The sequence below is a fragment of the Toxoplasma gondii genome, chromosome IX, assembly GCF_000006565.2.
Source record: "Toxoplasma gondii ME49 chromosome IX, whole genome shotgun sequence".
Classification (NCBI taxonomy): domain Eukaryota; phylum Apicomplexa; class Conoidasida; order Eucoccidiorida; family Sarcocystidae; genus Toxoplasma; species Toxoplasma gondii.
The window spans coordinates 3,239,023-3,369,543 of NC_031477.1; the positions used below are offsets into that span (position 1 = coordinate 3,239,023).

The 130,521-nt window shown below is 53.4% G+C and overlaps 20 protein-coding genes across 20 annotated transcripts in view; 11 read left to right on the top strand and 9 right to left on the bottom strand.

Moving 5' to 3' along the window:
- The first annotated feature begins 456 nt into the window (after positions 1 to 456).
- Positions 457 to 1,921, top strand: TGME49_289370 (hypothetical protein). The gene has a single exon (XM_002368331.2). The coding sequence runs from the start codon at positions 1,136 to 1,138 to the stop codon at positions 1,445 to 1,447; it is 312 nt and encodes a 103-aa protein (XP_002368372.1). The 5' UTR covers positions 457 to 1,135; the 3' UTR covers positions 1,448 to 1,921.
- A 2,254-nt stretch (positions 1,922 to 4,175) lies between these two features.
- On the top strand, positions 4,176 to 13,171 carry TGME49_289380 (hypothetical protein). The gene is made up of 6 exons (XM_002368332.2): positions 4,176 to 5,649; positions 6,301 to 6,427; positions 7,069 to 7,425; positions 7,690 to 8,242; positions 8,539 to 9,403; positions 10,064 to 13,171. Exons 1-6 carry the CDS (start codon positions 4,995 to 4,997, stop codon positions 10,270 to 10,272), a joined length of 2,766 nt encoding a protein of 921 aa, XP_002368373.1. The 5' UTR covers positions 4,176 to 4,994; the 3' UTR covers positions 10,273 to 13,171.
- Positions 13,172 to 14,884: 1,713 nt separating this feature from the next.
- On the top strand, positions 14,885 to 22,819 carry TGME49_289490 (serine/threonine specific protein phosphatase). Its single transcript, XM_018782082.1, has 3 exons — positions 14,885 to 18,246; positions 18,648 to 19,295; positions 19,452 to 22,819. The coding sequence occupies exons 1-3, from the start codon at positions 16,333 to 16,335 to the stop codon at positions 20,685 to 20,687; spliced, it is 3,798 nt and encodes a 1,265-aa protein (XP_018636406.1). The 5' UTR covers positions 14,885 to 16,332; the 3' UTR covers positions 20,688 to 22,819.
- TGME49_289510 (hypothetical protein) lies at positions 20,860 to 29,848 on the top strand. The gene is made up of 5 exons (XM_018782083.1): positions 20,860 to 24,800; positions 25,259 to 25,484; positions 26,015 to 26,385; positions 26,865 to 26,975; positions 27,664 to 29,848. Exons 1-5 carry the CDS (start codon positions 24,354 to 24,356, stop codon positions 29,479 to 29,481), a joined length of 2,973 nt encoding a protein of 990 aa, XP_018636407.1. The 5' UTR covers positions 20,860 to 24,353; the 3' UTR covers positions 29,482 to 29,848.
- On the bottom strand, positions 29,515 to 46,426 carry TGME49_289520 (hypothetical protein). Its single transcript, XM_018782084.1, has 9 exons — positions 44,533 to 46,426; positions 43,024 to 44,118; positions 39,831 to 42,342; positions 39,217 to 39,321; positions 37,476 to 38,850; positions 34,723 to 37,144; positions 33,945 to 34,101; positions 32,172 to 33,236; positions 29,515 to 31,571 (listed from the first exon to the last, which is right to left on the bottom strand). Exons 1-9 carry the CDS (start codon positions 45,129 to 45,131, stop codon positions 30,978 to 30,980), a joined length of 9,924 nt encoding a protein of 3,307 aa, XP_018636408.1. The 5' UTR covers positions 45,132 to 46,426; the 3' UTR covers positions 29,515 to 30,977.
- A 1,902-nt stretch (positions 46,427 to 48,328) lies between these two features.
- Positions 48,329 to 51,827, bottom strand: RPL19 (ribosomal protein RPL19). Its single transcript, XM_002368337.2, has 4 exons — positions 51,256 to 51,827; positions 50,014 to 50,119; positions 49,278 to 49,521; positions 48,329 to 48,914 (listed from the first exon to the last, which is right to left on the bottom strand). Exons 1-4 carry the CDS (start codon positions 51,256 to 51,258, stop codon positions 48,704 to 48,706), a joined length of 564 nt encoding a protein of 187 aa, XP_002368378.1. The 5' UTR covers positions 51,259 to 51,827; the 3' UTR covers positions 48,329 to 48,703.
- TGME49_289540 (hypothetical protein) lies at positions 51,622 to 58,467 on the top strand. The gene is made up of 2 exons (XM_002368338.2): positions 51,622 to 52,624; positions 53,594 to 58,467. The coding sequence occupies exon 2, from the start codon at positions 53,639 to 53,641 to the stop codon at positions 56,450 to 56,452; it is 2,814 nt and encodes a 937-aa protein (XP_002368379.1). The 5' UTR covers positions 51,622 to 52,624; positions 53,594 to 53,638; the 3' UTR covers positions 56,453 to 58,467.
- TGME49_289550 (WD domain, G-beta repeat-containing protein) lies at positions 57,674 to 64,082 on the bottom strand. The gene is made up of 8 exons (XM_002368339.2): positions 63,068 to 64,082; positions 62,529 to 62,749; positions 61,985 to 62,307; positions 61,405 to 61,501; positions 60,485 to 60,586; positions 60,038 to 60,106; positions 59,131 to 59,448; positions 57,674 to 58,707 (listed from the first exon to the last, which is right to left on the bottom strand). The coding sequence occupies exons 1-8, from the start codon at positions 63,399 to 63,401 to the stop codon at positions 58,579 to 58,581; spliced, it is 1,593 nt and encodes a 530-aa protein (XP_002368380.1). The 5' UTR covers positions 63,402 to 64,082; the 3' UTR covers positions 57,674 to 58,578.
- A 99-nt stretch (positions 64,083 to 64,181) lies between these two features.
- Positions 64,182 to 68,752, top strand: TGME49_289560 (RNA recognition motif-containing protein). The gene is made up of 3 exons (XM_002368340.2): positions 64,182 to 65,156; positions 65,679 to 65,892; positions 66,792 to 68,752. The coding sequence occupies exons 1-3, from the start codon at positions 65,001 to 65,003 to the stop codon at positions 67,268 to 67,270; spliced, it is 849 nt and encodes a 282-aa protein (XP_002368381.1). The 5' UTR covers positions 64,182 to 65,000; the 3' UTR covers positions 67,271 to 68,752.
- A 1,711-nt stretch (positions 68,753 to 70,463) lies between these two features.
- TGME49_289570 (phosphatidylinositol transfer protein) lies at positions 70,464 to 92,039 on the top strand. The gene is made up of 23 exons (XM_018782085.1): positions 70,464 to 71,902; positions 72,463 to 72,499; positions 73,040 to 73,111; positions 73,906 to 73,986; positions 75,154 to 75,611; positions 76,442 to 76,986; positions 77,734 to 77,858; positions 78,210 to 78,289; positions 78,748 to 79,174; positions 79,469 to 79,594; positions 80,250 to 80,601; positions 81,275 to 81,712; positions 82,081 to 82,293; positions 83,237 to 84,411; positions 84,984 to 85,240; positions 85,700 to 85,836; positions 86,373 to 86,555; positions 87,164 to 87,348; positions 87,996 to 88,181; positions 88,842 to 88,984; positions 89,369 to 89,449; positions 90,003 to 90,095; positions 90,673 to 92,039. The coding sequence occupies exons 1-23, from the start codon at positions 71,622 to 71,624 to the stop codon at positions 90,734 to 90,736; spliced, it is 5,739 nt and encodes a 1,912-aa protein (XP_018636409.1). The 5' UTR covers positions 70,464 to 71,621; the 3' UTR covers positions 90,737 to 92,039.
- Positions 92,040 to 93,443: 1,404 nt separating this feature from the next.
- On the bottom strand, positions 93,444 to 99,242 carry TGME49_289580 (strictosidine synthase subfamily protein; the record flags this gene model as incomplete). Its single annotated transcript, XM_002368342.1, has 9 exons — positions 98,683 to 99,242; positions 98,145 to 98,202; positions 97,577 to 97,630; positions 96,766 to 97,112; positions 96,163 to 96,221; positions 95,292 to 95,431; positions 94,370 to 94,596; positions 93,965 to 94,079; positions 93,444 to 93,610 (listed from the first exon to the last, which is right to left on the bottom strand). Exons 1-9 carry the CDS (start codon positions 98,884 to 98,886, stop codon positions 93,444 to 93,446), a joined length of 1,371 nt encoding a protein of 456 aa, XP_002368383.1. The 5' UTR covers positions 98,887 to 99,242.
- A 776-nt stretch (positions 99,243 to 100,018) lies between these two features.
- On the bottom strand, positions 100,019 to 100,865 carry TGME49_289590 (hypothetical protein; the record flags this gene model as incomplete). The annotated part of the gene is made up of 5 exons (XM_002368343.1): positions 100,744 to 100,865; positions 100,442 to 100,688; positions 100,328 to 100,388; positions 100,210 to 100,271; positions 100,019 to 100,153 (listed from the first exon to the last, which is right to left on the bottom strand). Exons 1-5 carry the CDS (start codon positions 100,827 to 100,829, stop codon positions 100,019 to 100,021), a joined length of 591 nt encoding a protein of 196 aa, XP_002368384.1. The 5' UTR covers positions 100,830 to 100,865.
- Positions 100,866 to 101,036: 171 nt separating this feature from the next.
- HSP29 (heat shock protein HSP29) lies at positions 101,037 to 103,097 on the bottom strand. The gene is made up of 5 exons (XM_018782086.1): positions 102,929 to 103,097; positions 102,446 to 102,729; positions 102,251 to 102,340; positions 101,909 to 102,140; positions 101,037 to 101,666 (listed from the first exon to the last, which is right to left on the bottom strand). The coding sequence occupies exons 2-5, from the start codon at positions 102,725 to 102,727 to the stop codon at positions 101,452 to 101,454; spliced, it is 819 nt and encodes a 272-aa protein (XP_018636410.1). The 5' UTR covers positions 102,728 to 102,729; positions 102,929 to 103,097; the 3' UTR covers positions 101,037 to 101,451.
- A 197-nt stretch (positions 103,098 to 103,294) lies between these two features.
- TGME49_289610 (hypothetical protein) lies at positions 103,295 to 107,053 on the top strand. The gene is made up of 4 exons (XM_002368345.2): positions 103,295 to 103,997; positions 104,214 to 104,285; positions 104,700 to 104,900; positions 105,293 to 107,053. The coding sequence occupies exons 1-4, from the start codon at positions 103,919 to 103,921 to the stop codon at positions 105,529 to 105,531; spliced, it is 591 nt and encodes a 196-aa protein (XP_002368386.1). The 5' UTR covers positions 103,295 to 103,918; the 3' UTR covers positions 105,532 to 107,053.
- A 130-nt stretch (positions 107,054 to 107,183) lies between these two features.
- Positions 107,184 to 111,746, top strand: TGME49_289615 (hypothetical protein). Its single transcript, XM_018782087.1, has 4 exons — positions 107,184 to 107,992; positions 108,523 to 108,679; positions 109,350 to 109,565; positions 109,989 to 111,746. Exons 1-4 carry the CDS (start codon positions 107,791 to 107,793, stop codon positions 110,059 to 110,061), a joined length of 648 nt encoding a protein of 215 aa, XP_018636411.1. The 5' UTR covers positions 107,184 to 107,790; the 3' UTR covers positions 110,062 to 111,746.
- Positions 111,747 to 111,826: 80 nt separating this feature from the next.
- On the bottom strand, positions 111,827 to 118,132 carry CPC1 (cathepsin CPC1). The gene is made up of 9 exons (XM_002368346.2): positions 117,422 to 118,132; positions 116,901 to 117,028; positions 116,257 to 116,430; positions 115,783 to 115,932; positions 115,022 to 115,342; positions 114,478 to 114,582; positions 113,507 to 114,070; positions 113,153 to 113,294; positions 111,827 to 112,768 (listed from the first exon to the last, which is right to left on the bottom strand). Exons 1-9 carry the CDS (start codon positions 117,556 to 117,558, stop codon positions 112,288 to 112,290), a joined length of 2,202 nt encoding a protein of 733 aa, XP_002368387.1. The 5' UTR covers positions 117,559 to 118,132; the 3' UTR covers positions 111,827 to 112,287.
- A 114-nt stretch (positions 118,133 to 118,246) lies between these two features.
- MIC16 (microneme protein MIC16) lies at positions 118,247 to 123,682 on the top strand. The gene is made up of 10 exons (XM_002368347.2): positions 118,247 to 119,118; positions 119,311 to 119,475; positions 119,588 to 119,863; positions 119,976 to 120,221; positions 120,543 to 120,663; positions 120,979 to 121,231; positions 121,651 to 121,774; positions 122,117 to 122,329; positions 122,604 to 122,765; positions 123,066 to 123,682. Exons 1-10 carry the CDS (start codon positions 118,809 to 118,811, stop codon positions 123,200 to 123,202), a joined length of 2,007 nt encoding a protein of 668 aa, XP_002368388.1. The 5' UTR covers positions 118,247 to 118,808; the 3' UTR covers positions 123,203 to 123,682.
- TGME49_289640 (hypothetical protein) lies at positions 123,315 to 125,717 on the bottom strand. Its single transcript, XM_002368348.2, has 2 exons — positions 123,947 to 125,717; positions 123,315 to 123,762 (listed from the first exon to the last, which is right to left on the bottom strand). Exons 1-2 carry the CDS (start codon positions 125,005 to 125,007, stop codon positions 123,675 to 123,677), a joined length of 1,149 nt encoding a protein of 382 aa, XP_002368389.1. The 5' UTR covers positions 125,008 to 125,717; the 3' UTR covers positions 123,315 to 123,674.
- A 169-nt stretch (positions 125,718 to 125,886) lies between these two features.
- Positions 125,887 to 129,900, top strand: TGME49_289650 (PEP-carboxykinase I). The gene is made up of 9 exons (XM_002368349.2): positions 125,887 to 126,557; positions 126,863 to 126,983; positions 127,114 to 127,265; positions 127,400 to 127,601; positions 127,702 to 127,922; positions 128,028 to 128,339; positions 128,438 to 128,632; positions 128,766 to 128,927; positions 129,085 to 129,900. Exons 1-9 carry the CDS (start codon positions 126,090 to 126,092, stop codon positions 129,283 to 129,285), a joined length of 2,034 nt encoding a protein of 677 aa, XP_002368390.1. The 5' UTR covers positions 125,887 to 126,089; the 3' UTR covers positions 129,286 to 129,900.
- TGME49_289660 (hypothetical protein) overlaps positions 129,654 to 130,521 on the bottom strand; it is a 1,297-nt gene continuing 429 nt past the window's right edge. Inside the window, exons 3-6 of the mRNA XM_018782088.1 lie at positions 130,394 to 130,491; positions 130,272 to 130,337; positions 129,915 to 130,215; positions 129,654 to 129,832 (exon numbers count right to left, since the gene is read on the bottom strand). Of these exons, the coding sequence (XP_018636412.1) occupies positions 130,195 to 130,215; positions 130,272 to 130,337; positions 130,394 to 130,491 (185 nt within the window). The 3' untranslated portion in view covers positions 129,654 to 129,832; positions 129,915 to 130,194. The remainder of the gene's footprint in view (positions 129,833 to 129,914; positions 130,216 to 130,271; positions 130,338 to 130,393; positions 130,492 to 130,521) is intronic.

Genomic DNA, 130,521 nt, shown 5'->3' on the forward strand with positions numbered 1-130,521 from the left:
GAAAATGTCCTGGGTAATATTCCCCAGAAGAAACGCAGAGGGATGGAAGGAGACTACCTTCAAATTTCGCTTTTTCCCGTGAAACACATGGCGCCTCACACTCTAGCGACGACCGATTCGTAACGATCGCTGTTGCTCTGTCTCGCATATTGTGTGCAGCTTAAAATGCTTCGTTCGACTTAAGTCACTCACACTACGTTTTCCGCATGAAGTCGTAGGTGCTCATTCAGGTGTATGTAAGCACCGGCGAAATACGCCTATCAGGAGGTTCGTGACTTCCGCTCCACAACTCCGTTTCGGTCCTTTCGATGGAAATCTCGCCTTCCACAGTTACCCTTGTACTTCCGGGGTACGCCTGGGGTGGGCGCAAGACTTGCTCGGACCAAGCCCTTAGTTTTTCGAGGACGCCGCGGGACAACAGAACGAGAGGCCGTCCCCCCATCACTGTTCGTTTAGTGTCCTCGGAGATAATGCGCAGCTAGCCCGAGAAAAGATTCAGATAGCGAGAAAGCCCGGAGAGAATCGGAGAGCGCTGCCAGCGAGACTGTGTCGATGGTGGAGGCGACCCTCTATCTAGCCATGGCACACGGGGCATCACCAGAAGGACCACCGGCGAGCTGCTTCGCGACGAGTTTCTTACTTGTTACACTTTTTAGTTGACTTCCTTGGTCCTTGCTCCCGATTTCCCTTTTTCCTCGAGTAAACCACCGAAATAATGAAGTGCGCAGCCGTGTTCGCAGTCGCCATTGTTGGCGTTATGGCCCGCCTCCCGGGCCTCGGTGAAGCGGTCCGCGTCAGAGGCTTGGGCGGCAATGCTGAAAAACCGGAAGCAATGTCCTTCGTTCAGGCTGGTGCGAAATTTGGACAGGAGTATTCGGAGGTGGATGTCCACGCAGCTGAAGACGGTACCATGTATTTTTCCATCAACGGGGCGAAGGCTCCCAGCCAGGGCGCTGAAGCCCAGGAGCAAACCCCCAGCGAACAATCCGAAGCATGAGTGCAGCCAGCCTGCGGAGTAAGAGGCGGTACCTCAAGCCTCTCAGCGACCCGCGACGTGCATGCATCGATAGAGGTTACACTTCCAATGCAACGGTGTGCGGCGAGCTCGGGAACGTGACTTTGGACGCCTGCGTAAATGCATGCGGAAGCGCAGAGGCCTGCACGCACTACAGCTACAATTCTGAAAGAAGCCCAGCAAGCTCCTCACCGCGGCGCAGTTGCGTACAAGGAAGCGGCGGCCGCAGTCACCGGAGTTCCAACCTGCAGCGGCAGCTGCTACCAGAGCAATGATCCCTGCGCAGGCGCCACGGATACTGCCCCTACCAGCAGAACTGCCGTCGCCTGCCAGGTTGCATGCAGCGCCAAACACGCGTTCTCCGCATTCGTCGAACACAGAGTCCAGGACCTGCCAAGTCGATGGCGCTGGCTAGGAACAGCGCCGCGGTGACGAACCGTTGCCGGTGGGAAGGCAGTCTATGCTTACCGGCATATCACATGATGTCAAGTGCGTTGACTGGCGTGCAGACCGCGTTTACCCCACTCTATCTGTTTTCCGTCGTCAGCGACAATGGCTATAGGAAGTCAATGTAGCGCGCTAAATCTTGGTTGAGTTGGTCAGCACCTCCCAAGCGGGCAGACCCCCGTTTGGCCTCCCGTCACTTCATGCTCTGTCTCTTTTTCTCAGGCGATATGAAACTCTTTGTGCCCACTTCCTGTTGAAGCAGTATCCAGAACGTTTCGTGGATTTCGGTAAAAAAACGTTCTTCAAGGGCTCCCGTTGCGAATACTGCTGTCACTGGGCTACGTGACTGTGTGCTGAAAAATACACAGGTCGCCGGCCGTTTTCACAGACAAGTTACGGCAGTCGAACTACAGTATCAGCAGACGAAAGAGACTGCATGTATCGCATCGCAGAGTCACACTTCCAGTATTTATGGGGTTCTGCTCGAACACGGATAAAAGGCAAAGTCCCTGTAGTAGGGGCTAGGCTACAAGAAGTCGACTGTCGTCTCCACACATTCCACGCGTTTTTGAGGTAGAGAGTACGTGAATCACTCGCAATGGTTGCGAGTGTGGTCGGTAGCCTCATACTTCGGATGTCTTACAATAGGTTATTGAAATCCGGCACTTCTACGTGTCTTGCACATTATCGCGGGATTTTGTAAAAAAGCGAAGGGTCGGCCCGTCGTAGCCTGGGGTCGACTCAGGGAGCAAACATCAAACGAGCACTGAAATGTGTGGCACTACGGACCACTGCGGTGACTAGTGAAGAGAGAAAGATTTTGTTTGCATCGCTTCGAAGCACGAGTGACACCAGAGATTTCAGTGTGTTCAGAACAGGACGACACTCAGGCAGAACCGACTTTAATAAACGCCTGGCGGATGTGCAGAAGAGCTGAAGTGGAAGTCCCAGTAAGAGCATTCTTATGGTACGATCTGAAAGCAGGACGCCGATGCGACACAATCTGGAGGAATTTTGCACACTTGTCTGTGCAGCATGTCGTCTAGAGGATGAGAAACCGGCTTCGAGGAACTTCGCACCATAGCATGCCAGTGACGTTTTACATAAAGTTAGGGTCGCGCTGTATCAAACCTGCATCAAACGAGATATATGTTTAGGAGACCGGGCGAGGTTCGAGTTCTTGGTTGCCTTCCTTTCTTTTCAACAGGCTCTGTAACTGATGAGGACTCCACAAATGAATCTCTTTTTCGGATTACCTATATGGGGCATATGTGTGTCGCGCTTAGGACCTTCGGGTACAGAGGACTGACAAGATATCCCCGGTAACAGAACGATCCTGCGACGACCACACAAAATGAGATTGTGGCAGGTGTCAGAGCAAACAGGTCCTGATGCACACAAGAACGGATGTCGTTGTGTTTCACACTTGGGTCCCAATACACCTGGATTATGCCGTACACCGTAGGCGGTTGGAGTTACTTTTAGTTGCACGCGGTTTGCCAGTTTGTTAGAAACGAAAAGGTGAGACACAGCTCCCTTTGTTTCATGAACGAATTTATAATGAAGCCTCACTGCTTCCAAGCGTTGTTGTGCTTCCCGTGTGATGGGGTGATTGTCGGTTTCCACTGTTAAGAAGGAACTTGTCGGTGCAACAATAGAGATCTACCAACCATAGATCTGTCCCCGCTGTTTGTGGCTTTATTCTTTATTTCTGGGATCTGATTCCGTTTCGCCACGTTTAACATCCTAGCTACAGACAGCGGCCCAACAAACGAGCAGCGGTCCTTTGTACTCTCACTGAGCCTCCATAGAGTAATGCATATGACCATGATAAATTGTCAAAGTTGTGCACCACAAGCCTCTGCACATGCCTCAGTCGGCAGCGTTTCTGGTCCGACTCCGTATCTCCGAGGCAGGCCTATTTGCAAGTTCTTTCTGGGGGCAACTACTACGAACCGGTCGCACGCTTAAATCTTGATCGCCTGTGCTTAGCAAATCTGCGTTTCAAAAATAGTCTTTCTTTGATGATGCCCTCCACTGAGAAGTCGCATGCGCTGATACAAAAGTATCTCGCGAGACGCGTTCCATTCGCATCTCAGCAGCGAAAGACCTGTGAAATAGCTCAATGAAAGCTGGAGCAGCCGTCGATTAACAGAAACAAGGGGAGGCTCCACTTAGCCCCAACGCGGCACTTGTGTTAGATCTGTGGGTCGAACGGTGAATCTGTCCGCCTGTACCCGGTACTCTGGCGCCGATTCTCTGGCTACAGCCAGACGACGCTTCCGACACTCACCTAGACGTGACAGACAGGAAGAGTTCTGTCGGAAATTTGTTTAGCAGAAGAAGATCTCGGTGTCGGTTTCGGGATGGAAGTCTCCAGTTGCCCGTGCCGACCTCTCTTCTGCGGGTGTATGTACAGATCTCAGCGCCAGGACACGGGCAAGACATTGAGGGCGTCATTTCTCATTTCTAGCACTCTGAAACGGCCCTTTTGTCTTAAGCACTTCGCGCCTGCTTTGCGTCCCATTCTTTTCGAAGAAGAAATTCCCACTTTTCCTCATTGCCGGGATCGCGAGGGGGCGTAAGCGTTTTTTGGAAGCGCGCCGCTCTTCGGCGTTCGGGCCAAGCAAGACGACGGCGCCGTGCCGGGAGCGCCCTGCGAGTGAGATGTCGGGTGTAACTCGTTCCCTTTTCGCTGACTAGAGAAGAGTCTGTGCTCCCGAGTTTCTTGTTTTCTTTCTCAAATTCGTCTGCAAGATTCTGTCTCGTTTCCTTAACTCACTCTCGCAGGCCTCAGCCGCGAACGCGCCACTCCTCACCAGCACCCGTCTCCGCGTGTGTCCCTCTACGCTGTTATCAGCGGACATCTGGGGCGTCGGGGACGGCGTTGCGGCCTTCTCTTGCCGAGTTTCAGTTTTCCTTTCCGTTTGTTTGTATTTTCTGGGTTCGTGGTGGGCTTTTCGAGTGGGAATCAAACGCACCGCGAAACGCGTGCACTGGAGGCGGCTATCCGGGTCTCGATTCCCTCCGTCTCTGATGTGCCGCTGCGTGTGGCCGTCTCTCGTCGGTCCAGTGTCTACCGAAACCTGGGTCTCTGCCGCAGCTCGTTTCTTCTTCTTTTCGCACCTAAACTCCCACTGCGAAACTCGTCTTCTCTCCCTGAAAACGGCCGCCTTTGTCTCTTGCTGCTTCTCCCCGTTCTCAGCACTGCCCAGGATCGTATCCCCGTAATCTAGAGTCCAGAGAGAACTGAGCACCGTGCGTGACACCTCAAACTTTGACAAAGAGGAAAAGAGATCTGGATCGTCGACACCGTGAACCGCATAGCTGTTTCTGTCTTCTGGGGTCTGCGACACCGCAGCCGCTGCCACCGCACACCGACTCACTCTCTCCCCGTTGCTGTAGCCCAACCACAGAAAAGCACAGAGGCGTCGACAGAGTCTTCCCTTTTTCTGTCTTTCTCCCTGTGGCTCTCGGAGTGTCTCGTCCTTCTCTTGGTGTCTCTGTTTTGGGCTGCGTCGCCTTCTCCGCAATGGAGTCGAATCGGCGAAGAGCACCCTGCCCCCCCGCCTCTGGGGTCTCTCCCGGCAGTATCCTGTGCTTGTTTCTCTTGTCTCTTCTTCCTTGCGCTCTCGGAGCATCACAGAAGAACTCAGCCGAGCTCCTGGACTCTCTGGCGTGTGTCGGCTCTCCTCCGGAGACGGCGGAGAACGCGACCGCGTCGCTGGGGTCCTGGGAGCAGGTTCCCTGCCTCGATGCGGCATCTGTCAGTGTGTTCACTTCGAGAAAAGAAGTGCAGGCCGGAAACATTTTACTTTTTCTCGACATCGACGACACCGTCATCGCCTCCGGAGGCTGGAACGAGGTCATGGGCAATAGCCTCGGTGGCGTCGATGACCGATATCCCAGGGGATCGGAGTACCCCGGCTTCAGCGCCGTTCTGTTCCTCCTCGCTCTCGGACCGCATGCGCGGAACTTGAAGAGCGGACAACTGACGGAGTTCGCGCCTCCGTCGAAAGCCATGGTCGTTACAGCTCGACCCAACTTGCCGGTCTTTAGACCTCCAAACCTCATGCGACATCTCACTTCCATCCTCACTCGAGGTGCCAGACAAATCATGGGCGACAATGCCCCTGAGTGGGGCGTCGGCTCTCAGAACGTCATGAAACCTGCTAGCGTTTTAAGAGGTAAGACCCCTCAGAGAGCCCCAAAGTGAAAAAACACCGAGTGCATGCTGTCAACATGTTTGGAGAGAGATGTACAGGGACATATCGATATATAGGCATTTACATGTGCCGAGCTCGTCCATGTTCACAGGTGACAGACATTCTGCTTTCCAGAACGCAGACACGTGGAGGAGAGTGCGGGAGATACACCTGGAAGGGATATTTTCTTCTCCACGTTGTTTCGTTGATGAGTTTTTGAGCATGCTTTCTTCTACGCGTCGTCTCCCTTTGCTGTCGTTTTTCTTGTTCTTCTTTGAGGCTCTGGATTTTGAGGAGTTTTCAAATATGCTTCGCTCTCCACTGGATTCCTGTCGACGTGGTAGACCACCACGGGCTGCTGCCTTGCCTCAAGCGAGATTGCGAGGCATTGCTTAGCTTGTCAAGCTTTTTTTCCTCGTTAGCTCCCTGCGCATTCAGGATTGAACCAGTTCACCCCAGAGGCAGCCGTGGAAAGGAGGACGCAGTGTTGAGTCTTGGAAAGACGACGTATGAACTCCCACAAGACACGCCGAAAGAAATATTTTCGCTGTCTGTGCGCTCGCCCGGCGCGGGAACTCGGTCTCTCTCTTCGATGCACCTTTGCACCTTCTCTCTTCTCTCTTCTCTCTGCAGGCACATACGGCCGAGGAGAAAATAAACTTTCCTTCATGACCAAGGTGCTGACGGAGGGGCGCCCCGTCAACGAGTCTCGGATCGACGAGAATACGAAGGTCATGTTCGTCGGAGATTCGGCCGAAAGGTACGTCTGTCTCCCCAGCAGGCTCCTGTTCGATTCCCCCATCATATATATATATATATATGTATATATATATATATATACATATTGACACAGGTGTATATTGGTTTTGTTTGCGCACAATGATGACTGTTCGGTGTGAAGTGGGGTTCCGGATAAGCGTGAGTTGCATGCATTACCGAGAGTCGTACGTATCTCGACACTGGTGGAAGAAGTTCTCTCTCCTTGGAATCCACGAGGAGTCGGGAGGCGCTGACGGGATCCTTGTTTTCCGGACTACGCCGGACACAGAAGTACACTTTGTTACGCGAATCGGCCGATTATGAGAAGGGAGTGTGGCGTTCTCAATGCGTCTTTAAGAAGTTACCATAACCGTTCAGAAGAGCCGGCATAAAGAACGTAACGGCCATAGCTAGACTGAGTGTAAGTCGTTCCGTCACACAAATTCTCCAACATCACCAGGTGCACCCTTCTTGTTTCTTCGCAGGTGCCAAGGTTCCTCTCGCATGTTCGTTTGTATGCTTGAATCTGTGCTCTTTTTGTTGGTTTCTCTACTCTGTCTTCACCGCCTTCTTCCCAAGTGAAATCTTTCGTTCCTTCTGTCTTTTCTGCGATTTTCATTCACTGCATGCGTTTCTTGGCAGGGACCTGGAAGTGGCGATTGGCCTCTCGGCGATGGTTCCAGACAAGGTGGCGGCGCACCTTCTGCACGTCGTGTACAGACACAACAGTGGCGATCCGACGCAGATGCATGCCTCTCACACAGTCCAGACGGGAGAGAAGTTCGACGAAGACGGCGTCTTGAGCAAAGCCGCTGTGACACTCCAGGAAATCATTTCGGGAGCAGCGCGCACGGTCGCAGCCGCCACGCGCGCGTTGACGGAGAAGGACGAGCGCGAGAAGCACCGACAAACTCCAAGAGCCTTCACAGAGAGTCAGCCGACAAACAAGAAAATCAGTTTCCAGGAGGCTCTCGGCAACACCACGCGCTTCGGCATCAGGTGAGGGGCGGTGATACTTTTTGGAAGACACGCGCGTCTGGACAACGGATATATAAATACATATATATATATGTTTATATTTATATGTATGTGTATGTGTGTTTTCTATCTTGATGTTGAGTGTTGGTGTGGTGAACGCCACCTGTAGGTATGCATATATTGATGGATGTGGAGGTGAAGTCTGGGGCGTTGTGAGCTGCGATATCCACCTCTGTCGCTGTCCTCCCTCACGCAAATGTCTTGCAAAGTCTGTTGTGGTCCCAGAGTGGGTCACGCGCTGGTTGACGCGATTGCCTTGGTGTACGACGTGTACGTCACGAGCGACGACGAAGAAGGCCCGAGGAGCTGCGCCGAGTTGAGTGCATCTCAGGCGTTCGAGGTGGGCGTCTTGACCGCACGGAAGATCCGCTTGATTCTGGATCTCTACCGTCATCGCTGGCTTCACACCTACTCGACCTTTCGCACCCGGGAGGAGCAGGAGGCTGCCGGGGCGTCTGTGTCTTCGCGAATGCTTCCGATCTTCTTCGTCAAATGCGGAACTGTCAAGCTGCGCGTAGCCCACGAGGCGCCCCGACAGGCGCCTCTCGACGTCCTTTTGTCGGAAATGACCGGTGCTCGAGACCGCGTCACCGTGCGCTTCCGAAGCGTCGATACACTCCACGCGGGCTCCGAACTGGACGCAGAGACCGTGAGAAGCAACATGCTTGACACTCTGGGAATCCCCGTCGTCCCCTACGTCACCAGCATCTCCGCGGTCGCACAAGCCTACGTCCTCGGAATCGTCGACCTCACCGATGTGCTCGTCGTCGTCAGAAAGGTGGGCGGAAATGCGAAAAAACACAAACGAGACACTAGGGTGCTCTTGCGTACCGAATCGAAACGAAAGCTGAACGGTTCAAACGCTTTTAAAGAGTTGAATAATCTTTCGTCTTTTTGGAAAGGTTCAAGCCGATGAATAAATGTACATATATATATATATATACATATGCATATATATATATATATATATATATATATGCACGGTGAGTGGAGTGTCCTTGTGCGCATCGTTGACAGAGAAACGGATGTGTGTGTGTGGATTTGCTGGGTGTGTGTTGCATGCGTGCTGGTCAGACTTACGAGATGCTCCGAGCGCAAGGCCCCCTGGCGCAGCCGGCGCGTTTGCTGTCTCTTCTGGACCACTTCCACGACCTGGAGGCCCTCCGCGCCATGCTGTTCCCAGGCGGGAAGGGGGCGTTGCCTGCGAGTGCGCCGGTGCGCGTGCGGGCGACTGTCGACTATCTCGATGAGCTTGGAAAGGTCCAGAAGGCGTTCATCAAGCGCGCGGCTTATCTTCGGGCAGTCCCGACCCGCACAGAGATGTGCATTCGCGAGATGGAGCGAAATGCTGAGAGCCACTACGACCGCAGCCTGAAGCGTCAACGAGGCGCGGCTGGGAAGAGTGCGCCCTTCACGCGGTCGCAGTTCTCCGCCTTCGTCTCTGCGTTTGCCGAGCTGGTCTGCAAGTTTGACGTCGAGCTGTCGAGCGTCCAGTTTGCGGGAGGCGCCGAGGTCCACGGCTTGTCCGTCTACCTCAGCCGCTTGGTGCGCCAGGCCGTCGCTGCGACAGAAACGACGCCTTTTTCAAGCGCGCAGAAGAAGAAGGCGCCGCCGGAGAGCCCTGTCAGCAAGGCTGTGGCAGAGCTAGCGGCCACGAACGCGGGAACGGAGAAAGAAAAGAAAGACCCGAAGAACATGGGCCGCGGCAAAACCGCATGCACCCTGTCTGACGATGTGCGAGTGACATTTGCCACCATGTACAAAGCCTTCTGCGCAGACGTCGCTCGAGACGTCTGTCACCTTCTAGAGACGCGATTGGTTACCAGCGGCGTTCTCTCAGATTTCATCTTCCTCGCTCAGGAACGTGGAAGAAAGTATCAAGGCCCGCTTCGCCTCCCTCACCTCGGACGCGTCGTTTTCATCGACGAACATGGCCTCGGTAAGACAGAAGTCGGAGGGAAACGGAACACGATAGCCAGGACGTTGGAGCAGTTCAAGGCGATGCATTTTCGTTGCGAGACCGTGTATAAGAGGTGCATACTGAACACACGCAAGGTGGGACCCCGCAGAGAAGTCTACTGGGCTGAGCGAACGGAGTCAGTGCGAGAAAGCAGAACGAAGAAACAGGAATGCGGTCGGCGAAGGACTTATCCTTTGAGTATCCAGGCTATCTACTGTTACTGACTACCGTGGGCTGTGCGACTTACACAAGTCACTGGAGAACACAACCGCCAGCGCACAAGTGTGTACCGAGGTTGAAGTGAGGGTGACAGCCAGAGCTGTTTGCGGATCTTTCTCACCCAGGTGACACCACATTCTCTAGATAATTTGCAGCGCCACATTTCACTACGAGACAAGATAGAGAAAAAGAGAGCAGTGAAATCCCGAGAAACGGAACAATCGTGTATGCAGTGCCGCCCATATATATATATATATATATATATATATATACATATATATATATGTTCGTAAGATGTATATATTTTTATAAGGTGCTGATTCGTGTCCGGGGTCGAAGGAAGGACAGCCATTTGTGTCGAGGCTCATTACCTCGGGTTTCGTTTGCTGCGGTGGAACGCGTTTTTTATTGTTTTTGCAGATGATTTTGAAGTGTCTCACCAGAAGCCTCTGACGGATGTGATTGGGTCCATGGGGGCAAAGCTGGACGAAGCGATCATGGAGCAAGCGTCGGCGGGATTCCGCTTCGCAAAGTGGCCTGGCTTGGATTCGTGGAACCAGTGGACACAGGTTGCAGCGTCCCTGCAATTAATTGTCGACTGTGGCTTGTTGAACCGCGGGACGCAGTAGGCGGGTCGACAACAGAAGACCGCGAATCATTGGTGGAGTCTCTGCAGGCCATTCTCAGCGCCTGCGCAGTCGACAGGGCATGTGGCGGGTCCCCAGTGTGACGTTGCTGCACTTCGCGGGGCGGGCAAAGCGAGAAGCACGGAGGCGGGCGGAAAGGTGGGCAGGGGCAGGGACCCCAGAGAGAACTGTGACGACGACGGCGTTGAACAGGGAAGAGCCAGAATGTTTTCTGCACGGTGGGAGACGGTGACAGAGATGATAGAGAGAGGGCAGAGCGAAGCTACACGCGATGTGCGCCCTCCCTCGTCAGACGCGTTTGAAGGTGGTAGATGGAAGGGGAGGTCGACAGTGTCCAAAATGCCGTGTTCAGTGCAAATCTGAGATATACCGGTTGAATCGACGAGTTCCCTTCGTCGGCCGTGAGGCAATGTCTCGAGTGAGAGGCGTCCGAAAGTGGACTGCCTCCATTATGCCGGGACATGTTGATAGATTCGTTTTTTCGAATGAAACCGAGAGTTCTCGAAGGTACAAACTAGCCGGCAGAGTGTCTTCAGCGACGCCCACTCGGGTTGCTTTAGGAACAGTCAATACAGTTAGTCTCTGTGTTCAAGGAGAGCGCCACGAATGAGCACGGCAGCACAAGAGAAGCAGTCGTGGCGCAACGCCTCGAAGAGTGAAGACGCTGTGTTACTGCGAGGGGGGAGTCAGGTAGTGAGAGATCGTCGATGGTAGAAAGTAGGGTGGAAATGGATCGGCTGAGTTTTGTTGTTCCCGTCGTTGTTGGCCGCACCCGGGCACAGAAAGGTGACGCGGTCCTTGCTGCTACTGAGAAAATAGAGGGCAGTCCGGCGGACACCAAAAAATGACCCCGTTCACGAGGCTCTCATCGGCTTGTTCCATGTTCGCAGAAATTTCGACTGCAGTTCTGCGGTCCTTCTTTTCTATGCGCTGCACCGATGTGGTGCGTGGCTTTCGTTGCTGCCGTGCGCTGCCGCGTTGAGGTTTAGAGGGACATGTGGAGAGGCGGCTTCAGACAAAGGCGCCGATTGTCGCTGTGACCCTGGGAATGTTTGTTGGCCGAAGGGTCGTATTGATTTCCTGTGGCTGAAAATTAAACATGAAATGCGCACAAATCGAACCGGCCGTGAAGTGTGTGTATTGAAACGCGGCCAGATTGAGAGGTTGAAACAGTCTAAAAAGCGGCTGTTGTGGTCCGAAACGACGTCTGGCTAGGGGAAATGCCTCACTTGTGCTGGAATGCACTGTGAAATTTCGACGCGTGTGCCCGTTCTGTTCATCCGATTCGCACAGCCCGCAGGCGAACCCAGACTGTCGCTTCTGTCGAGCAGAGTTGTGTACAAGTGGTACGGGTGCTGGCGCGGAAATTCAGGTGTATGTACAGCTGACACACGTCCGGCATCGGGAATTCTCCTGTGAGTCACTAAGGGATGTCGTTTGTGGATGACGTATGGCTATGTTGAGGCAGAGAATCCTGGTGGCTCGTCTCTGCAGCGAGAGGCGCAGGGGAAAACAGGACGAAGGAACGAGACCGAATGACAGTCATGATGGTGCATAGAGATGGATTCCCTCGGGAGATTTGTCTCATGCAAATCAGGAACGTCCAGCAAAATAACGTACCTAGTCGTCTCGCTGGAGAGAGCTGTGCACGGGAAACTGAGAAAAAAACGAGGTCCAATGGTGACCACTGGGGCGGAAAGCAGTGATTTTCCAGGGAGAACTGTCTCACATGGAAGTCAGGAACAACCGTCAAGTGGCGTACTTAGCCGTTCCGTTAAAGAGCCGCTGTTGCATGCTGTGTGACGAAGACAAGTGGCTTTCTGTAACTGCCGGTGACGGAAGGAGAAAATTGGTTCTGTTTTGTTGTTGTTTAGTGCGCTGTGTGCTCTACCTCTTTTTTGGAGAGAAAAAACGGAGAAACTGGAGCCAGGAAAGGGTGCTTGTGAAAAATTTCTCCCATATCGCCGCGGAGTACCTGTTTCTGCCGACAGTGTGCTAAACGTGCGTTCCTGAATCACTTGTCGAGGAGGGAAAGTCCCAGACAGTAATGAGGGAATTTACATGTCGCTCTCGTCCGTAGGAGGCGTCCGAGACCCTGCTTTTCGTTCTATTTTTTCCTTTTCTTCCCTCCACCCACGTGGAAGCCATAGCGCACAGAGATTCGAGGCTGTGAGGGAACGCCCACAAACTGTTTCAGCGAACACTTCTCAGTTCTCAATCTGGAGAAAAGTCACTTTCGGCCTCTGCTAGAAGAGCTTATCTGCTGGTACATGTAAACGAACCGTTTTTCTCACCTCTCCGTGCGCGTATGCAGAAGCGCCTACCGAGCTGCGCCTACCGGAGGCTTTAAGAGGTCTCTGTGTCACTTTTCTTCAGCATTAAACGATTCATTTATATGCTTACTTGGCAATAAAGGTGTACGCACGCCTGTGTGGCCCGAGTTTCAGTCTTCCAAGCTTGACCGGCTTGCGAAGGATTCACCGATTTAGATTCGAAGAACGCACCACAATCACGGCGAACGACGAGACAAGGCAGCATTACTCCTGGCGCGTTGCGTGGTAGCTTGCGAGAAGTTTTATTCTCGATGGGGACCTGCAGTTTCGAGCTTTATATCCATACGAATGGTGACGGCACCGAAAGGCATCTCTCGAATGATGCACGCAGCTGGCAGCGGTATGCTCTCCACCTTGTCAGACTCCCTTTTTTCTGCTGGTAACTTATTATCGCATCCTTCTTGGGGGAGTCGTTTGCGGAAAAGAAGACAGCTGTCTTCTCCCTTTGACTACCTGCATCCGCTACGACTTGTGTTCTTTCCTGGTTTTACTCTTTTTTCCGTTCGTGCAGTGGTTCTTACTAGAAGAACTAGCACCGTGCGTCTCCGTGTACCAGCTCTGTGGTTCTTTAGAGGCCAGAGGGAGGATTCTGAAACTCCTCGAAAAAGCCAACTGAGGTCGTGAGCTGCCGGGCAATACGCTGAAAACCTCCCCGCGAGTACTGTTGCTGCTCCCCTCTAAAAGGATATCTAGTGGTGGAGGAAGTGTGTGGGTCGTTTCGCCCCTGTGTTCCCCTGCCACTCTTTTGCGCTGCAAAGTGCCTGAACACTGCTGCCTCCGTTCCTTTTGCTCACGACAGCGTCTCTACAGGAATGCAGGTGAACATGCGAGACACGCAGTTCCGTAACGCGGACCCTTCCCCTCGTTTTCGCCTTTGATGCTTGAAATGAATTCACACGCATCATCAATCGATTGCCTCTTCCAACCTGCAAGTACCCGATTACGGCTCACGTCGATGGCGCGGCATATAGAAATATATATATATATATAATCATATATGCTTATATCTATATATATATATACACATATATGATTATATATATATGTGTGAAGGATGCTCCTTGGAGACCAAGCGACAGCGACTCTGGCTCAGAAACAACAAATCCCTGCAGAAGTCCACATGTGAGGTGTCGACTGAAGTTAATTAGGGTGTGAGACGCACGGAGGTGCAGCAGCGTGACTCGTACTTGCTGAGTAAGTCAACGTTGTTGAAGACATTTGCCTTTTTACACAGCAAGGCTGAAAACCGTCTAAAAAAAATTGCTTATCAAGGTCGCTTCTGATACGAACAAGACACACGGAAGCAAACTTGATAATCCAGTTGAGTATGTTTTCGCTTGATTTGAGCCACATTCCGTCCAAATTCGCGAGAAGCATGCTCACCGTGGTCCTCGATTTCCCGTGTTACCGTCCCTCCACTAGACTAAAACGAGGGTTTGTTAAAAACCGGACTAAAACAGACAAGACTGCTTCTGCGCAGAAAAACACTCTCCCCCTGTCCTGTAGGCGAGATCCCTCGAGACACAAAGTGACGCTTTTCGACGTACGAAATCCTTGCTCCCGTTGACTAGACGATCCATCGACCGTGAAGTGAGTGTTCGCTTCAATTTTCAGCTGAGACTCGCAAGTGACTCTCTGATTGCTGTGCAGCGGAGGCAGTTTCTAAAAAGGTAAATAAAGACGAGATCAAAAAGAACCATGTTACGCTAGGAAACGATGTGGAACCCCTGTCGCCTTTCCTATTTCCCTTTTCTCGCTCTCGCAGCGCTCCCTTTGTTCCCTCGGACCTCCCTCGGTTCTTTCCAAGAGCTGCAAAGAGTTTCCAGTTTCCTTTGCTTCTGGCGTACAGTCGCAAAAAACCTGTTTCTGCTTGCGTAGCTCGTACTTTATTGACGGGCGGAAAACGAAAACTCATCTCCGTTCCCCCTGACAGAGACGCACTCGTTTACACCACGCTCGTCTTTGCCGCCATCCGACCGCAGTACGTCGTTTGCTGGGTTCTCTCCATAAGTTTTAAACACGAATTCGCTAGCAAATCTTCCGGCGGACATCGCGGACAGAGAACGCTCTTTCAGAGGCAAGAAGTACGAAGGGAAAGAGGGGGGTGGGGGAAAGATCGTAGGGGGGGGGGGTCGGTCAAGGGGGGAGGGTGGGAAGGGGGGTGGAGAAGACAGCGAAGCGACGAGTCATGGCTTTTGTGCCTGGAAGGTGTGCAGCGGTTATTTTCCTTTTCTTCTTCTTTTCGGGGCTGATTGACCCATGGACAGTTCTTGGTTTTGTCTCTTCTCGCAAAAAGCCACAGAAGGGGCTGGAAAGCGAGGGTTCCTCTCACAGTGGCCTGCCCCGATGGGCAGTGTAGACGCAGTTCCCGTTAGTGAGCGTGGAGAGACGGCGTTTCTTGAGTGTTTTCCTCTCCATTTCCTGCCAAGAGTTTCTTTTCACTTCTCAGACGCGCCTGTCTTGCCTTCGTGCCGTCTTGGGTCGCTTCCTGTGCATCCGACGGCGCGGAATGCAGCACCCACCTCCCGCGAGAAGTCGAACCTGCAGTCGGAGCGCGAGCCTGCGTCCCCATGTGGCTGAGAAAGTCTCGTTTTCGACAACACTCGCCAGTCTCCGTCACAATCCAAGAGCAAATGCACAGCTCTCCAGCGCCTGTATGCTGTCTGTTGTTGCACCACCCACGAGCTCGGCGCCGCTTCCTCAGAACGCGGCTTCGGGAGGGCAGCCGGCTCTCAGGTGACCGGCGCGCCGTGTCGTCAAAAAACGGTTTCTCTGCACGAGTTCCTCCACCCTTTTCTCCGTGAGTTCCAAGAGCTTCCAGACGCGTTTTGCGTTTTCGTGCGTTGGAATTTCTAGCTGCGGAGCGGGAGGCGGCGAGAGATCTGCTCTAGGTCACTTCTCGACTAGCTCGAAGAGCCGCAGAGCCACCTACAGACAGTTTCGAGTCCCGGCTGCGTGGAAACGCAGTGTTTCCGGGAACCTTTTCTTTCTCCACGTTGTATGTGGAACACAAGCCGGCCTTTGTCGCAGTTCTTCCTGAGCCTTTCCATTCTCATTTCTTCCGGGGCCGCGCGAGCTCCGGGCCGCTCTCGTCTTTTGTAGCCACACGACGGCAGCCACAAGCCACCGAAGCAGAGATTTTCTTTTCGAGTAGAATGCAGTTCACCCTTCCGTGGTCTCCACAGGGCTTTGCTCTGTCGGGCCTCTTATTTTGGCCTCCCCAGTAGTAGCTTGTAGTTCTTCAAGTCTGCCTCCACACACCCAGTCTTTGAACTTCGTTCCCTCGCTCTTTTTCCTCCAGTCCTTTTTTGAGAAAGAACGTGAAATGCAACCGCCACTCTTCAGTCTGTCTTTCATGCGTCTCGCAGTCGTCTGTCAAACTTCCTTGGACTAAACGTCTCTCAGTTTTAGATGTTTCCCCTTTTCTTGTCTCGGCTTCCCCAGCAGGCCTTTGTCTGCTGCCTCGGCCGGTCATCCCTTCTTGCATCTCCCAGTCCAGTTACCTTATTGTCTCTCTTCTTTTCCCCCTCTCGTTTTTGCTCGCTGTCTCGCTTGTCTCGATCTCTTCCTTCCGTTTGCTCGCTGTATCCGCAGTCTTTCCGGGTCTCCAGATCCTGCGTCGGCCCTTGCTGTCCGTGTGCCGCATGCTGTCCGTCGCGGTTCGACCTTTGTATCGGCGCGTCAACTCTTTTCCGCCGCTGTTTTCACCATGGAGAACGTGGACGAAATGAACACGACGACGGAGGTCAAGTGCGTCTACAACGGACGCCTGGAAGTTCCGACAGCGTCGGGTGTCGAGACACCCGAGTGCGGGCAGTGGGACCCGGCGCGTTTTCAGTGGCGCAGTGTGCGGGTGTTTCTCGACGACGGCGGCCTGCGTTTCTGGAACAACTTGATTTCGATTCTGGATATCGCGACTGTCGACATTGAGCCTGCGTCGGAGTCTTCGCGTCTCGTGCTCGTTCACATGGACCAGGCGTTTCCGACGCTCTCGAGTCCGTTTCCTCCCTTCTTCAGAAGCTCGTTGTTTTTCCCCAGCTCCGCGCCGCCGGGTCAGACCTCCTTGGTGCTTCGCATCCCCACAAACGTCGCAGAGGGGCCGAGCGACTACGGGGACTTGCTCACCGGTCTGCTCCTGCTCCAGAAGACCGCGGCCTTTCTCGGCGGCCTCCGGCCGATGTTTCGCCGACTCCGCGACCAAGCGATCTGCGCTGACGAAGTCCGCAACGAGTTCTTGGCCTTCCAGCTCCGCGAAAGCGCCCTCACGCGTCCCGATACCGGCGCTCTCGCGGAACAGTTCCTCCAGTCTCTCCCCGCGGATCGCGCCCAAGTGCTTCGCGCCGGCTTTCTCCAGCGCGACTGCTCCGTGCTCGAGGAGGCCGTCGCGTACGTCCCGGTTGTGGTGTATGAACACCTGCGGGCGGCTCTCCCGCTCCTCCCGCAGCTCTCCGTGGACCCCACGAAGTACCGCGTCTGGCGCCAGGCCTTTCTGCACGCGAACGCGGACAATCCAGAGCTCTGCGAGTGTCTCTCGAGCCCGGCGCGGTCTCCGCGGTCCCCCTCGCGCGCGCGTCTGTTGGCAGAGGTTGCGCGCGCGACAAGGCCAGCCTTGGGTGGCGACACAAAGACTGGCGAAACGCCAGTCAAGCCGAACCTGCAGACGCCTGCTTCAATTCACATGGGTGTACCGCTGCCCCTGCGCCTCCCCGAGGTGTTGCCTTTCAAACTCTCCGCAGGCGGATGTCGCATCGCGAAGGGTCGGACGTACCGGTGCGAGGACGCCTACTTTCTCCTGGAGCGCGAGGGCGCCTTCGGAGTCTTCGACGGCGTCGGGAGCTGGGCCGCCGAGGGGATCGACGCCTCCAGGTTCTCCACGGCTCTCGCTCACGCATGCAGCGCCCTCGCTCAGGAGCACCTGCAGCCTGGCGCGGTGTCTTCCCGTTTCGCGCGCCTCAATGTGAATCTCCGGGCTCGGGAACTCCTCGGCGAGGCGCACTCCCGAGTCCGGCGCGAGAATCCCTCGGCCTGGGGCAGCAGCACGGCTGTCGTGGGCGTCTTCGACAGCTACCTAGGTCAGCTCGGCGTCGCTTGTCTCGGGGACTCCGTGTTGACGGTGCTGCGGAGACAGATGATGCCCAAACAGCTTCAGTTCATGGCCGCGGGCGCGCGCGCGACGACTGCGGCGCAGATCCTCTCTGCAAGCCCTTCGCAGGTCCCGCGCCTGATCCGAAAAATCCGGTATCGGAGTCTCGAGCAACGCTGGTCGAATGGCGCTCCTTACCAGCTCTCGAACTTGCCGCCTGAACACGAGTGGGACGCGCTACGAGATCAAGGCTTCGAGCGCTTCGTTGAAGTCCTTCAGCGAATCGACAACGTCGGAGACAGTGCAGACATGGCGCGGGGACCCGCACAGCCCCTCGTGATGCATCCTGGAGACCTCATTCTCCTCTACAGCGACGGAGTCGCCGACAACCTGTTCGACAAAGAAATCGAAGTCTTTGCGTCTCTCGCGATCAGCCCCGAGGAAGCCGTTGCCATGGGCCTGGGCAGAGACGCGTGCACCAAGGCACAAGATGTCGCCGACATGATCTGCAAGCTCGCCAGACGAAGAGCTGCGGATAGGGTACGTCTCTGCGGGGGTTCATGGTTTATATGAAGGGCGTCCGGAGACGCAGAGAAACAGACATCGTGTGTGTGTCTCGGACAGACACAGACGCTCTGCCAGCCACGCACCTCTCAACATTCAGGTGGACAGGCATTTGAGACAAGAGCCTTTTGTGGGGACGTTGAGTTTCTTTTTCAGAGATCTCGCGTGAGTAGAACGCCTGTTCGGAGCCTTTTTCTTCCACGTTTGGATCTTCTCTCTTGGATTCGGTCCTCTTCGGCTCTTCCTCGTTTCTATGCTCTGCGTTCTGGCCTCTCTCTCCGTCTCTCTCCCCTTTAAACCGTCTCCGCGTTTCTCTGTGTTCTCTCCCTTCTAAGCTGCATCCCGCATGTTCTCGTCTCTGCTTCTCTGCGCTTTAGGCCTTCGACAAGCCTTTCGTTCCAGGCCCTCCAGGCGCGCGCCATGTGCCGCCGGGCCGCGGCGACGCGTCGAGCGCGGCGGCGAGGCGAGGAGCGAAGCGCGACGACATCAGCTGCGTGGCTATTTGGGTCGAGGGCTTGCCAGATCCGTCTTTTGAATCGTGCAAGGCCTCTGTCCCGACCTCGACTTCCGACGGTGGCGCTTCGCCCCCGACAGAGGCCTGCGCGGCCTCTACAACTGTCTCCGAAGAGAGCACCGGGGTCGCTGTGGCGACTCCCCCACAGCGTGAGGAACCTCAGCCTCCTCCAGACATTTCAGCGCCTGCGCCTGAGTCGGGTGGAGAGCCGCCAGTTGGCGAGCTTGGGTCGTGTGAAGCTGACTTTTCACCCAGAGTGTCGAGCGCCAGTGTTCCAGAGGAAAACGAGGAAGAGAAGGCGCATGTGGAGCCCAAGGTGGACGAAGCGACAAAGTCGTCGTTTGCGGAAATGCGAGCAGGAAGTCGGATTCCCCTGCCGCCTCGGGGAGGCGGAGAAACACCCGTGGCGAAGACCGAGACGGCGAGTTCGCGCTCCACAGCAGAGGCCCGCGGTGTCTCCGTGTCTCGGCCGGCGCCGCGTCTGAGCTGTCGTCGCGCGCCCCAGCGGCCGGTGAGCGCCTCACACATTCCCTTGCCGCTCGCGAAAAGCGCCGCGAGGCCGAGGGAGCTGCGGCGAAGCAGGACGCCGGGTGTGGTGTCAGGTCACCTCGCGGGGATCGCGCGAGCGAAGAAATGTCAGGACAGCTGTGCAAACGTTTCTTCGCAGGCTCAGGGACAAAGCAACTCTGGCCGGAGGTCGCATCCCGAGGCAGGATCGGCACATGCAACCGCCGCGACGCCAACGAAGCTGCCGCATGCAGCGGCCTCCCGTGTCGGCGCGCTACCGTCTGGCGAGTCTGAGAGCGTGAGAGTGCCTCCTCAGAGCCCTGGAAAGGCGGCGCGCCGGCGAGGTGTGCCTGGAGGGACTCTACTTGGAGAGAAGGCGCCAGTCAGCGGAGACAGTGACCCGTCAGAGAAGCCAGCGGCGCCGGCCAAGCGACTCTCGGGGGCCGCCCGCGGAGCGGCTCCGGTTGACAGTGTGAACGGAACTGCATGCACTCCGCCGGCAGCAGCTTCCCGGGGCCTCTCCTGCACACATTCTCCGCAGAAGGGAGTGTCTCGCGTTCTGACAAGGCTTGCGGAGAGAAGCACCCGCGGAGCACACAGCGCGCAGCTCGCGAAGAGGCTGGAGGCCGCACCTCTGTCTCGGAAGCGGCAAGCCACTTCGCCGCCGTCCCCCGTGCGGGAGCCTGCGAAGAAAATCCAGAAGCCGGCTGCCGCGGCGTCGGACTCCGTCTATAAGCCGAACGCGTCGTCCCCGCTTCCGGGCGACTCCACCGTGAGCGGAGACGACGCCGGCACCCCGGGAGCTGGCCGGCCTGAGGCGGGCCCAGGTGTATGTCCCCCCCAAGCGACGCCTCCACCGGCAGACCTTCCCAGACACCTGGCACGACCTCGCCAGACGGAGGGGGTCGCGGCGAGCGAGCCGAGAGACGCTGGGAGGCGGGAGGCAGCGACTTCTGTCGAGAGGATAAATGGCGAGACAAGGAAGTTCGCGTTGACGGAAATGAGCAAGTCCGATGAGGAAGGGAGAACTGGGGAGGCATGTGAAGACGGCCGCGTTGTTGAATCGGTCGCTGAAGAAGGCGCAAAGTCGATGCGGAAACGGAGGTGTGTAGTAGACAGGGCTTCGACGAGAGGATGCTCAGCCACCGCTCGGTCTGCGCGGACTCCAGCGAGCGTCCTAGCTGGCAAAGAAACCTCCCTCCCTGCTCGCGTTCCGCCCGCTGCCCGGGCACACTCGCCGGTGAGGCAGAAAGACCTGATTCCTTCGACTTCCAGATGCATGCTCTCCCACCCAGTTGCCTCGGGACTCTCTCAGAAGAACTCGGAGACAAACGGAAAACCGGAGCAACGACCCGCCAGTGTAGCGACACCGGGGACACTCCCGCCCGTCGCCTGAGCGTCCCAGAGAGAGAAGATGCACTGTCCCCTTTGTCGGAATCGAGAAGGAAGTTAAGGGACTCCGTTCAACACCTCGACACCGTACAGATGTTAATGGGCACAAGCACAGGTATGGTCACGGGCGCTATATATATATATATATATATATATATATATATAAGCGATACAAGCATGAAGTGGCGATCTACACACTCGCATGTGGTGAAATATGTCCGTGGACGGCCATTCGGGAGAGACCCCTTGACTCTTTTTTGGTGGACTCCATTACTTGAGAGGCTCAAATTTGAACATTTGAAGGAAGCCTTGATCTCAGGGACTCAATGCATGAGTGGAGGCTGTTGGACGGAGACTCAGGAGGGACCGAATGGTGCTGTAGAGACGCCGCCAGGAAGTTTGGGGACTCTCGGGAGCGACTCCTGCTCTCCGCGCCTCGAGCCGAAGACTGACGGACTGTCAACGACTGACCAAGAAGAAAGAGCCTCTGGGGTTGTGTAGATATCCGAAAAGAAGGCAGTGCTCACATTTACGCATACCGATGCACACCGGGGGACGTCACTAGCCTCCTTCTCGCCCAATATGAAGGCAGGGTCGCCAAATCGAAATTGAGACGAACGGCGAACGGGCCAGCCTTTTCTTCCACACCCGTTGAGGTGTCTGTTCCCACTTGGACTTTGCCGTCGTCTCATGGACCAGTTTGCGTTACGCGCAACTCGCTTGGCCTCATCACACGCGCATGCATATGCCAGCACAGAGTTCTCGATATAGGATGATGAGACACTCTACAGCTGCATCGTCGGTCATACGTCTTCCCTTGTCGCAATACGATCCTGTGGCTATCCCTACACAATCGCACAAGCATATATATATATATGTATATATATGTATATATATGTATATATATGTGTATATATGTGTATATATGTGTATATATATGTGTATATATATATATGTATATATATGTGTATATATGCATATATGTACGTATGTCTGCCTCCGTCCTGTGCACATAATGGCACGTGCGTGGATTTGAGAGAGACGAGGGACTGCGAGGGGAGCGTTGTGGTTTTAGACTTTCCGTTCCTCGCTGCAAGGGTCGAACGCGATGTTTGTCAACGAGGGATTGGAATGTTTTCGGAGGGAATTTGGCCCGGCGACAGAGACACGGGGAGGTGGAGGGACGGAGCAGCGTCTGTCTCGCCATCTGGGTGTCACTGCATCGTCTCCAAATTCTCAGCGAGACAGAAAGTAGTATTACACTGCATTCGCGTCTCTGCCAAGAAGTTTCTCCCGTCCGAAAGAACCTGAATCTGTGGCATGGAGCGTGTAGGGGAGGAGGAGCCGTGAGAAGACTCGAGGCCTCAAGGCTCTCTTGACTTTCGTTGCGAGTCACGTCGGCAGTCCTTTTGTCCGTCGTGCATTTGTCGCTTTTTATGCGCGCTGTCTGTCTTCTTGGTGCGTCTAAAGAGGCGTTGTTTCTCCGGGAGGGTCGTTCGGTGACACTGGATGCGACGGCTTTGTGCATGGAATCGGCGCTTTCGCCGCCCGTTTTCTTGTATCGCGTTGCCCCGTTTCGACCTTAAAGTGTGCCATGTAGCTTTTTCTTAACTTCTGGAAGGAAAATGCTTCGAGCAGACAGGCGTCGCGAGGATGCTTGCTCTGGCGGTGGCGGTCCACTACAGAGAGAGGGGCAAGACTCAGTTTCTCTCGAACGGTTTTCCTGGCTGGGGGGCTGCCCTGTTGAGCGACGGGAAGAGGCGCCTTGCGGTGTTGTGTGCACAGCCTCACCAGCAGATGCAGAGAAAAGAGCAGCGCGCGGCTGACTTTACAAAAGTTCATTTTCCTGGAAAGAAGCTGGTTCGAGATGGCAGCCTTCTCCGAACGCTAATGCGGTCAGAGGAACATCTGCGCTTGTTTTTTTTCCATTTACCCCCAACGTGCTTATCCGACTCGGCAAATTGTCAGAAAAGGAACTGTACCTTACTCGACCCTTCCCAGCCTTCATGTGAGGCATTTCTCCGAGACTTGCAGTGGAAGTCGTTATCTATGGTATGAGCATTCTCTCGCGGCGGTGCTGCAGACCAATCAGAACATGTTCCTTCTCCTTCCTTAACACAGTAATGTCCACTCAGCCTCTGTCCCGCCACAGCAGCTCTGTACCTTTCAGGGAGACTCAGTGACATCACTTTAGGGAAGAGAGCCTTACAGCTGTGTGCATGCCGACATCCACCAGAGACTGGTGTTTCCGCATTTGCTTCCCACTCTAGGATACAGAAGCACTTGCAGATTAATCAAATATTTAGATGGGTACACGAATATGCGTGGTGCATCTGTACCTGCTGTAGTTCGTGACGATCCTGTGGTTTAACTTAAGAGAAGACGACGCCGGCGTCTCACACAGTCAAGTAAACATCCACAAAAAAGCAGCGAGGACCAGGTGGAGGACGGTCAGTTGCGTTACAGACGGGCATAGACTCACGAACCAACACTACGCTCCGATGTGCCAGTGCTTTTTTTCAGGTCGGAAACCACGAAGCTCTGCGGGGAATAACGCGGGAGAAATGACTTTTGTTGAAAGAAAGTGCACGTTTCATCAAACAAATGACGCGCGAGAAACTACTGCGAGATACAGAATAGCTTTCTCGCCACTCTGCAGGAATGTTTTCCAAAAAACGAGTCCTTGAAAACGCTTTGAGGTCCGGACACGAACCCCGGCATTGTTCTCTCCGTTGCTGACACAACTGCATTTGAAGGGTCTCTTCTAAAGTATTTTCACCTTTCGCTTTCGCTCCGGAGTGATTCGTCTTCCACTTTCGCCTCTTTCTTTTGCGCAAGTACTTCCGTTTTTTCTCTTCGGGGTCTCGAGCGAAAAGCCAGCTCCATTATTTAACAGGACCCGCTTGTGTAGATGGGGTAACCGCGGATCCGTTCTCCGACAGCTTTTCTTGGCGTTCTTCTGCAGCCGGAGAAGCAAAGACATCTTCTGATTGTCTAGCACAGAGCGTGAGGAAAATTGAAACGCGCGAAATGCGTCGTTTTACACTGCTTTCACAGGCGCAAGTTATGCATGCGCGCGGTAACGCGTGTTTCTCCCTCATCTCTGACTCAACAGGAGCTCCGAAGGTGCTCGACGCTCTCCGCTGTCGCGACTTGTCAACGTTCTTCCACTGATTTTTGGGCAGTTTCGAAGGAGGCCTGGACACTCCATTTTTCTGCCTTTCTCTTTTTAGCGACTGCTCTTCCTTCCTCCCCACTGCCTTTCGGCGACCTCCCGGCTGGTCTCTCTGCCGTAGAGGGAGCGACAAGCCCCACAACTTTTGCCGGATGGTGCGGGAAGCTTATGCGAAATTACAAGTATAAATTTCAAAGATAAAGATAAAGCTGAACAGGAGTACAGGCGCGAGAAGACGAATGCTTCTGGAACTGCGGACTTCGGCAAGGGAGAACGCGAGATCCAGAGTACCCTTGTAACAGGACAGCGCGCGCATGCGGAGAAAACGGAAGAGAAATTCGCAAACGCAAGCGTTTTGTCTCCTTTGTGATTGCGTCTCCTCGTTTCTGGAAACTTCAGAGACGAAATCGATTTCACAGCAGCTCCCTCTGCTCCTTTGAGTTCTGTCGCTTCTTCCCTTGCTTCTCTTTCGTCTGGTTCGACCTCCAGCGCACAATGGAGGCTGCTGGCGAATGCGCTCCTTCTTCTTCTTCTTCTTCTTCTTCCTCTCCTACTTCCTCGTGCTGCGACGGCTCTGGGTCTTCGCCGCCTGCTGAAGGAGTCTCTGTACAGGCCGAACGCGCGACAGATGCCGAGATGCCGGAGGCTTCTTCTGGTCGTTCGTTTTCCACTTGTGATGCTGCATGCGCGTCTGCATCAGAGAAGCAAGAAGTTGAGGGTACCGAGGAGCTGGCCGTCATCAGATCCCTTGGAAAAGCCCGCACATCCTCTGTCAGCAGAGGCGAATCTTCTTCAGAAGAGGAGAGCGATGAAGAGGAGATGTCTCCCGAACGGAGACACGCAGCGAAGATGTCGGCTTTACAAGAAGCTCTGCAGAGAGACCTGGTCATTGACGGAGATGCAGAAATCGACGACCTTCTCGTCGCTGCCCATGTTGCTCAGGTAAAATTCTTCGCTGAAGAGTAGAGAGTAGAAAGAAGCACGGGAGTGGCGAAGAGAGAGCGAGGAAGAAGATCATAAACGGGGGAGATAGAGAGAGGGAAGGAAAGAGGAAGAGAATAAGCGTTTTTTCCGCGAGAATCCAGGAGAGAAAGGACAGGGAGAGAGAGAGGAAGAACGGAAGAGGAGGGGAAGACAACGAAACAAAACAGAGAGTGAGAGGTGAAAGAGCAAGAGATGACACAGAGAAGGAGAGAACCCGCGGAAGGAGAAGGGGGACAGACAAAGGAAGAACGAGCTTGAGAAGTGAATGCAGGTCCAGGTGAGGTTCTGAGGTTTCCTGCGCGTCCAAAAAGAGAGTAGGGCCTGAGTTCCGATTGACGCCAAAGATGGAAAGAGATGTCCGTGAGCTCTTCGGGTCGTTCACCCTCTCTTCTGCGTATCTACTGTCCTTCATGCAGATCGAGAATCAACTCCTAGAGGCGCAGCAGAAGGCAGGCAACTTGAGAAATGAGACAATGGAGAAGCTGCTTTCGTCGGGGAAGGGCGCTTCTCTGTCAGAGGCAGCCGATGGCGAAACAGCGAGAGCCGAGAAGCAGGACGAGTCTGCGATGAAAGACGAAGGAGAAGAAGATGACGAAGACGAGGAGGACACAGACGACCAAGAAGTCCAAGCCCTTATGAAAAGTGAGACTGAGACAAACAGTCGTTGCATCAACAAATCACAAAAAAGGGATCTCCCGACGCTTGCTCTGCTCACCTATTTCTGTGTCTCTGTCTGTTTCGGCCTCTTTTTGTGTAGATCGCCTTTTACCTCTTTCTATACTCCATCGACACCCGGCCTTGTCTATCTCTATCTCGATCTCTGTCGGTCTCTATCAATCTATGTATCTCCACGCCTGTATCGCATACTCTGTCTAGTATCTCTCTGCCTCTCTCTCTGTCAACGGTTTGGCTGGGATCTTTTCAGTACAGTCTGCTCGGAGCGTCTCTTTGTTTGGTGCATGAAAAACGACGACAAAGGTAGCTCTTCCGTCTCTGATCTTCTTCAACATAGAACGCATGCATGCAGGACTCGATGCGCTTCGCTGTGGTACCTGCGGGGGCGCAGAAGTCGCGCTGTCTCTCCTCTCTGTCTCTCTTGGACGCACCGCGAGGTGGACACACAGCCGGAATGGATGTCTTGACCTTCGTCGTTTTTGTTTCTTTTTTTCCAGATGAGGAGCGCTTTCGCCAGAGGCTCCTGCCTCATCCGGAATCTACGCCGACTGTGGCAGAAGCTCTGAGGAGAGCGAAGACCGCTTTGAGCGCCTCGACAGCTTCAGCTTCCTCTGGGCCCCAGGGGGCGCATGCAGAGAATGCAACGCACGCAGAGGCGAGTGCAGGAGAGCCGAGGATAGAGGGGAAGAAAGGAGCAGAGGACGCGATCGGAAAAGAGGGGAAGGAAGACTACGCAGACAAATTGAAGGGATTGCTGGCCCTCATTGGAAAGGAACCGGAGGAAGACGAAATCGACGAAGAGGAAGAAGACGAAGGCAACGCGAAAGGAGAAGACGGAGACGCCCTCGGCATGTGGACAGGCATTGACGTACGTCACATTCAGTTACGACTTTCGCAAGTCACGTATGATTTTTATACAGCTGTGCACACTTATATATATATATATATATATATGTATATATGTATGTATGTATAGGTTAACGTAGCTATCTTTATGTATATTCGGCTACATCGACATCTCTCCCTATTTCTAAGTACATCTCGTAGATGCATCGATATCTGTATACTTATATGTATGTGTGTATGTACGCGCATCTGTCTGTTTGTATCTCTCTCTTCTTCTATCTCGCTCTGTACATTTCTAGATGCATGGCAGTCGCGGTGGGTGTCCGTCATTTCTCGTGCTTGTCTCTCTCTGCCTTGGTGAGGGCCTTCTTTGACTGGAGACAGGGAGGCGAGGTCGGACACAACGCGTTGAGAACGTTGCATATTTCCGACTTCATTTCAAAAGACATTCAAATGAAAAACAATTCTGGAAGCCTGCGCGCGGGTGTCTTTTTTTCTCAGCCAATCGAGGTCGAGGGCTTGCCCGCCCAGGTCGCTCCCGACTGCGCTGTAAAGGCCTGCGGCGTCGTGCATGCGCTGGTGGGCTCGATGCTTGTCGTGAAGGGAGACGAGGTGAGAAAGGCCATCTGTCTCGCGCTTTTTCTAGAGACGCCTGAGGGTCCATCAGTTGCGCTATGCATGCCAGAGCTACCGACTGTCGGTGGCACCCGTGCATACATCTAGATGTCTGTGTGTGCAGAGAGAGAGAGGAAAGAGATGCATATAGGTAGATGCAGGTGCAAGTGCAGAACGATGTATATATATATATATATATATATGCACATACGCTTACATCCCTATACATTTATATATATATGTATATATATATATATGTATATATATGTATATATATAAGGACATGTGTGTACATACGTGTACATTTGAGACAGAGAGCATCCATCGTTTCCAATGAGGGAGATCCGTTTCCCGTTTTCTCTTCCTTGCTTCTTTTTCTCTTTTTTCGTCTGTTTTGCATGGAGGTTCCACCTCAGTTTACGTCGTTCTCCTCTGCAGAAAAAAAAGGACTGCGTTTCTTAGACGCGACGTTCTGTGTGTCTCCTCTGCTTCCCTCTTCGCGGTCTTATGGTCTGCTGTTTATTTCTTTGTTCGAGTGTTCTGCTCGGCTGACGGAGGCTGTCCATTTTTGCACCGTTTCGCAAAGTAGCCCCTCTCGTCGCGATCCGGACATCCACGATGCCTGGGGGTTTCTTCCGGTGTACGCGACCCCCGCTCTGCCTGAGACATGCGTGCCGACTTTCAGAACAGCAATCCGATGGATCTCGGCTCCGTGGTTTGTCTGGAAGACAAAACCGTTCTGGGCGCCATCGCCGACACCTTCGGTCCCGTCGCGGCGCCCTTCTACGTGGTTTGTCTCCCCGAGGAACCTCCAGAATCTCGACAGAAGCAGCAGTCTTCCCCCGCTTCTCCCGCTTCGTCTCTCCGTTCTCGGCTTTCAGTGGGCCTGCGGGTCTACAGCGACGTGTTGCATTCGTCTTTCCTGTTGGGGCAGCACGGCCAGGTGCCTGCGTACTTGAAGTCTCTGCACAGGCCGCGTCTGCACTACGCGAGCGGCGAGGAGGACAACAGCGAGGACGAGGACGACGAGGACGACGACCGCATGTCGTGCGTCTCGGGTGCGTCCTCGCGGTCCGCCAGCTCTCAGCGCAGTCTGCGAGGGCGGGGCCGAGGTCTCTCTGCTCTGGGCTTCAGGAAGGACGGCGACCGGGCGTCACGAGCGTGTCTGAAGGAGACCTACGAAGATGCCGGGAAAGAGATTTCTCCCGAGGAAGAGGCGGCGCTCGAGCTGCAGAAACAGCAGCGCGAGCAGCAGCAGAAACTCCGCACTGAAGCGATGCTGAGACAGTTTTCCCAGGCGCGGGGCGAGGGGCAGAAGCCTGCGAAGCCGGGCCTCTCGAGGGCCTCGGGCGGCCGTCCGCCCCCCGCCTGGGCGCCCCCTGTGGGGTGTGCATCGAGGCCTGCGTTCGCCGTCCCGGCTCCCGGTGGGGCCCGTGGAGCCCAACGGAGGTCGGAGGCCATAGCGGAGCCGCGAGGCGGTGACCGGCGACGCAGCGGATACCAGGGACCTGCCGGAGGCGAGGCTGTGGGAGGGGCGAGGTGTGGGGCAGGTCAAGAGAAAACAAGAGGAGGCGCGGGATCGACTGGCATGCATGCGCAGGCGTCATCCGTCCCCCCGCCGCCCTCGGGCCCCGAGGCGATGGGCGCCGTGCGGGCCAACTGCCCCTTGGTGGGGGGTGAAGCTCAACACACGGGTGCGGCCTTGCCCTCTGGATCTCTCGCCTCGCCCTGTCACCCGCAGCACCCGCAGCCTCCTGCGTCGTGCCATGCCGCCGGTGCAGAGGCGCCACAGGGCTCCTTTGCCTTAGGCGCTGTTCCCCACTCACCCTCGGGGACTCACATGCCGCGCCCGCATCCGCCTCCCTCGCACCTTCACACAGGCTGCTGCCACCGGCCACAGACGGCAGGGCCCGGGTGCGGCGCGCCTTCGTTTTCCTGTGTGCATGCGTGCGCATGCACTCAGACTCATGTGCCTGGCGGGGGCGCATGCAGTTACCCCGGCGCGCCAGGCGTGGGGTGTACGGGCTACGCGGCAGGAACAAACGCGTCTGCATGCAGTCCGGGGCTCCCTGCCTTCCCTCACGGCTCGCCGCCCACTTCTGGATTTGGACTCGGCGTTTCGCATGCACTTGGTGCCGGGGGGCCAGGTGCGCCCGGGCAGTTCCACTGTCCCCTCGCGACATCGGGTGTCTCGACACCCCACCATGGAAGCGCGGCGTGTCTAGGCCCTTCGTTTGGGCAGCCCCACGGGTGGGCAGCCGCTTCCGCGACCCAGAGATGTTTCTCTCACTCGCACGGAGAACCGGGGAAGGCGGAGGCGAACCGCGGCACTGCCGCTGTCTCTTCAGTCCCTCCCTGGGCGCGGACCTGCGGCCAACCTGCCCCTCCGGCTTCAGGGGCATATACACCTCACGGCACAAGTCACCCTCCGCCTTCCAGTTCTGCCTTCCCTGCGACCGGCCAAGGCGTGAGGCCGCCTCCCCCTCCTCCTGCCTTTCGGTAGAGCAGCAGAGAGGGTCGTGAAGGACACAAGTAGAAAAGGAAGCAGAAGAAAAAGCGAAAACTACCAACAAGACAGCAAGGGCGGCGGGTGCAGGATCGCGCGTTGCGAAGCAGTGGAACGAAAGGTTTGGAATCTGTGGCAAAGCGACTCAGCGAAGATGCGCATGCATACACATGCTTTTTTAGAGGCGGGTCCGCGTCCGCGGGGCGTGCTTCCAGAGGGAAAAGGAATCTACTGCTACTGTTGAGACTCTTCTTATTCTTCTCTTCGGCACTCGTTTGTCAAGGACCACCCGTTCCAAACTGAAAATCCTGCTTCCTCGAGAGAAGCCGAAGTTTCGCGACGCTCGCGGAAGTGAAGGAATCTCAGAGCAAAGAGACATATCTGGTGAACGTAAAAGAGACCTTTCTACAGCTGCTGCCCACCGTCGACTTTACGTCTATCCACATGATAACGAATACAAGCTTCTATAGAAACACACGGCATCTCTACAAAGTATCTACTTTAGTATTCATGCATAAGTACGGATATATATATATATATATATATATATAGATAGATAGATAGATAAATACATCATCTTTATGCGAGTACCACATCTTAAGAATTACTGCGTTGATGCATGCATTTCGTGGTAGTGGAGAAAGGAGCACTAGACGCAGGAAAGATTTCCGGAGGTGAGACAGCACGCTCGGGATCCACCTGGGCCTGGGCGCCCTGACTTTCTCGGGACCAGAAACAAGGATCGCGAGAAAGGTAACGGAGACACCCAGTCAGAAAGGATGCGTTAGAGATACTAGTCGGCGTCTTGCGCGGTCAGTTGGACCCTGAAGAAGAAACGCTTCAGCTTGCAAGCACAAGATGTACAGGCGCCCTCGCCCACAGCGAGAGACTTTCGGTTTCTGTCCCACGTCGGGGGTGTATGGACACTCGAGCGAACCTACGGGCGGCCGAGCAAAAACTCCATTTTCCGTTCCTTTTCTTCTTTTGCTCACTAAATTCAAACTGCGTACGCCTTTGCTCCATCCGAGCCGTTCTTCCCACAGATACGTCTGGAAACATCGATTTCGAACATCTATTTCGAAAAATATGCACTTGGAGGTACATCTCTCGCTCACGCTTCTCCCTTGTTTCTCCTTTTCTCTTGATCTCCTACACATCATGTTTTCCGTCTCTTTTCCTCGCTCATGTCCCTCTCTCTCTCTTGCTCTCTCTTGCTCTCCCCCACTCTTGGATTTCTCTCCCTTGTTCGCCTCAACTTCCTGTCCGCCCTCTCGATCTGTCTTGTGCAGCTTGCGGCTTCCTATCGCTGGTTCGCTCTCGCTGTTCCCTCTGCCTCGTGTTCTCCTGGACGTCTCCTTTTCCCTGTGTAGCTCTCCTTTGTCTTCTCAGTGCTGCTCTGATTCGCCGCGTCTCTTGGGAGGAAAACGAGAAGAATTGACCTTGCCCAACTCGACCCACACCTGGGGCAAAGTCGTTTGATTCGTCGACGCTCTTCACTCTTCGAACGTTCCTCTGGCGGACAGCCGAGCTCGGTGCGGGTCTCGCGCCGACCACCCGAGGCCCAAGTCGAGAGCGACGCACGCACTGCATGGAGAAATTTCGAGAGGATTGTCGCCTTCCTGGAGACAGGCAAAGTGGAAGAGATGACCGCAGGGAAAGGCCGCGATGGCGCTCCTTTGTCGGTCGCTCTGTCGATCTTTCTCTGGCGACCGACAGAAGACCCGCTCCCCGCCGTCGCCACGGGAGGTCGCCGCATAGTAGGCCTGCGCGCCGCCAGCTCCTGAGGCCTGAAGCAGCGTCTTTCTGGAAAACCGAGAAGACGTCAGCGACCGTGAAGCTCGGCTCGCGAGCAGCGATGCATGCACCCCCGGCGGCGGAGGCAGCAGCAGATGCCCGTGACAAGCAGAGCAGGTCAAGGTCGCATGCGCAGAGGAGACCGCGTTGCCTGCAGAGACAACTTTGATCACAATCCCCCGCCGGCGAGAGGCTTCCACGCGGCTAAACAACGCCGAAGTGTCTGCATTCGCTAAAGAAGAATACGCGTCCAACAAAGTCTGTTGATACGACAAACCACTCAACATACTCGCCTGCACCACACACACACACGCAGTTCTACACCGAAATCAACGCAAGTCTTCATCAGTGGCCGCTTGCCAACGTAAAAATATATATATATATAAATAAATATATAAATAAATATATAAATATATCATACAGATGAAAGGCTACATTTCTACATCTGCACCTGTATATATGTCAAAACCTATATATATATATATATGTATATATGAATAGACGCATGCATAGGCACGTTCACTATACTTGGTGCACTGAACATGCAGGTCATGGAAAGCACGGTTGAACTTGGATCCGTCCTCGTATTTGTCGTTACGGATCGCTTCGGTTCATTTCTCTTCCGTTTTAACTGCTGTCGCCTCAAGAGGTTTGCAGGGGGTGCTCGACCTGTCTACCCGGTGTGAGACTTCTTTGCCATGAAACGCATTCCCTTTAGATGTCCAGGGGCTCTGCTTTCAAAGCAACTGAAGACCACGGATTGATCTAACGAAGACCATTCTGGCAATCTGGGATCGCTCTTTTCCTATTTGGTTGGCTCCTTGTTTTCTTTGTCTTCTTTCTCTTCTCTTTCTTTTGTGTCTGCATTTTCCCTGTCTCTGTGGCCTGCTTACGAGAGGACGCTTGAAGACCGCGAGTTGAATGTGCCGGTGCGTCTTGGTGATTCGCTTGAGCGTTTCGGGCAAAGAGGCGATAGTCATCACGCCTGCATGAAGAATAGCCGAGAGGAGCTCAGAGAGAACGAGTTCGTAGAGGAGGCCTCGGAGCGTCTTGCGCATCCCCTTCCTGCGATCCTTCCCTCTGCCTGCTCCCGCGCCTCCTCGCTCTGCTCTCCGCTCAACAGCTTCGGAGACACCCTGCAGTGTCGAGACAGAACCGGAAGCATCCGACGAAGAAGCAGAAGACGTCGAGTTCAGAAGTTGAGGAAACGCCTGTTGTGCGTGGACGACGAGAGTGAGGAGACCGAACCACAGATCCTCGAGTTGCTGCTTCTGGAGAAGATGAGCGTTCCGGCTGCTGACCCAGTTCGCGGTTTCGACGAGTTCGAACAGACTCCCCACATCCTCCATGTCGCTCCACCAGAAGGACTGTCTGCCCGGCTCCTCGTCGAAGGCGAAAGCCTGCGGGACCCTCGCCTCCCGCTTTCGCGCGTCGCTCTCCCGTCTGTACACCCCAGCAGCGCCTGGAGCCACCGAGGCGCGTCCCCCCTCCTCGCCACCATGTCCTCGAGAGACAGAAGGAAGAAGATCTGCGAGCTCCTCGGGTGGACCCTCGCGCGCGGGTGCGAAGACCGGGTGTACGTCCTCCCCACGCGAGACGCGGACGCCTGAAGGCAGCAACATCGGCAGGAGCCTGTCTGCGTCGGCGAGGCCGGGATGCGCTGCATGCACAGCTCCGGCTCGCAGTCGCGCGCCGGACTTCTCCGATTCGTTGCTCGAAGAGTGAAGAGCGAGGTAGCATCGGCCGTCTTCGTCAGCACCGGAGGAAGAGCGAAAGAGAGAAGACGCTCTTCCGTCCTCGCCGAACGCACTCGCGAGGCCGTGGATCGGGTGACTAGGAGGGTACCGAGGAAGTAGAGCACGCAGCAGCGGCAGAATGCTAAAGTCGGGAGTGAGGAAGAGCGACCGGAGTCGGTCCAAGCCTCGGGCAAACGACTGCTGGAACAGGCGAACAATGCCCTGAAGTGCGCGAGACGACAGACACACAAAGAGAAGCCAAGGGACGGAAAGATAGCTGAAAATACATGTCGAAAAAACGAGGCACTCAGACGCGCTCTCCAGAGGAACGAGGAGAGAAACGAACGGAGGATGCCAGTCAGACGCGCAGTGCGGAATGGAGGCAGTTGCCGCGAAACGGGCAAACGCAGAAACCCAGCACAGCAGAAAGAGCGACGAGACAGACACAGGCGGCGAGGAATGAGAAAGTCAACTAGGGAGCCTCGCAAAAAAGGAGAACTGGACTTCTGTGGAGTTGCCCAGGACCGAGACGGAACTACAAGGCTGCGAAGAAGGATCGCAGAGGACGCGAAACTTCATGCCACTACGGGAAGGCGAGAAAGGTTCGTTTTCCCCTCGCCGATATCACCCCTAGCGAGAACGATCCAGGTACTTGAAAGCGAGAGGACAGGCGTTGGTACATTCTACTACTCGTACACAGCGCTTCTCGCGCGTAGTTGACGGTGCACAAAACTCGCATCGAACAGGCAGAACCGCTGTGGTACCTGAGAAGCTGAAGAGGACTGCCGTGAGGACGAAATCGAGACAACAACGTTCTTGACGGCTGCGACTCACCGCCATCTCAGCGAACCTCTGAAGGCAGCTACAAGCGGTGGATGTCAAGCGGTACCGACATCCGAGGTGGATCCGCTCTCTCTCTCTCTTTCTCACCTGGAAGTCGCCTGTGCGCTCTAGGAGGTAGGCGCATGCATCGAGAACTTGAAATTCCTCGCAGACGCGGAGACAGGCAGCGAGAGGCAGACGCTCCTGCTGCTGCAGGACGAGGCACACGCGCCGAGGCTCGAGCTGGCAAAGGAGGCGAATGTATCTGAGAAGAAAAGAGGCACAGGGTGGAGAGGCGGAACGTGAGAAGCTCTGGCCCAGTCCGAGAAGAACATGCGAGAGAGCGCGACATGTGCGAGGGTCGTGGAGGTGACGCAGAAGACGAAAAAAAACAAAGAGTTCGACAAAAGAACAACAGGTGGACACGACAGACGCTGGAAGGACGGAGGCGCCTGGGAGGAACATGCGGGGCGCGGAACGCGCGCGGACGAGAGGCGAGGAGATTGAAGGGAGAAGAGGAAGAAAAAGAGGAGAGAACAGCAGTCGCGGCCCGACGAAGAGGAGGACGAGCTGGAACGACAGGAAACCGACATAAAACAGAAAGGAAGAGAAACAGACTGGCACTAAGGCAATCGCCAGCGACGGACCTGGGTACAGAAAGAGCAGGAAGTGAAAAAGGGAGCAGGGCCGATCAGAAATCGAGATGTAAACAGGCAGGTGGACCCACGGTGAGGAAACAGAGAAAGTGAGGAGAGGCGCAGCTGTCTCGCCTTTTTTTTCCTTCTCTCTTTGGTGTCGCTTCCCCTGTCCTACCGAAACAGGAACGCGGTGGTCCATAGACGCGAGAAGCACACACATCTGCATGCATGCACTTGAGAACGCTTACCGTACGAGTTGGCTGTGGACGAAGCTTCTGTGCTCTGCGAGCGAGACGAAGAAGGAACTGCTCCCAGAGCTGCTTGTCGGCTCTTCCTCGCTCTGACTCATCAGTGCCTCCAAGAACTGCAGCTGGAGTTTCGGATGCGCGTCGAGAAGATCTACGATCGCACTGGGACTTCGAAAGAGTGCAGGGCCGGCCTCGACGGAGAAAGCCGCTTTCCCCTTCTCGCTCGTCACTCCCTCGGGACCCCGTGCCTCCGCCTCCGAGAGCGCCTGCTGCACCCTGAAGATCTCACATATAAGCCGAGCACTCTTTGTGCAGTTCAGCTCGACGAGCTGCGGGAGGTGTCTAGACACTGCGTGGAGGAAGCGGCGGAGGTCGAGCAGGACGACGCGCCACTTCAAGCTGGAGTCTCCACCCTTTTCCATCTCTCTCTCGTCTCTGGAGAGAAGCGCAGAGGTCGACGGAATCGCCCCCCAAAGCAGTGCACGGATGTAGACGAACGCGCCTTCCTCGTCTGGCCCCTCCCCCTTCTGGCGCGGCGAATCTGCCTCGTGTGAGCCTCGACCCCCATCTGAATCGCCTCTCTCTCCGGTGTCTCCTCCTCGGCCCACGGCGTCGCTGGGGCCCTGCGGGGACTCCGCGCCGGCCGCTCCAGGCCGTAGGGCTCCAGCGCGGATCCAGAGGCCGAGCGATCTGTCGTAGTCTCTCTCAGCTTCGTAGAGAAAAGCAGCAGCTCGGAGGAATCCCCGAGAGGCCAGAAGCTCCTTGTCGCTCGCGTAGAGCCGCAACGCTCTCCGGACCTCTCGCCCCTCGTCCTCTCTCCAGCGACGCGCCCACTGCTGGGCCTCTTCAGCCTCGCGATTCAACACGGCCAGGAGCACCGTCTCTCGATCCCAAGCGCTCCAAGAGCCGCAGCGCGAACAAGAAGAATAAGAGGGAGAACAGGGGGGAGACGAAGAGGAAGAAGCTCTGTGTGGGTCTTGGAGAGAGTCTGGGTCTGGCCGGACGTCTGGCGAAACGGTGTCGCTACGTTCAGGCGTCGTGAGAAGCAGGGAAGACAGTTGCTTCTCCTCTAGCTCGGCGAGGGGCTGGCTGACCAGAAGTCGCAGGAGCGACAGAGTCGGGGGGATGTCAAATACGAGAAAGCGGAGAAGCGCGCGCCGCAGAGAAGAGACAGGAGGCAGCCAGCCACGCATAGCGAAGAATCCGACAAGCAACAACCTCCACAGAACGCCGTGCATCTCGCGTACCGTCTCCCGCAGCTCGTCAGTCAGCTGCCTCAGAGACGCCACTCCTTTCGCAAACGGAGACGCGAGCGAGAAACCTCCACCGGACGGCAAACAAGAAGCTCCAGAAGACGACAGACGCGCAGCGCCTCTGTCGCCTTTGGCTGGGCCTGTGTGCACTGCTGCGAGGGAATCGAGGGCCGCCGCGTATGCCTTATGCTGAGCTGCAGCGTCCACGATACAGTCTGCAGCAGCCGGCAGAAGCAAATTTATCAGAGAGAGAGTGTCATCCTCTTTCTCTCCGTTATCGCGCTCGCCTTCCCTACGCGGTTCGTCCTCTGCAGAGTGAGCGTGAGAGGCAGAGTCAGAGAGCCCTAGAGCCGCAGGCGAGGCAGGTCGGCTCGCTGCATGGGCGAGGAGAAGCGCAGAGAAGAGCTGGAAGACCATGCGGGGAGCCATCATGAAAAGCCGCTTGAAAATCTGCGGCGAGGCCCACCCCGGAGGCTCCAGCTGTTGCGGTTCTTCGCCCTCTGCCTCGACAGCTACGCGGTGGACGGGGCGGCCGCTAGAAGGCGTCGAGAAAAGAAAATCTAGGCGTCTCTTTAGAGACTCGTATGTCACCGAGGGCCGCCGAAACACGTACTCAAGAACGCTGCAGAGGCCGGGAGAGAAAGCCTGCCGGTGAAAAGGAGGCGTCGCGGGCCCTGCCGCGCGCTGTACGTACACCTGGTGGACGAGGCCGCAGCAGCTGCCTTCTCGCCAAAGGAGGTCGACAGCGCGCTTCTCTGCGCAGGACACAGGCTGAGGCCCAGAGGGAAGTTGGTTAGCATTCAACACAGGGTCGGAGGCGACAAGAAAGGAAGACGCTCTGCGACTTCCACCTGCATGCAGCGGATACGGCAGATCCAGAGACACCGAGTAAAGGAAAAAAAACAACTCGCGAGTCGCGCGGAGATTTGCAACATCCCTCGGAGGGACAAAGAGGGGAAGCGCCCCCACGGACCCCACACACGCCGCCGAATTGTCTCCAGGTCCGAGATCCGTGGCCTCGCCCTGCGGTTTCTCGCTCGTTCCAGAAGCCGCAGAAGAGGACGACAAAGCTGTCTGAAGCCAAAGAATGAACTTCTTGAAGATCACGTGTTGCAGGCGATACGCGTCGCCCATCAGCAGCTCGACCGGTGTGCGGAAATCCGCAAAGGCTGAAAAGGCGCAGAGCCCAAACAAAGTCAAGAGCGCATGCAGACATGTACAGCTCACGCATGGACATGTGCACATCAGAGCCTGGGGCGAAGGTGGGAGGGGAGGCTTCGTCATATCTTGCCATACACACATATATGCGTAAGTGCATTTATATATATATTTATATATATATATATTTATATATATATATTTATATATATTTATATATATATATATTTATATGTATATATGTATATATACACACATACACGTAGTAGGTACACATACAGTTGATTATATACCTAGATATACGATGAAGGCACACCTCCACGTATGTTTTGTCTGGCATACCTCTGCTGTAGGTCAAACATACACCAAGCCACATGCGGTGTACAGACACGAGCTGGAGAACCTGGAGGAGGTCGACTGCGCCGGCAAGATTCGCGCCTTCGGCAGGGAGTTCTCCTTCGGCGGACTCGTCGCAGAGAAAGGCGCCCTCCACTTCTTTGCCGTCAGCAGGAATTTCGTCTACTTGCTGTCTCATTGGAACCCCAAAGAGACGCATGAGCACGAACTGAAGAAGCTGCCGAAGGAGGCGATACTTTAGCAAATTTCGTCTGAGCCGCTGCTCCACCCTTCGCCCGGCGGGCCTGGCCTTCCCGTTCGCTGGACCCTCCGCTTCAGTGAGGTGTACGTACAGCTGAGGCAGGAGGGAGAACCGCTCTCTGCACGCGTGACCTTCATCGGTAGCCAGTTGCATGCGTGAGGTACCGTTTTCCTGTTCAGTGGCGCGTGGACCTTCGCCGTCTTTCATCTCGAGCACTTCTCTTGTTCTGTCTCCAGTTTGTAGACTCCCCGAAAGTCTCCCGGCTCTCTCCACTTCCAACAGAGAAGCAAGAAGACTCTCTTCCGCTGCCGCATCCGCCCCCACAAGTCTCGTCAGGGCCCACAGCAGGCGACTGGGGAAAGGCCTGCCTTTTCCAGCTTCTTCGTCCTCGCGGCCCTCGCCGTCCTTCTCTTCCTTCCTCTCGACGTCTGTTCTGTCTTTTACGTCTGTGTCGCCTTCGTTTCTGTCGCCCCGTTTGCCGTCTTCTGCTTCCAGAGCTTTCTGTGTCTCTTCTGCGTCCTCGTCGCGCTCTAAGGCTTGAACAGCGAGCTCAAGCTGAGCCTCGAAGTGCGGGAAGAGAGATGTGAAGACCCCCGGGTCGAGAGCGCCGGGCGGGAGTTTGCCGAGGACCAGGTACCGGACGAGGAGAGAGAAGAAGATTTGTCGAAGACTGTCGCCAAGAGAGACACCGGGAGGAAGAAGAGACGCCGCATCGCTCGGTTCGTCTTTGCTTGCGGAGCCGTCTTGGGGAGACCCGCGCTCGTCGGCGCCGTCCAGTTCATCCAGAAGCTTCCAGAAGGAACGAAACATCACGCCGTTGAGCAGCGGATACAGCTGGAGTTTCACCGTCAGCTCGAAGGCGCAGAAGGCGAGAAGACGCACCAGCGCCAGCCACAGAAGGTCGCCCGGAGGAGACGCGAGGGAAGCTGCCTCTGAAGACGGGAGGAAAGGGGAGAGAGAAGGAAGGAGAGAAAGGAGGAGAGAGGAGAGAATGCGCCGGTTCCTCAAGGTGGAGAGACAGAAGGAGCGAAGAAGCGACGACGCCAAGAAAGAGAGAGCGGCAGCCTGCTTCCGAACGAGAAAGTTCGAAGAAAACGAGCAGAGCGGAGGCAGACGACCCTGAAGGCAAAGAAGCCCACAAGCGAGAGAGAACGCAACGCGTCTGAAGAGAGGGGGGCAGAGGCGCGTCCCTGTCATGGTCACCCTTGATTTTCCAGTTTCTCATGTGCCTCGAAAATCGCAGATCAAGGCTGTTCGTTATCCACGTTTTTCCGCGTTCCTCCGACCTCACCCCTGGCCGTTCCACTCCAGCGTAGAACAGGGCCGTCCATGTGTTTTCTTCTTCGAGAAAAGTTCCGTTTTTAACGCGAGTCTCTGCCTCTGTGCCGCCGAACCACAAACGCTGTCTGTCGCGTTTTCCGACACCGCTTTCGAGGCTCCAGATCGAGCGTTCCCCGCGCTCTCGGTTCTGAGTTCCTCGCTCACGTCGTAGAGACACTTGATCACAGAGAGAACCTCGAGGCCTCTGCCTCCCTCCAAAAGCTCCTCGATAATCTCCAGCCACGAGCGAAGACGAACGACGACGAGGCCCTGAAAACGCAAAAAATGTGGTATGGCAAGGCGCTCAAATCCAGCACTTGCAGATCTAGAAAACAACCAACGCGGTAGACCCCTCACGTCGGTAGACACTGAAATCGAATGCTTTTAGCTGTCTTCTCGGGGCCAGTGCGCTGGAGTCTTTTCCAAACCAGCCATGAAGGGGGCCATGGTCGTCTACATCTCAAGCAGGCGCCACAAAAGACAAATCGTGAGGGAGGAAATCCATCGCAGGTGCTGAGGCGAGGCGACAGGGAGTCGCCAAAGGCGGCCGCAGATCGGCGACCGCCAAGAGAAGCGAAGGAGGCCGACAGGAAGAAGAAACACCCGCGGCAGATGAATCGCAGCAGACAACGTCCATTTCTGGGAGGAATCAGCGAAGACGACGCGTTGCACCGATCGAATCGAGAGAAGCGGAGACGGCCACAAGCCTATAAATGGACCGTGACTCATCTGCAGCGCTTCCGTCCCCACTTCGACCCCGCCTCTGCTTCTTCTCTCACCTCGAGTCCGACGACCCAAACCTCTGTGGCGCCTTCGTCTCCCGGACATCTTCTCCTCTCTCTGCGTGCGCCTGTGTCGCCTCCGTCCGCATCTTCACCAGAAAAAAAAATGTCTGCAAGCAAGGTCTTCTCGCGAGAAACACCGCCGTAGCCTAGAGACAGGGAGTTCGCGTAGGAGGCCGCGAAGACCGGCAGGGCCTCTGGCGCGACCTCGGCCTGGCCGCACGCGTCCGATTTGCCTGCATGCGCCTCCTCGGCCTCGCGGGCGCGAGCCCCGGCGTCGCCCGGCCTCTTGGCCCCGAACAGCAGCCGGTGTCGCGCGCCTTTCTCGCCGCCCAAGAGTCCCCAGGCCCAGCCCCCGTGAGTTCCGGAAAGAGACGCAGGAGAAGCCGGCCGCTCTTCTCGCTGTTTCTCGCGCTGCTGACGCACCAACTGACTAATGAGGCTCACGTCTGTGAAACGGTAGTACACCGGATTGGCCAGAGACACATCCACTTGCTGCAGAAGCATCAACTCGACAAACGAAAAAGTGGAGGAAGAAGATGAAGAAATGGTAGGCGACGGCCTCTGTACCAGTTGGAAGAAGCCGAGCACGTTTACGGAGTTCATGATGCAGAGGATGGAGTCCCCGATCCCCTGGAGACTCTGGATGCGGTGTTCGAAGGAGAAGATTCGGCTTCCAGGCTCGACAAAGAGGGCCTTGTTCCCCTCTGCGGGCTGTTCTGCGGCTCCGCCTGCTCCCAGACGCGGGCCGCGTGGGGTGCGAACGGCGAAGAGTCGGACCTCATTGGAGAGCCCGACGGCGACAACAGGGTCGTCGAAGAAGCGCTTCCGGTGAACTGCCGCTCGAAGCCAAGCGATGCACGGCAGGTCTGGAAGCGCAGTCTGCTGCAACTGCTTCGCGCCTGGGCTCGCGTCTTCTTCACTCTTGCGTTCGTCTCGAGTTCTGCCGAGCCGCGCCTCTCGCCGGGCCTCGCCCTCCAACACCTGGAAGGCCCCAGACTCGACCGAGGAGAAGGAAGAAGAGCACAAGCTTCTGGGCTCCGCCTGGCGCGGCGCCTGGCGACCGTACGGCGGTGGCTCTTCGTGTGGCGCAGCGCTGCTCACACCCTCGGCGGGTGCTTTGGAGCCCGACCCCGGGAGCGCGACTCGCAGAGACCCGGAGAGCAGGTCGAGGCGGAAAACGAGGGAAGGCTGAGGTAGCAACGCGAGAAGCAAAACCGCGTTGCTGCATGCAACCGCGACGACTTGAGCTTCGTCCGCAGGATGGGCAAGGCGAGAGGCCGCCTCGGGCGCCGAGGCCGTTTCTTCCCCCCAGTTCGGCCTGGCGGAGGCCTGCTCGTCCCCCGGAACCCCGCGTCCTAACAGGGGGAGCGCACGGAGGCCCCGCTCGAGGGCGGAGCCCCTGGAGGCGGGCGCAGAGGGCCCAGGAATGCCCCAGGCCGAGGCGGCCGGCGCGGGAGGCGGAGGCAAGACGCGAATGTCGAGGATCGCGCCGAGAGTCTGGATCCCCGGGGTGACGAAGCGTCGGTCGCATGCAACCGACAGAAAAGCCTTCTGGAAGGAAAGCACAAACAAGTCTCCACGCTCGTCCGCGGCGAGTGCGACCGCGAGCGCCCCCGAGGGCAGCACACTCGAGCGCCCCAGGGATGGCACTGGCCACACGCTTGCGCCGTATGACGCCGCGGGACTGGAGCCCGAGGCCCCGCCTTGACTCGACGCTCCGCGCCCGCCTGGCTCTCCACGACCCCCGAGCGAGATGAAACGGAGACAGCAGACGCTGCTGCTCTTGTTCTCCTTCTTCGTGTCCGCGCATGCGTTGCTCGACGCCTGGGGTCCCCTGTGGCCTCTGCTGCAGGCTTCGCTGCCTCTTGCCTGCTCCGACTCTGCAGAAGACGTCAAGGAGACACTGCCGCCCTCCTTCGACAACGCCAGCAGCGACGCCTGGTACCCGCGCAGCAAAGGCACACTCTGCTCGGCCTTCGCTGCCAGGAGGGCCTCTGCGTCCCCTCCCTCTCTCGGGTTCGCTGGGGTGTACGTACACCCGGGCGGTACCTGCTGGCGCTGCGCCTTCGTGGGGTGGATCTCGTACAGCGCGACCGCGCCGCTTTTGTAGCCGACGAGGAGAAAGCGGAGGGAGTCTGCGAGGGAGATCGAGGATACAGCCCCCAGTTTTTCTTCTTCAGGTGCGCCCGTCGCCGAAATCTCTCCGAGACTTAACGAGAGGAAAGACGCAGGGGCAAGACTGCCACTCGAAGCGGAGGAAGAAGCGGAAGGAGACGCACGCGGCGGCTGTGCAGGCGGCGGAAGGAAGAGCGGAAAGGCCTCGGGAGAAGAGAAGAACGAGGCGAAGAAGCTCTGCCGCGAATCTGGGTCAGGGGCCACTGGCAACGCATGCACGTCGACGAGAAGCGCAAAGCCCCGAGAAGTCCCGATCGCCAACAGACTCTGTGAACTGTCGAAGCATGTGGGAAGACCCACAGACGCCACCAGAGACTGAAGCGAAGCGAAGCTGCGCAGCAGGTACAACAAACACAACACTGCATGCAAACGAAAGCCAAGTCAGCGACGCTCCACAAGCAAGAACGAGCATCATCATCACCTCGCGGCACTATCTGGGGATGGTAGTGGATGAATGTACCTTTACATGCATGTACCTATGTATGCTTGCATATCTGTATGTATGTATGCATGGATGTATGCATATCAGTATGTATGTATGCATGGATGTATGCATATCAGTATGTATGTATGTATGCATGTATGTGTATCTGTATGCATGCATGTATGTATATCTCGATACACAGTGTTCACATAAATGTATACAAGAAACAGATCTGTAACATTGTCGAAGTGGCCAGATCGACAGGGAAACTTCGAACTGTTGCTCGGGCTCCGCTGTTGGCTTCCAACCTGTCTGTCTCCTGTGTTTCCGAGCCTTCTTCCTCTGTACACGTTTCTCCCTCACTGACACTCTCCAACTCAGTGGGGATCACCTCTCTGTCGATGCTGCTTTCTCGTGTACAGCCGTCACTCATTGACTCCCCCCCCCCTACGCGTTTTCTACAGGTTTGCAGCCCACATATGGATGCATATATATACATATATATATATATATATATATCCATACATGTTTATGCAAATTTATATATATATATATATATATAAAATGTACATTTGGATCGGTTCGTACCCTTGGGCGACGGCATCGAAAGGCCCCATGGCGGTGTGTCTTGGAGCCTGGACGGTGTGTACTTCCTCAGCAGCTCGGTTTTCTTCAGTTTGCCTCGTGAGAGGACTTTCCAGAGTTTCATGCGTTCCAGTTTCTTTGCCCCATGTATCTCTCCCGCGCTCGAGCTGGGGCCTGTCGTCAGAGGCTAGCGCCGCTGGGAGGAGCCGGTCGACGGCCGCTTGTTCGAGAGGCTCTGGAATGATTGTTCTTCTGCGATCTTTTGCTTCACGTCTTCCCTGGCCTCGCCTCGGCCTTCTTGGCCACGAATCGAAGTCAGCGTCCCCCTCTCGTCGCCCGAAAAAGATTCCTTTCTTCCTCTTTTTCTCGTCTTTTCCTTTGTCTCCGTCGCCTTCCTTGGCCAGGGCGAGAGCCGCCGCGAGCGCCGCTTGCCCACCCCAGGTGACTGCATGCTCCCGGCAGGTCCACTGGAGGGGCGCGTCTGTGAGGAGGCGAAGAGACGCGACGCGAGAAGAAGGAAGAAATCGGGACCTGATGGAAGGAAGCAGACCTCCTGTGCGTCGCGCTTGCCCTTTTCTTCTTCGACGCGCAGAAGCCAGCCTCAGAGGCTCATCCGACGGCGAAGACGCCTCGCTGTCTGACAGTTGTGAGGAGGACCTCGACCAAGAGCGAGAGCCGGAGGTACGCGAAAGAGAAGAAGACGAATCTGATGTCTCTGTCTTCGTCGAGGACCGACGCGTTTTCGAGGCCCTGTCAGAGGGTGAGAGCGAGGAGAACGACGAAACTGCTTTCTTCCGGAGCCTTGCAGCCTGATAGCGAGCTTCCACGTTCTCCTTCCTCAAAGAGTACGCGTCGCCCACCAAAGGTGCTTCGCCGGGCGCTTGCGAAGTACGACTTGCACACTGTGGGTGCGAGAAATCGGGGCGCGGAACCTGGACCGGAAGCTGCGAAAACGGCCTTCTTCCTGGGTCTCTGTCATCTTCTCTCCTTTCGCGGCCTCTTGCAGGTAGAAGCGTCTCTCTATCTGAAGGGGAGAAGGCACCTCCAGCCAAGGCGTTACACGAAGTCTCTGCATGCGAGGACCGCGGAAGAAGAGTCCTGAAGTGCGTCGACAGAGGAAGCGAAACCGAAGAGCATGTGAACAAGTGAGAGAGAGTTGAAAGCTGATGGCCAAGCACCCGAGACATCCGCCAACCACGCACAGACGATCGTCCAAGACGCAACAAAAACTTTCCTCGCTGCATGTCTCGAGTCCTAGGATCCGGCACACCGGTGGCACGCTTCCCGACGCTTCTTTTTGGGCTGATGGATGCGTCGTCGTTCTCAACAGCTCTTTCCCCAGATGTGCCTCTCCCTCTAAATATCAGACTCCGCTTTGTCACTTCACTTTGAAACTCGCTTTCCACGATATGCGCCGCCGCAGGTCTCTGGAATCTTCGCCATGTTTTCACGGCCCCACCGACCTGAATGTCCCCCTCTCACGTCGCCTCTGCTCGCCTGTCTGTCGCTTACCTGAGCCAGTCTTCCTCTTCTTCCTCCTCGATGGCATTCAAGATTTCCTCGACAGTTCTTGTCGTCCTCGCCAACCTTCCAGCCGAGACGTCGCTCTCTCCGCCTGTCGCTTCCTTCTCCTTCTGACACCCTGCGACACCCGGAGAGGAATGAGACATGGAAATCGGCTCTTCCGGAGCTCGCGCCTCTGCGTCAACGCGGCCGGACAAGCCCAGTGCCTGCGCAGGGCTGGAAGGCTGTGTGGGGTGTACAGACACCTCAGAACAGTGCGTCGCCGTCCCTTGCCTCTGCCCTCCTCCTCCGCCTTCTGCCCACTCTTTGTCGGCGAAGTTTGCCAGTGCCGCTGACTCCCCAGCACCGGCTTGCGAGGAAGCCGTCGCCAGCCCTCCACTGCTCTGGCGACCGTTGCCATCTCGATCTGCATGGGACCGCGAGTTGCCGAGTATAAGCCGGTCGAACTCCTCATCGTCAGACAAGTCTTGCTGGAGGATCTCCTCCAGAATCCGCTTCTTCTCTTCTTCCCTCTCCTGTCTCGCTCGTTCCGTCTCCAGGCCAGCAGGAGGCAGCGAGCCCCAGTCCCCGCCTTCGCGCGTCTCCATCGCGGTTGAAGATGGCAGAGAACGGAAGGCGGGGATGGAACGGGCGAGGTGAGCAGATCTCCATAAAGGAGATTCTGAAGAGGAACTGCTGCCAACAGACGCTCGGCAAAAGGAGCCGGGGCAGGGGGGAATGGGAGGGACGGAGAGGGAGAGAGAGAAAACCGCGAGACAGTGAGACTATACCGGAGAAGCAAAGATGGGGCCCCGTGGAGATAGCAACGAAGGAAACAGAAGAAGAGGCCAAGTGGAAGGAGGAAGTCCAGGAGTCTTCAAACTGTGAGGGCGCCTGAAGAAAGAAACGCTCCGGTTCCAGCCGAGGAAGAAGCGAGACGAGAGGCACGGCGAAACAGGGAAGGAACAGGAAAAGTGGAACTGCAAAGAAAGGAAGGTGAGGACAGAGTAAGCAGTGAAACCAGACAAGCAGACGAGACACGAGGAGAGAGACACAGGCGTAGTGGAGAGAAAACGGACTTTCTCGACGGAAAAAAGACACCGAAACACACAACTTGACCCAAGTTGAGGAACCGCACGTTATGAAGCTCTGGACAGAGAACGTAATACACAACGGAAACGTCAGCTAGAGAGGGCGTCACCGCAGAGAGGAACACGCAGGGTGTACGTACACCCGAGAGGCTCGCCGTGGCGATGCACCTTCCCGGTAGCGAGAGCCTCCCTGCAGCAACCAAGCGGGTCGTCTCCTCTGAACGGATTTCTCGTTCGTGTGAAGCAAAGCATTTCTGTTCACTAGCATCCACGACGAAGGGCGCGCAGGCGACAGAGCGATCAGCTGTCGACCGAAATTCGCATGCGTGGAGCCTCCGCTGCATCCCATGCTTCTGTCAGAGAGGTTGTGAGGACAGGCCAACGTTGAACGGCTTTCAGGCGAAAGTGGAAGAGCGGTTACCGACGATAGTGAGACGGTGAGAGGAGCTGGAGGTCGCTAGTTCCGGCTTCTCGCAGTCCTCCTAGACGAAGAGAGAAATTGACGAGCTTCATCTGGAGAAGAGGCCCGAAACAGAAAAGCCATGCATCTGGGGAAGCACGCATCGCGTTGAAACAGGCAGTCCGAACAGTCTCGCTGGAGTGTCTGTACGCTCGCAGGCAAAAGCAGGCGGGCGACGAGGTGACTTTTTTCGCCGAAGCCATGTCACAGGAAACCGTGTGCTTACGGCAGGCACTTAAGCGCGACTGGAGGCGTGAGGTCAACAGAAGAAAAAATAGGGGAGAAGAAAACGAGCTTCCTTAGACATCAAAAGACACACCAGATGGGCTTCTGCCGAGTCGGTTCCGTTGCGCTGTCGCGAGCAGAACCCCGAAGAAGAAATGGAGGGAGGAACGACGGTGTTTCCAACACGGCCGGAAGAAGGTTGCCCGTGAAGAAGAGCAGCGGAGAAAGCTGAAAAGAAACCGCCGACAGGTCGGTCTTCGTTTTTGTCTCCAAAGGTGACTTGCAGCTCTGCTGTCTGCTGTCCAGAACACAGCCAGAAAGCTGTTTTTCGCTGCCTCTCGCCGTAGAATTATGTGCATGCAGAGTCTTTCCCGTCTCTCCATTTAGCGCCAGGTTGTCCTCCGGTTTTTGGAAAAAGCACATCTCTGGTGAATCTCTTCTTGCGTGTGAAACCCTTTCTCGCGAACCTACACACACTTGTGTACGTCTGCGTGTGTCTGCATGCTAATCCCCGGCAGAGTCAGAGTCTCCTCTAGAGAAAAGAACACCCGATACTTATCGCTGCACAGCACGAGACACCCACCAGCGCGTCGGTACACACGGGTAAAGCTCGATAAACGTCTCCGCTTTTCTTCTGCACACAAGTCCCAGTTTTCTGCTGCTTTAAAGAGCCGTCGCCTGCCACGGGGCAACGGAGAAAACGACTGGGAGTTCCTTGGAGCAGCTGCCTTCCGGGTCTCCGACACAACTTCCACACACCGTCGAGACAGCCCAGCACGCGGATCATCTGCGCAAAAGAAGCTGAAGGTCCCTTTTAGGGAAAGGCCCCCATGTTCTTGGTCAAGAGGCTCCTGAGCCGTCCTTGAACCTCGACAGACTCTCGTCGCGCCCAGCAGCGACTCTCCTTAGGAGCAAGTGTGTCGAGTCGGATGCGGAAACAACCTATTCGTGGAAAGGTCGGCACTTTCCATCGACTCATTGCAAGTAAACAAGAAAGCTCTTCGAATGATTGATCGCTTTGAGACGCAGCCAGAACCCCGAGGTGGAGCCGATGGTGGCGTGACTGAATTGTGCGTCAGCTGCGTATGCTCTGCAGGCCAGTTCTCAGTCGCGCTTTCGAGCTTGCGCTTTCCATTCTTTTGTCGGTCTGTATGTACAAGCTGCCGCTGGCATCGCCACACGTCTGGGTTTTCCGGATTTCCGGGGAAAAACCGTGGATACTTGCTCTTTTTCACACGCTCAAACGACAGTGTGCCTACCGACAAAAAGATGGTAGTAGGGGTACAGCTGTGTCTGCGTGACTTGGACATCCCTGGCACCTCTATCTGCCTATACGCAATAAACGTGTACAGATGTGAAAGATTAGGTGCAAATGATATCAACACACATGACAGCGTGCCAAGGATATTGCAACTGAGGAGTCAAATTAGTCCGGGAACTGAAATTCAGCGCACATTCGCAGCCCCAGCTGCCTACGCTTGCGACACTACACTGTGACAGACACGCGCTGCTGGATCCAGTGTTCTTTACCTTCAAAGTACCTGGAGCCTCTGAGGCGTTTCCAGAATAGACAAAAACGGGCAGTCTAAAGCTCAGTGTTGCACTTTCGCAGCATTTGCCACGGTGGTTCAATGTCACATCGAGAGGGAACTCTCCTATCTCAGGAAAGGGGGGCAGATTTCTTTCGTCGTGAATTTTGCCTGCCGTACCATCATCTCAACAATAAAAACGATTTCCAAACGAAGTATCCGGTGGCGAAAGAAAGATCCTCCTTACTTCTACATAGAAAAACTATGTGCACATACATGACATATTATATATATATATATATATATATATATTTATGTTCGCATGTCTCGATATATGTGATGCAAGCATGTATTGCTACTGTATGGAAAGCGATGTTTATCTTTCCTTCGCAGTGAACTGTTTGATCCAACGATCCGATGCTCCGTACTACTGTGCATGGTAGAAACGAAACTTCTGTAGAGAGGACCTCTCTGTCCTCATCTCTATGTCTCTACGTATTTCGGTGCATGACACATCTGTATCTGTTCACACAGACCTCTATAAAAATATACGGAAACTGGTGGATCTTGTTCCGTTCCTGGGAACTGACTGCCGTCGCGATCGAAATTGCGAGGCAGCGATTCGGAGACTGCGACAGCTCAGTTCTTTCTCGCTACGCTATGCGGTGTATCCTGAGTTGCGGGTCGCAGCAGTGCGCCGGGAAGCGAACGAGATTGTAACGTAAGAGAGGTCGTAACCGAAGAGTCTCCACATGCACACAGACAGAGAGGCACTTCACAAACGTGAAGTCTCTACGCGACACGCGGAGTTCGAAGAGAGAGAAGAGCGGTTTGCAACAGCGAGAGTTCGCCAATCCAGAAGACACTTGGCTCCTTTACGCAGACGCAGGCGAGTCGGCTTCCTTCTTCAACTCCTTCATTCTTCTCTTCTCCTTCTGCGCCGCAGCCTTTGACTTGCGAGCCTCGAGCTGCTCCTGGAGGGCCTTCTCCTTCAGCTTCAAGTTCTTCTCGTTGTGGATCGCCTCGATAAGCACACGCTTGTTCTTGAACTGGTTACCCTTGCAACGCATGTACATGCTGTGGTACCTGGAAACCCAAAGACCGAGTGTACAGACACCCGAAATACATGCATCTCCGTGTACACGTCTACACATGCATACATACATATATTTATATATTTATATATATGTATCTTCTGGAAGGAAACTGTCGCAGACCCTTCGCAAAGGTAAAGCCGCATCATACACGGGTCGCTCCCTTGCCCAGCGGTCCGTCCACTCTTCTCTCTCTCTCGACACGAGGAAATGACATCTGCAGCTTCCCCAAGTCGCCGTCACATGCGCCGACTCGGATTCGCCGGACTACACAGTCGTACATCGCAGACCCGTTCCGCTGCGGTGCACCCCTGAGCCGGAAACCACCTGCCGCTCGCTGCGGCGGAGGACCTACATGTGCTTGTCGATCTTCTTGCTGTCCCTGTACTTCTTGAGGAGCCTTCTGAGCACACGCTGGCGTCTCATCCAGAGAACCTTAGCGGGGAGTCTTGCCTCTCGAGTACCCTTTCTCTTTCCCTTGCCCATGTGTCGACCTGCTCTCTTGGCCTCGTGGTACAGACGCACGCGGTAGCGCGAGTGGACGGCGACGGCCTTGCGGATAATCAAGTTGTCCTTGACCAACTTGCGGATGCTGAAGCCTGAGACACAGCCGGAAACGCAAAGACAGCAGGTGCCTCTGTCGACGCTCTCGGATGCAAAACAGCCTGCTACGTGTCTGTACGCCCCAGCAGATCGCCAGGTCCCTCAAATGGCGTACGCATGAGAACGGGTGGAACGCGGTACAAAAACCGTTTCCATTCTCCACATGTTCCGCATGCGATATTCACGCACACACACGAACATACCGATAAGCACATGGAGGTCAATCTATAAACATTGGATATACATACAACAATATGTAAAGAGAGGAGCTGGTGGTCCTACAGAGAATCCGTTAAGAGAAGAGAAACGGCCTGTGATATGAGGGGTACGGCACGCGGGTGGGGCGCCTGAAGAGGTTCGCTCAATCGAGAAGAGAGACGACGCAGGAGTCGATGTGCAGCCACGTTCCATATGAAGTCAGAAGCAACGTATCTACAGGGAGTCTCTCGAAAAATAGAGGCACCGAAAAAGACAAAATTGCCGCTTACGCGAGTTGGCCATCGAAATGTCGCTCGCTTCGTTCGGGTCCATCCAAACGCGGCGGCGGCCGCATTTGAGAATGGACGCCGCCAGGCGCTTCTGCAGTTGAAGAGACTGCAACGAGAATCCACATCCACACAGAGCCGAAAGGACAATTAAGGCAGACGGAAGAGCGGACACCGCTCCTGAACGAAGACGGCCTCCAGAAAGAGGAGAGTACGGCGAAAGAAACGGCAGCGAAAAAGAGCGATCGGGTCGGGGAGACACAGAAAATAGAAACCGTACCATTGGAGTCTAACACAGTCCACGAAAAACGCTTCCCGAATGCAGACGAGGCTATCACCCAGGTAACGCAACAGGAAAGAAAAGGTCAAGAGCGCAGTCAAAGACGCCTGCATATCCGAATCTGGGCAAAAACGAGACTTCCGATGCCCGTTCCGTGGTTTACATTCCATTTACGTAGCGAAGGGGTGCAGTCAGCATCGCGCGACCCCAGCTGCCTCCACATCGGCAGGGATGTCAGGGAACAGTGAAACAGTTCGACGAAACAACTGATCGATTTGATTCTTCCTCCTGTTGATCCCCCCGCCAGACTTCACCCACGACAAATGAATATAGAACACCCACCCGCGCCCGTCTCGCGCGCGACACAAACTGGCCCTTCCCCTTTCACTCCCCATCTCCCGCCTTTGCACACTCTTATCAAAATTGTGAATGCCGTCACCGGCGTTTCTCCGACAGTCTCAACGAAAACGGATACTGGCCGAGCGGCGGCGAGCTGCACATCGGCCTCAGCGTCTGGAGGGGCTGTATCGCGCCATACTCTCGCGAGACCCCCTGGAGCAGAGGCAGAGAGGAGGAACTCTCTGCAGAAGCTTAGCAGGACTCCCAAAGAGGAGCTACCCTCCCGCAGAAGAGGCGACAAAGAAGTGAGGAATCCACGAAAAATCCAGCAACGCACAAAACGTTATTCGCCGCACGCGGGACGCGCCATGCATGTCCGTCTCCCCATCGCGTTGTTTCTCGATTTCCCCATGCCCCACGGCCCTTCACTTTCTCCCAAGCGTCGGAAAAGACGTTGAGAGATGGGGACGATGCGAGAGCAGAGAAGACAGGAGACGAAAACGTAGATCCTGGCAGCACTCCCCGTGCAAATGCGCGGCGTACGGAACCCAGTGTGGGATGACTGCGACAGTGGCCACAGCCACGACAAAGAACTGTTCGTTTCCTCGACAGCGTGAAAGACTCACCATTTTTGACGAAGACGAAGCGGAGGACGCGCAACAGAGAAGAGAAAAAGGGTAAGTGGCTGAGGACCTGGAAATCTCTCCAAACGGAACCGGCACTGTCTCTCCAGCAGGGCGCGGCCAGTAGAGTGTATGTAGTCCGCCACACTCTACGTTTCTTGCGGGCAAAGCAGGAAGAAGAATAGCCTCCTTTCCCCCCTCTCTCTGGATCCCTCCCCTCTATCCCTGTTTCGAGTATAAGCCGAGCCTCGCAATTTTGCCACGCGAACTGCCGCCGCAAGAGTCTCGTGTGCGGCGCGCCGGTGCGCCCCAGGAACTGGAGCTACGTCCCCTTCGTCCCAGTGGTTTCTCCTAACGTCTAAATCCGCAGTGGCTGGTCCAAAAGTCCGTTTCAGCCTCTCTCCACACCTTTACGGCGAGATGATCTTGGCCATGTTCCGAGGTCATGTCCCCCTAAACAGAGACCGAGCGCGAGCTGTGACTTTAAATACCGGCGCCCCTCGAAAATAGACCGACACCCACCCAGCCGCGCGCGCATGCGTTTCTCAATGAGGCACACACACAATGATGCCACGAGACTGAGAGGCACTCGAGAGGCCATAAAATGGTTCGGGTATTCATACGCACAAATGCGCAGCCTCGCAGACACCATTTTTAGCAGCCTACCGCAAACAGACAAGCCGGATAGCCTTCATTTCGGCGAGGCTTTTTAGACCTGCAAGCGAGACGCTCACCTTTCGACACCTCGTCTTTCTATCGCCCTCGAGGTCTGCCGCCCGGGGGTTCAGCCAAGGAGAAACCAGGGCTGCCGTCGCAGCGCCAGCGGTTGTGAGGCGACGGATACACGGCGAACTCGAAGTCGGTTTTTTAGGGAGCGAGCCTGATCTCCGGCAAGGCAGCGTGGACAGCCGGTCCAGAGAGAGCTGTCGACAGGCAAGTTGCGGCAGAGCGTGAATGGGGCGCGCTCTCCGCGGTTTCCGCTGCAGTACGCTGCAGACGCAATTTGCGAATCGACAATGTGGTAGAGAGACGAAAAGCTGGCGACTGCGGTGACGTGTACCGTCGGACTTTCCAGTGCGGAACTTCTCGGTTTTTGCACACTACGTACAGGTTCTCTTTCTCGTTGGCATTATTGTTTGTGTGGGAGTTGGCGAATGCCGGTGAATCCATGCGCTGCGTTCTCGCGTCTCCTCAACGGGAGAAGCGCAACGTGAAACTACCGGGAATCGCAGTTCCCGTCCTCTGCGGATGCCGCCACTTGTTCCAGCAATTCGGCGACAGAAGGCGTCGAGAGGACGGCCACGCGCCGCGCTTGGCTTCTGAAACGAAGCAGAAGCACAGACAATTTCGTTCTGAAACTCTAGCAAAACAGGTAGGCACTGGATTGCGCACCTAAACCGTGCTTAGCACTGGTTCGGGGCTTCACTCGAACCGCCGGTTTCGAGCTTTCACTCGGGCAGTTCCTCGTGGTTCTCTCTGACTGTTGCTTCAAAGCGTTGGTCTGGCTGCCTTCTCCGTGTCCCTGCACGACGCCGTTTCTCCGATTTTCTACTGAAATCGGAAAGACCGGGAAAAACCGCGCTCTGGAGACCGCGAGAGACGAGAACCTGGAAGCGGGTGTGAGGCGGCAGACCGCGAGGGATATTTTTTCACAGTCTTCGATGACCGGCGACGTGGAATTTTCTGGCGTGAAAATGATTTGTGGAAGCGGATACGCACATCTGTTTCAGGTGTATGTACACGTGGTCTTTCTAGCCAGGAACTCACACTCTTAGCACGCGAAGTGGGGCCACACTCACCGCGGAAGAGCGCATACCAGATTTTGGCAGTTTGCTTTTTCCATTTCCCCGATTTTCCGTGTGCACCTAGCATTTCGTCGCTCGGACGTGAATGCCAGCGCGCCATACGAAATACAAAAAGCAACGGCGTCGGAAAGAGGGCCAATTCGGACCCCGAAGGGAGGGTAGCCCACTCTCTTGCCCCGCAACCCCCCTCGACCACGTAGAAAGGGCAATTTCATTGTAGTCCAGTTGCACAATCGTTTCCGCATTGTCAGTGAGTCTTCTTCCCGCATCCAGGTGGTTGCTACCGTGGAAAGGAGGTTTGTGCCGCCCCCCAGAGTCGCAGGTTCCGTCCGACGCACTCGCGCGCAGTCCAGCGGACACGTACATTTCTGTTTGCCCGCCGAGTTGCCGACCCCGACATCTTCTCCGTTCAATTTTTTTCAGAATGGATTTTCCCGTTGGCGCCTCCGTGCTGTTCCGTTCGGATTATTCCGACAGTCTCGCAGGCCTCCGACGCCGCCTGTATTCGAGCACTGTTGTCTCTTTTTTGCGTTCAGGTCATCGCCGCGGTAATCGTTTGATTCGGCCACACTGTGGTCGTCATGTCCCACAAGACCATGGCGAAGAGCGGGGGGCGTAGTACCGGCGCGGTCCGGTCGCATGACGCCGGGAGTCCTTCAGCGCCGGTCGCGTCGAAGTCGCGGCCGTGGCGTCTCGGTTGCATGGTCGTCTCGTTGGCGGCCTTCGCTGTCGCCATCTCCACGCCCTCCCTGTCTCCCGCCCCTGCGTCTCTCGCGTCTTTCTCTGGACTCCAGCCAGCCGAGGCTGCAGGGTTGGTCGCCTCAATGAAGCGCGCAGCGAACCAGGGATGGCGTACGGGAGCGCGCTGGCTATGCACGGTCTTCGGACTCCAGTACGAACACGTGAAGTCGGTGTTCCGGCGGTCCGGCCGCCACCTGGAGCTCGAGACGCTCTCGGAGGAGGTCGACCGGTACCTCCAGCTCGTCGAGGCAGCTGGTCACAACGAAGGTAACTTGCCGGACGCGTACCAGGAACGAGGTGTTCATCTGGTGCTCGCGGCGCAGGAGCTGTTCTCCCGGGTACTGGGGAAGCGGGTGGAGTTGCCGGCGCGATACAAAGCGGCCGCCCGTCGCTTTGAAGCGATGAAAAAGAAGAAGAAGGACTCCGGATCCAGGAAGGGGCCTGCGCCAGAGAGCGCGACTGAGGCGCCCGCGCCGGCAGAGCCGACGGGATCCGATGCGTCAAGCTCCGGGGCGGAGGCACGACCCCAGGCGGAGAGCCCGGCGAAGGAGGCGTCGAAACCAGAGGCGGAGGGGGTCCCGGCAGCTGCATCGAGCTTGGTGGCAGTGCCTATGCGAGACAGGGCATTCGAGGAGTCGGCAAACGAGAGGCTGCGAGCGTTGAAGGCCCGCCACGAAGCGGACGTGAGCGCGATCGTGGACGAGGCGAACACGCGACTGAAGCAGTACCAAGAGGAGCACAAGATGACGTATGACAAGAAGATCAGTCACTTGAGGGCTCAGCAGCACGCGGAGCTGGACCAGGCGCTGCGTGAGTTGCAGGAGGAGACGCTCCGGTTCGAGGACGGGAAGAAACAATACGAAGTAGTCAGCGCACTGTTGACAGAGGCGAAGGCGGGCATCGCGGTTCTTAGTGAGGGGCTGCAGTTCATCGGTGCGAACTTCTACTCCATCGACCAGCAGATCGACAAGGTCGCGGAGGAGCAGAAAGAGCTCGAGCAGGCGGACGGGGACAAGGCGATGATTCAGAAGGCGTTCCTCGTCCTCCAGCACGCGGGCCTCGCGCAGGAGCAAGGCGCGCAGGCGGCGATCGCGATCAGGACGCGTTCCGCCGAGATAGCGGATGTGGTGGCGCAGCTTGAGGAGCTCTTGAGCCGCGCAGACACCGCACTGAGTACGGCGCCAGTCGGTTCACTGTTTGAAAGTCAGCAACAGGGGTACAGCGAGTACTTGAGGTCGTACCAGGTGAACGTGGCGGAGTCGAAGGAGAAGGTGACGAGCTTCGAGCAAGAAGCGGACGCGAAGCTGCTCGCGCTGACCTACCGATTGGAGCAGCTCCAAGCGAAAGCGGTGGGGAACCTCGGAGCGGTCACGGAGAAGCTCGCGGCTGAGTACTCGATGATCCAAAACAAGGCCCAGGAACTGGAGCAAGGGTACCAGGACTTCTTCGATGCGTGCGCGCATGTCGAGGAGCAGACGTTCAACACGGCCAAGAGCGCCGTGGAGGACCGCGCAACTTTCGCGGACTTGTACAGCAGCCTCCAGGCGGAGTTCAACAACCTACAGGTGACGCTGGAGCGCCAAGGCGAGAACGTGAAGCAGCTGAACGCGGACGTCTCGAACGTGGAGAAGATTGCGGCCGTCTTCATGGAGGGCCTGAACTCGGCGCCGCTGTCCCGCGAGGCCCTCGCACAGCTGAATGCACAGCCAGTCGCGGAAATGACCCGATTTTTCTCAGGGTACAAACAGCAAGTCTCCGTGGCGTCCACGGCGCTCCACCAGCGCTATCAGACGACCCAGGACCTGCGACGGAAGCTCGACCTGCTTCACAGAGAAATTCGCGTTCTCGCCGACCCCGCGACTCTCGAGCGTCTCGAGGCCGAGGTCATGAGCCTCGTGGCGGACTTGGAGGCGAAGCAGCGCGACCAAGTTGAGGCGGACGCGGAGACGAAACAGGCGCGGGCAGTGGTCCAGACCCTGCAGAAGGACCTCCGACAACTCGAGCAACGTCTCATGACGGAGCGGCGTCTGGCGGGACGCGCAGGCCTCGCGGGCGCGGGCGCCTCGGCTGCGGGCGGGTCGCTCTTTGGAGGTATCGGCGGCACATCCGCGTCGTTCGCAGGCAGCACTTTGGGCAGCGGCTTCGGGGCTGCGAACGAGACTGTTCGAGAGCTTGAGACGCAGATCCGCCAGCTGAAGGCGCGGCTTCAGGACGCCGAGCGCGAGCTGCAGAACGTCCAGCGCCGCCTCACGCTCGTCGAGAAGGCCGTTCGGGACCTCCAGAGAGACATTGACGCGAAACGACGTATCATCGTGGAGGAGCAACAGAAACTCGACAGACTTCAACAGCTCGCGGCTGCGGTCATGGGCGGCCCAGGAAGCGGCGTGACCGGCACGCTCGCGGCAGGGTTGCGAGGCTCCGTGGCTTCGGGCTTCAGGGGGTCGATGGCTTCCGGCCTTTTCCCTGCGGGGACGATCGCTGCTGGCCTCCGAGGCGCCTCGGTCGCCGGGAGCCTGGGGGGAGTCGGCAGCCGCCTCGGGGGCTTCGCGGGCGCGTCCATGGGCCGCGGATTGGGCTCCAGAGCCGGGGGCTTTGGGGCATCCGGCGCCAGTAAAGGGCCGATCCCCAAGCCCTTCACGGGGGACAAGAACTGAGGGAGCCTGCGCACGAAGGCCGGCGATGAGCCGTGAAGTCTCGGGGGCCGGCCGGAAGTGCGAGAAGAAGGGTGTTGTAGACTTCTGAGAAAGCGCGGACGAACGCGTTCGTGGACGCTGCGTGGAAGGGAACGACATGCGTTGGCATCTCGCCTTTCTGTGCGTGGCTGCTGTCGCGTGCAGGCGCGACAAGAATGTGAAGGGGTGCTACCAGCCGGTTGACTTATGCTGAAGTGTGTCGGTGTGGTACATCCATCAAATCCAGAGCCGCACAAGACAGTCCTGGAGGCGCGAAGACGCGGCGCCGGGACATTGCGGCGGAGGCGCCGACACAAAATCGGAAAAGGGAGGGTGGGACTGAGGCGGGCGAGTCGGCGGCGAGTACAGGAAAAACGCCGAAATCCCCAGGGAACGTCTTGAAATGTGACGGGTGTAAACACAGCCCAACACACCGGTTTGAGGTTCTCTGCATGTACACGCGTTACAGTTTCGCACGTTGCTCCAATTTTGAAAAAGTGACAATGTCAGACCACGTGTCTGTATATACACACCACGAGTGGTCGCGACGAGAAAGTTCTGCCCGGGTCGCCAGTTGCGTCTCACGGTAGACGCCGTCTCTGGCAGGAGCAGATGATTGTGCTTGAGTGCTGCGACTCTGGTTTTTTCTCGCCGAAATTGGGTTTGGACCACAAATGCCGTGAGCGCGAGTAGGAGCGCCGTTACGGGTGCGAGGAAAGGAGCGAGTGACGATTAGGTGAGAAGAAAACAAGCGTTTGAGGTAAAGGGGGAGACTTATTTTTTACGGCCGAAAGGACACCGAACCCCCCCGTCCACCCTATCGTTTTATATGTCGAACAATTACTCCCGTCTGAATATGAACTCAGACACACTGTCTTTCCTTGTCCAAAATAATCGTGAAAGCATTCCACTAGACGGGCACACCACGGGTGGGATCTTCGAGCCGAAGGTATCGGACGCCGGATTCGTCTCGGGTGTTGTCATGAGGCAGGCCTGGCGAGAGGAACCGGAGGATAGTCCAAACAGTGATGGCTTCAGCGCGCCTCAGTCGAACGGATCGGACTTCCTGTAAAAAGAACCTGGGGAACGTCTGTGTGTGGATGCTTCCGAGAATGTATACCCGGGTGTTCGCATGTGCCTGCGATACCCATACATATCTATCTATCTATCTATATATATATATATATATATATACGGAATATACGGATAGATAGGGCTAGAGCTAGGTGTGGCGACACAGATTTGTGGACATTCGGTCTGAGCGAGAGGCAGCACGTTTCGCGGCTCTACCTTACGTGGTAGCAATGATGAGCTGAGGAGTCGTTGGTTATATCCATAGATACTCTTGCTGCGAGAGAGAGCATGCAGATCGGCGAAAGCCACCACTCACAAGGATCACTTTTTTCAAGAACTCAGAAGTTGCTCCGTAAGTTCGTTTCGCTCTCGGCTTTTTTCTATGGTCCTGTTCAAATACATATAATATACATATAAATATATATAGGTGCGAGCAGAAGCTGCGTGGGTGTGATACCTACGGAGTGTCACCTCCGCGGAAAACCTTTTCGGAAGAAGAGAGCACGTAAACAAGAGAAGCGCTGGTTGGATGCGCGATTCTATCTCAAAGAAAAGATGGCTCTCGCGGCAGTCCTGACTCAAACACCGGAGATGCCTTGCATTCGGCGTTCTGCCGTGTACGTACACCCTTCCACAACCCCTCTTCGTCCCCCGCGCCGCCTGCTGTTTACATCGCTTCTGATGCTTCGAAATCATACTAACAGCGAGAAAGGAAGTGTGTTCCAATGAAAAGGACTGTTTATTCGGGAAGTTAGCGTCTCACACGTATAACCGAGTAGCAACTTAGATGCAAAGATTGACATAATTAGTCCTTGCATTGTTTGAACCTACTTGACTCCTCAGTTTTAAGTTAGGGAGCCCTTGGTTGACACCATGTACCCCACCACGATCCTCCTCTCGACCCGACTGTATACACAAACGCCTACGCAACAACGTACATATATATATATATATATATATATGAAAATATATGCATATGTAGATATATATATATATGTCGATCTGCGTTGGAGGCACCTGCATACAGCTGTCATTTAGCCTTTGAGGTGGAATGCGCTTTTGACAACATCTGTGTCAGTGATGTCCCACAGAACGACGCAATTGCCGCCGAAGCCGAGGACATTAGGTAGATCTTCATTGCTTTGGCAGCAGTACAGAGGGCCCTGCAAGAAGAAAAACACCGCAGAGACCCGCGCGAACTTGAGGCGAAGCGCGAGACTCGTGTGTAAGCCGACGAAGAGTTGAGCAGAGCCCCACAGCTGTTTCGAAATGCCGACGGCGTTTGTTTCTCCGTTCTTCACAGAATCAGCAGAACAAAAAACCAATTTGTTGCTTGCCAGATATCACGTCGTACCATCGACCAACGAAACAGAGAAAAGGAAGCGGCGCATTCCAAATACAACTCCGACACCAATCCATGAATCACTATATAGAAACGCATGCATGCATATATGTGTGTATTTATTTGCGTCGGTGTGAACGTGAATCCATATACACACATAAATCTGTATGTACATGCATATGGAGAGAGAGCTTGTTGCAACCTTTTGCCCATGCAGCAGACTAAGTGGTGCAGTGAGACTTACTCCTTTTAAGTCTCTTTCAAAAACAAGAGAGGGAGCACCCGACTTGTTTGCCGCAGAGCCGCAGGTTGCAGAAACTTCAGCTTCCGCGACCCCCGAGGCCGCGCCCGTGACATGCCAAAGTTTCGCCACTCCGTCGATGCCACTCGTTACCATCAAGTCTTTGATGCTGCTGTCGGCGAGACCGGAGGCGGCGCCTTTGTGGGCCCGCAGAGACCAGACGAGGGCGGCGTTTGCAGCTTTAGAGTCCTTCGACGAGGCCGAGGAGTTCGACAGCTTGCGAACGTCGATGCAGCAAATGCTGCCGTCTTCCGCAGACGCCTAAAGACGCGCGAGGCCCACATTCCAGAAACCCAGAAAACATGTCCAACGTAAACGCGGGGGGTATCGACACACAAAACCTCCACCAGTCGCAGGTAGCATCCATCACGTCGCGGTGTCTGTACACTCTACCGTGCCTCTGCAAAGGGGGCTTCTCCCCAGAGGTCGAGCGATCAATGAGCAATACAAGAAACATTCAACACTTTAGCTCCCCGCGAGAGAACGGTCACCGTCACACCAGAACCCTAGCCTTTCTACGAATGCATAAACGCACACCCTGTGGTGCAGATGAATACAGATATACATATATATATATATATATAAGTATGATGTATCCGTTTCGGTATTTGTTTGCATGCGCTACGTGTCTGAATGAACGTTTCATTTGTTTGCACGTTCGTCTGGTCCCACATGCCCCCGTGTGGCTTCGTTGTGTCTTCAGATGTCCGAGTCTGGGTCTGAGGCGCCCCTCTCTGAAAAAGGTTTGGCTCTGGGCCGATGAGCTGGAAACACAGAGAGGCCGCGACTGCATGCAGAGATGGAATTTCCTTGGGACCAGAGGTGGCGGTCACGAGCCATCGAGGATTACCCAGAAATTCATTGGCCGATGTCGGTCCCAGCAGCAGGCCTCTGCGTCTGCCTTCAGAGGCGCGTACATCTGCAAAGGCAATTCACAAGCCGCCGAGTTCGCGGTCGCGTTTCCATGTTATGAAACGGCATTGAACAGATAAAAACAACACAGCCAGAAAGCCGCGTCCTCAAAGCAGAAACTGCACATCTTTCACTCGCTTCAGAACATCAGCTTTGCCTGAGAGCCGTCACTTCGTTTTCTGACTTCTTCCTGTCGTTTCTCCGTTTCCCCCTTCCTGCATGTCCCTCTCTGTCGTTCCTTTCATCCACGTCGCTCTCTGTTTCTGCCTCCTCCTTTCAGTGTCCTTCTTTGTCACTTCATTTCCTCCTCTCTGTTGCTCAGTGCCTCAAGGGTCCCTTCTGCCTGTCCCCTCTTCTTCTTTGGCGGTCAATGTTTAAGCCTCACCACACTGTCAGGTTTTCGCACGTCAACGAGAGCGGCGCGGCGGTCGTACGAAGCCGAGAGAAGCACCGCCTCTTCCACTGGGTGCCAGCGCAGCGCTTGGACCTGCATATGCAACATTTCGTCGAAGAAAGTGGAAGACGTTAGACTCACAGAGCGCGCGCGACTCTCAACAGAGTGACGAAGCAAACGGCGAAACCAAAAGAGCTTCCTAACGAGATCAACGAAGAGAAGCGACAGCAACGCTGAGGCTGTAGAGAAGGACAGAGGACAGGCAGCAGTCGCGAGGAGACATCACCGAGGACATCGAGAGAACCACAGGCAGACAGACATGCAGAGAGATGTAGAAAGAGATACACAACGGTAGAGGAAGAGAGAGAGCGGTGGCACAGATTGATTCGTGTAGTCAGAGGTGGAAACATAGAGAGGTGAAGAGAGACACAGATACACAGAACTGCGTAGGCGTTAAACTGCGAGAAAGAGAGAGCGAGGTGGAGGAGGATACGGAGATGATGAGAGAAAGATAGAGAGAGATAGAGAGGTCGCGACAGAGACAAAACAGGGGTAGAAAAAGAGACAGGGGTGGATAGAGAGAGGCACGGAGACATGGATAGATAAACAGATGGAGATGAACACAGAATAGAGAGAAAGGAGGATAGAAAGATCAGGATAGAGCGATGAAGAGATAAACATAGATGACAACAAAGAGCGAAATGGGGGAGACAGAGAGAGATAAGCACAACCACACCACGGAGCAGTGAGACGACGGGTACGCATCGAGAGGCGTATCGACGAAGGCGGAGAGAGAACAAATGAAACCGACATGAAAATGGAAAAGAAAGCTGCACGCCGAATCGTCGCGAGTACGGTTGAGCGCCTGGAGGCGCAACTGCGTCAGAAGCTTCTTGTTTGCTGTCTCTGACCTTGTTCTGATGATGCCGGTATGTGTGGAGACATGCGCCATTCGTCAGGTCCCAGAGCCGCACTGTTTCATCTGCGGATCCACTCGCGAGGATCTGACTGAGAACGAAAAGCGAGTCCGAGAGAGACGGATCGTTACTGGTCACAGTAGCCAGGGTCGTTGCCACTCACACAGCAGCAGACCGAGGCTGCGGCAGACTACCTCCTAAGCAAGCGTAGACGAGACTGGAAAAATCAACTACTCAGGAGACCCCAAGGCGAGTACGCGAAGGTCCGCGACAACCGTCAAGACAAAGGAGCGAATTTTAAAAACCTCACAACGCCACTTAGTTTTAGTGCACATCTACACATATACTTCTCCAGATTCCAAGAAATATACATATATATATATATATATACATATTATATATATGTATATATATAATATGTATATATATATATATGTCGATTAATAGATACGTCAGTGGATAAGTAAATGCATGTAATTGAGGGGGTGAATTGAGACCGCGTGAGGTCTTCTTTCTCCCCGTCTGTTTCGTTCTTGTCGGTATTTCGTTCTGGTCCGCCGTTCCTGAAATTTACCTTTTGATGGGAGAGACATGGAGACACATGACAGGGCCTTCGTGCGAGTCGTTGCTCTCGGTGCTGTGAGTGGAGGCGGCGCTTCCCTGCGCCTCGCCACTCTGCGTCTGCTTCTGCCGTCTTTTCTTCTTGTCTCCGCGCCCGCGCTTCAGAGCCGTTTCCTTCTTCTTGCCGAGTGTACAGACAGCGTCGACGCGGTCCAAGACATCCAAATTCCAAATGCTGATTTCGGGATCGAACGAACCGCTCGCGACCAGGTTCGCCTGGCCGCCGGTCGCAGGGCTCGTGCTCAGCCACTCGAGGCAAAGGGGGAAGCCTCCCGTCTAGTGAAGGCGCATAAATCAGAGAAGAGCACAGGTAGAGAAGGCATGGGGAGAAGCGATGGAGATGAAGGAAGCGAAGAGAGAAGCAAGCGGCAGAAAGCAGGAAGAAGAGGGAAGCACTCGAACTCTCGGCAGAACGCCTCCACCTTGCTTCGTGAACAGAAGGGAGCTTGAAAGAATCGGCCCTCGCTCCCGTTTCCCTCCCCGTCATCGCTCCTTACCAGAATATCGTGGTGCACATAGAAGCTCCCTCTGTCTTCATCGTAGACGTACACCTCCAGAGAGCTGAAATCGTGCTCAGCAGTGGCGGCGACGAGAATGAGATCTGTCGGAAGAATGATGTTTGCTTCTTCTTCGTCACTGTCTTCCTCTCCCATCTGAAGGTACGGGTCGTTCAGCGTCGCGGCGCCATCTTCCTTCAAGACGCCGAAGAACTGCGAGCCTGGACAGAGTCGCACAGTCCAGAGGCGGAGCATAAACGGCGCGAACGAGAGGCAAGCCGGGAACGCCCAAGCAGCGCCAGCAAGACCAACCAACGCCTCCGTTGCGCAGAGAAGACATGCGGAAGGTAAGAAGGGAAGAGAGTCTTGCCATACACGGAGCGCCCCAGACACGAACACACAGAGACAGCGGGAGAGAGAGGTGAGAAGTTTTGGGGGGGGAAAAACAGCGACGAGGGAGTAGGACGAGAAGAGAACAGAGACAGGCGGAAAGTGGTGGAACTGGGAACAAAGCAAAAGAATCGGAGAAGCTGTCTCACCTTCCTCTTCTTCGTCGTCGTCCATGTCTACATCTTGTTCAGCTTCTCTCTCGCCGCCCTGACACTCAGCTTCGTCGTCCGCTGAGCTCTCGCCATCATCATCCTCCCATTCTGCTTCGGCTTCTTCCCTGTCGGGGGGCGGCGCGCGGCCTCGCTCTTTTTCAGACGATGCCCTCGAGTTCCCTTGCTTTCTGCTCTTGATCAAAGTATCTTTCAAGCTACGCAACTCCGACAGCTCCTGAGACGCGAGAACGTAAGACGTCGGATTCAGTGCAGCCTTGCCGCGAGGAACCCAGCACACAGCGCTGATCGTGCTCCGCGACTCTGTAGCCATGGTGGAAGGAGAGAAAGCGAAGAGAGAGAAGAGGAGGAGGAAAGGGGAAGGAGAGAAAGCGAAGAGAGAGAAGAGGAAGAGGGATAAGGCAGAGAGAGAAAAGAAGAGAAAGGAAAGAGATGGAAGAAGGAAATGCAGAGAATGCCAAAGGAGAGACAATAAAGAGACAAAGCAGGCAGAGGATCTTGGAGCGGGGAGAAGACTCGGGAGCGACAGGACAGGGAATGAGATGACTATCTTCGCGTCTCTTCGTTTCTGAGAAAACAGAACTGGGTCCCGGTGAAGAGACACAAAGTGGAAAAAGGAAAGACAAAAAGAGTCAACACTCGTAGCCCCACACCCATGGGGTCCTTGGCCTCGAGTGCCTCCACTGTTTTTCTTTCTCTGGCGCGGCACCCTGGAAAGGAAAGAAAACAAGAGGGAAACGAAACAGAAAACTGGAACGAGGAAACAAAAAAAGGAAAAGCCTCGTTGGCGCCGGCGAATCAGAACTCGACCTCAAGAGCCACTCTGACGGAGCGCGCGACCGTCGCGACGCCCTGCGAAGGAGAGTCTGGAAGAAAGAAAAGAAAAGAGCAAGAGGGAAATTGACGGAGAATCAGTGGCTCTGAAGAAGAGTGGAAAAGAGAACAGAACAGGGACGAGAGACGGGCAGGTTGAGAAAGCGGAGCTGGCGACCGGTGCATGCGCTCAGAGAGAAAGAGTCATGTTTTCTCTCGCGCTGCTGCTCTTTGCACATCATCTCCAGCAGACGACATCTCTGGAGAAAACGCAGGAAGACCAGGCAACACTGTACAGGCAATCTCTTTGTCTTGGTGCTCTTGTCGCCTTCTTCATTCTTGTCTTTGCCGCGGTTTCTCTCCGACATCTCGGATTCTTGTTCCCCCTCGAGTTCTCTCTTGTCCTCATTCTTGTTAGGTCTTGTTTTCCCTCTCGTGTTCTCTCTTATTCGCTCTAGTTCTTTGTCTTGTCCTCTCTCCTCTTTTCTCTCCTGTTTTCCCTCTCTTGTTCTCTCTCTTGTTCTCTTTCTTGTTCTCTCTCTTCTCTCTCTTGTTCGCGTCTGCTTTTCACCATCTTCATCCTTGGCATCCTCGCTTCTCTCCTTCGAGGCGTACGCTTCCTCTTCTTCGTCTGCCTGTTTCTGCTCTTCTTCACTGCCAAGAAAGAGGAAGAAAAAGTCCAGCTGCTTATCTTTTTTCGACTGCCTCTCTGCTGCAGTCGTTGGGAGAGCTCCGGTTCTTCTCTGTTGTCTGTGCCCTTCTTATTCTTCGTTCCCCGTTTCCGTCTTTTCGCCCTCTCGCGAGGGTCTCTCGCATGTTCGACGTCTCCTCTTTCTTCTCTCTTCTCTCCTCCGTCTCTGTCTCCCATTCTCCACGTTCCTTTCGCTTCTTTCTCTCTGCGTCTGCCCCACCCTCCGGTCTTTTTCCTTCTTAGGCGCCGGAGTCCTTTCGCCTCTCTTCGTTGTCTTTCTTCTCCCTCCTCCTTTCGTTATCTTCCTTACTCTTCTTCCTCCACGACCTCTTCTTTCTCTCCCCTTTCTTCCTTCTCTTCTCCTTTTCTTCTCCGTTGCCTCTCCTGTTTTCTGCGTTCGTCTTGACCATGTCGCGCCTCTACGCGAGCATCAAAGGCCGCGACACCTACTACGATCGCCGGACGGCGAGGAGCAAAGAGGACTGGCAGGAGAAAGTTTCGCGTTCCTGCGTCGTGTACGTTGGAAACTTGAACTTTTCTACGACAGAAGATGAGCTCTACGAAGTACGTTTGCTTGCATCGCAGGGTTGCTAAGAAACGCACCTCGTCAACAGACAAGCGTTTCCTCTTTTTCACGGCGTCCTTTCGTCTCCTTCATCTCAACGATGCGAAGGTTGTCTCTTCGGTCTCCGTGTTGGCCATCTTGCTGTCTTTTTCTCTCTCCTCTCGCGCCTCTCTTCGGATGATGCTCTTGCGGGTCGTCTTCTTCTGGGTCTCCTCCAGACGCGCCCCTTTTCCTTCCTTCGTCCCGCCTCTATGCCTGCATGTCTGCTTTCTTCCTTTTTCTATCCAGCTCCCCTCGTTTCTCTCCCCGTCCTTGCTGCTCCTCTGTCTTCCACACTCTCTTCTTCTCTGCAGTGTCTCTTTGCGTGAGGCAGTGTCCTAGGAGATAAACTCTGGAAGTAGCATTTTCATCGACAGCTGCGAAGTGACGGGTGTCTCCAGATTCCGCAGTCTCTCCCCGTTCTCCGTCTCACATCTCTCCCCCATTCGGCGTCTCCTTCGGTGGCGTTCTTTCCTCGTCAGGTCTTCAGCCAGGCAGGCCTGATTCGCCGAGTGGTGATGGGTCTGAACAGGCAAACGCGCGCGCCCTGCGGATTCGCCTTCGTCGAGTTCTTTCGTCCGCAGTCCGCGCAGATCGCAGTCGCCGTTCTGAATGGATGTTCCTGCGATGGACGTGTGATTCGCGTAGACGCAGACAGTGGCGAAGACATCGACGGAGACCGGAAATACGGACGAGGTGAGAGGGAACACGGAGAGAGAAAGAGAACGACAGAAAAAAGAGAGGAATGGAGATCCAGGTGAGGGAGGCAGAGGTCGCGGACTCGGGTCCTCGAAAAGGGGGCAGCAAGAGAGAAAGGACAAGACAGAGAAGAGCTGAAGCCGTGTGAGAAAACGAGGGACAAAGGCAGGTAGAAGGAGAGAGAGGAAAGAGATCCGACGCGACCGGAACATCCCACCAGAGGGACAGCTGGAAAGAGACACTCAGAGACGGAAGAACTCGACAATGCATCCTCGGTGTCTGCGGCTCATAGCACGACTTGCCGCGTGGAGGTCTGCATCTGTAGAGAGCGAGAAAGCGACTGAAGACAGCGGAAGTCCAGATTGATAGACGTAGACACCTACAGATGCATAGGTTCGACGCAGGCCCACAACCGCAGACAGGCATGGACCTGTTTGTGTGCGACTTCGCGACGCTTCATACGTCTGAAGGCCAGCGAAAGCTTTCCATTCATCGTTTATGTTTGGATAATCAACTTTTGTGTACGAGCGGTCCAAGTACGTGGTACCGGTTTTTGGTAGCGCGTCATCCGATGAAGGAGGAAGAGACCTGTAAAGACCAGAACTTATTTTGCGCAGGAAACGAGTGTGGTTGAGTTTGAGAACTATCGGCTCGCCAGCAGTATCCTGTGTCCTGTTAGTCTGCACGGCATCCCTGCGTCGTAGTCTCTCTCTCTATCTCTATCAACGATAGCGAGTCTCTTTTCCCCCACAAGATCGAGGGAGTTGAACTCGAGGTGCCGTTGCTCCACAACAGCATGCGTCTTAGAGCAGCCACTGTCCCTTGCCTGACTGTCGGATTGGGCCTGTGTTTATACTCAGCCACCAGGGGATTTGTTGGTATTAATGCCTTTGCAGGATTCACCGGTCGACAGTGGCGCGACGAGTATCGCGAGGAGTACGATGTCGGTCGAGGAGGCGAAGGCCGTAAACGGTCACGGGAAGAACAAGCGCTGGAAACTCCTGTTGTGTATGCGCCGATGCATGCGATGCCAGGCGCGGCAGGCCTGTTCCCAGCGCAGCCTGTCGCGGGCGCCTTTGTCTCGGTGTCGAGTGACAATTTGCCTCCGTGGTCTCGAGTAGTGAAAGCGAGGACAGTTGCAAGCGTCCCGCCTCCGCCCCCTGGAGTTCTCTCGACAGAGGCGTTTGCGTTGGGGGTCCAGGCAGGCGCGCCAAGCGCAGGCAGCGCCGCGTTTGGGTCGTATCTGCAGCTGGTTGGAAATGCGCAGACTGGAGGCAACTCGCGCAGAAACGCGAGAGAAAACAATCCGTTTGCAGGTGCAGGCACCGGATTCTTCAAGGGTCCAGGCCGCAAAGGCGCGGGGCGAAGGCGATGAGTCCGCCAAGAACAGAAAGCGAAGACAGAAGATGAGAGTCAGGGAAGGGAAAAGAGGTAGTGAAGAACGTAGGAAAGACGGTCAAGGAAGCGGAGACGAACAACATGTAAGGATAGTGCAAAGGAACAGGAAAGCAGAGCAGAAGACGATCACGGAAAACAGGGGGAAGATTGAAGCGAACGACGACATAGCAGACCCAGTGAAGGAAGTTGGGGAGATAGGCGCGTCTCTGCGTTTCGTGTGCAAGAGTAGGCGACGCTGAGGATCAACAGACAGGAATCCAGGTAGCGAGAAGTCGCGGAAAAAAGAAACAGGGTGCTTGTGAAAAGAGTCGTCTCGGAAGACTGCAGGGATAACTCTCGCCTGTCAAGTCCCGTACGGGGTAGTAACACGGTGCCCGAACGAGGGAAATCGAACGCGTTCAGAATGTCCTATTAGCGTCTATGGTGAACCTCTCCTTTTGGGTTCTGAAACGGGAGGTAAACCTCCATCTTATGAACATCGCTTAGCTCGCTGACATCCGAGAAAAGAATGGAAAAGAGAATCTGAACGCCTTCTCGGTCTTCGGTCAGAGCAGCAACTACGTTGTGAGAAGCAAAGGAGCCGCAGCACGCGGAATAATAGAAACCAACGAACAATTCTGGAGGAGAAACTCGGATCAAGTTCAGTGCGAATGACGCAGTGCTCTGAGTGTGGTATTTAGTGGGGTGTGACACTGTGTCGTTAGGCACTTGTTTCCGGGTTCTACAACCTGAGTGTCTGTGTGGACTGGTTACGATTGCACTTTAGCCTCACTCGTTTTCAAACTGACATTTCGCGAACTCTCAAAATCGAACGTTTTGACTTCAGAACGCTAAGAACCTTCGCCTTGTGTCTGTTTTCCCGATACACATGCTCTCCAGTTTCCTTCGACTAGGTTAGACGCGCCCAGCAGAAAGACTTCTGTTTTGGCGCCCGCAATTCTGCGCTGAAGTGCATGCTGAAATTCGTATCTGTGCAGTGGGGGAAGTGTTTTTTCACCTTCTCTCTGCCCGATAGAAAATCGTCGGTCGGCGCTCTTTCGCGCGAGCAGTCCCTTGGTTTCCATTTTCTGTCGGAGGACAACAGTGGAGATGTTGTAGAATGAGGTCGACGACGGGTGTTTAGGGTGCCTCTGTTTACACGCTTTGGAAGCAGAACGTCAGAAAGACTGTATGTGGATTGCGCCTTTAAACGAATAAGACTCCGCGGTGTGAACGTTTGCTTCGCTTTATTCTACGAGTCACTTTCTCGGATGGAGAGAAACGAAAGTTACACTCGAGCTAGCATAAAACTGTGGCGTACTAAACAGGCTCGGCCAGTTCCGACATTTATCATCGTCCCGAGATCCTAAACTATAAAAACTATTGCTTCGGCAAATGCCGTCAGGAAGCACATCAATACACAAAACAATATGTGCTTGGATTCCGTAAGCCGCAGTACGAGAACCGGCATGCCAACATGCCTCTCGGTACGAGAGTCACCAGCGCATTTCCTGGTGAGATGTCCGAAGATGAAAGACAGTCGGTTGAAATGGACTCACGTTACCGACTTTGTGCCACGACCCAGCTCGTGCACACTTCAGGGTCCCGGTTCATAAACCTCAAGGTTATATTTGTGGGAGACAGCGGAACTCGAGACCGTTCAGCTGTCTTCCTCAATCTTGCGGTCTGCGTATTTGGGCGATCGCAAGATGCGGCACCAAATTTTGGACCTTTTTTAATGATTCTACTGCAGGGAAATGCGAAGTCCTCAAATGTGGTTTTTTCATGAATCCCCAATCGACACGATTTTTAGCAACTTGTAAACGGCAGCACTGGCACTTCAGTTTAGGCTGCTGCACTGTCTAAACGCCTTCGACGGCAGCAGTGCGTTACCTCACGGTCAACAAAAACGAATGATGAAGTTTATCTACTTCTGTGCCACTGCATTAAACTATGAGAGGCGGGAAGAACGCTTAGTCAAAACACAGCGTTGTCAGTGATGACTTAACAAGAGGAACGACAATATTCGATCGCATCTCCGTGATCCGCCATCGGTGACCGCCGGAATGGAAGATTCTGTCCACGCGTGAAATGATGCAAATATTACGCTATGTGCCTGTCTGCCTAGCACCAGGTAGAATCTGTGACATTTCGGTTATCCGTGTTACAGCAATACCGCTCGGTTCGAGAGAACTTGACGCACCTACAGCCCTGCTGCGAGCGCGACTGTCTCCTACGCGCTGCAAGGCATGCTGGTTCCCACAGACTGTTGCTTTTAGTTCTCCATAGATAGAAGGACTCCGGAAGGTCCCAGTCTGACGAGTGTCGGCAATTCGTGACTCTTCGAAACTTCTTCCACTGTCGCCAACTTCGCTTGCGGCACGGTCCCCGAGAGAGTGTGAACCTCGACCAGAATCCGTGGAACCGAGTGAAAACTGTTTCCCGTAAATATTTTCCCTTTTCAACATTCTTTCGGAGTCCGCACAAAAACGCCAAAAGTGAAGATCCTCTGAGAGTAAATGCAGCGTGCGCCGCTAAGCAGGTGTATGTACGCTGGGTCCCCGATGAACCAAATTCAACAGTCGTTCGAGCGCTGCGTGCGCAGGAAATTCTTCTACAACGCGGAACGAAAATCTACTGAGTCTGTCGGAAGAAGACTCCTCGGCAAGAGCTTAACTTTGTTGATGTGGCGCCTTTATCCCGTGAGTCGGGCAAATCAGCCGTCCGCGGATTCGTTCAGAAAACCTGCCAGCACCATACCTGACACGCTTCCCACAGTCGTGGCCGTCGGCGGGATGATTCAAGTCTCTACTCTGTGGAAGTGGAACCAAAGTTTTCCATCCTCGCTCCTTAGCGCAGAATTTCCGCAAAATTCGCCGTCCAGACCGAGGTCACTAAGTCGTTGTCTGGTGAACGCGATGAGGGCGGGCGCGGCTCTCAAGGCACAAAGATTCAGCAGCGCATGCTTGAGGTAGACAGATGAGGCGGCCGGATTTTTTTCCGGTTTTCAGGCAACTGAACTGAGTCAGGAGATAACACGTCGCATCTGCAAGGGACCGTCGAGTAAAAATCGTACCCCCGTTGTGTTCGTTCTGTGGAAAACGCAGGCGCGGTCGCGCTCCCGCATGTGCATGCACGCGGTACTCGAAAGAAGGGCAAAGAAGGTCCCTTCTCCTCCCTCAGAAGAAAGACCGAGCTGCCAGCCGAGCTCCCCTGTCGACTTTCATACTTTCCGCTTCGGAGACGACGAAGGCACAGTCTTTTGCAGACGTCGCTCACACCGTGGTTCCGCGTCAACAAACTTTTCTTTCTGTCTTGCGGAGGGAAAGAGATGAGGTTCTCGTGAGACTGGTCCGAGGTTGCCGGCTCGCGAGAAGAACCCTGAGGCTAAAGAGAACCGGACGTCGAAAAGGAGTTTTTTCTGGGTCCATCCGTCGCTCTTTTATTGAGTGAATTGGCTCGGGTCGGCGAGAATTATTAGCTGATAAAGCCTCCAAGGAGTGCCTGCCCTCCGACCCCTTTTTTCTCGGCTTCTGCGCTTTCGTTACCTTCTCTGCTCGGGGCGGTGCCTTCCATTGCCTAGGTATCCGCAGAGTGCCTGTGCAGCAGGGCAAGAGTGCATTTTTGTTCTGTCTCTTCAAAGTCATTCCCATAATTCCTTCCTGCCGTGTACATCCGTCTGCCTTCCCTTTTCGAGCGACGAAGCCCGCTCTTCTCGGCAAAGGTGTCACCTTTCACAGGAGTGCCACCGCACCCGCTGTGCGGCCAGGTCCACCATCCGAAGGCAGTTCGACGACGAGGCACACCGGCCTGGTGAGAGAGTTTCTTGCGTGTTTCTTGCTCCCCGTTGTCTAATTCGTACCCAGCGAAGGTGTCAGGACTCGAAAGCAAGGCGCTCTGAATCGCGCTCTCAGTCGAGCGGCGGTATCGCGACATCCCTCCCCGGCCGGGTCGCCTTCACAGATCCCTCCGGCGAGTCTCTTCCTCTGAGTGTTCCTCCTTGCTCTCTTTTTTGCGCGAAAACGAGGTCGAGGATGGGTTTTCTCTAGGCTTTTTCGTGTAGTGTCTCGGACCCCGTTCTGTACTCTCCGTCTGTCCCATCGTCTCTTCCTTCTCCTTGCTCTCTCCCAGTCTTCGCTGCCTGTCTTCTGTATCCCTGCAGACACCTCGATAGCCTCACCCTGCCACTAGCCTCCTAGCCACGATGCTCGCCGCGCCTCTTCTGTTCACGGCTTAGGATTTAGCTGCCTCCACTCGCTTTTCTGGTCTCCTTCCCGGGGGTTTCCTTCTCTGTCGTTCTCTCCTCGCGCTTTGTTCTCCTCTCTCTTTGTTCGCTGCTCTTCGTCGACATGAAGGTGTTCGAGTACCGCCTCGTGCTGCCCATGACGCCGGAGCAGTACAAACGGTGTCAGCTCTACATGGTGGCGAAGGCGAGCTTGGAGGACGCGACTAAGGCAGAGGCTGAGGGCGCGGCAAACGACTGTATGGAGATTCTCAAAAACGAAGAGTACACGAACGAAGAAGGCGACACCGGCCAGTACACACACAAGCGCATCAACATCGCCAACAAACTCCCGGGGTGGCTTGTCAGCTGGGTCGATCCCCGACTGACTGTCTTTGACGAGAAGTCGTAAGCCGCCGAAATTCAGTCCTGAGGTCCAGTGCAGTGACAACAGCTTTGGCTCTCGCTTGACAGACAGCAGACGATAGAACTTAAGCAGGCAAAACAGGCGAAAGGAGGGGAAAAGCCAAGAAGCTCACCGTTTGAAAGGAGGCTGTTTGTCTCTGACCTTCCACACTCTGCTCTTCTCTCTGGTCTCCTGTCCGTGTGGGCTTTCGCTTCTCTCGTCTCTCTTTCGCTGCTCCGCTTTTCCTCTGTCTTCTCGCTCATTCCTACGACCGTCTCCGTGCTGTCTCCCCTCCTGTCGCATAAATGCTGTTGCCTTCGTCCTTCGCACCTCCTTTCGGTCAGGCGTGAGATATCCCTGGTTCTCTCCAGCAGCGGAGGAAATGGCGCGACGCTGACCACCGCACGATTTGCGAGGCAGATGTCTCGCAGCGCCCTTTCCTCGTTCCCTCCTGTCCCTCTGTTTCCCCAGTCGTCTCGAGACACAAATATGCACTTCCTTTGTGGCAAAATCGCGGGAGAAAACCGCGTGCGACTCACTTCCCTCGCTCGTATGCCTGCAGGTGGAACGCCTTCCCTCACCTCAAGACGACGTACGATGTAAGTCTGGGCTCCGTTTATCTCTCTTCTTGTCCCTCGCTCTGCGGGGTTGTCTGAAGTCGTCGCACGCTTGGTCTCCTTTTTCTCAGGAAGGCTTTGTTCCTCGTTCCTGTCCAGAGGCTGCTGCGTTGTGTTTTACACCCACGAAAGCCGCCCTGCATTGCATCTGCACTCGCCATCTTCGTTTCACCCTTTTTTTCCTTTTTTTCCTTTTTTTCGTTTCTTCCCTCTTCTTTCCTGCCTTTCTCTTTTCTCGCGTTTTCTCGTCGGCCCTCTGCGAATCCCTGCCCCTCTCTCCAGCTGTTGATCTTGATCTGAGCCGCATGCAGCGAGCAGATGCACTGGTGGACTCCTCGGTTTCGCCTGTCCCTCGCCATTTTGGGAGCGCGCCTCTTTTCTGTAGAAGTGACCAGCGTGTTGCCTTTCTTCATTGCCGACCGTCGCGTCGCGTTTTTCTTGTTTCGATGCATTTGTGCGTCGTCTTCACGACTCAGCACCGGCACAGACCCTTTCCATCTTTCCCCTGTCTCTTTTCTCCAGTGCGAACTTTTCTCCAAGGCGAAGGTGTCGATGATCAGCCATCACCTGCCGGGTGTCCAGACAGACGACAATGTGCGTGTATACACGCTGAACGCGGCAGACGTCTTTGTCCAGCGTAACGTGTAAAAGTCCTCAAACTTAAAGGAAGAGAAGTTTCTAGAAACAAGGGAGGAAGGAGTATAAACATCAAGGTGCCGATGCACCCGAAACTCCGAACTCCTCGCCTCTTCTCTGACTTCCTGTCCGTAACGCTCCACACGACAGATGAAGTAGTTCGACGTTTCGGTTTTGCGGATGGAAGGCAATTTAGAGGTAGAGTATAACGTCGATGATGCACAGGGTGCCTAGGTAAATCCAGGTGGGCGTACGGTAGCATCGCATTAGAGCTGGCGCGCCCTGTGCGTCCCGATCGTTTCACCTTCGACCTCGACTTCGCAGTCTGTCGCAGCAGCCTATCGCATGCAGGGCAAAGAGTTCGCGCAGTTGGCCGGGAGAGAGCGAAGGAACACGTTGAGTTGCATGCCAGAAATCAGTTGCGCGTTCACCTGTCTAAGCGAGACGCGCTGCGCTCTGCATAATGCGTTGCTGCACAGGTTTTGCGGAGACGGGCAGGCTCAGATTCGCTGTCGTTCGAGACGAGAGACGCAAAAGTCTTCGCCTCGTTGTGTCTCCATTCTACATGTGCTTCGGTTCTATTTCAGACAGGAGGTTCCCGGGTGTTCTTCGTGTCTCTGAATACCAGCATCCCAAGCTGTCACCCTCTGGAGTTTCTCGCTGCCTCGGCTCTTGATCGAGGCGTCTCAGTGGACTCGCGTCTTCGCATGCTGCACATCGAAAACCGATGCATGCGTTTCTCTCTTTTTCAGGCACTCGCTCTCGACGCCGCAATGCTGGCCCAAAGAAAGGTGGTGTTGATCGACATCGTGAACGACCCTGTAGCCTCGAAGGTGAGAGACGTCTTCGCCTTGCTTGTTTTTTGCCTGCGGCTGCCGTGACAGTTTCGCAGTCGGCTTCGAGCAGAGAGAGTCTCTCATGTCGCCATGTATTCTGGGAGTTCAGACCTGTGAAAGTGCTAACTCTCTAGTGTTCTTCGCACAAACGTTCGCTGCTGGGCCGGCTCGCGCGGAGGCGCGTATGCGATTGTCTCTTCTCCCGTGATCTGGAGAACGCCACCATGCTCAGTGTAGGTCGAGGCGTCTTCGGTGACAGCTCGCGGCGAACGTTGCTTCTCTCCGGTTGAAGACAAGTGTATGCAATGCTGCGAAGCTTGCTCCGAGAGGCAATACGCCATGGCCATCTGCAGCTTTACCCTTCTCGTTGCAAATTGTTACACCTGGTGTACCTCTTCAAGGAGACAAAAGGCTCCACTCAGAGGCTCGCCGCCATAGTCGGTGACATCTTGCGTTCACTGCGGTACCACGCACGTCCAGAATCGTTTGCGCGAATGCAATGAGGCGCGATAGCACACCTGGAATCGATGCGTAGCTCTTGGAGGTCTGCAGTTCAGCGGCCTTTTTTCAAAGAAGATACTCAGTTTAAAGATGGGAACGCTTGCAGCCAAAGTGTGCACCGCCGGCAGTTCACGGAATATACAAGAACGTCTGCGTATCAGGCGGCGTTGATTCCGAAGTTGTCTCCCCAACAAGCAACTCAGCTCTTCTCCAGTTATGAGATAGAGACAACGCAGATGTTCTGTATAACTGTTGTACACGCCCCTCCCCCCCTCCCCCCGCGGAACTGCGTTTCAAGACAGCTAAATGGGTGCAGCACAACAGCCTAAAACGACATCCCGGTTCCTCCACGTCGCTGCGTTCTACGCGCAATATATGAATTCCTAGGGTCACTCGGAGACCAAACGGAAGGGCAGGCCGTAGATCTACTGATCGTGCAGCATCATAACTCGCCTCATATTTCCTTGCGTACTTTTGAACTGTGCCGGTCTCTGAAAACGTACTGGAGTTCATAACGAGCATTGTTTCTCTAACAGTGTTTCATGTGTTGAAGCCGAAAGGTCGAATTTTAATATTTTCGATCGCTGCTCAAGACTTGAAGTGACTCCATGCAGGTCAAAGCCCCCAGTGCCCCTCAGTCGCCGGTCTCGTTCCTCTCCTCAGGCGTACGTAGAGTCAGAAGATCCGTCGCGCTTCCACTCCAAGAAGGCGGGCATCGGGCCTCTTCGGAAAGACTGGATGACCAACGTCCCCATGGTGCCGGACGTCTCGAGGTCGGACGCGGCCGTCTCCTCGCCGCGAGAAGAAACGGAAGAGAAGAGAGAAGAAACGGAAGAGAAGAGAGAAGAAACGATCTCGCGAGGCAAGCATGCACGGCTGCACGTGAGAAGCCGAGAAAAGGGAAATCTTTCGGCCGCCGCCGCGCCAGCAGCTGAGACGGTGCATGCAGAGAACGAGAGAATGCGTCCACAGTACCCCATCATGACTTGTTACAAACTGTTCGTTCTTGACTTTCCGTACTTTGGATTCATGGCTAGCAAAGTCGAAAACTGGATCACGGGAGCGATGCGCGACGTCCTGCTCAACTACCACAGAAAAGCGGTCTGCTGGATGGATGAATGGTGAGCAGAAAAGGGTGAAAAACGCGGTTTCGGCTCTTGCGTCTCCGGGAACCGCAAACCTTCAAGATCTGAACTCGTCTGTTCTCCACCTGGTTCAAGTCATGCACATATCTGCTTCAAGCCCCAAGCGTGTCTGCAGTTCTGGTCTTGCTTTGTCTAGGTCTTCGGAGCGTTTTTTTTCAAGAGGTCTCTGGGGCTGTTCCCTTCCAAGGCTTAGGTCGCGAGACTCCTTGTTACACACTAAACAGTGGAAGTCATGGGTGTGTGTCAACTGCCTTGTTCTGGGGAGTATATCCTACGAGGTGGACTCCTGGTTACGGGATCGGCTTGTTTTCGCGTCTCCTCGACTTCGATTCGTTGTCGGTCAAGTCTCGAGCCTGCTTGTCTTTCAGGTCTTGCATCTCTCTGTTTTGTCTACGTCGGTGACGTCTCGTCTTTCATATTTGGGATGCCTTCGTTTTCTCGTCTCCATCGTGGGTTTCCTCGTCGTCACAGTTTAGCGCTTCGACTTGCTTCGCGCGGACAGATCGGTGCCGCACCCTACTCAGTTTTTAAAACATGTCGGGGCTGTGCTCAGTTCGTTTTTCGGGATTTCCTCTCTGTGTATCTGTCGACTTCCGCATTGTGCATGCACGCGTACCTGCGCAAGGTCTTCTGCCTCGAAGAAGGTTTTTGAAACTGTCTTTCCGTCTCGTCTGCGTACGCCGACGGCGTCCCTGTTCTTCGTCTCCGCTGTGTCTGTCTCTTTCCTGGGGTTCGTATCGCTTCGAGTCTTCTCTGCGTCTCTTCTTCTCTCCACGGAGATGCCTGTCTCCCCCCACTGCTCGCAGGTACGAGCTGTCCATGGCAGACATCCGCAAGATGGAGGAAGAAGTGAAGGTGAAGCTCGACGCGATTCGAGGACAGACCGCCCTGCCGCTCCTGGCTCCCTCCGCAGAAGGGAAGGCCGAGGCCGCACCGGAGGCCTCTGGGGCCCCCCAGGGGTCTGCAGGCCCGAGTTCTGAGGGCGAGGAGACCCGGGCTGGAGACGGCCAGGGGGCCGGAGACAGCGGGTGGAGCCCAACTAGCGACGAAGACGGAGAATTCGACTCTGAACGGGACGAGCCTCTGGACCTGCAGGCAACTCTGCCGTTCGCTGTCACCGTCGACGCGTTGGCACCTTGGAGTCTGGACGCGCCTGGGATCTTCCCCCTTTCTCCAAACAAGGCAGAAAGCCAGGCCGGAGACTCCAATTCGCAAGTGTCTCCCTCCGTCGCGCCGCCGCGCTCAGACGCTGGAGCTCCCGGGGCAGCGACGGCGGCACCTGCGTCCGTTTCACCTGCTTCAGAGCCACCGAAGGAGACAGTTCTTCACTCTGGGTTCCTGTATAAACTTGGTCGGTCGCAGGAAACTAAGGGTGGAGAAGAGTGTAGAAAATGCAACTACACAAGTCGCCGAGTCATCCACGTACAGGCGCACGAATATCAGTCGCACTTCATCTTTTTCCCTCGATTAAAACTACTCAGAAACAATAAACATCTGCATAAACATATGCCAGCACATGAACATATATATATATATATATACATGTGTATGTAAATATATATATATATATATATACATGTGTATGTAAATATATATATATATATATGGAGCTGCACAGTGTGCCCCGTGACTCGGCGCCTGTGTTTTGTTCGTCTCCATTCCGGGGAGCCGCTCAGCAGGCACTCTCGCGTTCACATGGTTGACAATTCAACCTTCTTCCAAAGGCAGCGTCAACTGCAGACATTCAGTTCTATTTGTGTGCAAGGATTGATCTGCATGCCTCTGCGACCTCTGCCTTTCTCTCTCCCTCCCTATATATGTTTCTAGATAGATATAAATAATATATGTGTGACTATGTATAGATGAGTCTATGTATGCATGTGTGTATGTGTAACTGTGTGTGTCTGTGTGTGGTGCATTTTCTTGTCTCTGTCTTGATCTACAGACGGGTGTGTATGTGTCTGTCTGAATGCGTCAGTGCAAACGCGCTTGCGATGGGTGCGCAGAGTGAGTGTGGTTTTTCGCGGTTCGTGAACGAAAGCTGTCGCGCGGTCGCTGTTTTGACTGGAGGCGAAAGGCGGCCTTGCGTTCCTTGCAGGCGACGGCATCTGGAATACGACGTGGAACTTGCGATACGTCGTGCTGCGAAACAGTCGCCTGCAGTACTTCAACGACCCTCGAGACACGCGCGCCAAATGCGTCGTCGACCTCGAAGGAGCAGAGGTACGGAGCGAAGCGAAGAGAAGAGGAAGCGAAAAGAGAGCCGTGAAAACGAAGCGAGCTGAAGAAGGTGGAGAACGAAAAAGAGGAGAGAGGATGCGAAGAGAAACAGAGACGAATGGGAAGAAGAGAAAAGAGAAGAGACGAAGAGAGAGGAGAGAGAAGAGAGAAGAGAGGAGAAGAGGGAACTGCCGGATAGAGAGGGATGAAAAAGACAGCAGGGAGAGAAGACAGAGAGTGGAAGATAGAGAAAACAGGAAGATACACGGGGCAGAGATAGTCAAATGAGGAGAAGAATCGGTGCATAACGAAAGCTGAATTGGCAAAGCCTGTGTGTGCGTGTCTGCCCTTCAGATTACGTGGACTGGAGAGATGCGTGGGCGCATGCATTCTTTTTACGTCCACCCTGCATGCAAGCGATCGATGCACTTCTGGTAAGAAGTCGATCTACGGAATCTCGCAAAATAAAAAATCCTTCACCAGCTGTCTCTTTACCTCCCTCTTCGCTATCACCGTGTGTTGTCCTGCACGCGTTCAAACCCACATATATATATATATATATATATACATATATATATATATATGTATATACATATATATATATATACATGTATATATATATGTATATATATATATATTATATAAATGCATTCATACGTAGCATGCTGAAGGTCATATCAATCTTTCTATGTACATCCACATGCATATATATATATATATATATATAAATGTATATATATATATATATACGAATACATGTGTGTGTGTACATTGAGTACTTCTGTGTGACGTATGTGTCGCTTGATTTCTCTGTCTTCCTCTCATCTCCGTTTTGTTCGGACCTTCGCAAGCAATCCGTTTTGATCTTTTTCTGAACATTTTCTTGTGCCAGCGGGGAGACAGCGGACGCATCTCGACAGTGGATGGCCTGGCTGCAGGAGGCCGCGCAGAGGTCCGACCGCGCGCCCGGGGAGCGTCGACGTTTTTCTTCCTTCTCTTGCTCGCATCACTTCCTCCCCAAGTCTTTTTCGCCTTCCCTCGCTTCTCGCGGAGGGTACGCCGAGCAGATGGCTCCACCGCATCTGCCTCCGATGGAGGAGAGTCGCACCTCCGACGGCGAGGCCTCGCTCGCGCGGCCTCCGCATGCAAGCGATTCTCTCGAGCGCAGCCAGCAGGCAGACGCGCCGGGGCGAGAGAGTGGAGACACCCAGGCTGCCAAGGAGAGGCACTCCGCAGACGCTGGAAAAGAGCGCAGAGAAACCGAGAGGGAGGCGCGCGTTGCGCTAGACGACGAAGGCGCCCGGTTGTCTAGACACTTGGTGAGGCGAAGGTGGACGTGCATCTTTCTGCGGGGTCGCTTGCGTACTTTTGTTTCCGTTCGTCCACTGAAGCGACCTGCCGTCTTTTTACTGTGTCATCGTTCTGCCTCTTCCAACCACCTTCCCATGTGCCCTCTATCTTTTTGTGGCTCTTCTCCTTTATCTTCTTTCTGCTCCTCTCTCTCTTCTCCTTTATCTTCTTTTTGCTCCTCTCTCTCTTCTCCTTTATCTTCTTTCTGCTCCTCTCTCTCTTCTCCTTTATCTTCTTTCTGTTCTTCTGTCTCGTCTCTGCAGAGCTTAGGCAGCGTCTGCAGCGGGGACCCTCACTGTCGCCCAGGCTTCTCCGATCGAGTTGCGGCGGGAGAATGCGAGGGCGTCTGTGATTTGCTTCCTTCTCCTGAAATTACTCCTGATCTCGAGGTGCGATTCGAGTCTTCCCATTTCTCCTTATGTTTGTTTATTTATAAGTATATCTCTATCTACACGAATGCATATATATATATATATATATATGAACGTGTATATGTGTATATATATACATATATATATATATATGTATATACAGATCTGCATGTGTGTACATGTGTATGTCTTTGAGGGGGGAGATGTCAAGATCGGCTTGTTATCGGTGTGTCCGCGGGGAGGGCGAATCTTCAGTCTCAGAGAAGTTGGGGACCTCAGGTTTTCTGGCGCATTGCGAAAGCCGTTGAAGGCCGATAGATACTCTACAAGCTGTCGATACATTCCGGAACCTGTAGGGATACCTTCGGCACAGCGACCTTGTCAGATGAAGAGTTTTGTGCACCCTGCGCGGGGCCGACCAGCTTTTTCTTTCTCCGGTGTTACACCGAGGCAGACTGCTGGACAGGTTTTCTCCTGCTCTGGAGAGAGACTCTTCACCCGCTAGGACGGCATCGCGAGTGGCGACCAGTCTTCGTCTTTCTTCTCTTTCTCTCTCTTCTCTTCGCTCCTCTCCTCCGCTGTCCTCTCCCCTCGTATCGGCCTCTCCCGTTTCATTGCTGTCACCTCTGTCTCCCGCTTTTCTCCCGTTTCTCTCCTTTCGCTCTCTGTGCAGTATTGCGTCCGTCGCCTGAAGTTTCTGCTGTCTAGTCGCGCGCGGTCGCGCTTTTCTCCGGCAAGGAACGAAGACGACGTTCGAGTGTTTGTGAAAGACGCGAGTCAGTGGGTTTCCCTCCCGCCGCCAAAAGCTGTCCATATTCGAGAGTCGCTCTCTCGGCAAACTTCGAGTTCTGGCGCCTTTCCCCAGGGAAGAGAAGATGGAACAGAAGATGAAAGAGATGAACGAGGAGAGAAAAGTCAAGAAAGAGGAGATGCAGAAGAATGTGGAAGACGGCCGCCGCCCAGGGCACCGCGGGGGGCCCTAGAGTCCGCCGAGTTCTCAGAGCGAAGCTTAAGGCTGCAGAGAGGTGCGAAGACTCAAGTTCGATAGGGAAAGGTGCACTGGAAAAAAGCGAAGATGTTTCCTGAAAAGGAGGGAAAAAAGCGAAGATGTTTCCTGAAAAGGAGGAAAAAGAGCGAATCAGGAGACAAGACCAGTCGGTGGAAGGACAAGGAGAAGCCAACGGAGGAAAGACAACGCTCTTCGATGGAAAGAGACCTGTTTTTAGCTAATCAAAGAAGAGAAAGATGTAGACCGAGCATCACAGGTCTGTCGCAGGACTTGTGATGAACGTTCCAAGTCAATAACGTCTTGGTGGTGTGTTAACAGTGGACTTGTAAGCATTCATTTACTTTTCCATGCTCATCGGTTTGTGCCTCCGTCGAGGCGGTCGTCTGCACTCGTCCCGATTAAGCAGGTGTCTCTCTTTTCTCTCCGGAGGAAGTCGACTCATGTATCGCCTAGCAGCGGAGTCCTGAGTCTCACGACGCATTCTACGCAAACACAATCTATGAAAAAACGGAATTTCAAATTCGAACCACCCAGTCACTGTTTCTGTGTTTCTGTGGCCAGCGCGCGAGGGCAACGAAGATCCACTCTGGAGTTTTGGTGCTTTTTCGGAGTCGATTTCTGTCACTGACATTCCCCTCAGGTTTTGACAACGCCCTTCGTATTTCGCCTTTGTATTCTTTTCTCCTCAGTTCAGGCCCTTCTAGGTCTTGTTCTTCCGATCGTCCTCCCGGCTTTCGCGCTGTATCAGTGCGTAGTACTCTGCCTCCAAGGCCTCGCCTGTCTCTCTGAGGCCGCGTCTCTTTTCTTCCTCTTCTTCTCCTCGCTCTCCTCTCTCTGCGTCTCTCTGTTACGGATTCCTTTTTCGAGTTTCCAGAGTGTCAGCTCTCCGTCTTCGTCTCTCTTCTCTCTGTCGCCGTTGTCTGCGTCCTTCTGCGCGGGCGCAGCCGAGATCCCGGGAGACGCGTCCTCGTCGTTCTCTGCTTGCCTCTTGCCTGCCTTGCACATTTTCCTCAAATACCTTCTAAGCCAACTTCTTTTCTTTGTCCTTCGCGTCCTCCTTTGGATTCTCCTTCCCTTCTTCCTCGGCCTCAGGCTTGCCAGCTTCTCGCGGCTCTTCAGTGTCGACAGTAGGCGTTTCCTCCTCGGGAGCTGTGTGTTTTTTCACTGTGTACGTTTGGGGGATTTCCTGCACTGGTACCCAGGAGTCCGCTCTGTGACTTCTCACGAGTCTCGGTCGTCTGGCTTCCGCCCTCGTTGTCGGCTTCTCCCGGAGACAGTGTCTCTCTCTCGATCAGCCTTTCGAATTCCATCGAGTTATACATATATATATATATATATATTTATATCTTAGATTCCGGTTCCTCTGCGTCGCTGCGACTGATGACGTGACTTGAATGTGGTGATATCCGAGAGTGCCACTGCGAGGTTTCGCCGCGGTGTGTTGTCTCGCGAAAGTATGGCTGTTTTTTCTGAGGGTTCTTGTCTCGGCCTCCAGGTCCCCGTCCACGAACTGCTTTACCTCGTCCGTCGCGCACTGGCAACGCCCTCTCGGTCTCTCCGGTTGTCTCTTCAGAGCGAGGAGGCGCGACTGTCGATCCCTCTCCTCCCCTCAGTGCAGCAGGGAGAGACCTGGTTGTGAAGGCCAGCTGCGTGGTAGACGCCACAGCTGAAGAGTTGTTTTTCCTCCTCATGGATGTCGAGATGATGGGTGAGGGAAGTCGTAGGGTCGAGCAGGGCCGAGAGAAGGTTTGTCCTGCCTTGACCCACCGGAAAAACGCCAGAGACACCGCAGACAGTGTGTGGTGACGCGCGGGGAGAGTCACGGCAAAACGTCTAATGGTTTGGAGTTCAGAGGTCGTTGCCACTAAGAGCCTTTAAAATGCCAGGTTGCAGTTAGATTTGGAACACACCGAAAAAAGACAAGCTGAGCCTGGAACAGACTCACAGAGGTCTTGAGTGCCCTCGAAACGCTCACGCGCAGTGCATACTCCGCAGAACCTGCTCATCATGAAGAGCGTCGTCTCCGGAGTAACCATGCCGAGCACGGTGTCTCTTATCACCCTCGCACCGCTGAGGCGTCATGCATGTCTTGTCGAGGAAGAAATCGGTTTTACGCGAGTGGAGTAATCTGGAAGCCACAGACTGAGAAGGCAGACGTGGAGGAACGTCAGGGAGGCAGTTGGCAACTTCCAGCTTCCTCGACGGCGGGCGTCTTTTCAGAGTTAAAAGGTTTTCTCGCTCAGGCTTTGCGGCTGCGGCGACAGACCACCGGTCTGGATGGCCTTTTCCCGATCCGCGCGATAGGCTAGAACATACCGCGCGGCTCTTCAGCAGTCGCAGCGCTTTTCTTTAACGCGTTTTTTGTGCGGCTTGCCAATGCGTCTGAGAGACGAAGAAGTCGGAAATTGGAAGCAATCGGATTTTTTCAGCAACCGCCTTCCCTTCTCTCTTTTGTCGAGGGGATCATCTGTCTCCAAGCTCTCTTTGACACAAGCCAACGTGAAGAGAACCACATACCGAGCCGGTCGCTGGACCTGTCTGTCCACCGACTTGTGAGTTTTTCTCTTTTGCATCTTCCACGGGCGTATCTGCTCCGCCGTCTTCTCTCTCGACTCTCGCCCTGCGCGTCTGGTGTCTCCGTGTCTCCTCAGGTTCCTGGATGCTGGCGCACACGAGCTCTCCGCGGGTCGTTTCAGAGTCGATTCATTCGGACTTTCTGTCGTTGTCTTTCTCGCCGTCGCTGCTGCTTTCCTCTTCCCCGGCAGCGACCGCGGAGGCGTTTCTCGCTGCCTGCTCGCTCTTCTCTCGACCAGCAGGTCATGCGCTCTGCCCTGGTCACGCCCACCGCGGGGGCCTCGCAGAAAAAGCGTCTGTGACTCTGTCGGCGGCCCGAGTGGGGATGTCCCCGCCCTTCGCCTGTCTCCTCAGCGGAGACATCTCGGCGGGAGTGGCTTCTGCCGGCGCGGCCCTCGCAGGACCTCTTCTCTCGCCTCTGCTCCGCGACCGCCGCCTCGCCTGGCGGCGATGGTGGGGGCAGACGCAGGACGGGAGCTTCGTCGTCGTCTTCCACTCGGAACAACAGCTGCTGTCCAGCTGCATGCGAGCAGCGTGTGAGTGGCACTCGTGCGGCGCGGGCCGAGAGATGAACGGGAGAAAAGGAGAAACTCGCCGCGAGACAACGGAAACATGGACCGCGACGGCGGGGGCCAGAGGCCGGGAGACTGAGGAGACGGACAGGAAGGCGGTTTGGGCGACGAAGGTGGCAGAGAAGGTCGTTTCGTGGACACAGAGACTTTCGTCGCTGTTGTTTGCTGCCAACAAAGAAAAGAGAGAAAAACGGAGCAGGGAAAGTCCTACAGCGCTCCACGGACTCCTGCGTCTCCTGGGCAACGTCTTCCCCATCGCCGTCCATCCGTTATCCCGCTTCCCCGGTGCGCAAATGGAGAAGAACAAGGCAGCGAAGACAGGCGAAGATTCCAGAGAGACTCCCTGGGAGACTTCCGCAGACGCCGTCCTCGCCTCCGGCTTCGAGGCCTTCGTCATCACGCCTCTCTCGCCTTCGCTGGAGCAGCTTGCGCCGCCCCATAACCTCGCCAGTCCCGACCGAGACGAGCGGGCGGCCTCTGGTGCGAGAACGCCGCGCGCCGCGGCTGGCGCGCCGCCCTGTCTCCTGACGTTCGTGTCTGCGGTCGACTGGGGAGGCGCAATGCCCAGGTGGCTCGGAGAACGCGTTTCTCTCTTGAGGGCAGACCGCATTCTCCGCGGGGCGAAGCTGGAAAGCGAAATGCGACGCGCGAGAAAGCGCACTGTCCCCGCCGACCAGGACGTGAGCGTCGGATGTCTTTAGTCGAGAGGAAAACCAAGGTCGTTTCTTTGTTTCTGGTGCTGGGATGTTCTCAGAACTCCTTCGGACCTCGCAGCGCGCCTCAGTCTCTCCTACCTTCCTGCGTTGTCTGGGAATCGTGAAACAGCCACAGCCCTGGCGATCCGATTTCCGTGAAACGACTCGACTGCACCTCGTGGTTTGTCGCTGAACTAGATTTGGAGTCGCCTCGAGTTCCGTTGAGCTCAGCTCGCTGCGTTGTCGTTGACGCAACGAACATTTTTGAGTGCACAGACGCTCGTCTGCGCTTGGCGTGTGTCTCCGTCTCGCTGGTAGTCTGACTGCCAGCTGTAGGGAAAAGAAGAGACTCAGATCGGAGTGCATGCAGCTGCGCTGGGGAAACGGAGAAATAATTGCCAATCTCGTGGCGTCTCAGTCTGTCTCGAGTCGGGAATCCTGCGGAATCCAGTAAACAAAAAAAGAGCCTTGAAGAGTTGAGCCAGCAGTGCAACACGGAGTGACTCGCAGCGTCGACGCGAGAAGCCTTGAGATTTTCCCTGCTCTCCTGCTTTCAGCTTGTCGCGGAAGACCTGCTAGAGACCCTCGATACGCCCACCAGCGACAGTGATGAAGACCGCCAAGACGAACTCCATTCTCCTTCTTCTCCTCCTTCTTTCGACTCCCCTTCGGAGGCGGCTGGCGCTGCCCTTTCAGGTTACGTCCAGGGATGGAAACGGCAAGACGCGAAGGAAGAGGACAGTGCAGCGCGCGAAGAGCTGACAAGGACGAGGAAGCGAGCGCCAGCTTCCCCAGCGCCCCCGCGTGATGACAGGTGAATTTGAAGAGAAGCCAGTAACGACACAGCGATTATGGCTCGCGCATGCAGTGTAGTCCTTCCTCAAGAATCAGCTGGACTCCAGATGAGTCGCAAGCCAGTGCGACACAGAGGGTGGAGAACAACCTGCCAGTTTCCCCGAGTCGCATTTCTCTCGATGCCGCATAAAGAATGGCGGTGACAACGCGACCCAAGCGTGCGACGAACGGTCGCTACGAAGCGCTTGACTCGTCCTTTGAGATATCCGCGCGTGACGGTTTTTGCACTGCATTTGACTGTGTGTTTTATGCGTTGTCCGCTGTGTGTAGTTCCGTAAAAATGCTCCCAGTTTCAAGTGACTCCAGCCGCTTGGAGACGGCGTGTGCCTGCAGGCCGCGTCAAGAGCGACCTCGCTTTTGACGACTCGAAGCCGAGGAAAAACGTCCCTTTTGTTTCTTTGCCTGCGTTGGACTGCAGACGCCTGCCGGAGGCACTGAGGGAGTTCAGGAGGTCTCCACAGGGGGGTCTGGTGGCCTTGAACCTGGCTGCCGTCGATGCGCAGAGAGCTGTCTTCCTCGAACTTATTCAAAGTCGAGGAGAAGCCGTTCGCGAGGGTAAAAAGCCTGTCAAAAAAGAAGGAGCGCTGCGCGATCACCTACAGACGCATTGGTCCAGGACCTCTACTCGTCAATCATGTTTGACATACAGTACCACGCTGACGCATGCATGCATCTGTGTGTAGACACTTGCCTGTGTACGTCTCCGTGTGTCTTTGGCTACATGTGCATGCATGCACATGGGTGTTTATGTACAGATGGTTGAATAAATGTATACAGATGCATGCGCTCAGAGTTCACGTCAAGGCGCATGCAGGGATGTGGAGACCGAAAAGATCATCGATGTTCACGGTCCGTGACCCGGGGCGTGCAGTGCGTTGTCTTAGGATATCGTTTCTGTTTGAGTTCCGGGGGTTCTCCGAAGCAGCTCGGATTGTCCGAATCGTCTCCTCGCTCACTCACTGTTCGTTCCCTCGCTTTCTAGGAAGCTTCTAGGTGTCTTGTCCGCTCCGTTTTCCAGCTCGTTTCTGCCTCGAGCATTCACTTTGTCAGCTTCGTTTCGACAAAAAGGCGACTGTCTCTCCACTGTGCAGGACGAGGCCTCGTCGACGTCTCCCTCCCCGTCTCGATCCTGCAGCCCAAGTCGCTGCTGGCCTTCCTCGGCAGCTGCTGGGGCTTCGCGCCATTCTGTCTCTCCAGAGCTGCGGATGCGCAGACGGACGTCTTGGAACGTTTCAAGTGGACTGTCACATTCGCGGTGGCATCTCTGCACTTGGGTATGAAGCACGGAGACAAAGAACTCCGCAGCAGTCGACTAGAGATCTCGTCTCTCCGTTTTCTCCTCTCTTTCTTGCTTGGTGGGGAAGCTCTCTGCTGGCCTCTCTCGCGAGTTTGGGGGTCGCTCTTTCCCTCGCTTGTGTGTCCGTCAACCTCGCCGTCGTTTCTGGTCTCTCGGCGCCTGTACTCTCTCCCGTGCGACGGGCGGCATCCCGTGTCTCCGTCTCCTCAAGTTTTAGACTTCTCCTTTTTACACTTGTTTCCCTCTTCGTTGCTGTCTCATCTCTTCATCTCTCTCTCTCTTCATCTCTCTCTCTCTCTTCATCTCTCTCTCTCTCTTCATCTCTCTCTCTCTCTTCATCTCTCTCTCTCTCTTCATCTCTCTCTCTCTCTTCATCTCTCTCTCTTCATCTCTCTCTCTTCATCTCTCTCTCTTCATCTCTCTCTCTCTTCATCTCTCTCTCTCTTCATCTCTCTCTCTTCATCTCTCTCTCTCTTCATCTCTCTCTCTCTCTTCATCTCTCTCTTCTTACGTCCGTCTTCTCGCTCTTTCTCTCCCTGTGGCGCGTTGCATCTACTCTCCTCTCTCTGTGTTGTTCTTCTTCAGGGTGTTGCCAGCGGATGCCCTTCAATCCGCTTCTCGGAGAAACTTTCCAAGGTCACTGGCCTGACGGGACTCGCGTCTTTCTCGAGCAGACGGCGATCGACCCTCCCTCAACCGCCTTCCTCGTGCGGAGCGCTAAGAGCCGCTTTTCTTTCTGGGGAAACTTTGCCTTCCGGGCGCAACTCAAAGTCGGTCCGACAACAGCGTCGATCGAGGCGTTTCCTCTTCGCTTCTCGTCCATGTAGCCGTGTACATTTCTCTTTGGTGTGTACACAAAAGAATGGGTGCATGCGTCCATCGAGATCTCTTCGCGGCTGCGTCATGTCTGCCTGGAAATGTCTCCAATTGTAAATGTTTTCGGATCCAGCGAAAGACAGACCATCCAGTTGCGCCATGAACGTCTCCTCATTTGGCATATATATACATATATATATACATGTATACACATATATATACATATATATACATATGCGTTTATACGCGTGTGTGTATAAAACTTTTGTATACATATTTAGACACATATATGCAGTTTCAACTTGAAAATCTGTATCAAGGCACTTCAGAAAACGGTCATGACATGCATGTATATATATATATATATATGTACATATGTATGTATGTATATATATACGCATTTATAGAAACTTGCATGCATAATTAACTCTATATACGTATCAAGTCGCGCGTTGAAACGTGCCATCACATCCTGGCCGCCATATCTACAGGCATTTATATATGTGGAGACGTTGTTACCTGTGCGTCGCCGAGTGTCACATATATGGAGATCCCTGTAAGGTTGGAATGCGAGGTCGTTCTAGAACTGCTGTGTGTTTAGGGCAACTACGGAGTGCTCCGTCAAGAAGGCGAGACGGCGGTGCGCTTCCGTCACGATGAAACAGAAATTCGTTTTTCACAGCCGACGGCGAAGGTCTCTGGCCTGCTGTGGGGGCCTCGAGTTTTCGAGTGGGGTGGAAATATGGACTTCAGAGACGAGAAGAATTCCCTCTACTGTCGTCTGCAGGTAGATGTTGCATGCGCGCGGAGAGATCCGTTTTGCCGCTTCAGATAATAGTCATGAAACGCGAAAGAAAAAGGTTTCGGCTCCGGCACACCACCTGCTGAAATGCTCTCGTATCAGAGGCGAGGTCTTTCGGTACGAAGGCTCTCGACCCAACGCGGTATCTGGGTAGAAGAGAGTCGCCGGTCTTCGAACGCGTTGAAGATTTTGATCTGACTGTGCTTGGGGAAGCTGGGAGTGCGAGGGAGTTGCGCATCTTTGAGAAAAGTCTTGGTTTTTTCCTTCACTTGAACTGCAACTACTCTAGCGGTTCGTAGATCCACCTCCGAAGCATCTCCTCAGCTTGTGCTAGCGCGCATCATCGAGTCTCTCGCGGCAGACACCTCAAACGGTCGGCGCTGTCTTTTTGCCTCTCTTTAGTTTTTTCTTTTTCTCTTTTCAGCTTTTTCCTTCCTCTTGCTAGATGTTCATTTCGTTCTGTCTGTGTTTTCCATGCCTGCGGTGGTTGCGGCGAGGCCGCTGTCCGCAGAAAGTACACACAAATCTTCGTAGGGATGGCAGTGTCGTTTCGAGCGAGTAACGTAGCGGTGAAGCGCCGACAGCAGTCTCTGCCTCTGTTCTTTCAAACCGTTCTGCGTGGTTTCTTCTGCATGCATTCGCCAGTTCGGCGTCTCTAAGCCGACGCACTCGTCCTCTCATGTCCCCAGCGACTTCTTTTACGGAGAAATCAAAGACACAGCAACCGGCGCGTCGAGAAGCGTAGTCACCGGGTCATGGATAGACCAAGTTAACTTTGACGGAAAACGGTAAGTCAGAGCATTTTTGTTATCAGCTTTTTTCTCCCTTTCGCGTGCTCTCTCTCTCTACGTGTTTCTTCTCGCTTTCGACCTCGGTCCTCTTTCTTTCGACGTTTTTCTCTCTCGCTTGCGCTCCTTTTCTTTCTCTTTCGCCCTGGACCCTGTGCCATTTCTTTCTCCATTTCTATGACCTTTTCTTGCTCTCTTTTCCCTTGCTCCCTCCCTCCCCTTCAGCAACTGTATGTCACTGCGCCCTGTTGGTCCTTTCGTGGCGTGACTATATATACGTATATGTATGTATGTCAACTCGCCCGCATGCAGTTTCTCTTCTCCGCTTTTTTCTTTCGGGAGCCGCGCGCTCGTGTCGTTGTTATCTGTTCTCGCTTTCTGCAGCTACTGGGACGCGTGCAGTTGTCCTGCTCCAGCGCCACTGGAGGCATGCACGGACTCCGAGGCGCTGCCCACGGACAGTCGGTGAGAGTCGATCTTTCTCGCGCGCTCGCGTTTTTTTCTTTGTAGAAAGACTCTTGAAGCGACAGCGGACAGACCCTCCGATGATGCTTGCCTTGAGCGTTGGCCGCGCAGACCGAGGGAACGCGGCATGCGCAGAAGAGAGACGGCGGACTTTTTCGGCTCTGCTGGCGTCGGCTCGAGATGAAGCCCAGAACTCGAACCGTCCGTTGAGGTTCTCTGTGATGGCTGCTTTGCGTTTCTCACGACACTTTGTCAGCGCGTCTGTCTGGGTCTCCCGGCTTCGCGAGTCTCTGGGGAAAGATTTCTTTGTGTTGTGTCTCTGTGGGCAACGTTTCGGGTGACCTTAGTGCCCTGTTTTCGAATGGCGAGGGTGCCGAGCCAGTGAGGTTTCCCTCAACCTGCGTAACCTCACTTTTCTCAGTCAACTCGCCTGGGAGGTCTCCGCCGCGAAAGCACAGCCGTGGCGGCTTTCTGTCTTGATACCTTGGAGTCACAGTCAGAAAGTCAGAAACAGTCGTCGAGTCTCCGTTTCTTTTTCCTCGGTCGTTTTTAGGTTCCGGCAAGACATTCTTTGTCTCCGCGAAGGTCTCATCGAAGAGGCGCAAGACTGGAAGCTTGAACTCGATGCTGTTCAACGACGGGACCGGTGAGTTTCGGGATCCCGTCTGTCGTTGTCCAGTTTCTCGTGCGTTTTCATCGTGCAGATGCTCTTCTGCAGTCTGTGTGTCTCTCCCTCTTCTTGTTCGTCTTCTTTCTGTTTTTGCATCTCCACTTCTCTCTTGCTGATGCTCGGATCGCTCCTCATCGTGTTCTTGGTAGAGCCTCTTTTCCAGAACGCGAAACATGGCTGGGAAGACCTGCAAAGTCGTCAATCACCTCAAGGTCTTCGGCAGCATGCGTAGCATCGCTTTTGACGATTTGTTTCGAAAATCCACCAGACGTCTCAAGTCGAGAGTGAAGCGTGGCTGTCTTGTATTTTTTGCGCCGTCTGTTGCGCGAGTCGCAGGAAATCACGAAAAACGGTGCTCCTTTATCTCAAGCGAATCTTTCTGGAAATGCGAAAACCAAAGTAGATGTTGACGTACGACACACTTGCTCCAGCATTCTCGGATTCACGGCCTCTCGGTTAACGAGACTGTCTTCACCGTTCAACGTGCGTCAAATTCAATGCTCTCTAAGTCCAGGTTTCGAGTTCCAGGAAATGGGTCTTTTTCTCTTTGCAGAGCTGTTCGCGCCAACCGTCTCGCTCTTCAACAAACAGCGGGAGTCACCGCCTCTCCTGCTTGACAGTTTTTTCTTTTCGGGGGACGTCTTCTTTTTGTCCTCCATCCTTCTTTCCTCGTCCTTTCTCTTTCTTTTATTTCCTTCCTTGTCGCTTCCGTCGCCGTCGTCATCTTTGTCCTCTCGCTCTTTTTCTCTTTCCTCCCTCTATTTCTCTGGAGATGACCTCTCCCAGTACGGCGGCGCTGAGCCTTCCAGCATCTGAGTAGTCGTCTTCTCTCGCTCTTCCCGCTCCCCACTTTCCTCTTTTCTCGCTCTCCGTCTCCTCTGACTCTTCGGCCGCGCGTCTCGGCTTCTGCTGTGTCTGTCTCCTCTTCCCGTTGCTCGAGCAGTGCGCAACTGTGTCGGGTATTGTTCCTTCGGAGACTTCGTTCGAAAGAGGAAAGCAAACTGCTGTTTTCCTCAGTAGTGTCTCTGGTCCCTGCCCTCTCTCCCCAAGACACGCTGCGGTCGGTGTCTCCGTTGCTTCTGCCGCGTAATCGCCAGGGCGGGACGCCTCGCCTCCACTCTTTTGCTGATCTGCAGTCTCTCGAAGTCTGCTGTCTTCGAGGACCTTGTGCAAGACGCTGAACCTCTCTCTCTTCCATCTCAAACCTCTCTCCAGTCGGATCTAAAGAGATTCTTGCCCCTGTGTTGCGGCGGTGACACAACTTCACACACATGCATATATATATATATATATATATATATATATATATACGTGTATGTAACATGCATATATATATATATATATATGCATGTGTATGTATGTATGGAAGAAAAGGATGATGTACGTGTCACCTTGCGAGCATGGCTGTAGCTGTATGTGTAGGCGGATGCGGGATCGAGGGGATGTCTGTGTGGCTTTCTTCTTGAAGGAAGGTGAGATTTTTAGGGCAGGAAGCTGTTTGTGAAGACTTTTCCTTTTCAAGTGCGGTCGTGCGGGCAAGATTTTCGTCTCTCTTTGCTTCTGCGTTCAAACGCGCTTCTCTCTGTGTTGTGTCTCCAGCGTTAGTCTGTCGAGGAAGAAGTGAAGAGGAATGAACCGCAGGAAACCTCGTACCTTCGCTCGTTCACGAAAGCACCAGACCTGGGGTGTGTTTGTCTGCGGCTTCCTTCTCGTCTTCCGACTGGAGCTGTCAGACCAACATGGCTCTTGACGCACTGACAAGCTCGTCTCTTCCTCTGTTCCATTTTTCGCGTATCGCCTGTTGGGCGCAAGACGCTTCCTCCGTTCTCCCTCGACAAACCAGAAAAGTTCTAAAAGCATGTGTTCACTCTCATGTTCAGTGCATAAAAGAGACACGGACCACGAAATTCCTTGAGCCCCAGACTTCTTTTTGTATACATGGGTTGCGACACATACACATATTTTTGTTTGAATGCATGCGCAGATTCACATGTCAAAGCAAACAGATGTACACGAGACTACATATGCATATATATATATATATATATATATATATATATCCATATTAATATGTGAATGGAGATAGATGTATATGCAACTGGGTATGCATACATATGCATCTGCCTGTTGCGTGTGATGTTCAAGAAACTCCAAAAGCATACATATATATATATATATATATATATATATATACATGCGTAAATGTGACTGCAGATAGTGAGAGACAAGCATATGCAAAGATGCATATGTCTCTGTGAACGCGGGTATGTGTATTTGTGATCAGAGATGCACGTATGTGTTGTTTTGATTCTTGTTTCTCTCGGAGATGCATTGTATGGCTTTCTTTAGCAAGGTTGGGGGCCCGCGATGAGAGAGAAGAGGCGACGCGAGACGAGCAAGCGTTTCTCTCTGGCAAAGGCGAACAAACGTGCACTTCCATAGAGACACAAATCTTTCCATCATGCATGCACAAGGTCGCAGACGCCCACACTCTGTCGGCGCCGCATGCAGGTGCATTTCTCAGAATTTAGGAACCGTTGTCAGTTCCTTCTTCGAGAGAAAAGCAAACGAAGCTATCTGTTAGTCGCTTTGGCAAAGAATCGCGTCTAACTGCTGACCACAGCCCATTCGAGAAAAGGAACATGCCTCTTGGCTGGAGAGAGCTGACGGCCGAAAAAAGTACCCTCCACCCTCCTTTTTTTTTATTTCATTCTGTGACCCCTCGCATCACCTCTCTTCAGAGAGCTCCTTCGCTCCCTCAGTGGTTCTCCCATTTTTTTCTCTCTGGTCTCTCTGTGTTGGACTCTGCTGCTGTGACAAAAGCGCTTTCACGAACGTAGCTCGAGGCAATCCAGCTTTCCTCTGAAGCTACTTGGATCGTCCTCTCTTTCTCCTTGTTTGCAATGACAGTCGCGACCCCGGACTAGAGTCTTCACCGTCCGTCACATACGGCCGCGCTTTCTCTTTCGCCGGCACCTCGAAAATCCAGAGTCACTCGCTTTCTATGCATGCACCTCAAAAACGACCAAGATGCCTTCTAAACGGTTTGTCGCTAACTTCGAGTTCACGCTTCCTTTTTCTCCTCACTAGAAATATGTACATATGTATAGTCTCAACAAATAATTACATATATATATATATATTTATAACACGGGCGGAGAGCGCAACCGTCGACTTCTGGTCGAGACCCTTGAGAAGCAAGGCGCCTCCGCGTCAGCAGGCGCAGATTCTACCTGGACCTGTTTTATGTGCTTTGACTTTTCGCTCCCTTCTTCGAGAGAAGGGGGGAGGCAGAGAGTCTCCTTCATGAATTCTCTCGTGGTTTCAAATGGAGTCGAGCAGCGCACCGAGGGGAACCTTGCAAATGCTGTTTTTCGCAAACGAGCCTACCAACAGAAAGTGTGAGTCCGCGGACAGCTTCACATGGCCTGCGGGGAACTTTCCCCAGCTGACCAACGTCCCCTCCGACACCGCCGGACACTGAGGAGGCACTACACACAAAGAGAACAAGACAGCCAGCTCAACGGTGCGGGTAAAGAAAAGACGTGAGGAGAAGAGCAGGGAGGCGCAGAGCAGGACTCAGGGACGCACAGCGCGGACCTTCAAAACGTAATTTTTTTCTCAAACCAGGGGCTGGTAATTACGCCGTCAAGACGTCAACCAACCGAATGCGATTTGTTTCTTCTAGTAAAGATACTTGAATCCAGGTTCATCACCTTAGTTAACTCCTTGGTTTGTTGGTTGGATAGCATCCAGCTATCCTTCTCACCTATGTACGTACTAGGATGCAGACTGAAAGGCAAACTCGTAAGTGTGTGTGGCCTCTCCTAAGCGCATGCACTCACGCGAAATCCACCGGCGAACTTTGCCTTGCGTGTCGAGGTGAAACAGATGACCGCCGCCGCCGATCTTCGTAAGAAGTGCATCCAACGCACTGCTCAAGGGTCCGAAGTCTGTCAGCTGAAAAAACGAAACAGCCTTCGACACAGAGTAAGAGTCACAAAGTTAAATCACAGGGAGTTGTTGTCATGCGTCTGCCTCGAAAAAGAGAGACGAAGCACGCGTCTCCAGGAAAGCAAGGCATTGACGTCTCCCGTCAAATGTTCACTGGGGAAATTGGAGTTCTGTAGACTGTTCCCCAAATTCCTCAATGGACAGCGTCCCCATCACACTGACTACAGAGCGACGAAACCCCCGCCGGTGCTCGCGACCTCTGCTTGTCGTCGCTTTTCTCATTTCTTTCTTCCTACCGGATAAAGAATCCTTCCGACCGTCTTGAGGTGCGTGAACAACAGTGCGTTGGCTACGCGTCGATGTACAGCCTTGAAGATCGACAGGACGACAGAGGGGCTGCTCCCTTTCGGGGGAGGGAACTTTTTGACGAACGCAGAACCGACCAGAAATCCCAGTCCGTCCGGAAGCTCTGTGATGTTGTCGGGGACAAACGGCAACTCTCGGACCCAGTCTTCAACTTGTCCTGAAGGAAAAGTGATCCCGCCAAGAACATATCCAGTCTAGCGTTTAAACCTCGTGTGCAGCTTGATCTTCTGCGGCTTTATGAACTTCGGTGTTCCTCTCTGTATAGAAAGTCCTAGGATCCATCATCTCTGACACAAGCTGGCTGCGGAGAGAACAGGAAAATCCATCAAGCGCTTCTCCGCGCAGCCGGAGGATCGCGAGCAGTTCTTTCGCGCCAATGCGAACATGCAGAGGCAAAACGCACTTCGTGCGTGTTCTACGCAGACTCAATATCAATGCAGATCCCCAAAGAGAAATGTTCTACAGAGAAAGAGAGAGAGAGCAGCAAATCGAAGAGCGTCGGCTGCTACGGGTACGCTAGGGGTACGAGCAGTTTTATACATCGAGAGTTCCGCGTCTGAAAGCATGCAACACGAAGGCTTCTGAGACGGGCGGAGAACGCAGGATGTTTCTTCTGTGACAGAGCAGGCCCATGCAAGCCGGGGCCAGGACAGAACGACGGCATGGAGTGACTGAAGAGGACAACGGAGAGTTGCAGAGAAACTTTCTTTATTAATGGAACACACTGCAAAACCATAGATGCGACTGCCAGGCGCACGCGTCTCTCGGGATGTCGCTACAGCTCCTGAAGGTGCCGCCATTGCGGCGGGGGGTCTTCTAGGATCGTTCCCTTCCCCGTTGTTCACTTCCTACCTTTCCTGGGTCCCGTAATCTGAATTTTCTTGATGCTGCGCGTCTTCGTTTCGACCATCAGAATCGCATCTCGGTCGGGCGTGAATGCGAGGCCGTTGGGGAAGTCCAGTTTGTCCAGCACGACTCTCGCTTGCTTGGTTCTGAGGAAAGAAAGTCGAGAAAAAAGGCAAACGCGACGCGGCTCTCCGCAGCCGTGTGCACGGGCGCATGCGCTTCCTGGCGAGCAACACCAAGTCGAAAAGAACTCATGAATCAAGAAACGGGAGAAATCCGCTGTAAGTACACGGGCCGCGTTCACGGACATGTCCCGGCAGCTCTGAAGGTAATGCCGCCCGAACGCATGCAGGAAAAAATCGGGGACGGGCGTGGAGGTAGAGAGTGAACGCGGCGCAGATGCGTTGACAAGAGTTAACAGAAGTAAGCTTCCCGTCTAGGCTCACAGTGAACTCGCTGCCGAGAGGGAAAGACCCTGGCAGAAAGACAACAGAAAGACAAATGGAGGACCCAGAGACAAATGGGGAAGATGGAATTCGGCCGGAAGAAGCGAGTACATGAAATGCGGCTCCACAGAGGACGATGGCCATTTACATGCGGGAACACTCGAGTGCATCTCAGGCAAGTATAAGGCTATTGACGATCTTTCTTCGTGAAAAAGGAGACGCACGGTGAGATGCAAGAGACAAGGAAGCACGACATAATGAAAAGAAAGAGGAGAACTCGAAGGGGTCGAGGCTCTTCATATGTTCTTTCTTTCGTGACGAACGGTTGAGCACCTGTCTCGAGAGAGCAAGCCAGAAGCACTGAGAAAAGCTCCTCGAAGAAAAGTCCGACTGTGTGCAGTCCTAGGATGTTTCGTCGAAATCGTGCTCACTTCATATTAAACTCCACGAGGCGGCCTGTCGCATCAGGCTCGAGAATGATGCGACCCTTCTGGAACAGAGAGTGGGAAAGGCAAAGTGAGATTGAAGAAAGAAAAAAACCTGTTTCGTGCGTTCAAAAGCAGCACACCTTTCAGCTACGCCTGAATCCTGCTCGTGCGTGACGCGAGATGCAACTGAATAAACTGAGCCAGATAACCTTGAAAAGCACGACACAGCTTGGTGCCCACCAACTGAAGCGCCCTGACTGCCACACGTCACTGCCCACGAATTGCCTTGTCCGCGAAAACGAAGAAGCCATGCGTGATACACGCGCTTCTGTCCACTCCGTGTAGCCCACGGCCCCATGCCCCGTGCAACCATATATATATATATATATATATATATGCGTAAACTTGAAAACTGACAGAGGTGAAGTTGGTAAGGCTCTGAACCTTCCCCGTCCTATGTGTGCGCATTCCCTTTCGAATTAGCATGAGAGCGGAGCCGCGCATGCACGTGAACCTGTAGGTGGACTTGGGAATTGCGTTTTCTGCCTTGTAAACAGAACACCGTTTTCTGTTGGCTTGCTGCATTGCATTCAAAAGGCCACGCACCGTGCCGAAGTTATTAGTCTGCGAAGAATCGGTGAAGTACACATGGTTTCCATGTTTCAGCAGAGCGTTCGAAAAGTAGGGACGCTGTCCTCCTGCCTCACTGAGGAGGACCTCGAAGGGGGAAGGCTCTTGCAGCCGTTTCGGCTGGTGTTCGGCGGGGACGTTGACCTTCAGCAAACCCCGAAAAACGTCGCAGACAAGAAGAGTCTTGGTAGTCCCTGTTGCCGCCTCTGGATCCAGAAACTGGAGCCCTAGGGGCCGAGAGCACGAGTCTGGCGTAAGATTATTCCCCTCTGTCTGCTTCTTCTTCGCCTCCGCGAGGGCGCAAGCACCGCCACAGTTCGACCCTGCGATGCAGGGCCAGGGTACAGGAAAAAAAAGAAAACAGACCTGTGGTTGAAGTGCAGAGAGTCACGCGCATCTAAAAAGGGAAACAAAGGGCCAGCACGGTGCTGTTCGAAAGGATGTGAAACCGAAATGTGTTGTAGCCCCTATCGAGTCTCGGTGCCAGCACAGAAGATGCGTATCAACACGTGAGTCTTTCGCATGTGAATGCGACTTTCGGAGTGCAGTAGAGAAGGACGTGACAAAGCGAAGCCTCAGAGAATTCGGCCGCGGAGTGTTGAGGCGGGAGGAATGGAAAATGACAAGTTGTGGCGGCATTTTGGAGGCATGTGTCGACGAGATGCGCGAGAACCGCAGGAGAAGAAGGACGATTCGGCTTTTTTCATCCCAAAAAAGAATTCGAAAAAGCCACTCAGCGTTGTGGAGCAGCCATGTTATTGAAAGAGCAGCCTCTTGCGGCACTCACCTAAGCATGCGATGTCGACGTAGTCATCGTCACTCAGCAGCTTCACGATCCTCCCTGGAAGCAAGGAGCCACCAGAGAGAGCGAGGCTACAGCTCGAAGAGAAAGGGCCGAATTCAAACGCCGCTTGTGTGAGACAGACACCTAGTCAGGTGGTTTCTCATTGCTCGAAAGGAGACAAGGGTTCATGGCCATTGTTACTCCGGATAAAGGGAATGTATTTTTGAAAAAACCCTCGACAGGCCCACAACAAAGTAGGCCCAGAAGGCGCGTTCATGTCACCAGTTCACATATTTTGTGTCTTCTTTCTACAATTGCAAGAAAGGGGAATTTGCATTTCGATTCTGGATCGCCCCTTTGTCTGCTTGTGAGGAAAAGGAGCAAGAAACGGACGGCTTGCTCATGATGCACTATAAAGCAAGTGTTGTATCAAAGGGGAACTTCACGGAGAAAAATCCTGTTCCTCGCTGACGTCAACCTCGTGTGTTTGTGCGTCCGCAAACACTGCATTTCAAAAGATGACATGGAGCAAGCAAAACAGCCGGCTCCGTGATGTTCAGCAAATGCCTACCATCGATCAATCCTGTGTAGACGCCGCCGGCAGGGTCCTGAAGAAATGCTTCAGCGCCCTGCAAAAAACGATACTCCACACATCAGGCAAGCGCCAGCGGCTACAGCAGAACCTGAGTAGAGACAAAGATGCGGAGGGTTTCAAAAATCAAACAGCAATGGAATTTTGTAGTTGGGTGTCGCCAGTGGGACAGCACGCCTTTCAAGTGCCTCAACCCAGACAGCAACTGTGAATGCCACGCTGCGCCCAGTAGCACCTCCATGCGAACTGGCGATCCAAATCATCCGATAGCCAGACGTCTTGCAGACACTGACAAAGGCATGTGCTTCGGCGATAAGGGAACGGCTTTAATAAATATAAGGCAGTGCCGCAGCACTGCTCATCTGCCGTCCTAGCAAGCACGAGGTTCCGCAAGTCCCTTTGCTTCAGTCGCCATGAAGGCGTTTTGTCGTCGTGAGCAGCGAACGGTTCAGTTCTTACAGCGGTGAAAATGCGGATAAGAACGCAGGCCTAAAGGCTGGATCATGGCGAGCTTTACCTTCACAGCGCCTCCGTATTCAAGCACTTTCACTTCGTCAACCGTCAGGGTCTTGCGGAGAGCCAACCACTCCCTCGCCGCTTCCGAGTCGTCAACCTGCTGGAAAAGGAAATTCACAAATTGCTTTCGTCCGGTACTGGCATAGAACAAAGTGTCCAGCAGGACTGCGGCACCAACAGGGAACAGGACCGCCACGAACTTCATCGTGATACCTGTTATTTCCGATCACGTACGACGCTCCAGAGACAATTTATGTCTCTCTTTTCTTACGTGTGTGACAGGCAGACGCCGACTGTGAGTGACGGTCCGTCTCTTCGCGGGTCAAGTATTACACGACAAAGTTCGCATAGAAAGACACGCTTTGCAGTGTGTAGCTACCTCGCCTGCGTCACGAGGAACGTCCGGTGATTCAGGGAGACCGGAATGCTTCAGAACTCGTGAGCCAGCATTTAGCGACTCGCTACTCAACCCTGGAAAGAGACAATAACGATAACGGACGAAGTTTCCTTCAAAACAAGGAAGATGTAAAAACTGCAAGCAGCAGGAGCCTACTTTTGGTCAGTTCAAAGGTACAAGGCCTGAAGTCTGCATGTGGCAAAAGTGTCCGTTAGCGGTAACTTTTCTCACACAGCGCTACGAGATGGAGACGAGACAGGGGCGCTCAAGTGACTCCTCGCTTGATGATTAATCTCGGTTAGCATCTTCTGTCCAGTCGTCTTTAATCTTTCGATTGGTGCAGGCTGGTTTCAACGGGGTTTCGAAGGCACTGAAATGGCTCTGATCAACGGCCCACTATGCTGGCCTTCCGGGAATGTCAGGAGGCCTGCGCACACAGTTGTGCTCACACGCTGCGAAAAAAACAATGTGGATTAAAGGATTAAAGGACCGGTATTGCCGGCATGGAGAAGGGAGGGTGTAGCGGACGGCGACTGTCATCAACTGCAACGCAAGACACAGAACGCCCGAGCCGATTATCACTCGACTTCTGTCTCTGGAGCGCAGAGGGGACTGTATATAGCTCCACGCATCGAGGACCCTGACTAACTTTCTGTAAGGTATACCGCAAGATGTCGCAGTCTTCCACCCGCCATGGGCAGCAGAATGGAGGTCAGTTCTCAACCGAACCCGGTCAAAACAAAGCGAAACATCATCCGTGCACTGAGAACCTGTCATCAAGCTGTTTACACATCACCACACGAACGAAGCGACTGGAAAACAGAACAGCGAACTCTTCTAAGACCTTGCCAGCGGAGTTGAACGCCAAGAACAAGTCTACGTTTTACTATGTTCGTCGTATCGAGGCGGGTCTTAACCTCCCTCCTAGGGAACTGCGATGCTACACAGCGTCTGCATCTTCGGGTGTTTTTATCTGCAGAGACAGGCGCAACAGCATGAGCCGGCCAACAGCTTCGTCCATACTCTCATCCCAGCAAGGAGACTCCTTCACTGCTTGGAAACTAGCAACTCTTGCCTGACAAACCTTCAAATTTACGAAATATTCTTCCAGCAAACGCGCAGTTTACAGACCTGGTCCAAGCGTTTTAGTGCGCTGCGTTTGAAACTCTCTAGCTGCTTCCTGTGCAACTCGGCTAAAAGTTATAACTTTAGATTACTCTACCGTATTTTGAACCAGTCTCTAACCCACCTAACTCTCCCCGTTTCGAGGTAAACATCGCAACGAGTTCCGCAGACCGTTGTTCCAACTCCTGAACGGAAGGTTACTGGTACCTGTAGAGGCGCATGTGCTAAGACACCGTACGGTGAGTTTTGCGGCTTCTTCTCGAAAAAAATCTAGAAGCTCTCTCTTTCGAGAGCGAATCTGCTCGAGATGCAAAGCCAGCTCGTCTTTTGACAGTTTGTGGCGGTCTCTTAGTGTTTGGAGGGCGGCAAGTGCTTGCTTCCTCAAGTGGCGCCTTCGCTGTTTCACAAAATCAAGAGTTTCATCGTAGCAGTTATCGATTGTCTTCATAAGTCGTGCCTCCTTTTGTTTCTGAGCTTCAAGAAACCTGCATAGTTCTGAACTGCTGATTGATTTTGCATTGCGTCAACAACTACTGTTACCGATCTTGGACTAGCTGAAGGAAAGCTTGGATCTCATTTGTGCCGCATTTCTCAATGAATTGGTCGAGGTTCGGTAGGGGCTCCATGTCTGAAAATTTGCAGCTTGAAATCGTGTCAACTGTGATACAGCCCTCAGTGGAAATACTAAATATGCAAAAGCAACCAGCGCCAAATGTTTGCATTCCCAGCTGTATATACATTCCAGGACTGTGGCAAATATAGGTACTAGGAGCGATGTTGCACTGCACGAACTCGTTGCCAGGCGAACAGATTGACTGCACTCATTCCTTGTATCTCTCATCCCTTCAGTTTATACCCGGTGAAAGGCTGTTGAACACTAGTCGAAGAGCTTCAACTGCTCGTGTGCTGATGCGCGTCTGAATCCCATATCCGGACCCCTAAGCACACGGCCTCTTCGATTTTTGTTTATTTCCATTGGGAGCCTTGCAAAAGCCTACCACTACCCAGCTTATGATTTAGCCCCGTTCGAGGATGACACCACTAAAACTGTGGGGTGACCGGGGCCTCACCAAACACTTGTTACTCCTAAGAAGTCTCACTCTACGTATGTGGATTGGGAACAGGCGGCAGTCGCTTAGAACTCACAGCTAACCTGTCTTCACGAGCTCACACTGACAAGGGCCATTCACCGTTGCTGTGCACCGTGTGGTAACCGAAGAAGACTCGTACCGAAGAAGACACGTACAATCACTGCACATCAATCTTTTTCTTCGTTGGTTGGTTTTCGTCTTTCAGGCCAATCGTTACTTCCAAAACTCCTTGCTCCATCGAGGCTTTGATACTCTCCTCTTCCGCGTTTCCAGGCAGCTGAAACTTCCTGTAGAAAAATCCAAATGATCGTTCTTTGATTATATTATTGCAATCCTGACCTAACTTGCTTTCCTCCAGCTTAGGTCGCTCGCCTGAGAGAGAAAAAGTCGACAGAGCTGCTGAGAGTGGTCACAAATTGTTGCTTCGCGATCTCGTTCAATTAGTGACCCATCCCTAGTAACCCAGCAAATTTCTCTGACAAACATAATAATTCCATTCACACGTGATTCAGTTACAGCTGCACAAACCCCTGCAACAACGACCGTATTCCTCTACGGAGAGAGAGGACAGCATACGACTCTCACTACATCTGTGTAAAGGGAATGCTCCGTACCGGATATTGCAAGAGCACCTTTGTCCAACTCGATCTCGACGTCTTTCTTCTCGAAACCGGGAAGGTCGAACAGAAGAACTAATCGATTTCGATTGGCGTCGTAGTAGGCGTCAAGGCGAGGTCGGAAAGAGATCTTGTTGCAAATTTCCGCTGAACCTGGGCCCACTTCGAAAATTGTGCTGGGTGCGGCAACCCCGGGCATTCCAGCGACGACAGGATACCAGTAGCCACCCTGTCCCGCCACAAGCAGGACAAAGCCGCATGAACGGTTACGCTTGCATCGAACTTCAGCCACATGAAGAGCTATCCCTGGTTTAACATACTAAGGCAGGCATTACTTACTGTTGTGCTGTAGACTACGCTACTCCCTTCAGCGAGGTGTGTTGGTGGCGCACGTGAATCCAAGTACCGCTTCACGTCTTCCCAGGTAGCCTGAACATGTACGAAACAGGTTTCGGCCGCATCTGACTGAAACAGCCATTGGTTGATTCGCATTCCTTCTCAGTCACTCTGCTGCTAACGAACTGCCTGACAGACCTGTCCTGATGCAATCAGGTGTTTGGTTCGAGGATCTTCCAATATCATCTTGCCGTGATCTTCCAAGTAGCGTTTTAAATCGTCGAAGGCGAAGTCTGTCGCTGATGTTGTGGGTCCGGTGGTGGTTCCGCACGAACTGGCCGCAAAAGAGCTGGTAGTCGTTGTTACTGGGACGCTACGGATGGTGTAAGTAGTCGTTTTTGTTGTTGTTGTTGTTCCGCCAGGAATCGTAGTAACGCGCTGAGCGACACGCGCGTCCCCCGGCCCGCTTGAGTCTGCCATGGCTGATGTAAAAAGAAAATAGGGGACAGTCTACAACTACAAAACATGTGGAAAAGCCGGAAGCAGTAGACACAATTACGCGTTTCAACCGTCAGGTACCGAACGGAATGTGAAACTTCAGGCTGTGGCTCACTGGTGTGTGAGTCGGTGCAGTCGTCGCTGATGTCACGATGGAATCAGGCCGCCGTTCATCGAGCTCACCTTTAGCCGCGTCGCCCGCGATACGTCACGCGCCTACAAGCGGCGGGTTCACCTCAGCATGGCATAGACCATATTCTTATAAAACCAATAACAGGACCAAGAGGACTCATGTTGAAGGCCTTTTTGGGATCTGTTAAGTCGGGGTACACGTCTTCTTCGATGGGACTGTGAGGTGGGGGGTGACGAAGTATACCGAGGCGGCCGCAGAATCGTATGTCGAGTGCAGTACGTAGGACGGCTTCCATCTGACTAGCCTCAGCCGGTTTGACGTGCAGACATCGACTGCATGCAAGCGTTCGCTGTCGAGTCGCCACCTCTTCGTACTTTCGCGGCAGCTGCTCTTAACTATGGCTTCCGTCCTGCACCATTCAAAGAAACCTAGTTTATGTATTTGCTCAAAGAGTGAAGTTGCAAGGAAGGGGACCAACGTCTGCATGGTGGTAGCTTCGTAGGGGCCTTGACTTGAGCCAGTGTGGTTCCGGACACCGTGCCGCACAAAAATCGTTGCGATGACGTGTGTGATACCAAGTTCCTCAATTCTAGGAGTTTTGTGTCATTCAGTAGAAAAGCGATATCGAGGAAAGACAACAAAGCATCCTACGTGTGTCTGCCGGTCTGGGCGCTCTGGTGTACAGGCGGGACACCTGTGCTGGTCTTCATGTGGCAGTGCAGACCCCTCCTGGTTACCTTTTCGAACCGAGAAGCGCATTTTTTTCAGTAAAGAATGGTAACAGCAAGCCTGGTAACCGCAGTGCTTTCGCTATTCGAGGCGGCGGACGTTTAATGTGACCGAAAGCAATATAAGCGTGAGGAGTGTCCCTTGTCTGACGGTTTTGGTGGTGATTTTTTGTGGCGGAGCCTTGTCCGCTAGGGAGACGAATGTCGGAAGGCACCAAGAAGACAGTGACTACCAGTTTTTAGCGGCAGTGTCATTTCAGCAGCAGGAATCCTCCGCCAGTCGCCATGATTCGCGTTGTCAGGTGAACAGGAATGTCGATGATGGCGACCGGTCCGTCGCAGGTCATTCGATTCATTGTGAACAGGACGGGCAATCTGCCTACCATCAAAGGTGAGAAGAGAAAACGAGCCTATTCTTTTGTGAGAATTCTGAATTCAGCCAGACGGCAATCTACACGCGGCCACGGAAAGACAGCAGCTAGAACCGGAGGAAGCGGATATATCACCTTGGCGCATGATGTTCCTATCACTGACCCAGTGCTTCCAAAGGGGATTTGGTGGTGTCCCTAATTCTTTTCGGTCCATTTCCGCCGTTGCAATTTCTCAGATGCGCAGATTGACCCTACGTGGACGGTCGATCGCATCATTCAAGAGTGTTTCGCCTCCGAGCTTGCAGCAGGTACAGGCAATTTCATGATCACGAAACGTTACCGCAGCTTCGTCCCTTTTGTTGCTATGTATCCGCGATCTAGCTTCCGTCTTAGGACAAACCAGGGCCACTTTCGCATAGATGGTGGTAGAAAAACGGCGCATCTTCAGTGTAAGCTAGTCGCGTTTTCCACGTTTCCTGTCAGTGGTTTCATTCCTGTCCGCGGGCTCGTTTGCGTTTGCGTACACGCGTATGGCAAATTCTCAGACCACCTCTGTTTATCTGGTCACGTATTACTCTGTGTTAGCGTATGCTCCTCCACGTAGTCGAAAGTGAGGGTCCTTCTCGTGAGTACTACGTGGTCGCTAATAGTAGTGCGTGTATCCTAATGCAACATCCAATCAATCTTTTACATAAAGTGCCTTGTCGTTTTTTCCTTCTCAGGAGAGCATGTTAGGCTCATTTATATGGGCCACGTTCTTCAGGGAAGTGCAACGCTGAGTTTCAACCTTGCAGGAAACTTTCCGAGTGCAGGCTCAAGCCGGAGCAACGACGCTGCCGCAGCAACTCCGTCAAGCGGGCTTTGCACAGTCCATGCGCACATCCGAAGCGATTCCCGATGTCCTGCAGCAAGTTTTAACCACGGTGCGTTCCCCCAAAAATGTGTCTTCCGTTCAGACTCGTTGTCTGAACGGGAGATGCACGTAGGAAGGTCTGCGAACAATATAAACGGTCGCGGTTTCGCAGTTCCAGTCATGAGTAGCTGTTGGTCACGCGGTTTTTACGTAAGAGGCATGCATCTGTACAGAGGATATTGTCAGTGTCCGAAGTGGTCTGAACTGGAGGCCGAATGCGACGCAAATGGATCGTGGCACCAGCGGAAGGACTTAGTCTCTCAAACAAATCCAGCGCTGCGATCACCATGTAATTTCCTTTGCTTTGAAGAGGTGTCCCAGCGTATCCAGTCCATCTTAAGTCTCCTCGAAAGAATAAAACAGACTTTCAACTCTGGTGTGCATCGGCTGCTTGTCATACAGGTGATGGCGGGGTTGCGCACGGCGACGACTGGTCAACGGTAGTTCTGCGGGTGGCATGTTTCATCGTTCTTGGGGTGTGCTGGTATCACAGGACAATCTGCCCTAGAGACTATACCCTTGTGTCGACAGCGATTTTGTGCGTTTTCACAGCCGTTTATGTTCTTTCTGTGCAGTCTGTGTTTGATACGCCGCTGCGTGCTTTGCTGCGCATGCTTCGGTTCCCACGTTTACGCCCCTGAGCTATCGGTCACGAGAACGGGTTCCTCAGATGTAAGCGTGGCTGATTAGAAATGCAGAGTTACAAGTGTTTTATCTTCTCCGCACATATATAGCATATATATGCATAAAAATGGCAGTCTTGCCTCAACCGTTATTCCTTTCATCAAACTCGTCCCCTCACTTCGGTGTCATTCATGTTTTTGCGTACTGGGAGCGGTTCATAGGTGGCCAGTGATTCACATTCCCCGCTAAACGCCGTTTTTTCATCTCTTAACAAGAATATCAACTTCATTAAGAATCCGTGGAGGCATGCTCGGTGGAGAACTAAGAGGAGAGCTGTTTCGCTTGTACATGTGGTTAGAGGTGGTCTTCTTCCATCATAAGAACTCTTACGCGCGGCTGAAATAAGGGTCCAACCGTATGTCTGGAGGTGTTTCTCGGCTCGCGAGCTGGCAGAGCAATGTAGTTGGTGGTAACGGACTTTCATCTGTCATCTTGAGCTTTAGATCAAGATGCAAGTGATTGTGCTCACACAAGTGTAGTTCGTGCTGGTTTTTTGTCGGCAAAAATGTCTGTATTTCGCTCACGAGTTAATCTTGTGCGTTGATTGGCGTAACAATTTTCAACCCGCCCGTGAAAAGTGCCGTATACCAGAGGAAGGAATGTGCTCCATCGTCCCCTGTTGTGTCTTTTGAGAAGGGAACGGTAGGTAACAGAATAGTACAGGAGCTTAAAATGAATGGACGAATGTATTGGGACCAGACGTTACGGGACCTTGACTGTTGTTCAAGTGGTCCAAGTTTGAAGCTTTAGCAGCACCCTATCACGCAGTCCACCTCGTCGTTGAAATGAGAGGTGGATTATGCTACCATCTAGTACGAGCTATCCCGTCAACAGTCATGCTTTTCTCCTGTTGAAACGGAATCGAATGTGACAGGAGAGATGTATATTACGTAGAGTCTGGCACGATACACTTGAATGATGTCACAGCCGATAGATGTTTATCGAATCACTTCCATGCTAATTCCATCAACTGCAAGTACTTGTGTAAAGGGGCCGGGAAATATTGTGGCAGTAGTATGCACGAATAACTGCCCGCCTTCATACTAGCGAGGCCTCCTGGTTGTGATCCCTATTGTAACTAACTTTGGTTTTGTAAATCCTGACCTTCTGAATCATCGATCACCCCCGGAGTCCTCCAACGGAAAGTCCTCCTAACGACACCGAAATTCCCGAAGGCTAGCAGTGAAAAGCATCTTTGCTACTTTTGCCTTTTAGTAGTGCAGTAAATTATGAAGCTCGACCTTCGACATTAAAACGAGTGACGGGCAGTATTAGTGGTGTAAAAACATACCACACTGTTGTTGATTTCCCGTAGAAAGGAGGAGAGGCCAAAGAGTTTCGGTGTTCCTGAAGTGTTCAAGTGGTGTGATCTACAGATACAACAGAGGAGTCGGTCTCACCTTAAAAACCACAGCATCCTTGGAGAGACATGCTTCTGGAGGTTTTCAAGCAAAGTGAAGTTGCACTTCTTTGATGGCAGCAAACAATTCAGGTCTACAAACCGTGTGCTGGTGGAGACCGTTTGGAAAGCTGCCGTCTATGCAGCTCGAAAAGCAGTCCTACCGTGGAGGGTTCCATACAGATGGGTTGGTGAGGCCTGCTGTTGTTGCGACTTCACATCATACCGATGCTTCGATATGTGTGGTGGGGGTCATCTTTTGCTTGAGTTTTATTACTTTGTACATCTTTTGTGCGCTGCATTCGAAGCAGCGCAACAAGGCAGTCGAGGGTTTCGCATGCAGGGGCCACGGTGCTTGGTTTTATAACCTAAGCAGTTCTTTGGCCTCAGAACGGGCGAGGAAAACCTCGCTTTTCCCCAAGTGTGTGGCGCGCAAATAAGACAAACGGTGTTTTTGACTGTAGATTCCAAAGTTATCGGGCCCATCAGAGGGGAGAGTGCTGCCGGGTGGACCCGCCCGCTTCGTCGAGAAATGTTTTATTCCAAGGGAGAGCGGTGATTTTCTGCCTTTCGTCAAACACTTTACGTCCTAGCATTCGCCCGCTCCTAATCCGCACACTCCTATTTCGACTGTGACAAACTGGTGCGGCATTCATCTGATTGACGTGTGAAAAACCTGTCGGTCAAGGAGGATTTGCGGTGTGCTCCTGGCGACTCTTCCACGCAACAGCTCAGCTCGTCCACTGCTCCGGGTCTGAGCCTATTTCTTCCACATCGCGTATTCTCGTCAGTATCATGTTGTTATTGTTTCGTCCTGATGGGGAACGTCTGCAACTTTTGCCGAAATGGACGTCGAGCTGAACAGGGGAAGGAGCTGCAGACATCAGAACCAGGAGCGGGAGCCGCGTACCCATCGTGTGGCTCCGATGCATCTCCTGCCCGTCGACCGAGTAGACGTCGCAGCAAGGGAAGCATCAAAGGAGTCGGAAAAGGGCTCAGTTTTCGGCCATCTGGAACAGGTACGCTCCACCACGACCAACTACGTGGGGTGTCGATCGAAACCGAGGAAGGAGTGAATTCCGTTTGTGCCGTTTTTTGAGGTAGTTGCCTTTTCCGATGAAAAACTCTACCGACTGAGCCAGCTGCTGCATCAACTTGTCTTGCTTGGTGCAGCATTTAGAACAGGAAATCAGGGTTGCGTTGAGTCTTTTCTGGTCTGGCTTCTTTTTCGTAGACGGGTCTCAGCCCCCGACTGTCAAGCGTATGAACCGGCAACAATTCAGCGTCCACCGTTTAGAGCTCAGTGTGTTCTGTGTCGGATGGCGAAGCACGAACACGTACCAAACCCCCCTTTTGATGACTTGATAACCTAGACGATGTCGACGAGCTGTAACGTTTCCGTTAGTGACCAGGCTGCGCTCTAGTCAGCTCATTGAACGCAAAGTGCGGGACGCAGTGGCGTGGCCTTTATGAGAAAAGCAAGTGGGAGATGCTGCAAAGCCGCGCCGTGTAGGACTCTTCTTTTCGTTCGCGTTTCTCCTCTGTACAGCCTCCGGCTTCTCCAATGGCACGCCCGGAGGTGGAAAAGAATCGGATGGATCCAAGAGAACTAGTAGTCCTTCCTTGCGATCCAGCAGAACTCTGGCGCCTGAGGAAGAAGATCAGCTACGGTCCTTCTATGAGCGCAACCTAGTTGAACAAGAGAGGTACGAATCACAAGAGGGAACTGAATCAAGAAAAAGCACTGATACCTGTAGCAGTGTGCGTGGCTGTCGATTGATGTTGTGTGGCTCCATCTGCCAAACGCGTGGTACTTTGTAGCATGTGACTCGAGGGTCATGCAGAAAGACGTGTATGGTGTCCTCTCATAGGTTGGGTAAAAACTGTCTGTTGTTGAGTCGAGGCTGAACTCTGCTTTCGCCAGGAACGGAATTTAGTCTCATCAAGAAGGGTGCGAAAGTAGCACACCGGCAGACAGCATGTCTATAGGAACTCTTCGTTCCGAACCGCCGCCGATGTTGTTGAACTGTCACTGCGTTTCTTCACCAGTGCATAAACGGCTGCATGAGCAACAGTTCCGTTTGCTATCAGAGAAAAACATTTGATACTTGAATCCGCAAGTCGTTGTCCTCGTGAGGAGTAAGGCGCTGGCTTCTCTTGGTTGCAGTGATGGTTAAAATTTCGACCAGGAGAAGTGGTTTCGTGTTCGGCCTCGGTTCCATTTTTGCTTCATACGTCGGAGGTGTTGTTCAAAACTTCTCGTATTGGCGCCGCACACACCCTGCGGCCAGCCCGTGTTTGCTGACTGGGTTCTCCGCTTCTCTTCCGCACCCGAAAAACATCGCTTGCAGTTGGACCTTTTGCGTGTGTGTCCAGACACGTGTCATACATTTTGAACGAGGAGGCGAAGTTGCGGCGCGGAAAGCCGTACTCTCGTGTGCCGACGCTGCAGGCCGGAGAGGGACCGGAGACACTTGTCCCTGTGGATCCAGAAGAAGTGAATGAGGCCATGGCGCGGTTCGACGTCTTCAGTCCCGATGAAAGACAGTCACGAGTTGATGAGATCCTCGAAAAATATGTAGAAGCTCAGGTGTAAGTGTCCCCGCCACTACTCTAGGATCCTGAAAGCGCGCGGCGACTAGTTTTAAACCCTAGACCCTAAGATTCGTAGTGCGAACTAAGGCTTGCGTCCAAAATCGTGTTTGACCCTCTCCCTTTCAGCGACGTTTCCAGCAGGTTGCTTTTCAGAGCTGCCGATTTTCGTCTTGAGGGATCAGCGCACTTCAGAGGCAGGTGGTCTGGCGAAAAACATGTTCCAACGTCAACCGGTTCGTTGTCGGTGACAGCGTTTCCGACGATTCCATTCCCGCGGAAGTCCGGTGTCGTTAGAGTGGCCATATCAAAGGCGGCTCGTAGAATGCGAGATTCTCAACGTTACACACGTGATGAACGTGTTTTGTGTTTTTAAGTGTTTACTGTGTCTTTCTCTGCCCCTTTTGGTTGTATTTTTCTCAGCGAAGGGTGCGAGATGCAGTCGGCACGAAGTTCCGGCGGCCTCGCCAGTCCCGGATCGTCGATGCATGGGTGACCCCTCTTTTATTTGCAACACGCTGTCGTCGTCGCACACATGACGCCACAAAGAGGGAAATGCTGCGAAACAAGTATTTCAGTTCACCAGTCCACTGAGCCACTTAGGTGTGTGTAGCCCTCTCAGAGATGCTACACTGCGAAGGTGGGAGTCTGCTAGCGTGCTCAAAAAAAGAGCTGCTGAGATGTCATGTTTACTGTTGGTAGCGGATTTGGGCTTGTCTTGACGTGACGCCACTTGCTGCTGCAGCCAGTGATGAGTCTTTCGCTTGCAGTTCTGCGTTCCCATCAGTCTGAAAACACTTTTGTTTGCCAGGGAGTTGATTTCATTCGATGGCTGTGTGTGCCACCCGGCGCAATCTGACGGAGGAGTCCAGGTCTGTCGCTGGCGTCTTCAGAATTAGGCAGTTAAACGTGCAGAAGACCCGGACGTCTGTTGTATATTGATTCAGTCTCAAGGTATCTTACACCGAGGGTGTTTGTCGCTTTGCTTGAGGTTTTCGTGTTTTCCGAAGTGGTGCAGTTGGTTTGTGAAGAGCGTCCGCCAGTGTTATTGTTCGTCCGCGCCGGAGACTAGAGATTGACGATGTTTGCATCGTGGTATTGGTATTTCGTCGTTTTAACTCCGCACGCGTTGTGAAGGCTTATGGCTGCTAGACAGGCAGGCTCATCGCCGAAGCCCGAGGCTTCGCAGCGATCTTCGGTTTCCCCCGATTCTCGCAAGTGGTATGGTCGGTAGCTCCAAAGGTGCGCCGTTTCACGACTTGCATCCTGGGAGACCTTGTCCGTTTTCACATGTGTCAAGGCCTTCTACAGAAAGGTTATTTGTCTCAGCCGGAAAAATTTTCCACAGCTGATTTGGAGAAGAGTGGGATCATCCTTGCGACACCAAATGCGCGAAGGCGGCGGTGAGCTTAACTCAAAGTCGTCGTTTGCAAGAGAGTACGATAGAGGTTTGTACTGGTCAAACCTCGTGTTACAGTACATAGTGCAAATCGTGCCCCGCCCCCTTCTGATGGAAGGCAGTAGAGAACTACAAACTTTTTGGCAACAGCTTGGACCGTGCAGATTCCAAGATTGCTGCAGCGGCCGTCAAACTTCCGAGCGTCCGGAAGTCTTCCTTTTCAGGAAATGTGTATTTCTGTGGTTGACGTGGCTTTGTGTGGACGTACAGTGTCTGTCAATCTGGAGAATGGCCGGATTTTTCAGTGGGAAGACAATGCGATTTTTCAAGAAGCTAGTAGGCGTGGGTCTTGCTGGGAGGGAGAAAGGTTTCCTTGCCGATGTTTCGGTTCACATTTCCATCCAGGTTTTCTCTGTGTAGCGTCACATGTCATTCGTGAAAGAACTGTCTCGCAGAGAGCGACCCAGATCTCCCAATGAGATCCTGGGAGTCTTTCCGCATCTTGTGGAAGGAACCGTGTTATTGAACCAACGGAAATCGTGTAATTTTCACGTGGTATTCAGAGGTATTTTGTACGCAGAGTCCGTACGATTTGCTGGAAATGTCCCAGTGAACATTCAGGAATGCCTTTACAGTTCGGCGCGTCTAATACATATGTGATTCTCCGCGGTGCCTTGAAGGGTGTGTATCTGTGTTTGTGTGCTTCATCACTCACAAAGTATTTCATGGCATATTCGAGTTGAGTACGAGGACGCTTTGACAAGCCAAAACTAATCCCAGAAAAGGACACTTCTTCACCTAGGATACTAAGAAACGCTTGAAGAAACGTACAGTTTCTGAATCGCTGTCGTGCCCTTAGAAGCTGGGTCACCACGCGAATGCTTTCCGACGCACACGGAAGTTTCTGACTGTTGCAGGATATCGCCTTCTCACAATGGGTAATTAAGTTCTGCAGAGGAGAAATCGTAGTTTGGATGAAGTCAAGCAAATGGTTATGATTGGTTTACGACATTGGAGTGTTAGCACTTAACACTCGGAACAGTCACGAGAACTGGTGACTCTTGAAATGACGCGTCATATGCATCTGATTCTTATAGCGTATTGTTCTGAGATGGCGCTGTAGTGCCTCTCATACAACCGACAGTCGAAACGTTCCGCGTTAAATGGCTCAGGCCTCCCTGTATGCGGATACCCGAGCTGCTGAGAAAACACTACATTCATCTTTTGCAAGTTTCCCGTGGTCCTAGACGAACCCGTCGAAACCCGTTCCACTGCGTTTTTGCCAGGCAATCGACTAGCGCAGAACCTCACGGGGCATTTCTCTCACATTGTTTTACTTTTCAGAGCTTCAATAGCTTTCGCCACTTTCAAGCCTTGACCTCTGGAGAAATCTGGGTCGATGAAAGTAGCTTGGCTTTCGATGCCCCCCAAGTTCTTCCCGCGCGCAATCTTCACGTATCCGTCGACACCCCAGTTGGGACCCCACGTGTTCCGAACAATCCAATACTTCTGCGGTTTTCCGTTCTCACCATCTGTCTCTCCCCATCCCACAATTGTGACTGCGTGGTTCGTGTATTCCCACCCGGTGAGAATTCCGGTGTGGTGGGGCAAATCGTTGTCACACACGCGCGCGTGATTCGAGTTCGCATCATAGACCCCGGATCTGTAGGAAAAGAGAGAAGGCGGTGCATCGAACGCAACTGGCACTGGACCGTTATTGTAAATCTCCAACATGATCTGTTTTTCACCAGAGCAGTGATTGCACTCGTAGCACCCGCCAATGTAGCCGTAGTCCTTCGCATACCTAAACACACACGGCAACAGCACAAGTCGCAGAACGCTAAGGCAACTTTCCAAAAGTCCTGGAGAGAGAATTGTCCCCAGCCAAGATTGCTGCCACTACGCATTATTAAGGAAGTTGTTGAGCTTTGAAAAATCGGCGTTTCTGCGTGTGCATATGTATGCCAAGCTTCGACTCACAAGTGGGTGTGCCACAGTATAGCAAGAGTTACCTTTCACATGATTACCGGACACATAACCACGGTAAGTCTTGAAAGTTGAAATTACTCCCCACAACCACCGGGCTACATCTAGAAACGTGTCAGCAACAAAACAGCAGTCACTATTGTGCGCCGCTCAAAACGAAAAACACGCAGTAAAAATGCGGTCACGGTGGTGGCCTGCTTACCATCTTGCGTGCTCAGAACACGCTCCTGCATTCGCGTCAGCCTGCAACATCGATTGGCTCTCTGAGGCCGAAGCCGTCTTTTGAAATGGGCAGCCTTGTGTGTGGTCAGCTTGGTACTCCATACATCTGGCTTGCGGAACACCTGCAAACGAGAACGGTAGATAGCTGCGTCGTGATTCAGGAAGAGCACCTCTCCATCCCAAAGTCCAATACAGACTGTCTGTTTCTTTGTTAGCTGTCGACTACGAAAGGATCTTCCTGCAAGCAAGCCATTGATCCATCCGGCAGCCACCACTTTTCCGTCGGCGAATCTTTCAACTACATGCGAAAGAAGAGGTTCAACCGTGTTCTTACCAATGTCTCGCGCGTGTTTCCCCACGAGGTACGGGAAGCCTCCGTCGCAGCCTTGATTGTAGAAGGAGCAAGACAGGATTGACTGTGCAGACAACTCGCCGAGTTGGCTCGTACTGCCAAGGTCCAAAAAGGACAACGCTCCGTCCGCCTCGTCCTGGACGGCGCTGAAAAGTCGGATTTCCTGCCCAAGCATGCGAGAAGCTGCAATCTCGAAACGCTTCTGCAGCGCGTAGGTTGCTGCCACGGCATAGCAGCTCCCGCAGCTGCCTTGGTTGGTGACAGTCTCATCAAATGCCTGATTCGAGAACGGATCCGACCACGAAAAGTCTTTGGGGAGTAGCAGGGGCTCCTGAGTGTTCGTTGCACCCGCGCCGGACAGTGCTGCTTTTGCCACAGCTTGCGTGCCTTGAGCGTCGAGTCCGTTCGTGGCTGTGCTCTCGTGAACGTGGGGATTGATTGCGGCCAAAAAGTTTGTGTGTCCAACTTCCAGAGCGCTCACAGGAGACAGCACCTCCAGAGTCTGTTCGGACTCATCCAACTTTCGCGTGTCTAGGGACCTTTCGCCTAAAAAACGCGCAGCCAGAGCAAACCTGCTTCCTTGCGCTAGTCCGGTACTCACGAAAGGTGGAGAGCTTGTTTCGATTCCCCAGTCTCAGTACAGGGCTGGTGTGATCGGATGCAGGAGCGCATACAGTGGGAACAACCCCTTCCTAAAATGGAGCAAGTAGTTGTCGGGGGAGAGACCACCACGGTTCCGTATTCTTCCTGGTCATTGTTCTGACAAGGCGTTCTACAAGAAATGGCTGTACTAAAAGGACTTTCCAGATCCTCTTCTTGCATTGATACGGTTGTAGCAACCCTGCAAGTATTGATATTGCGCTACCGGTTGACTGGCATTGAGTTATGTAGGAGTGATGGTTCCATCAAACTAACAAACGCTTTATTAGTGGACCAAAAGTTCTGTAACTCACCTTTCTTGCACGGGCATGCATACACCTGTGTGGAGGCGGCGTCTCCGTCTGCAGTTGAAATGTCAGTGCTAGACTGCATGAACGAAAGCCCATCGGCACTGTCACCTAACGGGGAGCACAGACACAACGTCACACAGCAGCGAGAGGCAGTGTATCAGCAGAAAGTCGTACACCGCAAGTTCTACAGCCTGCGTCCGGATTGCTCTCTTTTTTAAGGAATACGAATTCAAGAAAAGTGTTGACAGGAGCTGCCCCACCGAAAGCCACCGAGTTCTTGAGACTCGGCCCAGTGAAGGGTGAACGCCTTCAGCGCAGTAACACAGACAGAATATGTCTCAACAAACACTCAGCTAGTCATTGACACACGTTTAGTCATGTGAATTGAAGTACACAATAATGTGAAAGAGGATCCCAAACTGCCTCCATTATCTTTGTAAAAAACCTGCTGATTTCATGCCAATAGAACGCCTGGGACAGGTGTCTGACTGCTGTACTTCGCTTTCATCTGCGAGCAGCTTCCCCCGCCAGAGTCAGTGCGTCATACCTGCAGGTCGCATTTTTTTGAAGCCAAAATCCTTCACAAAGCGAGAAAGATCTCGACGGTTCATGTTCGCAAAAACGGAGTTGACACCCGCGCGCCAGCTTGAGGCAGGAGACGCGTTGTGTGTATCCACGAACGACTGAGAGATGTACGAAGTTGAGTCTTTCAGGTCGGTGCCAATCAAGGCACCAGAAGCAGGTTCAACTCTCGTGGTTTCCTTGATCGCGACGAACGCGGCGGGAGTTGAACTTGCAGCCTTGGGTTTCTCCGCATAGAAACATCCTGACAAACGAGAGCCATCTTCTGCCTGCTGGATGTACCAACCTGAAGAGAATAAAATGGGAAAGAATTCACTTGGGATACAGCGCTTGGTGTTGCCACAAATGTCCGAGCACAAGCCATGACTGAATGAGCGTCTTAGATATTCACGAAAAAACTCGACATAGTGAAGACATCCACAGCCTGAGTACTCATATAAAACAATCCTGTCTGGCTTTCTGCTGTTACTCCATTGACAGCGAAACGAAGTCAATTTTCGCCACTAAGTAATATGTGACACGACATGAGGTGCAAAGCTTCGTTTGCGACGGAACCTAAACGTGTAGGTCACATCCTCGCTACCACGACATGCCGACAGAACTGATTCTGTCGACCTCATGTGGGTTCCAATCCCTGGCTGAATCGAAAATGTAAAACTGACACAGAAGTTCATCGCTTTCCCGAGAGCTCAAAACGTGTGAAAAGCTAACGTCGCCTTGACTTACCAATCTGCGTTCGCGTCGGGTCGGTTGCGTAGCAGTCTGTGATTCCTTGAGAGTTCTCCAAGTCCCCGTCGACGATCGAGCAGTTATTCTGCGGGTTGTATTTCATGAACCCCATGAGCCTCATGCGGCCACCAACGTCCACCTCAAAACCTAGCGGAGACACCCCACGGAAAACAAAAACATGCGAGATTCAACCTTTAAGGAAATGCGTCAGGGTAGAGTGTGACCCGACTTCGAGAGCTCCGTGCCGATTTTTGTCGGTGTGGATACAGCATGGCAGCACACCCTGGGACTGTCCTACACCACTGCTGCTGTGAGTCGAGAGAAAAATGTCACTGTATCCCACTGCGATTGTCCGAATTCCACGAGAAAACGGCTGCCGTATCCATGTATTATTGTTCGCTCTCCCTCAATCCTTCTTTTCTGTCGTGTGACAGCAGGAAACGAAAAAAGGGAACATTGAGTTTGCCCTACCTTCGTCGTATACCGTTGTCCAGCTGCCAACAAGCTTCCGCTTATCCTGGCCATCGAAAACACCCAACGTTTTCCAGGTGCGCCTGTGGGGATTCTCGAGTGCGGCGGCAGTGCGAGTAGTTGCGAACGAGACTGGAATGTCAGTCAGTGACACCCGTAGTTCCTTCTTGATTCCTGGACAGACACATGAACAAAGATGGCGTACAAGCCAGACGCACTACTTTCACAGTGCAGTGGTCTTCAGAAAAAATAGTTTATTGCAGAAATCCTGGTCATTCGCTGACAACATCTGTTTCTGGGGCCTTCTTGGACCTTGGTGCAATGACGAACAGCCGATCTGACCGGTTCCAGACCAAAAACCTACGTGCAAGAAATATATCACATAGCCCCTGTTTTGGCGTGATCTTTTACCCCACACCGTGTGTACAAGCAGTGAAACGAGCTGGCAACAGAGTTCGATTCAATCAGCATTCAGCAAGAACTGATATCCCGCGTGAAAACAATAAAAGACGATATCGGGAAAAGGTTCCGCTAGACTCGAAGCAATGGTGAAATAGATGCAAAACACGGTTGTACTGAGTTTTCGTAGGTCGGTTGTGACACGGATAGTCTACAGTAGTGTCTGAAAGGCAAAAGAAACGTACCCCCTTGAGTGCTCAAGAATGACTTGTAGTCCTTGAGTTCTTCGCGGAGATTCGAAGTGTTTGTATTTGGGCTTGGGGAGCCGCAGTTGCTAACATCTCCGGGTACAGCTGGAGACAAGTAGAACGTCCTGGAGCCAGAGTACACAAAATTGGAGGAACAGTTTCCTGGAGATGGACGAGTAAAGTCGAACGCATACATGAACAGCGTAGAATACGCCAAGGATCGACATCCTGCATTATTCGCTAGCACAAAACGGACCCTTGCTCTCCAAACAACGTTGGAGCTGCGTCCAGCCGTGTTCGAATAATCAATGTTTCTTGGCGATGTTTCCTTTTGAGTTCTGCCAGCTCTCTTCGAGAGGCAGACGCCTGAATATGTTCCCCCTTCACAGAAAACTGGTTACGAGTTCACAGTCAGACGAACTCCTCTCCCTTTTCGATGTCGCCAACCAGCTGGTTCGTATGCTGCCACGGACTGCGTGGGTTTCTCAGCTGGTCACGGCACGAAACGTGAGCCTTACCAGTCTCCCTTGATGTCATGTACCGTGGCGTGAATGGGAAGATCCGCTTTTACGCCAATCGAACCCAGAAAAACAAGGAACCCCGCGACGAGCGGTAGTGCAGCGCACCGCCTGCGCAGCGACCCCATACCCTCCATTGCAGACTCGCGCCAGAAGAAATACTAGAGATAACGGAACGGTAACAAATCAAGGGAAATCAAAAATCCATGTACTGCTAATAGAAACGGGAAGCTACAAGGTACGAAACATGCGGTCCGTGCACCATGTTTCTAGTGGCCCATCACCAACGTATCCCAAAACGCCCGCTCAGGAGGAAGACTACATATATGAAGAATGTGTAGTGAAGTGAGAGAGAAGAAACCAGGCGACCTCCCTCCCTAGTGTTCAGTGACGTTCAGAACACATTTCTGCTGCCAAGTCCACGGCGTTTTTCCCCCGCAATCACTTCCCTGGCCGCCAGTCAGCTCGGGACCAAGCCGAGGGCACGTGAGAGAATCGACGCGGTTCGTCTCAAGCGACGCGACTCTGCTATACCCAAAATGGAGATACAGCACATTCGCTTAGCTCGCTGTCGCGGGAATAAGTGAAGGAAACAGATGAATGTCAAACAAATGGACTGAGAAGGCGCCGCTCATCGGAGCTAGCCCGTAGCGCACCCCCTCAGGGTCCAGGTGGTCGAAACGCTACCTCACCTGCTGCGTATCGCTGAATGGAACAATCGACACCTTCGATGGCGCTGCCATGGGCGGTGCCTTCCGGTAGGGGAAACGAGACGCTACAAGGTTCTTCGGGTGACACCGTCCACCGACATGCAGGCATGTATTCAGCTTCATGGCTCTTGCTTTTCCAATTTGTGGGTCCAGGGCCATCGTTGTCAGTCTAGAAGTTTCCACAGGTACGGGAATGAGTATTTTATTTTGAGACTCTGCAACGCAGCGAGAGTAGGTTGAGTGTGATCTTTTTTTTTGACACACGCGGGAGGTTCGTGCGTCGAGTCACCTGCTCGTTTTTTTTACGCTGCCAGAGATATGGCAAGTCAGGGTACGGCATGTGCAGCGTATAAGCTGTGACTGAATGGCAACTGTGAGGACCTGTTTCGTAAACTCGGGTAACTCTTCGTTCTGCGCGAGTGCTGTACTATGCAATCTTGAGGTTATAGCATGTTCCGCCTCGTGAGAACAACAGCGTCATTGGTCTCGTTTAGCATGGCATGAGTGGATCCAGCTTCTTCCTTCGTGATGTAGATCAGGTGGTGGAGTTTAGCTGGTGAAAATTGCGCACCGTTGTCTGTCTTCATCACCGCAAGGCACTTGATCTCGGTACTGACGTACGGGTACAATGCAAGGCAGTAGTCAATTTGCGTGCGTCGCGTTTTCTACAGGAGTTGATGGTTGTTTCCTGTCTCTGTACCGCGATGTCAAGTGCCCTCTCTCAACGGAACTGTATCCTGATATCGTGTCGACTCGGTCGTCAGAGGTCAAGACCACCTGACGCAATGAAAGTCTATGCCCCCGTCTTCACATGCCGTCGCCAATTTCTGTACGAAAAATATACACGTCGCCGTTGTACTACGCTTGGAGGCCTGGTAGCTTTATGTGTCATTTTCACTGCTGAAGCTATTTCACGGTCACAACATCCCTACGGAACGTCGAGGAGTGATTTGAGTCCACCAGCAACTGTGGATAGCACAAGCTATGGTGAGTTATAGCAACCACAAAGAACTTGGTTGTCTGTATCTCATAACTGGTGTCATATTCAGTATCCTATGGGTAGACCTTCCTCCATGTTTTCTCCTAGACTATAGCCTATCAGGTTTTCACCTTTCATGTAGGGGTGTGTTTTTTCTGCTACGAAGATTTGAAAACGCTTGTCACTGCTCTGTGTGTCAGGAATGTCAATCCTGGAGGCTGGCGGCCCATCCGACGAAGTGGCGATTCCCTCCGATAGATTGCAGACTTTTAGAAATGCGTCTCTCGATTTTGATAGGGCTATTCGCTTCCCTAATCAGGCGAGTGTGGCTGAATCAAGGCAACTACGTTTAATGCAGATGGGCGGTAAGTCGGGGTACGGTTTTTTTCAGAGCTGAAGTTGCCAAGTGTCCGCACAACCGTGAGATGACGCATGTTTCTTCTTGCTTTTATGAATTGCTGTTTGTGTAACTCTCAGAGTGCCAAAACGTCTATTGGGGAAAAAAAGAGCTCATTAGCAGGATCACAGGGAAATGGAAAAGTGCGCTGCACCCATCCTGTCACGAGAGCTGGTTCACATACACTTCCTGGTCGAGAACAAAAACATGGCGAGAGTGTGCCCAGGCCCTGGACAACTCCTACTTGTATTTTTCTTGGGTGAGACGTCACAACGAAGCCGATGGAGCGTGCATATGGGTCAAGCCCTCCCGCAGAGACGTTAGCAAGAGCGACGTGGAGGACTGTCTGGTCGATGGTAAGGACTCCCCACAGTGCACGGAACCTCTACTCCAAGGTTACCTCTATTGCTGGGTGCGCGGTGACAGCTGTTTGTTGCCCACTGTCCATGTGTGTGTACGTTTCCGCAGTGAATCCACAAAAAGAAGTTGCCGTAACTGGAATTGTCGGCAGCCACCACGGATGCACAACGTGCGAAGTGGGCGAGTGGTCTGAGACCACCTGTGACAGTTGGTGTAATGATGGAGTAAAGGGTCGTTTTCGCGAACTAACAGGTCACACGAATTCGGCTCACTGCAGTACGTCGGCTGATGCCAACTGCGATGTATGTCCGAATCTGTGGGAAGTTCAACGCTGCAGCACTGCCGTAGAATGCGGTGAGTCACACGTACACGCAGACCGTAGGGGTGGGGACTAAGGAGATCACCCTTTCGACTCCATATAATACAGACGGCGAGAAATTGCGCGTCTGCTGCTTACTAAAACCCTGAAGGCATCTTCGTGTTCGTAGACACGGAACTGCAGGGGTGGTCGTGCAACCAACAGCCGAAATGGGATTGCAAGAAAGCGGAGTGGCAGATTTACCAGCTCGAATCTAGAGAAAAAAGTCTTTCTGTGGGGCTACAACGTGCCTGCTTCTTTGTCCAGCAGGTCATGCACAAGGGTATGTTTTGTCTGTTAGTATATGCTGAATGCAGCTCAAGGAATCAAACCAAGAGTCCGTTTCTGTCCCAACGAAGGCAGAGAGTACACGGCTGAAGGCTGGCGCGCCTGTGCCGAACGGTGCCAACGCAAGTTCAATGCCACGAACGGAGACACGTAAGTTCACACTGTGTCGTACTCCCCGACCCACCACTGTTTTCTGTGTCGAATTCCTTCCGTTTTTTATGATCGATATAAATTCTACGTTGAGCTGGAGGTTGGTGGGACAGAAACGGGCAGCGCTACTGTCAAGAAAGATCGGTTGTAGTTGTCTTGTTTGTTGTGGCTTAAAACGGCTGAAATCGTCCTCCATTTTGCAGTAGAAAATCCTTCAGTGAGACGAAAAATTAGGAGCCTCGAGGTTTCACGGGGTCCGAACTCATGTTGACAGCTGTTCCGCGTTACACGCACTTGTCTCGTTGGCTCTTGCAGGGCGAACCGTGATACCTTCTACAAGGCCGAATGTTTCAGATACTCATTCAACAATGACACCTCCGCTTGTATTCTTAATCCGCTTCATGCGTGCCCCGATGCCGAGTCAGCTAGTGACGTGTTGTGGATTTCTGGAGACGTTCTGAGCATGCCCTCGGCCGACTACACAACCGTAACGTGGCAGGAGTGGCAATCATGGAGCAGCTGCAGCGAGGTCGACCCGGCAACCGGTTGGAAAAAAAGGACACGACGAGTAAGGCTTAGGATTGTTTGCTTTCAATTATCTCGAGCTGAGAGGGGATTGTAATTACGACGTTTTCGGGCGGTAGTTTCGCCATACCACCGCCTTTCCACCTTCAGACAGCAGAGATGCTGACGCACATGTTTCGTCGATGTATCCTGGTAGCGCAAGCCTTAGCAGACACAAGCTGTTTGTATGTGTGCAGGAACGAGCTGTCGCGTACTGTTTTTAAGTTTCAATGTCTGAGGTGAATAGTAATGTTCAGCAGCTGGTTGGAGGAGCCAGACCAGAATATCGCCTCGGAAAATTAGAGGCGCATCACAGGAATCGGCGTTCCCACATGGTGGCTACATCCCTGCTGTAGTTAGCAGTGTAGCTAACGTGGACTTTCGTAGCAGTCATGTGTGTGTTGTTTTTAATTGTATTCGCAGCCTAAAACATGGGGGTATCGTCCGGACAACGTCTTATCACCGTTGCAGTGGATATCCGTCACCCCTTGCGCTTCCAACGTAACACTAACACGAAGTGAACTCGATCTGGCGATGAATCCCAGTGGTAAGAAGCCTCAGCGTTTGCACTGGGAATGCTGGTCACGAAGACGCGTATCGTCGAACTAATTCACCCTTCAACTGACTCCTGCAGTTTCGCTGTTTTTGATCTAACGAAAGATGTTATGCGTAGTTCACTTTACTTTCTGTTCCGACATCACCTGACGCAGTTAAAACTGTATGTTTCGTAGAAACATAACTCGAATTGTTGATTGCTTCAAATGTGAAGCATGTATGGCAAGGAAGCAATGAAAGCTGGTGATTTAGGGATCGTCTGCGTGTTCTGTGCGTTTTCCCCAGATATGTGCTGGATAGGGGTCGTCTTCATGCTTGTGTGTGTTTTTACCAGCGATGTGCTGGGTGTACAGTGACTTCGCGGATTGGTCGACAGTTTCTTGTGAACCCCGATGCGGGGCAGACAGGAAAAAGACGAGGGCCAGGGCAGTTCGGCAGATGCCTGTGGTACAGCCAGATGGCCGGATCTCGGAGTCGTGTGCATCCACTGAAGTTTCACTGGAGGCACGCCAGCAGACGAAGGACTGTCCCGGTTTTGTATCCTGTGGTAAGTGAATCGATTAACAGGCTATCGGGCAGAGCCAGTCGCAGGGCCGACTTCAAGCATAAGAAGATGCATACATGAGTGGACAGCGCTACATTGCATATATCTCTACAGAGTAAAGCATACGCATACACATGTACACCCATGTGGGACTACGTATAACATATAGATCTACAGATATATATACGCACCTGTTTAAGTGTACGGGTTTTCTCTTTTTGTGCACCTACGTTGTTCAAGAAGTGTGAAGGAACGTGTTCGTCTTTATTACGGTTAGGCACCGGCTGCGTCTTCGGAGAGTGGACGGCATGGAGCGATTGCCGGTGCACAGCGGAAGGGTCAACAGCGCGAACGATTCGCGCGCGAGAACTCGTCTCTGGCTCTAAAGAATCCTGCACTGGTCTCGAGGAGGAAAGGAAATGTGAAAAAGTTTGCGAAGGTAATGTTTATCGCGCCCGGCAAGTGTGTGACTTGGCTAATACACCCATGTGCTTACTTGAGCAATGCTATCCAGCTGTATGCAGAACGGCAATTTCGTTGTAGGTATTCGAACCGGAAAGGCAGCTTTGAAGTCGGGCGGCGACGACTGACACGTCCTAACGAAAGTGCAGGCATAGAGGTGATAGCGGTGTCGCTCAATGAGATGCCGCTATATAGGGATGTATCTACTGGGGGCACGGCCTTTTTTTCCCTTACTCATTTAATAATCTTCTGTCTCTTCGTGTGTGTTGTACTGCAGAAAGCATTTTCTCCAATGGAGTCACTTACGCAGTTGCCGGAGGCATTGGGCTGGTAGTTGTCATTGGCTTAGGTTTTATAGGACGCAAGTTTTATCGAGCTCTGCCCGCCGAACGGACACGGGACAACTACCTCTAATTCAGCTTTGAATTTACTTGCAACGGCATGGCAGCCATTTTGTTTTTTATCAAGAGTGGGCTTGCTTTTGCAGCAGTGTGTGAACTCTGGTTACAGTATAACTGGTTTGTTGTCGGGAAAGGGTTCCTTCCGTGTTTAAGACGAAGGTGTCGACAGATGGTTAAGCTCGTCCGGGGCTGCTATTTGTGGCAGTTTCGGGAAAAAAATTCACAGCGTCTGCAAGTGGGAACGTAGCATCGTGAACACTCATAACAGCTGTTACAAATCGGGAACAACGGAGCTTGGTTGCAGAGTTGTTTTTTGAACACGCTGCAGATAAAGAAAAATCCGGCATGATCTGGTAAATACTATTTGTAGAATTTACATGCCCAAAATTCGCATCGAAAGATGCCAGGAGACGAGGAGGCGGTCGGGCCACCCCTATCCACTGTTTGCTAACAAGCAACTCGTATTCTTTGTTCTCACACTGTTTTTAATTCCTGGGAGCACCGTATTGTAGGGCACGCCTCACAGCTGCGTCAACCTCTCTGACCTCTTTTAGAATGGCGTCACATCCGAACCTGACAAGACAGGGGCACAATGTTACAAAGAAACGAAAAGTTTGCTTCGGGCGCTGATACGAAAAGTTCATTTCTGAAGAAGGCAATAGGTCACCTTGGCACTTCGCTACAGCTTTCCTTATTAGCATCTCTTGTTCTTATTTCACTTATTTCTGCTAAAGTCGTGGTGATTGAGTCTGCTCACCTGCCTGAACCACGATGTTGCTCGTAAGGTTGAACCGCCCCGAAATTTTGCAGATCTTGCAGCACCTTTTTCAGCGGGTAAAAGTACGGCGCTTCGAAGATGTTGAAGGTTCTTATGGGCGGGACGATGGCATGCATGTTTAACTGGAGGAATCCGCATGGATAGGTGAAACCGAAAATGACTGACTGTTCCATCAGCTCCTTGGCTTGTGAATTAGTCGACTTTCTCCCTTTTTGGATTCGCGAGTCTTTATCCGGGGAAATCGAGTTGACCGACTGTGACATATCATCTCCCCCGGCCTTAAGTGGGGCAACTGCCTCGCCTGCCTGGCTCTGAGCAGCAGCACTGTCGGTAACTTTACGATCTGCTGTCCACATCCTGTTAGTACAGCTGCCTCTGCCTTGACACATTCCATCGATAAGTTCCACTGCTAATGGCGTGACACATTGTTGCATTCGTTTGAGCAAGGGAATGTGTGCTCGCCGAAGTTGTTTGATATCGTACATAGTTCCCTTTGGGATGGCAGACAAATGCAACGCGCTAATAGGATACGGATGAGTTGCCACCAAGAAGTCAAAACATCTGTGGATCTCCGCAGGCACATTCCGCGAACCAGAAGCTGCTTTCGCTCCTCCCTCTCCAGTAGTAGCCAGTTGTCTAGAGACAATCACGCTCGCACCGTAGTCTCCGAGCTCCTGATCTCGTACGAGAGAAGTTAAGTCATTTCTCTGGGTGTGATTGGGTGTCCGCGAGGCCACAAGTTCACGGAATACATCTCGACCGACAAGTCGAATGTCCAAATCTGTCAGCAGCAAATCGCAGTAACCACACCGGCGGACGGGCACGATGTTAGGCCTTGAGCAACGCGGGCACTCCTTCTTGTAGTACCGGTTCGTATAGAAGCGTTGGAGCTGTGACGAGTGATGCATGCACTTCTGCTGGACTTCAAAGAACGGAGGATTCGGCGTGCTCCTCGGCAGTGCATTCTCTAGAGTAGACCGACAGGAAACCAAGGAGCAATTCGGCGAAAGTCCGAAGACATTTCGCACAAGGATAGGCATGCTGAAGCAAAGACGGAAATCGAAGACAGTTCATTCGCATATTCTGTGCCGCTGACAGGCGAATACACGCGAAAGCGCATGTGGCAAGGAATGATACAAAAGTGACAGAATCATGACTCGGATCAGACGTGGTGGCAGAGACGGCAAACGAGGGGTTCTTCGACCTTTCCTCAGAGGCAGTTTCTCTGCCCAGAATACCTCTGAGCTGTTGTGACGAGAAGATGGTAAACTTCCGAAAAGTGCGAGAGGGGCCTTCAATTGTGCAGATCAGCCTGGATGTACTGCCATAGCTGCAGCTGTCTGGAAGGAGCTTCTGTTCCCGCACGGGATGATGCCTATGCTGTTTGACTGGGAAAAGAAGGACCTCGTATTATCCGTGTTGGTGAAGAAAAACATCTTTCGCTCGCACTTCCGTCACTCGCGGCCAATGAAGGTAACTCGCTGATCACGCTTCTGCAAGCTACCTTCGCATCAACGAGAACTCCAAGGAGTTCTCCAAGGAGTTCTCGGTGTTGACGGCGACATTTACGAGATTGCGCTGTCAGGGTGACAGAAGAAACAGAATTTTCAAAATAATGCAGGCAGGTGTTGGGTCACCGGAAGTGAAAACAATTTTTTTCAACCGCTTCTCTCAACCGAATAGCTCCTCCAGATGGATGTATTCGCCTAGACATGCTTTTCTACAGATGAGTGGCAACGCTCGATTTCAGCACACTTTATTTTAAAAAGTGAAGGAAACGCTTCACGATCTTTCGAATATAGGACATCTCGAGCGAAGCGCATGCATGTGGAAAGCGAAGTCTCCACGGGTACACATCGTGTTTCTGTTTTACGGAGTGGCAGTGCGCATTTCGACCTCATTTAAAGAAAAAAGCACGTCTCGTGTCGCGTACCTTGCTGAGTGGCGTTGAAACCAGTGTTTCCAATTCCGCACCGCCAAGAATAAATCAGTCTGTGATTGTCTCACCAAAAAACCCGCGCATGTGTTAGACCGGTCGTTTGGGGAGTGGGGGGTCGGGCCTAAATCGGAGACGCACGCGACCTGCGCTGCGCAGTTCGCACGGGGTGGTTGTCTACATAAAATGAATTATACAATGCACTTGTCTCGCAACGTCTTAAGAGAGGTGTACAGATTCCTCCCAGGAAGGGGTTTCTTGCCCGCACAAGGTTCAACTGCCTCACGTGTCCGTCACTCTCTTGCAGACAAGGAGTTCCCTTGCTGTTCCCGCTCTGAAACCTGTGGCTTACATATCGCTGAAGTGAGGCATACATTCTTTCGTCAGCTCCGTGGAAGTTCGGGAGTGAACCGAAAATCTTCCGATGCTCAGAGGCAATTCGTCGTCCAATTCTCTCGCTCGGTCAGAAAAATGAATAGAACACAGTCGTCGGGGAGTCTCAAGGACTCCATCAGCTTCTTAGAGATGCTCAAGAAGCAAATCGACGCGAACCTGCAACACCACAAACCAGGCGATTGTCCTCTGACAAAGAAGGATATTCTCGATCTTGGCCAGCTGCAGAAAGAAATCGACTTCCAAGAGAATGTCCAAGCGGTAGGAGAGGCGCACGCATGCTCAAGCTTCCGTGGTTTCTTGTTTACGTGTTGAGCACAGAAAAGTTGAATGAAGTAGATTCCCGAGGAATTCGACCTTTTTCCTGCATCGGCTGAAGTTCCTCTTTTCAGCTCCCTCGAGAACAACACCAGAGACAGTTCATGTTCGTGGCCAACCTGTCTCCCTATAGTCGTCTGGCCATCAATGGCAGCGTCACACTATCATTGTCCCCGGGCTGTCCCTGTGGAAACGCACGTATGTCAACGTTATGCGAAAGACCTTTTACTTTCCTCATGCCGTCTCAGGTCGGAATTACATGCGCCCAGCTCTTCCACAACACGGCCCCTTCCGTTTTGTACGAGCAAGCCCTCAAGAAAGAGGCAGGCTCTCTCATAGCCAGCAGCGGTGCTCTGTGTGTCTCTTCAGGTGAGAAATTCGTTAGCTGTCTCTTCACAGGTTGCTCTTTCTCTCTCCAGTGTGAGGTTGTGAGTCGCATCGTAGATCGCTGTGTTCATTTACACCAGAAGTTTTTCGACGGACTGCCTTCGTGTCTCAGGCTTGAAGACTGGACGGTCACCCGCGGATAAACGGATAGTAGAGGAACCGTCGTCGAGAGACGATGTGTGGTGGGGAAAGGTCAACATTCCTTTCTGCGAGAAGTCCTACCTTGTAAACCGTGAACGTGCGGTGGATTACCTGAACCTTCAGGTTAGTCGAAACACGGTACAGGTGGTTGAAGTATCAGCGTACATAGCAATCATAGGTGGTGATATCTCAGATAAGCGAATATCGTGCCACTGCAGCTTTTAACTTCCGAGGTGTTCCATCATGAACTTCTGCAGGATCAACTCTACATTGTGGACGCTTTTGCCGGCTGGGATCCGGAGTACCGCATCAAGATTCGTGTGATTACCACCCGGGCGTATCACGCATTGTTCATGCAAAACATGCTCGTCATGCCGACAGCTGAAGAGCTGGAGAACTTCAGGCCGGACTTCACAATCTACAATGCAGGCTGCTTCCCGGCAAACCGGTTCACAAATGGTAAGACCACACATCGAGCGTCCATACAGCGCCGTTCTCGATCGGATAATTTCCGCTCAAGTAGGTGGACGCTGTTGGTTATTGTTGCTGCTGATGGCAGGTGTAACAAGCCAGACCTCCGTCGCCATGAATTTGGGAGCAGGAGAGATGGTCATTCTGGGAACTCAGTACGCTGGAGAGATGAAGAAAGGCATCTTGACGCTGATGATGTACCTGATGCCAAAGAGGGGCCAGTTGCCTCTTCACTCGTCTTGCAACGTCGGACCCAAAGGAGACGTCACTCTTTTTTTCGGTCTCTCTGGAACCGGCAAAACCACACTGGTAAGGGTCTGATTTAGTGGCGCTAAGTGTGGCGGTATGAAACACATTTTCCCTTGATAACAGATTCGGTTTTCCCCTGAAATCTCACGTTATTTTTGCGCGCAGTCTGCAGATCCATCGAGGCAGCTGATTGGTGATGATGAGCACGTGTGGACAGATAAAGGCGTTTTCAACATCGAGGGTGGCTGCTATGCGAAGTGCAAGGACCTCTCAAAGGAACAGGAGCCGGAGATTTGGAACGCTATCCGTTTCGGCAGCGTACTCGAGAATGTTATCATCGATGGTACTACGCGGGTTGTTGATTTCCGTGACGTTTCGATCACGGAGAACACTCGATGTGCGTACCCTTTGTCCTTCATTCCGAATGCTCTGCTTCCGGCGAAAGTCGACACCCATCCGTCGAACATTATTTTGCTGGTAAGCGATGTTATTGTGCAGATTGTGTTTTACAGTCGTGTGACCTCGACACGGCGTCATTTTGTGTCAGACGTGTTGGTGATTTTGTCTTAATGCAGACATGCGATGCATTCGGTGTTCTACCGCCCCTGTCAAAACTGACCCCCGACCAAGTCATGTACCACTTCATTAGTGGCTATACCAGCAAGATGGCTGGAACGGAAATCGGTATTCTTGAGCCAACAGCAACGTTCTCCGCGTGCTACGGAGCACCTTTCTTGGCCATGCATCCCATGGTGTACGCTGAAATGCTGGTAAGTACCAATCGTTGAAGAGTCTCTCGTCCAACAACTGACCGTGGAAGACCATTTGTGTGATGGTTCCGTTTGCGGCGACGAGCTGCTAGTCTGCAAGCGTGTGTTTCCATGTCGGACTGAGTTGCTTCAGGCCAAGAAGCTGAAGGAGCACAACGCTCATGCGTGGCTGTTGAATACTGGTTGGATCTGTGGAGGCTACGGAATGAACGAAGGGCGACGCATTCCTCTTAAATACACTCGCCTCATGGTGGACGCTATTCACAATGGCGCCGCTTTGCAAACCGAGTATCAAGTAAGAACCGACCCGGGCGTAGGGCACCGAACTGAAGCGTGTCAGCTTCCACTTGGATGTTCTGACATCGAGCAGGGTACTCATCGAAAAGGAATCTCACTCATATGTTTTGGCTGACAGTTGGCTTCGGTTTTGCGTCCTGGTGAACTGTCTTCAGACGATGCCTGTGTTTAACCTGGCCGTGCCGACCGCGATCAACGGTGTCCCAAGCGATCTGTTGCTTCCCCAGACCTGCTGGGCGGATCAGAACAAGCTCGACAAGCAGATGCGTAAACTGGCGTCTCTGTTTGTGGAGAACTTCAGTAATTACACCGATAGGGCGACCCCCAATGTTGTGGCTGCTGGTCCGGTTTTTTAGGCACTTCGAAAAGCCATCGTGACCTGCTGCCGGTTTAATTCTTTCTATGGACTTTGGTGCAAGCATCCAGGACCGTGTGAGTTGCGTGGCTGTAGTCCTGTTTTTCGGTGACATCCACGCCTTCGTGGTAGCTGGTCTCCCAATTCCATGATGACGTTTCCTATGAGGAAACGGCTTCCTCGTTGAGAAAGCGTTGGGTTGTCTCTCTTATACTAGGAAGGGGACGTCGGGACTATTTTTTATGCTACAATGGGTTCAATTCACATCCGACTGTACACAGTGGCCTATCGGTGTCCTTGCGTGTTTTCTGGATAGCGGGCCGTCGGTGCGTGATATCTCAAGTAGCTCAGTCTGTCGCCAGGGGGGGGGGCTACATTGTTCTATGTTCGGTCAAAACGAAAGTTTTTTTCATGCCGTCCATGTGCATGGCACGCTAATGACATCCGGCGCATGAAATGAGAATAATGTAGCGCGTTCACCTCGTTGAATATTTCCTTTCCTCTTTAATCTGACGGCATCTATCTCTCGATGGCCAGGAGAAGTCAAGCTATGCAGAGTGGTGCGTGAGTACAAGCGGTCGTGATTATGACTTTCCTTCAAGAGCCGCGTAGGATATTTCTTCCTCTCACCAGCAGTAGCACCGAGTCGGCCATATGCCTCACTCGTGCTGGTCGTTTTGGTAGTTCCGTTGCTGTCCTCAGAGCCTAAGGACGGTTTAGTTTATCATTCTCACAAGGCAGGCCATATATGCTGCCCATAGGGCATGTTCTGCTGCACCGCAGCTCCTGGTGTTTGTTTGACGTCTTTTTGCTCAAAGAACACAGTAGCGCCAGAAACACATATCCGCAATGCTCGAGCGAATTCGAAAAATATGCATTTGGTGGGTTTGCCTCATGCTTTAGTGTCTAGTCATGGGGAGAAGATACCACTCTGCAGGTGGTCATCAGAAGACAACTCTCTCCAGGGGCCGGGTTTATCTGCCTTACCTGGCCAGTTGGGGACAGTAACATTACGGGCGCGTGCATAGCAGCATATCCGGATATCGGTGATATCTGGAAGCGCGGATTGGTTTGGACCGAGGTGGAGAATTCGCAGGGCAGTTAGTTACCTGTCTGAAAACAGGAGACGTTGATGTTAGGGCACCTCGTGGCGAGAAGGTGTACGATGTCGGACTTTGTGCCGAGGGGGCAGTCACGCGGCTCTCCTCTGCAGGGAAATGCCCGGCAGCTCTTGTAT

Coding starts and splice junctions, on each gene's coding strand:
- TGME49_289550 (XM_002368339.2), bottom strand. CDS start 63,401: ATGGCTACAGAGTCGCGGAGCACGATCAGCGCTGTGTGCTGGGTTCCT. Junction 62,750..63,067: donor CGACGACGAAGAAGAGGAAG/GTGAGACAGCTT, acceptor GACTCTGTCCAG/GCTCGCAGTTCTTCGGCGTC. Junction 60,107..60,484: donor TGCGAAAACCTGACAGTGTG/GTGAGGCTTAAA, acceptor TTGCCTTTGCAG/ATGTACGCGCCTCTGAAGGC.
- HSP29 (XM_018782086.1), bottom strand. CDS start 102,727: ATGGCAGACTCAAGCGGGCCGGGGGACGCGCGTGTCGCTCAGCGCGTT. Junction 102,341..102,445: donor ACCTGATTGCATCAGGACAG/GTCTGTCAGGCA, acceptor GTACATGTTCAG/GCTACCTGGGAAGACGTGAA. Junction 101,667..101,908: donor AGGTGCTCTTGCAATATCCG/GTACGGAGCATT, acceptor TTTCTCTCTCAG/GCGAGCGACCTAAGCTGGAG.
- TGME49_289650 (XM_002368349.2), top strand. CDS start 126,090: ATGAATTATACAATGCACTTGTCTCGCAACGTCTTAAGAGAGGTGTAC. Junction 127,602..127,701: donor GGCAAACCGGTTCACAAATG/GTAAGACCACAC, acceptor TGCTGATGGCAG/GTGTAACAAGCCAGACCTCC. Junction 127,923..128,027: donor GAACCGGCAAAACCACACTG/GTAAGGGTCTGA, acceptor TTTTGCGCGCAG/TCTGCAGATCCATCGAGGCA.
- TGME49_289370 (XM_002368331.2), top strand. CDS start 1,136: ATGCATGCGGAAGCGCAGAGGCCTGCACGCACTACAGCTACAATTCTG.
- CPC1 (XM_002368346.2), bottom strand. CDS start 117,558: ATGGAGGGTATGGGGTCGCTGCGCAGGCGGTGCGCTGCACTACCGCTC. Junction 116,431..116,900: donor ATTCTTGAGCACTCAAGGGG/GTACGTTTCTTT, acceptor GTGTCTGTCCAG/GAATCAAGAAGGAACTACGG. Junction 115,343..115,782: donor CCCGACGCGAACGCAGATTG/GTAAGTCAAGGC, acceptor TATTCTCTTCAG/GTTGGTACATCCAGCAGGCA.
- TGME49_289510 (XM_018782083.1), top strand. CDS start 24,354: ATGGAGGCTGCTGGCGAATGCGCTCCTTCTTCTTCTTCTTCTTCTTCT. Junction 24,801..25,258: donor TCGCTGCCCATGTTGCTCAG/GTAAAATTCTTC, acceptor TCCTTCATGCAG/ATCGAGAATCAACTCCTAGA. Junction 25,485..26,014: donor AGTCCAAGCCCTTATGAAAA/GTGAGACTGAGA, acceptor CTTTTTTTCCAG/ATGAGGAGCGCTTTCGCCAG.
- TGME49_289540 (XM_002368338.2), top strand. CDS start 53,639: ATGTCCCACAAGACCATGGCGAAGAGCGGGGGGCGTAGTACCGGCGCG.
- TGME49_289490 (XM_018782082.1), top strand. CDS start 16,333: ATGGAGAACGTGGACGAAATGAACACGACGACGGAGGTCAAGTGCGTC. Junction 18,247..18,647: donor GACGAAGAGCTGCGGATAGG/GTACGTCTCTGC, acceptor TCTGCGCTTTAG/GCCTTCGACAAGCCTTTCGT. Junction 19,296..19,451: donor GTCGCGCGCCCCAGCGGCCG/GTGAGCGCCTCA, acceptor GTTTCTTCGCAG/GCTCAGGGACAAAGCAACTC.
- TGME49_289610 (XM_002368345.2), top strand. CDS start 103,919: ATGTCGATGATGGCGACCGGTCCGTCGCAGGTCATTCGATTCATTGTG. Junction 103,998..104,213: donor CAATCTGCCTACCATCAAAG/GTGAGAAGAGAA, acceptor GCAATTTCTCAG/ATGCGCAGATTGACCCTACG. Junction 104,286..104,699: donor CGCCTCCGAGCTTGCAGCAG/GTACAGGCAATT, acceptor TTTCCTTCTCAG/GAGAGCATGTTAGGCTCATT.
- RPL19 (XM_002368337.2), bottom strand. Junction 49,522..50,013: donor CATTTCGATGGCCAACTCGC/GTAAGCGGCAAT, acceptor GCTGTGTCTCAG/GCTTCAGCATCCGCAAGTTG. Junction 48,915..49,277: donor AAGAAGATCGACAAGCACAT/GTAGGTCCTCCG, acceptor TTGGGTTTCCAG/GTACCACAGCATGTACATGC.
- TGME49_289615 (XM_018782087.1), top strand. CDS start 107,791: ATGGGGAACGTCTGCAACTTTTGCCGAAATGGACGTCGAGCTGAACAG. Junction 107,993..108,522: donor TTTTCGGCCATCTGGAACAG/GTACGCTCCACC, acceptor TCCTCTGTACAG/CCTCCGGCTTCTCCAATGGC. Junction 108,680..109,349: donor AACCTAGTTGAACAAGAGAG/GTACGAATCACA, acceptor GTGTGTGTCCAG/ACACGTGTCATACATTTTGA.
- TGME49_289640 (XM_002368348.2), bottom strand. CDS start 125,007: ATGCCTATCCTTGTGCGAAATGTCTTCGGACTTTCGCCGAATTGCTCC. Junction 123,763..123,946: donor CAACATCGTGGTTCAGGCAG/GTGAGCAGACTC, acceptor CTGTCTTGTCAG/GTTCGGATGTGACGCCATTC.
- TGME49_289560 (XM_002368340.2), top strand. CDS start 65,001: ATGTCGCGCCTCTACGCGAGCATCAAAGGCCGCGACACCTACTACGAT. Junction 65,157..65,678: donor CAGAAGATGAGCTCTACGAA/GTACGTTTGCTT, acceptor TTTCCTCGTCAG/GTCTTCAGCCAGGCAGGCCT. Junction 65,893..66,791: donor AGACCGGAAATACGGACGAG/GTGAGAGGGAAC, acceptor ATGCCTTTGCAG/GATTCACCGGTCGACAGTGG.
- TGME49_289520 (XM_018782084.1), bottom strand. CDS start 45,131: ATGGAGACGCGCGAAGGCGGGGACTGGGGCTCGCTGCCTCCTGCTGGC. Junction 38,851..39,216: donor TGATCAAGTGTCTCTACGAC/GTGAGCGAGGAA, acceptor CTTTGCCTTCAG/GGTCGTCTGCCTCCGCTCTG. Junction 37,145..37,475: donor ATGTTTGACCTACAGCAGAG/GTATGCCAGACA, acceptor GCGCCTTTTCAG/CCTTTGCGGATTTCCGCACA.
- TGME49_289570 (XM_018782085.1), top strand. CDS start 71,622: ATGAAGGTGTTCGAGTACCGCCTCGTGCTGCCCATGACGCCGGAGCAG. Junction 79,175..79,468: donor CCCGGTTGTCTAGACACTTG/GTGAGGCGAAGG, acceptor TCGTCTCTGCAG/AGCTTAGGCAGCGTCTGCAG. Junction 88,182..88,841: donor CCCTCTACTGTCGTCTGCAG/GTAGATGTTGCA, acceptor TGCATTCGCCAG/TTCGGCGTCTCTAAGCCGAC.
- MIC16 (XM_002368347.2), top strand. CDS start 118,809: ATGGTTGTTTCCTGTCTCTGTACCGCGATGTCAAGTGCCCTCTCTCAA. Junction 121,232..121,650: donor GGAAAAAAAGGACACGACGA/GTAAGGCTTAGG, acceptor TTGTATTCGCAG/CCTAAAACATGGGGGTATCG. Junction 122,766..123,065: donor ATGTGAAAAAGTTTGCGAAG/GTAATGTTTATC, acceptor GTTGTACTGCAG/AAAGCATTTTCTCCAATGGA.
- TGME49_289380 (XM_002368332.2), top strand. CDS start 4,995: ATGGAGTCGAATCGGCGAAGAGCACCCTGCCCCCCCGCCTCTGGGGTC. Junction 5,650..6,300: donor ACCTGCTAGCGTTTTAAGAG/GTAAGACCCCTC, acceptor TTCTCTCTGCAG/GCACATACGGCCGAGGAGAA. Junction 8,243..8,538: donor TGCTCGTCGTCGTCAGAAAG/GTGGGCGGAAAT, acceptor CGTGCTGGTCAG/ACTTACGAGATGCTCCGAGC.